The sequence below is a fragment of the Podarcis raffonei genome, chromosome 6, assembly GCF_027172205.1.
Source record: "Podarcis raffonei isolate rPodRaf1 chromosome 6, rPodRaf1.pri, whole genome shotgun sequence".
Lineage (NCBI taxonomy): Eukaryota > Metazoa > Chordata > Lepidosauria > Squamata > Lacertidae > Podarcis > Podarcis raffonei.
Genome location: NC_070607.1, coordinates 2429785 through 2573008, shown reverse-complemented (window position 1 = coordinate 2573008; position 143224 = coordinate 2429785). Strand labels below are relative to the sequence as shown.

Below are 143224 nucleotides of genomic sequence, written 5' to 3'. Positions count from 1 at the left end.
ATTCAGAGATTTTGCATAGCAGAAAATATGTGGTAGCAGGCATGCAGTAGCAGTCAATAGTTGACAGTACTTAAGACATAGCAGTCCGCATTTATTCAGTTTGGTCTCCACTGTTGGGGGTCTCTGAATACCAGTAGCTGGGAATTAACCGCAACTCGCCCATAGCTGCTGAGGTCCTCTCACAAATTCTGCAAGAACAAATTAGAGATGAGCTTGCAGTATCTCCAACTCTGGGAGAGTTGTGTACAGCTATTAACCAAATGAAAAACAAGAAAGCCAGTGGACCTGATGGGATACCTGCTGAAATCTTCAAAGTGGGCGGAATTGAACTTACACAACAACTTCACAAACTCATCAAAAAAATATGAGAAAGAGAAGAAATCCCAGCAGACTTTAGAGATGCCAAAATTATCAATCTCTTTTAAAAAGGTGACAGAACTGATTGTGGAAACTATCGAGGCATCTCTCTATTAGCTGTGGCCGGCAAAATTCTTGCAAGGATCTTAGCAAAACGTCTCTTAACAATATCCGAGGTGACCCTTCCTGAATCCCAAAATGGTTTTCGGCCTTCTAGGGAGACAGTGGACATGATTTTCAGCGCTCAACAGCTTCAAGAAAAATGCAGAGAGCAAAACCAACCCCTGTATATGGTCTTTATTGACCTAAGGCTTTCAACACTGTAAATCATAATGCCCTCTGGACTGTCCTTCTGAAAACTGACTGCCCAGATAAATTTGTAAACATCATTCGGCTCCTCCATGATAATATGACAGCAACAATCGCAGATAACAATGGCTCCTCTCAAAGTGAATCATTCGCAGTGGGATCAGGTGTTAAACAGGGTTGTGTTATTGCCCCAACTCTATTCATTCTTTTCATTGCCATGATCCTACACTTTGATGGAAAAGCTCTTCAATCTGAGTAGGCTGGAAGCAAATAGTAAGGTTACCATAACTTCCGTCATAGAGCTTCAGTATGCTGATGAGAACGTAGTGTGCGCACGCTCAGAGGATGACCTCCGAACCATCCTAAATATCTTTGCAGAAGCTTACAAAAAGCTTGGCCTATCACTCAGCATCTAAAAAACCAAAGTGCTGCACCAACAAGTACAAAACAACCCCTCTGCAGCGCCACAAATCCAACTCAATGGTGTAACGTTGGAAAATGTTGATCGCTTCTCCTACCTGGGCATATCTTTCCACAAGGGCTGACATTGATGCCGAAATTCAGCATCGCCTGAGCTCTGCGAGTGCAGTTTTCTCCTGATTGAAGTACAGAGTGTTTGAGGACCGGGACATTTACAGGGAAACCAAAATGTTTGTTTACAAAGCTATTGTACTACCAACCTTACTGTATGCTTGTGAAACATGGACAACTTATAAACGCCATCTCCAACTCCTCAAAAGATTCCATCAACGGTATCTCCGAAAAATTTTACACATCACTTGAGAAGACAGGTGAACTAATATCAGTGTACAGTGGTACCTCGGGTTACATACGCTTCAGGTTACAGACTCCACTAACCCTCGGGTTAAGAACTTTGCTTCAGGATAAGAACAGAAATCGTGCAACAGCGGTGCGGCGGCATTGGGAGGCCCCATTAGCTAAAGTGGTGCTTCAGGTTAAGAACAGTTTCAGGTTAAGAACAGACTTCCAGAACGAATTAAGTACTTAACCCGAGGTACCACTGTACTGGGAGAAGCAAAGATCACCAGTGTTGAAGCAATTATTTCTTCAACATCAACTTTGTTGGAGTGGTCATGTTGTGCGGATGCCTGATGATCATCTTCCTAAGCAACTACTCTATTCCGAACTTAAAAATGGAAAGTGCAATGCTGGTTGTCAACCAAAGAGGTTTAAAGACTCTATCAAGGCAAATCTTAAAAAATGTAGTATAAACACTGAGAAACACTGGCCTGTGAGCACTCCAGCTGGGGAACAGCCTTTACTAAAGGTGTCATAGGCTTTGAAGACACTCGAACTCAGGACGCAAGGGAGAAACGTGCTAAGAGGAAGGCACGCTTGGTAAATCCACACCGTGATTAACTCCTGCCCGGAAACCAAGGTCCCCACTGTGGAAGGATGTGTGGATCCAGAATTGGCCTCCACAGCCACTTACGGACTCACTGCTAAGACCATGTTTATGGAAGACAATCTTACTTGGCTATGAGGGATTGCCAAAAATAAAGAAGAAGAAGGTAGGCAAATCCCCCCCCCCCCGCCCTGCTGAGTTCTACAAGGGCAATACTAGGAGGAAGCAAACAGGCAAAGCCACCTCTGGACTGAGTTTGGTTTGCCCAAATGGACCAGGCTTCACTGCACAAATCACTACACTAAATTGCACCTGTGGGAACTGTTTTCTGGCCGTGGGGTCATCAGCAACTACAGGCAGAAAGCGTGATGGTTTTTTGCTGCTGCAACCCTGTGCCCACCTGGGAGTCAGCTCCTTTGAATACAGTGGGACTAAAGCCTGTGCAAACATTCACAGGGTAGGCTCTGTCTGTTAGTGCCTTTAAATCAATGGTTTTTTTGGGGGGACTGACCAAAACTCGGAGTACAAATGGCCAATGTAGCTTTTGGTCTTGCCTCTTTGCTGCGGGTAGATCTGGGTCTGTGCCTCAACTGCCACCGAGGGCAGCTCCTCAGAGGCAGCACTTTCTCTTGTTTTGGCAGGACTTCATCTTTTCATTAACACGCTGACAGATAAATGCTGTCACTGCATCAGTTGTAATGACAGGTATCCAGTTACCCAAACATAGCCTTGAGGTTCAGCTTTAATTGAGAAGAAGTTGTGTCAGTGGCAGAATAATGTGATGGAGAGTTAGCAGTTAGCTAGGAGGCTCAGCTCTGGATCAGGACGTCCTGAGTTCAAATCACATCCCTGCCATGAACTCCCTACATGGTATCAAGGAAGCCACTCTTTCTCACTGCCTGTGCCTCCTGTAATATGACCTACTTTACAGGGTTGTTGTACGGATTACTGAGATAATGTTATGTTTTAAACATTTTCCCAAACTAGTGTGCAGATGGTAAGTATTATTAAAAAGGGAGGAATTGGTGTTATTTAGAGGGAGGAATGAATGCTGGGAAGAGCAGAGAGAGAAGAAACATCTTGGTGCACCTACAGCAGCAAAAAGATGCCTCCATCTCCCTGACTCTGCCACATCGGTCTCAACAGCGGCAGCAGCAGGTGCTGTAACTCTCCAGAAGTTTGACTCAAGAGGCAGCTCTTATACTTGAAGAATTTTTGCAGGTAACCCCCCCCCAACCGCCCGAAAGCCACCAACAAGCCCCACATACCCCATTAAAAATACGGGAGGGGCAGGGGACCTTGGTGGGTACCAAGGGAAGGCAGCAGAGGATGCCAGGGTACCATACAGGAATGCCAGGAGTTGTATGGGAAGCTCTTCCAAACATGGATATTGTTGCATTCTGAAGCCAAAGGAGAGGACTGGACCTTGATTAAAATAAGACACAAGGCTTTGACCGGCAAGGCTCTCGGAGGAAGTGCGTACACCACACCCCTCACCAGGCCATTTTATCAGCAAAAGAATCCTTTACACAGTGCTTGTATGAACCAATCAGATTTCCTCTGAGCATTTAAACAAACCCCAAGTGGGGACAAAGTTAAACTATAAACACTAGTTAGGCATGCATACTTTTGGAGTAAATGAATGAAAACAACAAAGGGGCGCATGCAGCAACCCTGGGGGTCATAAACAATCAATACACATGATAAGAAGGATGGCCAGGAGGACAGTGACCATTATCACCTTAATGTGAAACCTGTTTCCTGGCCCTAAGATTAACATCCTAACATTAATATATAAGAAAGCTACATCGACGAAACTACCCATTATATTTGAGAACCCAGGACGCCTGCCTGTCTAAGTGTGTACGTGACTTGTGAAGAAAGAGGAATGGAACAGGGATGCAGAGGTGTGGATTGATCAAGAATCATATCAAAATAGTTTAAACCCAGTCAACGCAATGCTTTCATTGCTGACACAGATGGCTTACTCTATATTTGTTATAATTCCTCATAGCAATCCCACCTGATCACTACAGATATCAGTGGTGGAAAATGCCTCCACTGCATAACTTTTGTGTGGAGAGAAGGGGGGCTGTTAAGATGGCCTCACTCATTTGTCGTGGTGAGTGGGCTTGCACGTTCCTATGACCCTTGTGAGTGAAGCCGTCACGAGTCTCGTACTCCCAGCAGGGTCACCCAAGGCGGTAAGGTCAAAGGGGAGGAGCTAGACAAAGAATGATCCTAGAAGTCCTCAACAGCAGAACAGGTGGATGATAACAAGCGGTATGTTACAACGGCTGTGAAGGCGGATGAAGGCTGCAGCAGACAGGAATCTACCGGTCGTTGTGATACTCATGCCATCGGAACACAGCCCTACTGCGAAGACTATGCGTTGGTCAGCGTGCACTGATCTACAAACATAAAACAAATTCACGCACAGGCTTCTTCCAAAAACCGTGTTTATGGAAGACAATCTTACTCGGCTACAAGTGATTGTCAAAGTTAAGATGGCCAGGAGGAGAAAAAGTTGACATGCTGAATTTGACTTGGGACAGTAGGACAAGGCAATTCCTGCATGAACCAAAATTTGGCTATCCCAGGCTTATGGGTCTTGGTGTTTCAACTGTATGTTATGCCAATGAAAAAGTTTTCCATGAAAAAGTACCCACTTGCCTTCATGTAGAATATTTATTTTTGTGCTTTAAAGTTCTCAATACTGTTAATCTTCCTGACTCTTGGCTGCATTTTCTTCCCTCCTGCTTCTCAAAGGCTGGACGGCACATTCTTCCCAAGCTCAGCAGGCAGTCTGTTGAGCAGGAACTGAGCGTCCTGTGCTCATGCCGCCTGCACAGACATGCCCCTCCGGCTTAGCTAGTTTCCCTGCTCCAACCTCCCCTTTCAGCAAACTGGGAAACAAACACCAAGAACAAATAAAGCTTTTCCCAGGCTTTTCCCTCACTGGAAAATGGGTAGCTAGCTGTGACCGTTGAGTTTAGTGTAGAAAGGACCCTTGTGGTCTAGTTATCTATGAGGGGCTGGAAGACCCAGACCTCAGACACTTTGAGTCTAATGAGCAACGTTATTTTTCTAGAAAAAGAGGTACCAGAACTCACTATGAACGCCTCCCTCATCTCTTAGAATGGCAATGGCACCCACCTGAGAGGGGCCAGAACTGAGTTCCCTGGGGAAAAGGCCTGAATCTAAGGCACAGAAAGTGCATGTAGATGTGGGGTAAGGAGGAACCCTACATTTCCTCCCAAGGGACAGCAGTCTGTTGTCTGAGCCTAAGAAAGAGTCTCACAGCTGACTGCCCCTTGAGGCCATGAGGCCTCATGCCCAGAAGAGCCAGAGCAAAGTAAAGTGTTCCTTGTCTTTGTCCCACGTCAGAACATCACAACACTCTGCAGATTTCTGTTTCCAAATAAGTACAGAAAAGCAATACCACCAAAGGAGTGGACTTTGGTAATATGGCACCCTGGGTGGGGACGGAATTTGGTGCCCTCCCCACTCTCACCTTCTGTTCTTCACATTATTATTTTGCGCCCCCTTAGCTCAGCACCTGCACCACCCTAAATAGGGTCCTGAGTTCGTGGGTGGATGTGAGTTGCAACCAGTCCCTTCTTAACGCTTTGTCAGTAGCTGGGCTGTCTGAGAATTATTCTTCCTTCCCTGCCCCCTCTTCTTCACTTCCCAACTGCTCTGGATTAAAAAGTCCTGCTTCCAATTTGCGAACTCTTCTGTAATCTGCCTTCAGTGGATTTATCTTATTAAACTCATCTTTGCCCTGTCCATCAGATCACTCCATGATGTCATTGCCGAGACTGGAGCACGAAGAGGGGAAGAGAAGAAGTATAATACTTCTCCCTGTCTGTCAAGAGTCTAATACTCTTGCAGATCTGCCAGAGCAATGCCTAAATTAAAAAAAAAAACTTCTCAAAAATGCATTTTATTCACCCAAGAACAATCACTTGAATATGAAGTCAGGATAACGTTCAGCTCCTTAGGGCTTTGCGTCAGCATGTGTAATAAGTACACCATCTTTGAAGGGACAGAAATAACATTTGGCCTGAGCAGAAGGTTTCAGCCAAGGATCCCAAATCATACCTAGGCCCCTCCCACCTCTAATCCACCTGGCAGGCTTCCAAACGTTCAGTACTATTTTTTTATTTAAAAAAATCAGACAGTGCGTGTTACGAAGGTTCTAAAGACAGATTCCGAATTACAAATCTGTCTTCAACATCTGTAATAAACAAAAATATATGGCTTTCACTAAATATTACTGATATCCATACTTATTCAGTAGCCCAAATTAAGGCTGTGGTAATGACTCCATCTCACTCACAATTCACTAAAATTTCCAAAAGTATACCAACCTCTGTGTCTACAATGTCTATTTTCTCTGGTTGTACAGACATGTTAACCAACACTGGAGCATATTCTACCAAACACACCTTTTCTAGGCATAATACAGTTGGACTTAATAGGGAACAAGGTCTCTCCTAACTTGGCTCACCTACATGAATTTTACAATTCAGAAATATCCACTTTGAAGAGCAGTGTATTAATTGTGAAAATGCACCATCTATATTTGATGTATACATTGAGATTCCTATTTACATCTGCCAAGGAGACAGGCACAGTATTGTTATGAGTTTTCTGGGGGGCGGGAGGGCTGAATGCCTGGGTCCTCTTCTAATTCTTGGAACAGACAGCCTAACACTGGTGAGGTGATAGTCTGGGTGGTGGGCAATTAAGGAAACAAAGGAAGAGGCTCTGTGTGAGATGACAAAGGGGTGGGTAGTTAGAAGGACAAAGGCAGAGTGGAGAGCAGAGAGTTGTGAGCTAGAAGGTAACAGAAAAGCGGCAGCCTGGGAAACAGCAACACATAAGTTGGTGAATATTAACCCTGAAATTCAGGGTTATTACAGCTTAAAAGCAACGGCACAAGGATGCAGCTAATTTCAAAACACAGAATCAACTCTAGGTGCATAGATAACCCAAACATGTCCCAATAATATGCCACATGCAAATAAATGTGCAGCAGCGCTCTTAATATTACTGCAGCAATAGCTAGGTGGCAGCAAGACCCATGAAGGGCAGTAAACAAACAAACAAACAAATAATGCACATGCGCAGGCCCCACTGAATCTACATCGCTTTCCACCCACCCTAGTTTCTCTCTCTGGGTAAGCAAACTTTGCCTTCTAAGCTCAGTCTCCTACCTAGGGCACATTCCTTCAGCCTTCAGCCAGGCTTTTGACCTGGTCTAGACTGGTCAAGGTGTGTGTGCTTGGGAAATCCTATGCATGCACAGTCTTTTAAGTGTATTCAGTTGAATATGTGTAGAATCAATGCACAAAGATCTGGGAGTAGCCCCACACACTGGGACACTTGGAGGAGGGCATATTGCTCCGCCCACTTTTAACCCTTGGTGCGCAGGCAATACCTTATATCATCAGGGTGTACCTCTCTGTCCTCCTTGCTGTGAATTGTACCACAATTAACTATTCAACATTATGCAAGAAAAGCCTGCAGGAACTGAGGCTTTATATGCATGAGAGAGGATGGCGCAGTCAGTCCTCCCTCCCCGGTTACAGATTGGGTAGAGCCAATGAGTCTGGTTGGCTCCTGAGGTTATAAGCAGAAGTCTTGCAGCTATACTGACCTTTATGGAAAGCATTTGGGGCTACTACTTACTAGCTGAGCTTGCAGAGTCTCAGGAGGTGGCGGGGAGCAGGTTTGCCACCCGTCCCTTATAATAAAGGACTGTCCCTTAATCAAGGAAAAATGCTGCATCCCATAAAGGGCACAGCTTGTCTCTTACTGGTCCCTACTCCTCTGTGTTCCACTAAATCCCGTGAGTGAGGCAGCCGCAGCCAAACAGATGGCAAATACTTGTTTTTATTGATTTAAATAAATTGATGCAAAATATTGTATAAATGACAGGTCCAAAAATGAAGTACACATGTAACCCTAGTGGTTAGATTAATTTGTCTGACTATGATGCATGTGTGCGGCATTAGCGGTTACAAAGGAAGGGATATTGGAGGCAAAGGTCTGTGAGGAATTTGTTGCTATCTTCACCCCTCTTTCTTTCTTTTTTGGCTGGATTTCTACATTTACCATTCCTCTGACAGGCAGAAATTCAGCAGGTGAGGAGGAAGCAAGCCATTGAAATTAATGTACATTGCTAACTTAAAGGGGCCCCTGACCATTAGGTCCAGTCGTGACCGACTCTGGGGTTGCGGCGCTCATCTCGCTTTATTGGCTGAGGGAGCCGCTGTATAGCTTCCAGGTCATGTGGCCAGCAGGATTAAGCCGCTTCTGGCGAACCAGAGCAGCGCACAGAAACGTCGTTTACCTTCCTGCCAGAACGGTACCTATTTATCTACTTGCACTTTGACGTGCTTTTGAACTGCTAGGTTGGCAGGAGCTGGGACTAAGCAACGGGAGCTCACCCCGTCGCGGGGATTTGAATCGCCAACCTTCTAATTGGCAAGTCCTAGGCTCTGTGGTTTAACCCACAGCGCCACCCGCGTCCCTTACATTGCTAACTTAGACCTCTAAAATTCATTGGATCTACACTATGACTATGACCAGTATTGGGAACAACCCATTGTAAAGGATTGAAGTCATTTCTGCACCAAGAAAAGTAATTTTTATCCCCCCCCCCTGTTTTCCCCTTCCCAAGTTGTCCCATATTTTGCCCGACCAAAGGTGGCAATCCCAGGGGGAGAGTGCAAAGGGCAGCTCGGTTTGTGGGTGTGTCAGGGCCTGCTGGGGTGCCAGGGGAAATGAGTGGCCTTGAGCATGGGTAGGCAAACTAAGGCCCGGGGGCCGGATGCGGCCCAATCGCCTTCTCAATACGGCCCGCAGATGGTCTGGGAATCAGCGTGTTTTTACATGAGTAGAATGTGTCCTTTTATTTAAAATGCACCTCTGGGTTATTTGTGGGGCATAGGAATTCATTCATCCCCCCCCCCGAAAATATAGTCCAGCCCCCCACAAGGTCTGAGGGCCAGTGGACCCCTGCTGAAAAAGTTTGCTGACCCCTGGCCTTGAGTGACCCTTTCAAATGGCACAGTTTCACTGATGCTAATAGCAACGTGCTGGTCTGTAACAGGACACTTTTTTAAAGTGGCAGAATAGGACGTGGCAGGGGCGCCAGTTATAGCGGTGCAAGGGGCTTCAGCGCCCTCCATATTTTGAGGCAGAGGGCCCAGGCCCCCCAATAGAGGGGCCAACCTCCTCTGCTGCTGCTACAGGGCTCCCTCCGCGCCCCCAGCCTCTGCCCAGGAGCGTGAAGGTCGCCAGGCCTCAGCGAGAAGGAGGCCAAGCGCGGAGCCCAGTATTGGGGGCAGGATGTGTCACGTGACATTACAGGACCCCTCCCACAGTGCACCCCCAACATGGGGCGCAAGTCAGCACCCTCGGGACGCGGCAAGGGACTTTGTTGGCTTTGTATGCTTCTCTTAGAGCATGGTAGAGCTGGTGCGGTGTTAGAACAAAATTTTTGCTGTATTTGATCGAGCTACGTCAGCTGTCACAAGGATTTGGTTTGTCAGCTAGTGCTGAAGAAACCGACAGCTTGTTTCCCTGTCTCTAGAGGATAATTAATAGAAACAAGACGTCATTTTGTTGTAATCCAGTGGCCAGGCTCCAGGAACAGATGTTTTCATTGTTATCACAAAACTTAAAAACCACACACTACACTTTTTATTCGTAGGGAAGTTATCCTTAGTGCCTCTCCCCAAAGGCTCCTTAACCAATGAGGTACAAGTAAAGAGACCCTAGGAAGATATGGACATGAATGTATTTGTGCATCCAAGTGCATTTTATTGCATGCTCAGTGAAAAACAGTCAGTATCTGTGAATTGTGCAAAAGGCTGAGAGTCTTTGCATGGATGGTGTCTCAAAAATCTTCAGTGGTTTGGACAGGCACATTTGGTGGGATCCTGGCAATATTTTTGTTTATTCTTTATAGGCAGCTTTTTGGCACCAAACAAATAATAAAGCTTCTACGTGCATGTGTGCATGTATATAACACACACACAATAAACATTGTAATGTACATAGTACATTAAAACTACAATATCAATTATTGCCATGTGATTATACATGCGGTATTCTCTCTCTCTCTCTCTCTCTCTCTCTCTCTCTCTCTCTGTGTGTGTGTGTGTGTGTCTACTTTATGCGAAACATTGTTTGGTCCAGGTGAGCTGTTGTCCCGTGGTGGACTTCCCCATTAGAGGCTTCTGCGGTGAAGAAAAAAAATATGTCCGGAAATTGACCAACATATAAAATGCTCCTAAAGGAAGAAGAGAATCAATTATAGCTCAAGCGTTTTGAAGATCTTAGAGAGATGATTACAGAGTGGTTTCAGTATTATCAAGTGTTTGATAAATTTAAATTAGATAAAAAAAGGGGCTTTTCCAGCGAAATCTCCAGACTGGAATCTGAGGTATTAAATTCAAAATGCAAAATCCTCTCCAAGGCATACTGACTCCTCCGTGACTGGGAAGTGAAGCGGTCACAAGATTTTGGACACGTCATAACAATGTCCCAATGGGAAAACCCCTGGAAGAACAATTGGAAATTTACTACCTGTTATGCCATCAGGGAGAATTTTCTTAAAATGCAACACCAATGGTACCTAACTCCTCAGAAACTAGCCAAAATGTACAAAGGAGTAAAAAATAGTTGTTGGTGATGGAGTATAACCAGGATCCATTTATCATGTATAGTGGCAATGCAATAAAATTAAAATGTTCTGGGAGGATATCCATTCAGAACTCGAAAAGATATTAAGAATCTCCTTTAACTTCAAACCACAGGCATACTTATTGGGTATTATTGATACGGACTTTCTTAATAAATTTAAGGATATTTTTCTCTATGGAGCGGTGGCAGCAAGGGTTCTTATAGCCACAATGTGGAAAAGTGAAAAAGCTCCCTCAAGACAACAGTGTGTCCAAAAAATGATTGACTATGCTGAATTAGACAGCCTATCTGAAAAATTAAAGAACAAACAAAGGAAAGAATTTATTTCAAAATGGGAAGCATTTAAAATATATTTGAAAATTAATAATACTGACTTAAAATCCGTTGCAGCATTTGAATAATACCAGCAATATCGTTCATTAGGTATATGATATAATACTTTTTGAACTGATCTGAGATGACAGCAATAACATGTATTGGCAGCAAAGAATGGTAATTAGATTTATGGAGTAGATGAGAAGCCGGATTAAAAAGGAAGAGACCATTACAGTTTATGGATTATAGAATTTGTATTAATTCTTTATGTAATGCTGATGATATATCAATGACTGATGATATTCTTATTATGGTGTAATACAGTGGACGCTTGGGTTGCGAACGTGATCCATGTGGGATGCACGTTCGCCACCCGCAGCGTTCGCAACCCACAGCGGCGTGTCTGCGCACACGCGGGTTGCGATTCGGTGTTTCGGCGCATGCGTGACCGCCGAAACCCAGAAGTAACTAGTTCTGGTACTTCTGGGTTTTGGCGGGTCCATAACATGAAAAAACGCAACCTGAAGCGTCTGTAACCCAAGGTATGACTGTATGTCTTTTTCTTGTTGTTGTTATGTGTTGAGCAAAAAAAGATTTTTTTTTTAAACAAAAGAAAACAAAGTGATCTGAACGTCCTGTAACTGGTCCAGGTCCAAGAGAGGAAATGCAGAGTGGCAGAAGCAAAAGAAATGAAGGAGGGAGGAGTAGCAAGAGGGTTCAGCAAACATCCTTGTGGTCACAATTGCACCACTGGCCATTGCTGTCCCCTCTTCAGTGCAAACAAGCCAGTATTGTTTCCCTGGAGTCTGCAGCTGCTGTCTCTTTCCCTCTACCAGCCAGCCCCTCCCCACAGCCACACGCCCAAAGCTCCTGCTCATTTCATTTCTTGGCTCCACCGCAATGGCTCATGACATAATGGGTGGATGAAGTGGTGGTGTTTTGAACTGGGTGATAGTAACAACCAAGGCTGAAAGTACAGACTGCTCTCCCACATGGTGCGGACGTCACTCTCTTCCTGGGACATGTGTGCCTCATCTCAGCTGTTGATTCCAATCTCTGCCAGGGGAAGACTTGGACAGAGAAAGGCACTCTAAGAGTGTTTTATCAACCTCCCCACCCGCTGGGATCAGCTATAAATAAGCCAGCAAACCCAGTACCCCAGGAGGAAGTGACAGACATTCTGCATGGAGTCAGGTTTGCTGCTTGTGTTGACCTCCTTTTGTATGCCTCAACACTTGTGTATGACCTACATAAGTATTTTTCCACCCAAAAAACTTTTCTATAATTTCCCCATGTGAATGTGGAGGACTATACAACCTTTAGAAGACATTGGAAGGCAGCCCTGTAAAGGGAAGTTTAATTTTTGTTAAAAATAATTCATTATGTTTTTATATATGTTGGAAGCTGCCCAGAATTACTGAGGCAACCCAGTCAGATGGGCAGGGGATAAATAATAAAAGGATGATTATTATTATGGAATAGGATGTCCCTATTTTCATTGGAGGAATGTTGGAGGGCATGAGTCTGTACACATTTTCCCAAACCAGCAGTGGACACAGAGTGAATAGGAGTGTGTGTACACAGTCCAAGTTAGGAGCAAGCCAGCGAAATTGCTCAGATGAACGAAATGCGACTCCACAGCAAAGGATGCAATGATGTCAGTTTGCATTAGCCTGGCCACGGAAGAGAGAAGGAACATGTTTGTTCCTCAGCCAGGCAGCTATTTCTGACCAGAGGTAATAAAGTATATAGATGCTGGGAATGCGTTACCAAGACAATATTAGTGGTGGGAGTTAACTAGGAACATGGAGGAGGGCTGAGGAGTTTCTCCATGTGAGTCATCAGCAAACCAGACTTAGATCTTCCTGCAGAAGAGCAGATTTTTTTTAAAAAACCATAATTGTATTAATCTAGATTTTCAAGATAATCTACAAAAGAGAATCATAAAACAGAAAAGATAATTTTGGCAGAATTGACATTTTTATAGTTGCAATATGACCTAGCCAACTAAGGCTTGTGCGCTTCCAATTTGACAGTTGTCTATTTACTGTTTTGAGAAAGGCTTATAATTTCTTTGATTTAATTGATTGAGATCAGCTGTTAAGATTATCCCAAGGTATTTAAACCTTCCATGGGCTGTCATTATTTTTGACATTTCTGTCAGCTACTTTTGAACTATCGCTGTCAAATTAATCGGTAGTATTTTTTTATTTTGCATAATTAATTTGCAGCTCTGCAATTCGATGAAAAATTTCTAAATGTTCTTTTAAAGAATGAAGTGCAACAATTGCACCATTACCAATGTATCATTTGCAAACTTATTAACTTTATGTTCAACATTTCCTATTTTCACTTCCTTCACAGAGGCATCCGCATGTTGTTGCATAGCTTAGATCTCTATTGCCATTGCAAAATATAGTGGTGACAGAGGGCATCTTTGGTCGGTGCCCCTGTTGAGGTTTATCATATCCATTTACCGTAATTATAGCTGAAGATTTTGAGAAAATATGTTGAATCACGTGCAGAAATTTTTCTCTAAATTGTAATTTAGAAAGTAAGAGTTTCAAATACAACCATTCAACTCTGTCAAATGCTTTCAAGGCATTGAGTGAAATTAAGTCTCTGGAGTACAGTCATACCTCGGGTTACAGATGCTTCAGGTTGCACATTTTCGGGTTGCGCACCGTGCCAAACCCAGAAGTATTGGAACAGATTACTTCTGGGTTTTGGTGCTCGTGCATGCGCAGAAGCACTAGATTGCGCTTTGCGCATGCACAGAAGTGCCGAATCGTGACCTGCGTGTGCACAGATGTGGTGCTGCAGGTTGCGAACGCTGCAGGTTGCAAACGTGCCTCCTGCACGGATCACGTTCGCAACCCAAGTGTCCACTGTATTTTGTAGCTGCAGGTCATAGATTATATTGTGAACTCTCCTTATAGGGTCTGCTATATTTCTTGCGGGTATGAATCCTGTTTGATCTGTGGTGATGTACTGACCTATGAAGACATTTAAACTCTTGACCATCACAACTGTGAATAGTTTTGCATGCACATTTATTAAAGCAATCGGCCTATACGAATCAGGTTTGATATTGGGCTTCAATATCAAAGTTATTTTTGACATGTGCCATGTTTGAGGGATCTGTCCCCCCTCTAGCACTGAGTTAAAGAGCTTAGTTAGTCATGGTGACAAATCTACTTTAAAGGCTTTATAATATTCACGTGGGAGTCCATCAGGCCCTGGGGACTTTCCTGATTTCAATTCTTTAATTGCTTCTTGAACCTCCTCTGAGGATACTGGTTGATTTAGGTATTTTCTGTGGTCCTCTGACAATGGTTTAAATGCTACTTTTGAAAGGTAGTCTTCTATTGATACTAGTGATGGATTGTCAGAAGAGAACAGAGAACCATAATATTCCTGGAAGATTTCACTAACTGGTATCATTTCTTACAGTTCCTTGTGCATCATAAAAAGGTAAAGGTAAAGGTACCCCTGCCCATACGGGCCAGTCGTGTCCGACTCTAGGGTTGTGCACCCATCTCACTTAAGAGGCCGGGGGCCAGCGCTGTCCGGAGACACTTCCGGGTCACGTGGCCAGCGTGACAAAGCTGCTCTGGTGAGCCTGCACCAGCGCAGCACACGGAAACGTCGTTTACCTTCCCGCTAGAAAGCGTTACCTATTTATCTACTTGCACTTAGGGATGCTTTCGAACTGCTAGGTGGGCAGGAGCTGGGACCGAAAGATGGGAGCTCACCCCGCCGCAGGGATTCGAACCACCGTCCATATGATCGGCAAGTCCTAGGCACTGAGGTTTTACCCACAGCGCCACCCGCGTCCCGTCTCTTGTGCATCATAGACACCGGTAATTTGATTCCTAAGCTTATGTTTTTTAACTGCCTGGGCTAAAAGGTGGGAAGCTTTATTTCCAAATTCATGATCAACATATTTATTCTGGCCATTGCCTTGCAGATGCATTCAGTTTCTAAAAGCTGCAACTCAAAGTGTGCTTTTTAAAATGCCTAATAGAGCTGTTTGGATTTTTTCTTACGTGATTTCTTTACTATTTTTTTACTTCTGCCAATGTTGTTTTTACATCCTCCTCATACATTTTTCCTCTATGAAGCTTCCCTAATACACTGCCCTCTAATAACTAGGCTATAATAACTACTTTCACCAAATCGCACAATAGGGGGCTGCTTATGCCTGGAGTATCATTTTCCTTGAAATAATATTCCAGTGTTTTTGGCAAGGATTCTTTAGACACCGTATCTACTAGGAAGCTGGTATCAAACTGCCATCCTGGGGACCTTGGGGAGAAACTATCAGAGTGTAGGGAAATTGAGATTGGGGCATGATCTGATAAGGTAGAATCATAGAATCATAGAGTTGGAAGAGACCACAAGGGCCATCGAGTCCAACCCCCTGCCAAGCAGGAAACACCATCAGAGCACTCCTGACATATGGTTGACAAGCCTCTGCTTAAAGACCTCCAAAGAAGGAGACTCCACCACACTCCTTGGCAGCAAATTCCACTGTCGAACAGCTCTTACTGTCAGGAAGTTCTTCCTAATGTTTAGGTGGAATCTTCTTTCTTGTAGTTTGGATCCATTGCTCCGTGTCCGCTTCTCTGGAGCAGCAGAAAACAACCTTTCTCCCTCCTCTATGTGACATCCTTTTATATATTTGAACATGGTTATCATATCACCCCTTAACCTCATCTTCTCCAGGCTAAACATGCCCAGCTCCCTTAGCCGTTCCTCATAAGGCATCGTTTCCAGGCCTTCCAGGTAATTGTGCCTATAGTTGCATTACATACATTAGATATAATATCTTTGGTTACCATTATTAGGTCAATCTTGGACCAGCTTTTAAATCTGTAAAATGAAAATTCTTGTGCAGTACTTTAGTGCTATTTTGTTGAGATGAACTGCAGTCAATGGAGTCATCAGGACAGCAGTTGAAGTCTGACCTAATTGTTGCCAAGACAACAACCTCTCCCCACAAAGTGTTTGGATAGGCCCAAGAAGCTGGAAGTGACATGCAGAAATGTGCACATATGACCACAATTCTGCTGCTGTGGGCTCCTTGTCACATGCATGGAAAAATGCTTGCAATTTTTTTTAAAAAAAACACCCCATAATCTTATTAATCTAGATTTTCAAGACAGCCTACAAAAGAGAACCATAAAAATATATAAAGCAGATTTAAAACATCAGAAGCAAAAGCAATTATTGTAGCAACAGTAAAAATACAAAAAAGTAGATATAAAATCAGTTAAAATCCTGGGCAATCTTTTAAAAAAAAAAAATTCTAAAATGTGGCTCTTTGGGCAACCCAGTCAGGGGGCGGCTTATAAATAATGGTAATTTTTATTTTAAAAGCCTACAGAGTGTCAGGGATATTTAGAGAAGAACCTGTTAAGTGCCACACTTAACAAACAGGAAGGTTCCTTTTTTAAAAAAGAAAAGAAAGCTAACATTTTCAGTGACTATATCCCCACCACAGACACCTCTGTGGTGATGATGATGATGTTAAAATATCCTGTTCTTCTTCATTAAAAGAGAAAAAGGGAGAACAGATTGTATCAAAGGTATGTTTTTTGGAGATGCCCTCATGTGAGGCATTCTGATAGAGCACTACTCCAGATATTATTACCCCAAGCCGTCAGTTGGCATATTAGAGGTTTCCTTTCATCCTTGGGCAATAACTAGTCTAGCTGCTGTGAACAGGTAGGAAATTAATTCTTTAGATTTAAGGGTGGAATTTGGGGGTCAAATCTAGTGATAATAAAGCAAGTGCCAAATTAGGAAGGATATATTGTTTGTAATTTTGAAGGTCAGGTGAAAAGCTTTTTGCCAAAAGGTGTGGATCACAGTACACTCCCATGAAAGGAGGAACCTCCTTCTCCACAACCTTTCCAACATAATGTTGAGCTTGAAGGATTTATCTCTGCAAGGTGTGTGGGAGTCCAATGCCACCAAAATATAATTTTAAGGGAGATTTCCTGGAGGTGAGCTGAAGTTGTTTTTAGAGATGGATTAGGCCATATAGATTCCCATGCTTTTTCACTTATTGAGGTTCCTATGTCAGTTTCCCATCTCATTTGAGTATCTTCTGTGTTGCCCACAAAGCTGTCTAATATCATACCATATATCATTGAAACTGCCCCTTTTGTGTCATGGCTCGGTCTGTTACATAGCGATTCAAAAGGTGTCTGGGGTCTCAAGCCTTCAGCCCTGCATTTCAGAGACTTTGCAAAAGTGCATAGTTGATCCAGTTGTAACCAGGACCATTTTATGCCTTTCGTATTTGCCACCAGGTCCTCTTTTGAGATTGCCTTTTTGTTGTTGTTGTTTAGTTGTTTAGTCGTGTCTGCCTCTTCGTGACCCCCTGGACCAGAGCAAGCCAGGCACTTCTGTCTTTCACTGCCTCCCGCAGTTTGGTCAAACTCATGCTGGTAGCTTCGAGAACACTATCCAACCATCTCGTCCTCTGTCATCCCCTTCTCCTTGTGCCCTCCATCTTTCCCAACATCAGGGTCTTTTCCAGGGAGTCTTCTCTTCTCATGAGGTGACCAAAGTATTGGAGCCTCAGCTTCAGGATCTGTCCTTCCAGTGAGCACTCAGGGCTGATTTCCTTCAGAATGGAGAGGTTTGATCTTCTTGCAGTCCATGGGACTCTCAAGAGTCTCCTCCAGCACCATAATTCAAAAGCATCAATTCTTTGGCAGCCAGCCCTCTTTATGGTCCAGCTCTCACTTCCATACATCACTACTGGGAAAACCATAGCTTTTACTATACGGAACTTACCTCTTACAAATATTAGATATTTTTACTGAGGGGCAAAAAAATCATTCTTTGAGAGAGCCAAAAGTGTAGAGTTAAACTAACCCAAATAAAATCCTGGCTGCTGCTAAAATCATATTCACAGACTACTGGAAGCCTAAAGAGGCAAGCTGCTGTCATCTTTCGCCACTGGAGTAGCTTGTTATATAAATTAACATCTGAACCTCTAAAATTTCTATTTTAGAGTAGTAAAAAATTATAATATGGCAGGCTGAGCATATCTGAGCCCATGAAAGGTGCCTCCCTACTTGAAGTTGCTGTAAGACCAAGGGCTCCTTGGCATATGTGGGTTTTGTGTTGGTTTCTGTTGAAAATGCATCACAGAGGAAACAGGGAAGTCAGACTCTGAATACACAACTTCCCCTGCCCTTGGGTTTACAAACTTCTGTGCTGGAAAGAGCAGCAATATTTTTTCTTTATGTATTTGTTGAAGAAATTTATGGCCCATCGTTCCCTGGTCCTTCCTTCTTTTCACAGGGCCCGCCCAAGCTGTTTTTCTACCTGAGACAAAGCAGCAAATGCACTCCATTCCAAGAGAAAGCAAGCCAGTGGTCAGTTCAGCCATGGGTGCCACCAGTGACAGGGCCTTCCTCTTGCGGCCAGCTCAGACTGAAGCCAACCGAGAAGGGGCAGCCTGGTAACCACAGAGCAGCTGGCAGGCTGTTTTCTTTGTTCCACAGGGAGTGGGTGGCAGGTGGTGGCCATGAAACATGGAACCGGCTGGCAGCAATAAGGGAAGTTAGTGGCCAGCCAGCCGGCAGGTGGGTAAAACACAGAGACCAGCAGAACAAGACTGTGGCAGACAGACCTCTGGTCTGAGGTTGGCATCTTTGGCATTATTTTATTAGAGGGGCTACCAGATCGACTTCTGTGCCCATATCCTGCTATGAAGTTTGGGCACCACCCCCAATCACTCCAGGCACTTGCCCAGGGTTGTGTTTTTCTGTTGGGAAATCTAGGCACAGTGGAGACTGGTGCATACCCTCCAACATTCCTCAGATGAAAATAGGAACATTCCTCACCTCCCCAACTGACTCTCCTCAACCCCTCCCCTATTTTGTGTCCCCCTCCCCTCCCCACAGAGCATTTCCTATCAGGAGGAGGGCAAGGGCCACCGCTTTTACACCAATGGGACACAGCACACACACCTTCCACTGTCCTGAGAAAACTCCTCAGTTCCGATTTTATTTTATTCTTTGATTCTCCCCACCCAGGGTGCCTCTGCCCTTTGCCTGCCCCTCAGAGCCGGTGCATCATGTGGGGCTGGGCTTTGGTGGCCCCATATCAGGGCAGCATTGGAGTCCAAGGCATCCTGCATGCCAGCCTGCCAAGGTGGTTCTGCCCCACCTGGAGTTCATAGAATCATAGAATCATAGAGTTGGAAGAGACCACAAGGGCCATCGAGTCCAACCCCCTGCCAAGCAGGAAACACCATCAGAGCACTCCTGACATATGGTTGTCAAGCCTCTGCTTAAAGACCTCCAAAGCAGGAGACTCCACCACACTCCTTGGCAGCAAATTCCACTGTCGAACAGCTCTTACTGTCAGGAAGTTCTTCCTAATGTTTAGGTGGAATCTTCTTTCTTGTAGTTTGGATCCATTGCTCCGTGTCCGCTTCTCTGGAGCAGCAGAAAACAACCTTTTCCCCTCCTCTATGTGACATCCTTTTATATATTTGAACATGGCTATCATATCACCCCTTAACCTCCTCTTCTCCAGGCTAAACATGCCCAGCTCCCTTAGCCGTTCCTCATAAGGCATCGTTTCCAGGCCTTTGACCATTTTGGTTGCCCTCCTCTGGACACGTTCCAGTTTGTCAGTGTCTTCTTGAACTGTGGCGCCCAGAACTGGACACAGTACTCCAGGTGACGTCTGACCAGAGCAGAATACAGTGGCACTATTACTTCTGGCTCCACCCTTCTCCTTCCCAAAGACTCTTGCCAGAAAAACTCAAGTCTCTCCCTTAAACGATACTCTCCCCCCCCAGCTTCCCACCTCCCCTGTTTTCCAAATCATGGAAGCTGAAATCCTAAAGCCTTCTCTGCCCACGGTAACCATGGCAACTCCCACCTCTGCCCCATGATGGTTTTCATGGATATGGTAATGACTTGCTTCCAGCACATCTTGTCATTTCTACCCCTTCTATCCCAGACGAGGCCCTGGCCTGGCATCTGCCCTTCAATATTCCAAAGTTTCCTTATTTTATTTTATTTATTTATTTTTATTTTATTGAGTGCCCTTGCACCCCCAAACTCTGCACCCCTGATCTGCAACAATACACGTATGTGTGAACTCATATCTTACACAGAAGTAATGATTTGGAGATCTTTGTTGTAGACATTGGTGCATCGTCAGAGTGTGTCTTGCTGGGGGGGGGGCCTTAGCTATGATTATAGTATTTATTTACACAAAATGGCCAATGGAAAAAATAAAATGGTTAGTTGTTAGTTCTGCAGCCCACCCTTATTGTCTTGCACAGGCCATCTACTTGAGCAATTCTAACAGAAATCCAGATAGACTTAGATATGTGCATTTTATTGAGCTTTGAGGTGGGTAGTTAAATCCAGCAGAATTGAAAGGGAATAAATAAATATTTATGGGAGATCTGAATGGGGTAACATCAACTGAAATGGACAGGACCACCAGAGATATTATTTCAAATGAAGGTAAATTACCACTCGCCTTTTTTCAAATGGTGGAAAATTTTAATTTGCATGATCAAACACCCAAATGAAAAGGATATTACCCATTTCTCTGAAGCGAAAAAATCAGGAGGTAGAATTGATGGAATATTAACACTAATATTAATACTAATATTAATAAATAAATAAATAAATAAATAAATAAATAAATACTAAAATTAAAAAAGCAGAAATTCTAAGCAGATGAATAAAAATCTCAGAAACCTCATCAGGAGGGCTTTAAACTGACTAATGTGGGGGAGGGAGACAGTGCTCCTGAAGGTAGGAGTCTATCAATTGATGAAGATGATCATCCAAATGTCATAGACCGAATGGAGCAAACAGCACGCAGACCTAGTGGTGGGAGGAAAAAATCCTTAAATAAGAGACACGGGGGAATGATTAATGGACTTCAATGTCTGTACACTAATGCGCAAAGTATGGGAAATAAACAAGATGAGCTTGAGCTCTTGGTACAGCAAACTAAATATGACATAATAGGCATCACTGAAACCTGGTGGGATAAGTCCCACGATTGGAATGTAATAATGGAGGGATACAATCTATTTCAGAGAAACAGACCAGACAAGAAAGGAGGAGGAGTGGCGTTATATGTCAGGGATGTGTATACCTGTGAAGAGATCCAAGATTTAGAACCTCAAAGCCAAAGTGAGAGCATTTGGGTCAAAATTAAGGGAGAGAAGAATAACAGTGACCTCATTGTGGGAGTTTACTATAGATCCCCAAGCCAAACGGAGGACATAGATGATGCCTTCCTGGAACAGATGGCCAAGCATGCAAAAGGAAGGGAGATAGTAGTAATGGGGGACTTCAATTACCCGGATATTTGTTGGATGTCAAACTCAGCCAAGAGCATAAGGTCAAACAGATTCCTCACTGGCCTTGCAGACAACTTCATTGTCCAGAAAGTGGGAGAAGCTACAAGAGGAACAGCCATTTTAGATCTGGTCCTAACCAATGTTGATGACCTGGTTAGTGGGGTAGAAGTGGAAGGATCATTAGGCGCGAGTGATCATGCTCTTCTGAAGTTTACTATACAGCGGAAAGGAGCAGCCAAGCATACTAGGACTCAATTTCTCGACTTTAAGAAAGCCGACTTCATAAAACTTAGGGAAGTGCTGGGTGAGATCCCATGGACAGTAATACTAAAAGGAAAGGGAGTTCATGATGGCTGGGAGTTTGTTAAGAGGGAGATAGTAAAAGCACAACTTCAGGCAATACCAATGAGACGGAAACATGGAAGGTGCCTAAAGAAGCCAGGGTGGCTATCTAAAGAACTTTTAACTGAGTTAAGATTAAAAAAGGATGTGTACAAAAAATGGAAAAGGGGGGAAACCACCAAAGAGGAATTCAAACAAATAGCCAGCACGTGTAGACACAAAGTCAGAAAAGCTAAAGCACAGAATGAACTCAGGCTTGCTAGAGAGGTTAAAAGCAACAAAAAAGGCTTTTATGGGTATGTTCGTAGCAAAAGGAAGAACAAAGAAACAGTGGGGTCACTCAGAGGAGAAGATGGTGAAATGCAAACAGGGGACACAGAAAGGGCTGAACTCCTCAATGCCTTCTTTGCCTCAGTCTTCTCCGATAAAGAAAACAATGCCCGACCTGAAGAATTTGGAGCAAATGATTCAGCAGAGGAAACACAGCCCAGAATAACTAAGGAGATAGTACAAGAATACTTGGCTAGTCTAGATGTATTCAAGTCTCCAGGGCCAGATGAACTGCATCCAAGAGTATTAAAAGAACTGGCAGATGTGATTTCAGAACCACTGGCAGTCATCTTTGAGAATTCCTGGAGAACAGGCGAAGTCCCGGCAGACTGGAGGAGGGCAAATGTTGTCCCTATTTTCAAAAAGGGGAAAAGAGAGGACCCAAATAATTACCGCCCAGTCAGTCTGACATCAATACCAGGGAAGATTCTGGAGCAGATCATTAAGCAAACAGTCTGTGAGCACCTGGAAAGGAATGCTGTGATCACCAATAGTCAGCATGGATTTCTGAAAAATAAGTCATGTCAGACTAACCTGATCTCGTTTTTTGACAGAATTACAAGCCTGGTAGATGAAGGGAACGCAGTGGATGTAGCCTACCTTGATTTCAGCAAGGCATTTGACAAGGTGCCCCATGATATTCTTGTAAAGAAGCTGGTAAAATGCGGTCTTGACTATGCTACCACTCAGTGGATTTGTAACTGGCTGACTGACCGAACCCAAAGGGTGCTCATCAATGGTTCCTCTTCATCCTGGAGAAGAGTGACTAGTGGGGTGCCACAGGGTTCTGTCTTGGGCCCGGTCTTATTCAACATCTTTATCAACGACTTGGATGATGGACTCAAGGGCATCCTGATCAAATTTGCAGATGACACCAAACTGGGAGGGGTGGCTAACACCCCAGAGGACAGGAACACACTTCAAAACGACCTTGACAGATTAGAGAACTGGGCCAAAACAAACAAGATGAATTTTAACAGGGAGAAATGTAAAGTATTGCACTTGGGCAAAAAAAATGAGAGGCACAAATACAAGATGGGTGACACCTGGCTTGAGAGCACTACATGTGAAAAGGATCTAGGAGTCTTGGTTGACCACAAACTTGACATGAGCCAACAGTGTGATGCGGCAGCTAAAAAAGCCAATGCAATTCTGGGCTGCATCAATAGGAGTATAGCATCTAGATCAAGGGAAGTAATAGTGCCACTGTATTCTGCTCTGGTCAGACCTCACCTGGAGTACTGTGTCCAGTTCTGGGCACCACAGTTCAAGAAGGACATTGACAAACTGGAACGTGTCCAGAGGAGGGCAACCAAAATGGTCAAAGGCCTGGAAACGATGCCTTATGAGGAACGGCTAAGGGAGCTGGGCATGTTTAGCCTGGAGAAGAGGAGGTTAAGGGGTGATATGATAGCCATGTTCAAATATATAAAAGGATGTCACATAGAGGAGGGAGAAAGGTTGTTTTCTGCTGCTCCAGAGAAGCGGACACGGAGCAATGGATCCAAACTACAAGAAAGAAGATTCCACCTAAACATTAGGAAGAACTTCCTGACAGTAAGAGCTGTTCGACAGTGGAATTTGCTGCCAAGGAGTGTGGTGGAGTCTCCTGCTTTGGAGGTCTTTAAGCAGAGGCTTGACAACCATATGTCAGGAGTGCTCTGATGGTGTTTCCTGCTTGGCAGGGGGTTGGACTCGATGGCCCTTGTGGTCTCTTCCAACTCTATGATTCTATGATTCTATGATTCTATGAATATCAGATCACGATCCAGTGACAATACATAAGGTAAAGGTAAAGGAACCCCTGCCCGTACGGGCCAGTCTTGACAGACTCTGGGGTTGTGCGCCCATCTCACTCAAGAGGCCGGGGGCCAGCGCTGTCCGGAGACACTTCCGGGTCACGTGGCCGGCGTGACATCGCTGCTCTGGCGAGCCAGAGCTGCACACGGAAACGCCGTTTACCTTCCCGCTAGTAAGCGGTCCCTATTTATCTACTTGCACCCGGGAATGCTTTCAAACTGCTAGGTTGGCAGGCGCTGGGACCGAACAACGGGAGCGCACCCCACCGCGGGGATTCGAACCGCCGACCTTTCGATCGGCAAGCCCTAGGCGCTGAGGCTTTTACCCACAGCGCCACCCGCGTCCCTGTGACAATACATATTACAGTTAAAAAACAAACAAGGGGGAGATTAGAGAACTGGGCCAAAACAAACAAGATGAATTTTAACAGGGAGAAATGTAAAGTATTGCACTTGGGGTGATATGATAGCCATGTTCAAATATATAAAAGGATGTCACATAGAGGAGGGAGAAAGGTTGTTTTCTACTGCTCCAGAGAAGTGGACACGGAGCAATGGTTGTAAACTACAAGAAAGAAGATTCCACCTAAACATTAGGAAGAACTTCCTGACAGTAAGAGCTATTCGACAGTGGAATTTGCTGCCAAGGAGTGTGGTGGAGTCTCCTTCTTTGGAGGTCTTTAAGCAGAGGCTTGACAACCATATGTCAGGAGTGCTCTGATGGTGTTTCCTGCTTGGCAGGGGGTTGGACTCAATGGCCCTTGTGGTCTCTTCCAACTCTATGATTCTATGATTCTATGAGACTGAATGATGAGATATGGAATGATGAACATATAGTAAAAAAAAAGCCAGAGAGATGCTAATAGAATTCTTTGATATAAATTCAAAACAAGGAACCGACATAAATACAATATGGGATGCAAGCAAAGCTTACATGAGGGGCTTTAGGATTCAACAGATTGCAAGAAAAAACAAAAGAAGGGAAAATAACATTCAACAAATAACAAACCAGATAAGAGAGAATGAAAAAGAATTGATTAAAAAAAAACCCAAAATGAAAAAGCCAGACAGAACATTTAGATTTTACAAACACATATTTCAAATCTATTAAATAAAGAAGTAGAAAATAATATCCAATGGATGAGACAAAGAAGTTTTGAATCGGCCAATAAGCCTGGCAGGATGTTAGCTTGGTTAATAAAGAAAAGACAAATGGACAAAATTATAGGTAAAACAATAAACCATGGGGAAGAAACAGTAGATCCAGAAAAAAATAAACTGAGTTTTGTAAACTATTATAAAAAAATGTACAAAGCAGAATACAAAGATGAGAACAAAATAAATGATTATATACAACAAAATAGATTACCAGAAATATCAGAAGAAGAATACGAATATTTAAATTCAAATATTGAAAAAGAATAAATAGTACAAGTAATTAAAAAAATGAAAGCAGGGAACTCACTGGGCCCAGATGGAATATCAATTAGTTATTACAAAACATTAGAAGATTATGATCAACATACTAGAGAATGGGAAAACTCCAGAGTCATAGAAAGAAGCTTTAATAACTTTATTACAAAACAGGGAGCAGATTTGACAAATACTAAAAATTATAGACCAATTTCATTATTAAATTTGGATTACAAAATCTTTACAGGCATATTAGCAAATAGATTAACAAAATATTGAATAGAATAATTAATGATGACTAGGCTGGCTTCCTGGCGGGAAGACAACTATACAGTGGTACCTCGGGTTACATACACTTCAGGTTACATACGCTTCAGGTTACATACGCTTCATGTTACAGACTCCACTAACCCAGAAATAGTGCTTCAGGTTAAGAACTTTGCTTCAGGATGAGAACAGAAATCGTGCTCCGGCGGCACAGCAGCAGCAGGAGGCCCCATTAGCTAAAGTGGTGCTTCAGGTTAAGAACAGTTTCAGGTTAAGAACGGACCTCCGGAACGAATTAAGTTCTTAACCCGAGGTACCACTGTATAATAATACAAGAACAGTAATTGACTTATTAGAATATTTGGAGATGAAACGAAATAAAAGACCTGGCCAAATTTATCTGGCAAAGTAAAAAACCGAGAATAAAATTTGAACTATTAACGGAGATTAGAGACAGAGAAGGATTTGCAGTCCCAGATCTCAAATTATACTACAAAGCAACAAGCTTTGTATGGCTCAAAGAATGGATAACTATAAAAAACACCAAAATACTGGACATAGAGGGGTGGGATAACCTCTTTGGATGGCATGGTTAACTTGGGACATAACAAAGTGAACAACCACAGAGGGTTCCTTAACCATATAGTAAGGAAAGCCTTATAGACTTTTATATGCGAATGATATAAAACACTATTGGATCCCAAAACTCCATGGTGGCTTTCACCAGTCGAGGCAATTGCCGCCCACAAGGAAAACATGGGATACAATTGTTTGACATTGCCTCTCTCCACCTGGCCCAGGGAGGGGGCCTGACAGGCTTCATAAGGGCTGTTGCTGCCCAGCAGAAAGTACTGCTGTTATGTACTGAAGTTCTCACCCTGGGCCAGCAGGGGGATACTGTAGATAGTTTTCACTCAGGTCCACATATGCAAATAAGGGATTGAAAGTGATGTTCAGTGATTGGATAGTTACAGAAAATGGTTACTGTTGCATTCTAGTAAAGGTAAAGGTACCCCTGCCCGTACGGGCCAGTCTTGACAGACTCTAGGGTTGTGCGCCCATCTCACTCAAGAGGCCGGGGGCCAGCGCTGTCCGGAGACACTTCCGGGTCACGTGGCCAGCGTGACATCGCTGCTCTGGCGAGCCAGAGCCGCACACGGAAACGCCGTTTACCTTCCCGCTAGTAAGCGGTCCCTATTTATCTACTTGCACCCGGGAGTGCTTTCGAACTGCTAGGTTGGCAGGCGCTGGGACCGAACAACGGGAGCGCACCCCGCCGCACGGATTCGAACCGCCGACCTTTTGATCGGCAAGCCCTAGGCGCTGAGGCTTTTACCCACAGCGCCACCCGCGTCCCATTCTAGTGCATTCTAGTGGAGCTCTATATAAGCAGGCTGGCTGAACCCTTCAGTTCAGTTCTGTTCTGGCCTGTGAATAAACAAGAGCTGTTTGAAGAATCGCTGTGTCGTTTGATATGTTCACCCACAACTTAACAACCGCTTCTTCTGTTAAATTGCTTAATTAATAAAATATATATAAATTATTTTTTTTAAGTGTTCTACATCCTTTGCCCTTTTAAAAAGTGTTGGGGAAGTTATTTATGTATGCTATTACAGCAGCTTGGATTTTGTTAGCCCAAAAGTGGAAGGTGAGAGAGGTTCCCAAGAAAGAGGAATGGCAGCTTAAAATGATAGAATATACAGAGTTAGCAGGCCTAACCAGCAGGATAAGAGAGCAAGAAGACCAAGTATATAAAAAGGAGTGAATTTTTAGAAAACAACTGCAAGCAAGTGAAAACACTAGCAGGATTAAGATAAATTCAGCAATACAGTATAATGCACAGTAGAGAGATACAATGGGGCAGGGAGACAGGAGAAATGTTGGAGGGGAGGAAATCTACAAGTAGAGCAATTTGGAAGCACCAGACTCTTACAAGAGGCACTGGAAAAATAAAGATTCAGCGCCAAATTCCCAAGGAGAGCAATTGTTTGGACCCCCACAGTGTCACCTCTTCCCCCCAAAGCTTCACATCCAGTCAAACCCACAGCCATTTCAAATTCAAGCTACAGACTTTTCCCCCTCTACTTCTCCCCACCCCTGTATGCAAATGGCTCATTCAGGAGAAATATCTCCACCCTTTAACTTCCACTAAGGAAAGCAGATCTCTGAGCAAGCAATCCCTTTCACAAAAATAGTCACGCAGCAGTCCCAACACCACCATCGTTCAAAGAAATCAAGGGATTGCAATAGTAGCCACGTCCTTTCCAGATTTTGTACAGGATGTTCACTGTGAGCTAAAGCAAGAAATCATTAACTTGCACCTCTTGCACACCAGATTCTCCTGCTTGCTTCACCACATGGTATCTGGTCTCTTTTCGTTTTCCCTTTTCTTGCAACACCAGCACAGCTTGAGCTAATATTTAATTGGTTGCCAGGTCAGCGGTGGGTTACTGCAAGGTCTATTTGCCAAGTAAAAGACTCAAAGGACCTCGCCCAGGAGTCAGCCTTGGCTGATGTGTGGCATTCTTTAGACTAGAGAGCACAGGAGTGCCAACTTGGCCCTGTGACCGGCTGTGGGTGCCATGCAGTGTACATGGCCCTAGCACCCAAATTTGTGGGTGTCTGGCCCCTTCATGGGGAATTTTGTGGGTGCTCGGGCACCCAGGGAGTTGGCACCTATGAGAGAGTACAAGGATAAGGAGAGTAGAATTTAGGTATTGTTGGGCTCCCAATGGTTACATCATAGACCTCTGGCACAACTGATTCCTAAGCCAAGTTTTTTAAAGTGTTCAAATGAATTTAAGGTAAAACATTATCACAGAAATCAAGCTCAAATTAGCTTGTAAACCAGGAAGAACCTTTTTTTTTTAGCACCTGAGGGCCACATCCCTTCCGGAGAATTCTGAGGGCCAGACAGAGAGAGGCCTGGAGGTCATAATACAGCCTCTTGGCCTGAGGTTTCCTACGCCTGCTGTAGAGATTAAATACTATAATCAAATTTTAATTTCTCTTCCCCAATACTTCATTAGGGTTGCTATCATTAGGAATTGGGGTCATCTCCTCAAACAATAAAATAAATACCTTTTTTATATATATAAAGGAGGTGGAATTATTATGGCTCTGAGAGCCTACAGGTCTCACTAAAATTATTTCTTAGGGATGGAGAGTGCAGGTCTTAAGTCATGCCATTTTTCACATATGATGTATAATTCACCTTGTAATGTGCCATATCTTTTGCATTAACAACAATAAAATGCAGAAATACTGTAAGAAGAAGGCGTGAGGGACATGACAGGGTCTTTGCTGCCAGTGGAAAGGAGGGCAAAGAAACTGTGAAAGTCTTTTCCTGTTTATGGGTAAAAGAAGAGCTTGCTTTGCTGAGAAGACTTTGTTGGAGAGAAGCGCCACTATTCGGAGAGATCAACCAGCTGGGACCTGGCAGTTATGGGAGGTGCCTGGAAGGGCTTCATGCTGCACAAGGCCCAGTTCACAGTTCTTTTAAAGGGAGCCAAACTAAACACATCAGCTGCTGAGAACGGCAGGAAAGGAGAGGCTGCTCTTGCGCTTGGCTCTGCTTGCATCTGGCTGGCCTCTGTGAGAAGAGGACGAGAGGAGCCATGGGCCTGATCCAGCCGGCTCACTCTTCTCTTCTTTTCCTCCCAAGCCTAATCTCTGTGGAGACCTGAGGCAGAACAGAAGACCCCCCCCCAAAAAAAACCCCAATGCAAGCTACTGGTTTAAAATAAGGGTGGTTTGATTGATGAATGAGGATGAGCAAGCAAAAATAATCTGAGTGGTGGTGGTAGGATTTGGGTTTGTCTCAGCTCCTGTATTTTAAAGGGCTGGGAAGCAGCAGATGAAGGGAGCCCTCCATGGTTATGGAGGTGTACAAATTTGAACTTGAGAGCACACAAAAGCTTATTTTTATCCAATCCATTGAGGCAGTGACTGTTTTGAGCCAGAGTTTGGGCATGGTATCAGGCTAGATGACAACCAATACCTGAGGATTCAGCTAAGACAAGACTGTTAAGTGGTGTTCAATCTGTTTGAGTTGAGGCTGCATTTCCCCCTAAAGTTCAGGTGGTGAATTTTTCTGGTCTCACAGGCCAGATGTTTATCTCACCATACCTGTGGGTCAACTTTGGCAGGTGAGTGGCACAACCCGCTGGTCAGCCACGTATTTGATGTCAGGTGGCTGACACCTGTCTACAGCGATTGTTGAATATATTGCACTGTACTTTTTGATGTTTGTAAACCACCTGGGAGCTTTGGGTGATGGGTGCCGGTACAAATGGTACAAATAAGCAAGATCCAAATGTTCTATTTTCATTTCATATATTTTTGATAATACTTATGGATTATATTATTTGTTTTGAGGCAACATGAGGCATTCATTAACCAAATTCCCAAAGTGGTATTTGCGTTAGCCTCTTGCACTAAAAACAACAGTCTTGTGGCCCCCTCAAGATTGTTAAATGCATGTTGGAATGAGCTTTTGTGGACTACAGTCTACTTTATCAAGACTTTTGTTTTCATTAAATAAAATGAAAGATTGTCTTCAGGGACGGACTGTTCTATGTTCTTTTTTAAAATGAAGAAGTGGATGAGAAAGAGTTCATCGGTGCCTTTTCAGAGAGTGCCATTTGGGTATCTTCTCCTTGCAGAGATTTAGCTATGGTATTCCACTTTATGGTGGCGATGAGAGTGTTTCCATAGCAACTCACTCATTCAGCTGCAGCTCTCCATAACCTCTGAAGCTCGTGAGGTAGGAAGAGTTAATTCTGGTTCTCAGCCGCTTCCATGGAAGACTGTCAGCAGAAAAAAGGATCGCTAAAGATCTCTGGTCTTAATTAATATTACTATTAAGGCCCCAAGGCCGTAGTGATGAGTTCACTTAACTAACAACCCCAAACTGCTCTCTGCCAATGACAGCAGGATCTCTCTCTCTCTCTCTCTCTCTCTCTCTCTCTCTCTCACACACACACACACACACACACCCCTAATATAAACATGCACAGGTTCACATGGGAAGAGCCCTGGTGTGTTTTGACACAATGAGGTTTATACTTTTAGTGGAAGAGAATAGCTTATTATTGACAAGGAATTAGGGACTCCTTCTTTGAGTGTTTTTAGTTTGGGTTTCTTACCCCACCCCCTGCAGTCTTTCTTTCCCCTCCCCTCTCACTACTCTAAAATTGTTCTGTTTCCTCATTTCCCACTCAGTTTATGGGAATGAAAAAGCATGTGGAGAATATCTGCTTCGTTTTGTGTAGGTAGGTGCAGGAAGTTGAGCTGGGCAGAGAGAGAAAGAGCGCTAAAAAATAATCCACCCATCTATTGCCAATCAGCTGCTCAGACAAAGCCTTCGGGGAAGGAGGGCAGGTAGCTTCAAAGATTATTTTCCAGAAGAAAATTCCTCTGTCTTTCCCTGGCATGTTTCTGGCTAAGTGGCGGCTGTTTCCTGGCTTCCTCTGAGGCTGCTGCAGCGGGTCCTTTATTGGAGACAGCCGCCCTCTTGCTTAGCAAATTACTGATGTCACGCTCCCCGTGGTTTCACATCTGGAAGGGAAGTGTTTGGGAACAAGCATACTGGACATTTCCCCTGAAGTTGTTTCTTTATTGGAAAGGGAGTTTTATATGGTACCCATGGTCTCCCCCCAGCTCCCTGCTTCGTATGCACACCCTGAAGCTGGCTCTGAATCTTTGGAAGACACGCACAAAACAACAACAGCAAACCAACAAAAAACCATTATCCCTGGCAAAGAGAGAACTGGCTGGGGCCAGAGGACTTTTTAAAATGTGAACATTTCTTTTGTCTTTTCAGATCTGCATGGATGTTTATGACTGTACTTCTAGATTTACACAGGGCATTGGAGTTGCAGCAACGTTCCATTTTAAAGACGTGGCATAAAGCTTTTTCAATTAGTCACACACTGCAGGGTCTACCAATGTTACAGAGCAGGGATAGCAGACACAGTGGCCTCCAGATAATGTTTTGGCTTACAGTTCCCATCAGGCCCGCCTAGCAAGGCCAATAACCAGGGGATGATGGGAGCTGTAATCCAAAATATCTGACAGGCACCAGGTTGGCTATCCCTGGTATAGAGAATAGGGTTCAGTCCAGAGACACGCAGCCATGTCGAGCTGTGGCAAGATCCCTGGGGGTTCCAGGCGCTCTGTGTTCCTTTGAGAATCAAGATGTGGCGAAGGCTGCTGTAGTTTTAAGAAATATGATTTATTCACATATTTGCACCTGAATTTAGATGGAGTGAGTCCAGATCTCACAGCATGGTCATCTCAAGAGGGGCTAGTACCCACAGCAGTGCAGCACAGGAGCCCAGAGCATCTCTCCCAGCCAGCCTGCCCAAGATGGATCTCTCTGCCTTTGTCCTCCCTTCTTCTTCCCATCACACCTTGCTAAAGACACTCTTTTCCTGCCACCTCACATGCACATCCTGTCACCTTGGCAACCTTTGTCTGCCAGGTGCACGATTTCTCTTAGATAATAATAATAATGATGATGATGATGATGATGATGATGATGATGTCATCAACATCTTTTGTCATGTTGGCGGCTTGGCTGATTCCTGGCACTTGTTCTTTCCTAGTTAGTTGCGCGTGTTGGGTTCAGTTGGAGAGACAACAGCGCATGTCCCACTGGCTTCCCTAGGATCAAGTGCTGATCTGTACTGTTTATTCTAAGGATTCTACGGATCTCCTTGCTTCCAAGCCTCCCCTCCCCAGAGCAGTTTTTGATCTTAAAAGAAATGTGTTGCCTTATTTTAACACGTTCCACTGAATGCATGGACATTTACAGGGATTTAAAAAATTTTAAAAGGTGGGCAAGCACGCTTGAAGCCAGGGAGTTGGTGCAAGACAGACAATAAAATCAGTGGTCAATAAGTCTGTCCAATGCTTTGCAAACTGCAGAGAGCAAGCCAAGCTGGCTTTGCTTGAAGGGGGGGAAACAGCCCTGGGGTTTGTGTTGCGCCTTATTTCCTCTATAATACACTCCCTCTTGCTTTCATATAATTTAGATTGTTCCAGAAAAGCAGATAAACCCATTATGCCATATTAAAATAATCTTGTTGAAAAGGAATTTGGATTCCAGGCTCTTAATGGAGGATTTTCAAAGGGACTAGAGTGTTTTTAGCTGTTTTTAAACCTCACTCACACCGCTGTATTTGCACTTTGTATCAAGCCTCACATGATCTGGGTAATTAGATAGCCATGTACCCCAGGTTTACTTCTGACCGGCCAGGTTTGTCAGAGTCAATATTTATGCAGCATACATCCCTAATGCATGCTACTCAGGGCAGGAAGGAATAACAATTATCTAGCATACTGCATGTGCTATCATATGATCCTTTTAAAGGAGACTCCACTACGTATATGTCAACATTTGTAAACCCAAAAGAGCAGGATTTAACTGGAGAAAGAGCTCAACCCTGGAATCTGTTTTCGCTGCTGGGGAGCTCAGGCTGCATACACCTCCTACATTTAAAGCACATTATTTCCCCCAAAGAATCCTGGGAACTGTAGTGTGTTGTGGGTGCTGGGAATTGTAGCCCTGTAAAGGGTAAACTACAGTTCTTGGGATTCTCTGGGGGACATCACGTGCTTTGAATCTCTGAACGCAGAAAGCAGGAAGGGCGCATAATTGGGTTGATATATTTTGTCAAGGATGTCCTAAATGTGTCTGCTTCCATTCAGCTGCAGCATTTAGCCTACAGCAGGAATAGCCAATGCACTGCCCGCCCACCAAGCCCCAGTCAGCATGGCCAATGGTCAGAAATGATGAAGAGTATCATCATTAAGAGATGGGTTGGTTTGTTCTTCGGCCGAGAGAACTTCACGTCTCCAAGGATGTATGGCGAGTTCACTCTCTGCTACCAAGCTCCCATATAGAATATTTCACCAGGAGGTAGGATTTGAAACCCCCCTTCTTCTATAAACTGTTTATAAACTTTTCTCTTCATCACTCTGGGAATATGATCGTGTTGAATATGTAGGACAGAAATGCCTTGGAGAAATAGTATCGTTTACTATCTGTGCACAACCCGCTACTACGCTTTTAAAGAAGTACTTTACGGTATGGAAACAATAAAACCAAACTCTACATCAATAACATTCCACATACATAACACAAATACAGTTAATAATTACACTAAGCAGCAGAAAATCACAATTGAGAAATACAATGTGACAGAAGTAACCCCAAGGTCCAGCGTTTAATCTCAGTAAACTGAAACTCTGCACCCCAATTATTCAAGCATTGCTTCAACATACGTTTTGCCCCATGCTTTAGGCAGATGTTAATTCTAGTTGTTGTTAACATTCACAATAATAGGGCAGGTTCTTAAAACACATGTCTCGTAAAGAGCATTCCCAAAAGTTGTGTAGTGAAGGTGCCAGGCACACCTCTGTATATGGTCAACTGCTCCACGTGGACATTCACGTATGCATCCATCCACTGCTTTGTTCTTCTTCTTCTTTTAATTAAGCTTTTATTTTTAAGTGCAAAGCTGTTTTGGGACTGGGCTGGGTCTTAATGACATCGCAGGAGAGCAGCCAGTCAGCAGTGTCGCTCCAGACTTGCAGTACAGTATATCCCCCCAGCCACTCCCCAAGAACTCAACCCTGGAGATGACAGGTACATTTGTCTGGACTTGACACAGCAAGACTACTTCCAGGGAGACCCTTCTGCAAGGCACACTGGGCCAATGCACCTGGCTGTAAACCAGAAGGTTGGTGGTTCAAGCCCACCCAGGGACAGCTGTGCGCAGGATTCCTAGATAGTCCCTTCCAACTATATGATTCTAAGGCTTTTTAAAAGTTGCTCCTGTCCTTCTTTTCTGTTATTAATATTTTGAATGTATCTCCTCCCTCCCTTTCATTGGAGGAAAATGTTTGCCCAAGAGTATTTTATGAAGATGAGTCAGGCTAAGAAGCAATGATTTGACGTAAGAAAACAAAAAGGACCAGGCAAAGTGCAAGAAGTGCAAGAAATCCCACTATTACTAAACATGAAGTGAGTCAGGGAAGGATATATATGTTTGAGCTGATCAGCCAAGTGTCTGTGGATGCCTCACAGCCAGGAATCAGGGAGCTTTTTGCGCTGAAAGAGGATTCACTCCACCAAGCCCCACCACAAACATTAATCATTCACTGCTTCCTAAGGAGATGGGGAAACACACGCTGCCCTTTAGTTGCCAAGTTACTAAGCGCTTCCTTTTTCTTCTTCGCCTTCCCTTGAGGTCACTTCAGGCCATCTTCATGTGAGTGTGGGGTGTGGAGAAGGAGTCCCACTTTCAGGAGGCAGAGGCAGCTGCTTCAAAATAAGCCTTGTGATGATGCGCAAAAGGAATGAAGCACGGAGATGAACATCAAGGGGCCCACAGGGAAGCTCCTGTTTTAATTAAGACAATGGTGGCCAAGCTCTTTGGCAAGCATGCCGTAAGCTAGTGGTTCTCAGTGGGTGTGGAGCACCAAAACTGGTGTGCCTGGAGAGGGTGGCAAGCGTGATGGGAAGATTCAGGGAGAATCAAAGAAACATTTCAAGATTTCAGTGTAGTATAGTACAGGCCTAGGGTTGCCACCTGTCCTGTATAATACTGGCTTGTCCTGTATTTAAGTGTAAAATGTTACGTCCTGTATTGATATGGTTTTGTCCTGTATTTCAGGTCTCCCTCTCTCTCTGCCAAGTTAGGAATCCTCTCCAAATGCATGTGTTTGAAAGGGGGTGTGAAAGGACATGTGTTTAAGCTCTGGGTAGCCATGCACAGGCACATTTACGAATTCATGTGCATGTTTGTGTGAGAATGTGTGAGTGCACACGTGTGAGAAATTCCAGAGGGGACATCCTGTTAGGCTGCAACAGATTGTAATGGCTTGCTTTGTAGTCACTTCAACAGAGGGGGGGGGGAATTGCCCCCACCTGCCCTGTCCTGTATTTTGCCAGAACAAAGATGGCAACCCTTCAGGCAACGGCCATTTTGCACATGTCCGATTGACATGCAACCACCAAGACACACACTGTTTTCAGCCCGGGAAGGGGGTGGAATGGGGCAGGGCAGGCTTACGCGCAACCACTGATGAGCGCAATGACCTGGAATGCAGCCCCCATGCAAACAGGGAGTTGCCAGTATAGTATACTATAGTTGTATTACTATTATATGCAGAATATGGATAGAGAGGCTTCTCTGTGTTGATAAAGAGATGAGGGGTGTTTTTGGGGGTCTCCAGTTAGACCTAACATAAATGAGATTACCCAGCAATAGCAAACACATACCTCTCATTGAGTTTGTATACATACTTAAGGTAAATATTATAAGAGGCTCGTTTATAATTATATTTTGGGAATGATTTGTGTTCTGCATTATTTTATACTTCCTAGATGTCCCATGATCATATTATAAAGTAGTTGCGTTATAAATCAAGAATGGCAAGGAATTGTTTCTTTTTGTTTTCCAATGTATTTCTTATCAATAAAAAAATTGGTGTGGCATAAGAAAATTTTTATTCTGAAAGTGTGGCCCAGAGAAAAAGTTTTGAGAACCGTTGCCATAAGCCAACAACCAAAGGTGGGACTGTGCCACTTTGCTGTACACTGCAGCACAAATACCCGACGGTTTTTAGTGGTTTTTGCATCTAGGTGAATTTCTGTGCCGTAACTGATGGGCCCTCTTGCACCTGTTCAAACATGCCAGAAATCCCTGCTGGCTGTGCCACTTTCCAATACACCATCCGTGTGTCTCATAAAAGCATCTGGGTGGTAACAACACAGGTGCCCTTTATAGCATGGGAGCTGCTTGGGAGCTCCTGTGTGGCTGGGGTAAAATCCAAGTGATTCAGCCATGTGGATGCATGCCAGCCATGAAACAAGCACCTTTCAGGAGGAAGGAGTACGGATTCCACAGGAAAGGCCTATTCAGTTTGCATCTATTCATGTTGCTGGGTCATTCAACCATTAATCTAGCCAAGAACTTTATTGACAAAGGGACTCCCATGCAGTGGACCCCCCTCAAGCATGAAGAAGGGAGCCACCACCAATGTGACTCTGGAAATGGTGGAGGGCGTGGTATGCAAGAGAAGCTCCCTCCACATGCGGCATCACTATAGTCTACTGATGGATTTCTTGTGATCATAAAGCCCTGAAAGAACCAACCATAAGCCCAATGGAGAGGCCTTGGGGAACACGAATACTTGCACAAGTGTTGAATACTACCCTGGTGGTCCATGCACATTTTAAACTGCAGGGCTAACTAGCACTGAAGCCAACTCTGTGCAAACTGGTTCCTCTGGTTTCCTGCCCGCCTTCATCTCACATTTGCAGACATCTTTGTAACACAGAGTTGGTCTGCCAACAGGCCTGGTGCCTGAATCCAACTCTCCTTAGAGCCCATCCTTGGGGATTCTGCCATATTGCTTTTCTTTTTAAAATATTTTTTATTGGTTTTTCACAATTTTATACATTTTAACTTTAACCATTTCAAACATTAAAAGCTTCGGACCTCCCTCCCTCCCTGGGTTCTATATTTATAATTAAATTTTCTGCATTTTTTACCATTATCCATCTATTGTATACCCATAGTTACCATAACAATCCTGCCGCATTTCATTCTGCGGGCGGCATGTGACCAAGCCAGTGTAGACATCGCTGAGACAGGAGTGCAAAGATGCTGGAAATGTGAGCTACAACATTTTGTTGCAGAACCTACTCGTGATGTCTTTTTAAGTAGAGACTGTATAATTCTGGATCTAATCCAGATACTTTCACAGCTTCCCAGTTGTATAAATCTGGTGTGCTGAAACCTTTCCCAAGCTTGGAAACAGGAAAACCTACTGATATTTGAGCTTTCTGACTCATGCTTATGAAGATTTGTTCAAATAGCCTGTATCTTATCATCGTTTGCAAAGCTTCATATCTGAAACAGGGTTGAGAGATCCTGGTCACCTTTTGTTTGTTCTGCAGCCTCCTCATTGCTGAACAACCATTATGGTGTCTAGCAGCAAGAAAGAAAAATGCAATTGAACTTAACTGTTTATTGTGGCTTGAAATATCACCAGTAAAGGTCTGTTTCATTAAATACATAAACTGTGCTAATGCTTAGTTCACACGAACAGGATGGACCAGGTGGCAAAACTGTTTCTGGACTATACCAAGACTGTAGGCAGAGGTGTTTCTCTGGATAACAAAACAAAGACACAAAACCCCCTCTACACATACAAAATCAGCATACAGTGGATGCTAATTGCTGGAGTCTTGATGTAGGAAGTGAACAAAGGTTGCCTGCATTCCCGAGTTCACTAACAGTTTTAAAAAGACACACCCCCACCCCAAATCCCTGTAGACATCAACAGGAGCATGGTGACTTCCCATGACAGAAATCAGAGACTCCCCCTGGTTAGGGGCAGTTGAAGAGCATATGAGATGGGTGGTCATTTGGCAACCTGAGCAGAGTGGCCAACTGAAAAAGAGCCGGGTCGTGTGAGACCTGCTGAGATCCCCTCTTTCCTACCACTGGTAAAGGTGCAGAAACCTTGTCTTCTTTCCCTGCCCTAAGCCATGGTCTAATGAAGAGGTTGCCATTGTTCTTGTTTGCTTGCTGTCCAAATGCAGAGCTGGAAAAGAATTAATCTGCTTAGATAATCAGTATTACCTTTTCACCTGACTGTGAAGCCTGCTGCCAGGGAAGCCATATAGAAAGACAAACAAAGCGCCTTGAACTATTTACTTATGAGAGAAAGAAAAGGGGGGGAGACCCCACAGCAATAGCCAGTTCTTTGTTTAGTTCAGCTTGCAGGCATCACAGTGGATAGATCAGTTTAGTTTGCTGTTTGAGAGAGCTTGGCATCGTCAGTTCAGATGCAATATTTACCAGTAATTGCTTTCACAGGCGACCAGTATGTCAGAGAGTTAAAGTCTTCCCTGATTCAAAGCATTGAGAGGCTGTCATCTCCCTAAGGCTTATTTCCAACAACCAGCTTTTTGTAGGAGTCATCCGTTGCTGGAACTCCTGCTTGTGTGCAGAAAAGCAATTTCTCCTACCTCTCCATCTTGGCACAGGAGAAATGCAAGCAATAATCACAGTGGTGGGGTGGGGGCATAACTGGGCAGTTTTCTTTTGTACGTTTCTGTGAGCATAGATCTGGTGCAAAATACAGATTTCTGTGCATTTCTGTGCATTTTTAAAAACATAAAAATAAGATTCTAGTCATGCAGAAGGTGTCATCACTCAGGAAGCAATATTTTGAAGACTACTTTTTCCCCTGGTAACCTCAGCTTGTGTAGTTGTCCCAAAATAAATGAGATGAAACCTTCCCCAAAGTCTCTCAAATAATGCACAATGCAATTTGCATTCAACACAAGCAAGTTAAAGCCAAAGAAGCAAATATGCACACATCTTACCAGTCTATTTAAATCATTATAGGGGCACTGTTTTGAGCTTTGATTATTTTGCTAAATATGATGAACAGGTGCAGAGTACAACTGGCCATTAGATTAAACCAAGAAACGCTTCCAGGCAAGTGTTTTACTGTGCAGTGCTTCCTTCATGCAATTTTTGTGGAGGTCCTGATGTAATTGCAGATCAATAGTAATTCTCTCCCAATTTCTCATTGCTCCGTCCATCCTTTTCTTACTGCAGAAAGTCCATTAAGGAGAAAAAGAAAGAGTAGCTGCAGAATCGTGTTGCAGGCATGAGTAGAAAAATAAATGATTCAGGCACAGTGAAAGGAGCCGTCCCTCTGGAGAAAGTGGTGGCCATATTTACGTATTGCTTGCCACACCCTTCTGGGTTCAGAGACATTTTGTGCCCTTTCTCCTTATCTATCAGCTCTCAGCCTTCATTAATGGATTTGCTGCAATGAGATTTCCTTAAACTACAGATTTCAATTAGCTATATTATTAGTAGATTACACTGAAATCAGCAGTTATTATTTCCAGATACATACGTTTAAATTCTGGGTATAACCCTGTCAGGTTGCACTCCTCTACTTCTGAAAACATTCCTGTAGTTCAGAGCTGTAATCCCTGCAAGTCTTCTAAACCCTGTGCTGCAGCCAACCACTATTTTTCTTCTTCTTCAAATGCAGTGTTCTACAGTAGTGTAGTGCAATCAACAAGTAGCAAAACCAAACAGGCAGTTTTCCAGCTGGATTGACTAGATTGGGTAGCTTGATTGGATTACCAGTTGTGAAACTGACTGGCATAGATATCTAGCAATCCCTGATTTAAGCCACTTGACTTGTAACCATCTTTACTGAAAAGTTAGCTTGGGCTGGAGGTTATCAGGAGAGCCTTATTTCTTTCACAGAGCTACAATTCTCAAGTGGTTTCACAGTGAATTTATTCATTTCCAGGGAAATCTGAAAATTGCACCCTTAACATACAACACTTCCCAGAATTATTTGGGACAAGTGATGACTGTTTAGAGTTGTATGATGCTACAGAAGGAGCCTTAGCTGCAAGGCTCTTGCCCTGTGCTGCTGGCCTTCTTGTTAAAAAATTAATTGCACTGCTTCAAAAACAAGAAAAACGCACACATACACCCCCCTCACATACTCCAAACAGGGTGCTAGAATGGCACCAAAAAGCACCCACTTCAGAAAATCAGGAGAAGAATGTGGGTTGGGGAAAGAGCCATGTGGGTAAATGTTGACACCTCCCATGTCACGCTCATCCTGCAGGTGGTACTTAGCAAAAAGAAAAGTGCTAGACCCCCAGGAGTGTGAGTGGTCAATTGCAATTCCACTTCCTGGTTACAGCCGGAGAGCAGTGATGGGTAGCACTAGGAATTTTCAATCTGAAATTATCAGAAGTCCAGTTTAAAGATAACAAAAGATGATAAAAGGGAGCTGGGAACTTGACACATACTGGATCTGTGACAGAACTGCCTTTGTAGAGTAGGACACATGGCCACCCTACTCAGCCCCTGGCAACAAGAAGATTGAAGCCTCTTCATGTGCTGGCTGCGAATTGCTGGGGAACCACCTGTCTCCTAGCATGGTCAAGGACTGCATGTGAACAACGCACCACAGCTGCAGGCACACACTGGACCTTTAAAGCGCATTTCCCCCCTCTGGGAATTCTGGGCACTGTAGTTTGTTCAGGATTGCTGAGAATTGTAACTCTGGGAGGGGGAGACCAGAGTGCCCAAAGTTCTTTGAGGGAAAGAGTTTGAATGTGCTTTTAAATTATATTGTGCACCCAGCTTGTGGAGGGCCTTTCGAGCCAATTGGTGACCTTCACAACAGGGTGTGGGTTTATTTTTTACTTTTTGGGAAGGCCTGCACAATTGGCTCCACCTCCACACTTGACATGAGCCAACAGTGTGACGCGGCAGCTAAAAAAGCCAATGCAATTCTGGGCTGCATCAATAGGAGTATAGCATCTAGATCAAGGGAAGTAATAGTGCCACTGTATTCTGCTCTGGTCAGACCTCACCTGGAGTACTGTGTCCAGTTCTGGGCACCACAGTTCAAGAAGAACACTGACAAACTGGAACGTGTCCAGAGGAGGGCAACCAAAATGGTCAAAGGCCTGGAAACGATGCCTTATGAGGAAAGGCTAAGGGAGCTGGGCATGTTTAGCCTGGAGAAGAGGAGGTTAAGGGGTGATGTGATAGCCATGTTCAAATATATAAAAGGATGTCACATAGAGGAGGGAGAAAGGTTGTTTTCTGCTGCTCCAGAGAAGCGGACACGGAGCAATGGATCCAAACTACGAGAAAGAAGATTCCACCTAAACATTAGGAAGAACTTCCTGACAGTAAGAGCTATTCGACAGTGGAATTTGCTGCCAAGGAGTGTGGTGGAGTCTCCTGCTTTGGAGGTCTTTAAGCAGAGGCTTGACAACCATATGTCAGGAGTGCTCTGATGGTGTTTCCTGCTTGGCAGGGGGTTGGACTCGAAGGCCCTTGTGGTCTCTTCCAACTCTATGATTCTATGATTCTATGACCTATTGGGTGGTGTCATTCACACCTGTTCCTTCCTGCATTGTGGGCTGGGTGTAGGTGTCCCCCACCACCTGGACGTTGCTCCTGGCTACATGAGAAGCTGAGAGAGAACAGGCTATACCTGTGACAAAACACGAGAGAAAAAGATCTTGGCGTACAGACACCTAATTGTTCCAGTTGCTTGCATGAGCAGATTTTGACAAGAGGCAGAGATTAAGCCCAAACAAGAAAAGAATGTTGTTCATTTTCCTGCTCTCTCTCTCCCCCCCCCCCCATTCTGAACTGCAAGTTGGCACCATCCGTACTCAAGATGGAGGTTATATAATGGGGCTTATGAAAGCAGAATTACCCGCCTGTGCCAGGCTGGTTAGGCCAATGCTGGTTGAGAGAACATGCTAATACTTCATCTTTTTGAACTCTGTCCTAATTGGAGTTGATTGTTCAGAAGCATTGAGATTTTTGGAGGGTGGGTGGGTCACAGAACAAGGGAGCAGCATGTGGCCTTTGCAGGGTGCGCACGGGGGGATCCCATTGTTCCCAGAACCCGGGACTCATATTAGTAGCGCAGAAAGCAGAGTGCCGCAAGCGATGAAATAAAGGGGGCAGTTGGCGAAGGGTAATGTGCAGGAATTGGATTTGTAGCGTCCCCTGATCTGAGGATTCTCTCCACCATTTCTCCACAGCAGTGGGAAGCTGCTCTTTTCGTGTTAAAGGGGGAGGCACCTTAATTCAGCAAGTCCTGGCAAAGGCGCTGCTGACCATCGCGCTGAGAACAGACCTTCATGGAACTTGGGTTGAGTGGTCACGCTCACCTGCATCCGGATGACTGGAAAATTGCTTGTGGCGTCAGCTTTTGTGGGATGAAGCAGGCTGACTTCATGCAGCTGACAAATTGGGTCCAGTATCCCATAGAACAGAGTTTCCCAAACTTGGGTCGCCAGCTGGTTTTTTTGGACTACAATTCCCACCATCCCTGGCCACTGGTCCTGTTAGCTAGGGATCATGGGAGATGTAGTCCAAAAACCGCTGGAGACCCAAGTTTGAGAAACACTGCCTTAGAAGTTTATAGCACAACATACTCCAAAGGGTGTCCTTTCAGGTGCCCCAGGGCTAATTTTAAACTATTAATTCAAAGAGGGAAACTCTTTTTCCCCTGTCCGGGGTCATCTGTAAGGGCTGCATGCTGGCAGTGGGTGGAGCTACAACCAGCAGTGGGTGGGGCTAGAACCAAAGCCGGGCGCCTCCATTCTCCTGTCCTCGCCCAGTGGACTGCCGGCAAAGAGACTCTTAGAACCAACTGCTTTCACTCTCCTGCTTCCATTTTGGCTTTCCCCTCCCTCTTTCCTCTCTCTCACCTTCTTTCTGTCCCTCTGGATTCCTCCCCCTTCCTTACATGAATAACACTATGCCAACTACTGCAAGTTTCCCCCTCCCAATATTATTGCAACAGCATTCTAGACGGTTTTGTACCAAAGATAAGGGATATCATACACCGCACTTTATGCAAAGGGCCATTTAAAGTTTCGTAACACAATGAACCACGTTAACCAAATGTTTAAACTTCCCCTAAAGGCCAGGACATTCTTTTCTTGCAAAAGCAGATGTCAGTGCAATCAAACTGGCAGCATTTTCCAGCCTACTTAGCACAAACATAGAAGAATAGAAAGTGCACAGAGAAAGACCATAACCTGAAATCCTGGAAGGTGTGTGTGAAAGAGAGAGAGAGAGAGAGAGAGAACGCTGCATTGTCTGTTGCAAGCAGGCACGTGGATGTCAACACAAGCTTTGGGCAAAAGGGAGAATAAAAGCTCGTATTTCTAGGTTCAAAAAGTAGCTGTATTACCATGGCCTCTGTTTTAACTTCAGATAAGAAATATGGATGGCTGTAATTGGATCGTGGAACATATGGCAGAGAGCGAGAGAGTGTGCAATTGGTAGCCTCTCTCACAAAATTGCCAGTTCATAGCACTGTGAAGACACCTGTAGAGCAGACCAAGCAGAGCCAAGTTTGTTCAGGGTTCCTGGGAACTGTAACTCTGAAGAGGTAAATTGCAGTGCCCAAAATCATTTGAGGGAAAGAATGTGCTTGAATATGCTTTAAAGTCGTGGTTCCCAGCTGGTGGTCCCTGGATTCCAGGTGGTCTGGGATGTCCATGGCACCATTCACAGAACAATATCAACATTTTCAGAAGTAGGGGGTCCATGGCTTGGCTTGTGCAAAACAGAGGGTCTGCTAATTGAGAATGTCTGATTTAAGGGTACAGTGTGTACACAGCCTCAGATTAGTTCAACAATACCCTCACTCAGTCCTTTTCTTCTAGGAAAAATGGTGTTGGTGAGTACCCCCAGGAAAACAACAACGCTTCCCTCGCTCTCTGTGTGTAGGATTTTATAAACAAGAATAATATCATACAAACAAGTAAACCAAGTTTTCTCATGTCATTTGTATATCACAAAAATAGCATAATGTGGAAAAATATCTGCAGCATATGTTTCATTATTAGTGGTCAATGTATAAGTTCTTGGTTTATAAATTGGTTTAAAATGAAGAAGAAGAAGAAGAAGAAGAAGAAGAAGAAGAAGAAGAAGAAGAAGAAGAAGGGGGGAGATGAGGAGGAGGGGGTTCCCTCACTGTATATGATGTTTTACTGTAAAATATAAAAAGACAGGTCTCTGCCCCAAGCTATTTATGATCTAAATTTCCCTACTGAGGGAGGGGATGAAGAGGCAAGGATAACAAGGGACAAAAGTAAGAAAAATAAATTAACACACACTTCAGATTTATTTCAATTGGGGATGAAAACTTAGGAATTAAAGAATGGGCATCATGTAAAAAGTTGCTTTGTGGAAGCAATATTTATTTATTTAGTGCATGGGTAGGCAAACTAAGGCCCGGGGCCGGATCCGGCCCAATCGCTTTCTAAATCCGGCCCCCGGACGGTCTGGCAATCAGCATGTTTTTACATAAGTAGAATGTGTCCTTTTATTTAAAATGCATCTCTGGGTTATTTGTGGGGCATAGGAATTCATTCATTTGTTTTTCAAAATATAGTCTGCCCCCCCCCCCCGATCTGAGGGACAGTGGACCGGCCCCTGCTGAAAAAGTTTGCTGACCCCTGATTTAGTGTATACCTTTGCCTCATTGAAAACCTTTCCAGGATGCTGTATAACGGCATAAAAATAGGAACCCAAGTGCTTCATTTATAACTGCAAAGAGTGTAGGCATTTGTAAGAGACAGAGCGCAGTGGTCATTTATTGTTAGGTAAGAGCTACACAGTGTGTTAAGTGCTTTGCTTCTTGGTTTCAATCTCTTGTGTGGGCATAATTTACATAATTTGCTGCAGCTAAGTGGGTTACACAATGAGCAGCAAAACTGCATTGTTTGGCGGGAACCTAATCCCTCAGTGGTTGTATATGTATTTCTTGTATGGTGCTTATAGTGCAAAATCCTTGTGTTACCCAAACTGTTTGGAAAATGTCAGTTTTGGTAGGATTAAGAAGATCAAGATCACATCAAGGACTAATGTAGGCCTTTATTTTGTCACAACAAACGACAAGTGTTTAATGCTCAAATGTTGAGAATAGTTAACTGTCTTGCCTCTGGTTATATAGAAGTGCCTAGGTAAAAAAGGTAAAGGACCCCTGGATGGTTAAGTCCAGTCAAAGGCAACTATGTGGTGCGGTGCTCATCTCACTTCAGGCCGAGGAAGCCAGCATTTGCCCGCAGACAGCTTTCCGGGCCATGTGACTAAATCGCTACTGGCACACAGAGGACCGTAACAAGTGCCAGAGCACACGGAAACTCTGTTTACCTTCCCGCCGCCGCAGTACCTATTTATCTACTTGCACTGGTAGGCTTTTTAACTGCTAGGTTGGCAGAAGCTGGGACAGAGCAACGCGAATTCACCCCATCACGCAGATTCGAACTGCTGACCTTCCAATCGGCAAGCCCCTTAACAGAATCAGTGGTTTAGATCACAGCACCACCTGTGCACTGGGATGTGTAAGTGTCTAGCCATAATCTTCATGGCTGGTTCACACACGTTCATCACTCGAGAATTACAGTGCCAGACGATTATTTGCAGGTGTGAATGTGCCATCACAGGTCAACCACCACATACAGAGTTTTCCTGTTGCCTAAAACACAAAGATGATCGATCTTCAGATGATCATGCTTCTCAGCTTAACAAAACACACATGCAGCCCCTTCATTTGCCCCTTCATCAGTTGAGTAGACAAACCTGGAAACCTCTAATCAACCAATGTTTCCTTCTTCATCAGAACCAAAAAAAACTGTGGTTAGCTGCTTTGGAAAAAGTTTCCCAGTTCAGATTAAACAGGAAACTATGGATTATTAGAGCAGGGATGGGGAATGTTTGGCCCTCCAGATGTTGCTAAACTTCCATTCCCACAAGCCCCATCAAGAAAAAAAGAAGGAAAAATATGGAAAAAGCAACACCTTAGATGCAACAGAAGAAAATACGGAAGATTATACTAAGATGATCAGGAGCTGTTAAGTAGAATCTGCAACAAAATGTTGCAGTGTAGAATGCTCGTTTGCTGTTCCAATCTTGCAGAACGTTTCTGGTTTTGTGGCTTTAATCTTGCAGTATCCAAATTTGTTTTTAAATAACCTAGCTTCTGGAAATACATGTTTTTTAAAAAAGTTGCAATTCTTGACCAATAGATTAATCCATTAAAGCTTCAGCTGGTTAGTTGTTTGATTGATGGCGCTGTTGTGTGATGTTTTGGTCCTGCTGTTTTGCTGAAAGATAGCCTTTTGCTTATTATTGCTTATTAGTTGCCTTTCAGTTCTTTCAGTATCTCAGAAAGGCATCCATAGAGATTTAAGTGATAGATTAAATTAGAAGCTGCATACTATCCGTTAACCAGTTGGTCTAAAGACAACTTATCAGCTAAGAATTATTTAACTGGTTCACAACGCCCCTGAGATAAGAATGTCTGCATTTGAAATATCTGGTTATATTGTGCATGGTGCAAACCCCCAAATGCACTTGTGGAACTCTGCCAAAAACATTGTGTCAGAGTCCATCCAGTTTATGAATTGTCCATCTCCAACTGTAAGAGCTTCCAAAACACTTCTAAGCATACAATTTCATTTTCAGCCAGATAGATATATTTTACTTCCACTGCTCACTTCCTATCCTTTCTGACTTCATGTAAGCTATTTTATTGTTGTTACTGGAATGGAATGTAGCAGTGGTTTTCAAACTGTTTTCAAGGTAACTCTGGGGTTCCTTGGAAGTTACTCACTGTAGTGGTTCTCAAACTATGTGTGAGGAAGGCTAGTTCCAGAAGAGCAGATGGTTCATGTGGTGCCACCCCTAAAAGTTGCAGTCGGGGAATATGTGGGAGTTTTTGACTGCAGCAATTCCTGCCCTCTACTGCCTGGCTGGTTTTAGGAGGGAAGATAAAGTGCCCTATTCTAGCCTTGCAATGCCCCCACTTTAACCTTTGGGGGTGCCTTTTTATGAATTTCATCCCAGGGTACTGAAGCGCTCTTTAGATTTTTATTCTGGAGTTGCTGCCTGTAATCTTTGGGAGTTATTGGAGAGAGTGCAAAGTGCTAGCACACTAGACAGTCTTGCTCTCTTGAAACCAGAAACCAACCTGCCTGATGCCAACACTGGGTAAAATTCTAGAACAGGTGATTAAACTGTAAGTCTGTGAACATTGATCACTAGGAAACATCATTGGTTTATCTAGCATAAAGTATGCCAGACCAACCTTGTCTCCCTTAAAATAAAATAAAAAGTTACCAGTCATGGAAATGCTGTGGCCGTCTTGATTTCAACAAAACGTCTGACAGTCTCCTAAGGTATAATTGTTGAAAAGATGGTAAAATGTGGGTTGTATGAGACTATTTATAAGTGGAGTCACACAACCATACCCAGGAAGTGCTCATTAATGGCTCTGTGTCAACATGGGGGAGATGCATTGAGTCAGGCATCCCCAACCTTCGGCCCTCCAGATGTTTTGGACTACAATTCCCATCATCCCTGAACACTGGTCCTGTTAGCTAGGGATCATGGGAGCTGTAGGCCAAACATCTGGAGGGCCGCAGGCTGGGGATGCCTGCATTGAGTGGAGTGCTACAGGTTGCTATCCCAGGCTCTGTGATGTTCAACCTTTCTAAATGACAAGAGGGCAATGCTAATTCAAAGAGGCAGGTGACACAAGGGCATAGCTAACACCATGGAAGAGAGAACCAAAAGTAAAAATGATTTTGGCAAGTGGGAACACTGGGCTGAAACCAAGATGATGAAATTCAACAGCGATAAATGTAAAGATCTGAAGTTAGGTACCATTGGGTTTTTTGTTTGTTTTTTTGTTTTTTAAATCAAGGGCAGAAGTATAGGATGGTGGAGACCTGGTTTAGCAGCAGCACATATGAAGAGGATCTTGGCATCTTAGTTGATCACAAACTGTGCATCAATGAACCAGCAATGAAATGTGCATGCTTTTAACAGCTATCACTGCCTTGGGCTGCATTAACAGAAACATAGAGCCCAGATCACAAGAAGTAATAGATCCACTCCATTATGCACTTGTCAGGCCACAACTGAAGTACTGTGTCCAGTTCTGACCACCACATTTTAAGGAGAACATTAGCTTGATCTGGGCATTCTTAGGCCATCAAATCATATGAGAAAGTGAGGACAAGCACACTTTGGCCTATATTAATCTGTATTATTAAACTATTATTACCATTATTATTATTATTATTATTATTATTATTATTATTATTACTACCCACCCTTCACTCTAAGGTCACAGGTTGGATTACAATAATCTAGAATGCAACATTAAAAACAGTTTAAAATAAATTTAAATCATAAAAGACTAAAGAGGTGCATCTTTGGCACTGGTAAACATTGCATGGGGCCAGACACATCTCTGTGGGAGTCTCTTTGCTCTTCAGAGTCATGCTGACTAATCATAACCTGATGGAGGAGTGTATGTTACTCAGAAGGGAGGATTTTTTCCCTGCATATTGCTCAGTGGATTCTCCTCGATGACAAAAATGTTGATTTTGTTTGGTTAAAGGAAAACTGTAGGCACACACAAAAAAGGATAATCCTTGGATGCCTAGATCCAGGTTTGGGGCAAGTACTCTGTCTGGTGAGAACTGCTGCTGTGCGCAGGGGCAGCAGCTACGAATGTCCCTGGCAGCTGAGGTTTCCCAGCCCCAGTATGAATTAAGCCAAGTACAGACAGGCAGACATGGAAAAGAGGGAGGCAGAAAATTGCAACTAGGTTTGATTTTTAAATTTTTATTACAAAAAACCCCACCCTATTTTCAAGTCCAAATGCAGCGGAAGATGATTGGCACCATCCAAGATACCAACGTACAAAATCCCGGAACGTTTGAACCCACTAGCATTATTACCTCTGAGCGCAACTATTGTTTTATTAGTGGAGCCCTGGCAGAAGCATTTCTGGATGTACCAGGATGTACCTAACAGGAGCAGCGGTGGCCTCTGCCAAACTGTACAACTTTAGAAACCCAAAAAAACATGTTATTTAAAAATCTCTAAAAACCTCGCTTCCCACCTGTTCTTCTTCATTGGTGCAGTCATCAAAAGCCAACATGCAAATCCTACTAGAGATTTTAACACACTCCTTGACCCTGCTCCCGCACCCCACCCCCCCGCCAAATACTTGTCAAATAACATGGTTCAAGTTGACCAGCCAACTCCTTTTGTCTGAAGCACAGTTGTATCTTGTTGCCACAACTAGCTGCACGCGGCCTTGCTGAGACAACCCCGGTGGCTCCAGTTTAAATTAAAAAATTAATACCTATTTCCACTTATAAACTTGTAAACTGATACCCCTTGCTTATAACAAGCCATCAAAGCTGCTCTTGAAGGTGAAACATGCAGCTCTTTTTTCTTTTTCTCTCTCTCCCCTCCCCATCTTTTCTCCTTACCCCCTTCCTCGATCCTGTACGCAAGTCTTAACCAACAGACACCTGTAGCAAACTCAGCCTTTTTGCAAATGGCTGATTGAGTGGACCTTTTTGAAAGAAAAGAAACACAAACTTTTTTTTTCCTTTTCAGGCATTAAAATATAAAAATACTACTTCACTCTGTGTTAGAAACAGAAAAGTCAAGACAGCTTCCAAAACAGATCAAACATGTTGCAACAGCTTTTGAATAAGACTTGGTCTTGTGGGGACGACAACTGACCACAGGTTGCAAGAATGCCCAACACTGCCCCACGGTTGGCATGCCATAATGCCCCTCCATCTCATAATGAGGGGCTATTAAAACACCCTTCTGCCCTTGAGAGAGATTGGGTGTGGACCCAGGCTATGTATGGGTTAAGCCACCTTCCTATTTTCCTTGGTGGGCTGCGGAACGCCTCAATTTTCAAGCGCCACTGAAGTGAACAAATGATGCGCCAAGGGCTTCCCTCACTCTGCCTCTCTCCTGTTCCTTTCAGCAGGGCTCACAAAGGGCACATTTGGGCGAGGAGCACAACAAATGGGCCTCGCACATATTTTTCTTAAGCATCCCCCCCCACTGTGCTGTCTGTCCCTGGAAGTGCCCGAAATCCTGTCAAGACATACAGATGGATTAGACAAAAATAGTGGTTAACTGGGGACTGTTTCCTCTAATGCCTACTCTTCCTTTTCCTGGCCTCTCAAACGACAGAATAAACACTGAAAGAGACTAAGACTTCCCTCTTCCACCCAGAAGAAACAAGAGGGTAAATTTGGGGGAGGCACAGACATGGTATTATCTCATGCCCTCAGAATTAACATCTAGAAAATGCAGAAGGGGGAAGGGACTGGGTGGGTTCCTGTGTGGGACAGAGTTCACTTAGTTCTTGTACTCAAAGGGCTCGTCCCCAGTTTCGTTGAGGAGACAAGTGCGGACGAGAGCTTCGGTCACGGCGTACGGGTCGCAGTTGGCGGAGGGTCGGCGGTCTTCAAAATAGCCCATCTTATCTTGGCCCACTTTCCTCGGGATGCGGATACTGGCCCCACGGTTGGCTACCCCAGCAGAGAACTCATTGATGTTGGATGTCTCATGGAAGCCGGTCAGGCGCCTGGCGTTGTCCAGCCCCCCTTTGGGGTCGTAGGCACGGATGTGGTACTGGTGACGCTTGCCCAGCTTCTCAATGGCTTCTTCAATGTGCCTGTGGAAAGGAGAAGAGGCAGGATGCTGAGATCGCCAGAGGGGCCTCTGAATCGCCTTACTTGTAGGACAGCATTAGCATGTCATCGGGAGAGTCAACTTTTGCTCAAGGCCACAGGTCACTATTATTGGAGTTAGGGTCTGTGTGTGTGTGTGTGTGTGTGTGTGTGTGTGTGTGTGCTGCAATTCCTTAGAAGCACAGAAAGCAAATCTAATATTTGGTGGCTGAAGTCCACCTATTCTAAAAAATCATAAAAAATAAAATAAAATAGCATGTGTGCATTTAAAAGGGAAACTGGATGTTGTGCTCACTGCTGCATTTGGCACCTCTCCAGACCCATAGAACTGCAGCATGCACACAGCCCCATTCTTGACACGTGCTCCGTTAATTCTTTAATAGATTTTTTTTTGAAGCCTCCGAACCACAAAGATATTTCTCAACAACGGCAGCTCAAGGAAGCCAATAATATCAAAGCAGTAGGCTATTGCAAAACGATGCATTTCCCTCTATTGCCTAGTCATACTCTGTACCAGAAGAGGAAAAATACAGGCACATTAAAATGTACTGATCTCCTTTCTGTTTTGTATATTGTTGTGCTATATCTGCATGCTTGGGTATTTTAAATTCCTGCAGAATTTGGAAGGCTTTTTTTGGAACAAGTGGCTGCACTATGTTGTTTAAGGTGTATGGCCTGAAGCTGTCAAGATCTGTCTTCCTAATCCTCTCCTAAGAAAAAACTCCCCAGGTCTGAAGACACACTCACTTGAGGCCTCCCTCCTCTCGCATGAGCTTCGTGCTGAAGTTGGTGTGGCATCCAGCTCCGTTCCAGTTCCCAGGAATGGGCTTGGGGTCAAAAGACACAATGACTCCAAAGTCTTCACATATTCTATGAAGGATGAATCGAGCAATCCAGAGGTGGTCTCCCATATCAATTGCTTCACAAGGGCCCACCTGGAACTCCCACTACAAAAGAGAGACAGTTTCAAATCAGGATTGGCACAGAGAAAGGGAGGCACAAACTGGTCTGCACGATGCTGTTCACAGCCTTCAGCTTGCACACTACTACACCTGCAAAGAACCCCAATGCAGAGAGACCAACATTCGTTTCGGGACTTTGGCTCCAATATCTACCTGTGCTGGCATCACTTCTGCATTTGTGCCTCCAATATTCACACCGGCGTATAGGCAGGCTCGATAATGGGCTTCCACAATGTCTCGGCCGTAGGCCTTGTCTGCTCCAACACCACAGTAGTATGGCCCTGCAGAATGCCAGAAGAAAGAGGAGTCCGCGGGTGAGTCAGCATCTCTAACCACCATGTTCAGTACATGACTATACATTTTTGCAAAGGGTGCTCCTGTAATATCATTACAGGAATCATGACAGGCATTCATCCGGCTCATACATTTGGTGGAGCGAAAGCCGGTCACTGTTCTTTTCTTTTGTAAATGTTTCTAAATGCCATCTTTGAATCCTACATCAAATGTAGCCTCAGACTCTTATTTGCATATTACCTGGAGGGATGTGGTGGATGCAGCCTTAAGAATTGTGTCTCTACCACTCACATCCAGCCATGCAGTAAGGCAAACTGTGCAGTTATTACTATTTCATGCAAACTGATGGCCTTGCCTTGAAAGGTGGCACATAAACCATGGAATTAATACAGTGGTACCTTGTTTTAAGAACAGTTTAGTTTATGAACAACTTCGATTAAGAACGCTGCAAACCCGGAAGTAGGTGTTTTGGTTTGTGAACTTTGCCTTGGAATAAGAACATGTTCTGCTTCCTGTTGAGTGTAAATCGAGTCCCCTGTTGCTATGGGAAAGTACGCCTTGGTTTAAGAATGGACTTCCGGAATGGATTAAGTTCGTAAACCAAGGTACCACTGTAATTCTGCACTGCACTGCTCAGCCTAGAGGTGATGTGTCCCTAGCAATGCTGTACACATGCAAGTCTAAGGGGAAAATGCAACATGAAGCAACTTCAAAGTCCCACCATTAGCATGTGAACAAAGGCCTTACAATTTTATCATCCACATTTTGCAATAGTGAATATCCTTCTGCCAAGATAGGCCAATGTTCCACCCAGCTCAGCACCAACTGCCACTTAAAACCCCCATCATTTGTGCAGACAAAGCACAAATTCTGTCGCTAAGCTGTGGCAGGTTGCAATTTGCTCTTGGGAACTCAAGACCATCCATGGTCTTCCTTTGTAGCATCTTTACCTTGTGGTCCGGGAAAGCCATTGGAAGGCCAGCCAAAGGGATGTCCATCTGTTCCCAGAAGAGTATATTCTTGCTCCATCCCAAACCAGGGGTTCTGGTTAGACACCATGTCCATAATCCTTTTACAAGTGGACCTTAAATTTGTTTCTGGGAGAAAAACGTGTGTAAGGCAAATTAGTATTACTTGTACCACACCACAAGCTCTGCCTGAAGGAACTTGCAGGTAGTTTTCTCATGCCTCTCCGCTGCATGGGGGAAATGCTAGCGGGTGACGGTTAATCAAGAGTCTTTACAAAAGAGTTTAAGAATATATACCACCATATCATAGGTAAAAGGTAGGTAAAGGACCTGTGGATGGTTAAGTCCAGTCAAAGGCGACTATGGGGTTGTGGCGCTCATCTCGCTTTCAGGCAGAGGGAGCCAGCGTTGTCCACAGACAGCTTTCCAGGTCATGTGGCCAGAATGACTAAACCGCTTCTGGTGCAATGGGACACCGTAATGGAAACCAGAGCGCACGGAAATGCTGTTTACCTTCCCACCACAGTGGTACCTATTTACCTCCTTGCACTGGCGTGCTTTCAAACTGCTAGGTTGGCAGAAGCTGGGACCAAGAAATGGGAGCTCACCCCGTCGCGGGGATTTGAACCACTGACCTACTGATTGGCAAACCCAAGAGGCTCAGTGGGTTAGACCACAGCGCCACCCGCATCCCTCACCATATTGTAGGACATCAGGGCAACATAGATCAGCAAAACATAATAACACCATTCAGAACTGTAGAAAGTGTTGCAATCTATCAGTAAAGGCCAGAGCATCTTGTGGTTCTTTCCAATTAGACCACAAAGTCATCCTGTAAAGTGGATCACTAGGCTCATTTCCCATATTAAGAATGGAAGCTGGGAGACAGATTGCCCAATTCCATTCAAAAAGCTTCTAGCTAAACTGGGATCTAAACTTTGCAGCTAAACTATCTTGAACACTGGCATCAAACCCAAACAGTTATGTTTAACGGAGTGCTTGAAATGTCACCTTGGCAACGGTGTTATCACCATGGTAACTACAGTGTCCTGGCTCCTAGTTGCAAATGGATTCTGCAGAGAAGGCGAGGCAGTGGTTAAAAGAGAAGAATGACTGTGTTCAATATGTTGCGAGAAAGAAGCATGGGGGGAGCTATGCATGCATCCAACAGATCAGCTGACGCAGCTGGAAGAATGAATGTCTTGTGGATTGAAAGTGGCACCTGATGTTTACTGGCTTTTCTGCCAACATTACGCCAGCACTGTCAGCTTCCGGAGGCAAATGGCTGCGGTTACTGGACACAGAAGGTTGGTCTAGATCAGCCTTCCCCACGTGGTGCCCTCTGGATGATGTTTTGGACTGCAACTCTCATCAGACCAACCCAGCACCATCTATAGTCCAAATCCTCATCTGGAGGGCACCAGCTTGGTGACTAGACAGACCTTTGGTTTGATCCATGAAGGAAATGTTAAATTTCTCTCTTTCAAAAAGGTGTAAGACTACCTGTTGCATTTATATAGGGATGCTAGGGTTAAATATTATTATTATTATTTCACTTATACCCCACCCATCTGACTGGGTTGCCCCAGCCACTCTGGGCCGCTTACAGCATAAAACACTTGCAATCAATGCAGATCAAGTTCTCCTCTGACAGTGTATGTACTCTTGTACATAGAAAAGCATGAAAACAAAAGAGGATCAAAATGTTTGCTTCGAGAAGCGGGGGACACTTACACACCACAACCAAATTGCTTATTTTGGACTTTCCGTGAGAAAAGGAAATGAATGACTATGGGACACTTGTAACTTAGAGGAAATATTGTTTATCAGAAAGTGGAGTAGACAGTGCTTGCATTGACTGATTGTTTTAAATAATTCTATTTTCTTCTAGTACGTGACTGGCAGATAGAAAATCAGAAGTCCCTCTTTTGTAATTTTTGCTAATGTTTCTCTGTTTCTGCTTTCTTTATTTTTTTCCTTCTTCTATTTCTCTATTTTTCCTTTCTCTTTTTCATTTGCTTCTTTTTCTCATTTTATCTCTCAGGTATCTTATTGTATTATGGGAAAATCTTATTGAAAACAAACAAATTGCTTATCCTTAAGTTGTACAGTAAATCTTTTGTCACAACCTGAAAGTGCTGCTTAATGTCTCATGGGAAGTAAGTTCCTATGTTTCAGGAATCCTGTCCTCTGTTCTGCTGCCCCCTAAGCACAGAGGTTTCCTTATTCATCTTAGCTAGCAGCTGTCGACACCAGATACCAACCTCTGTGAATTTGTTTTGTTCTTTAAAAAAAGAACAAGCACCGTATCTCCTAGCTCCCATTCTCAGGTTGACGGGGCCTGAACTTCCTAAGTATTACTACGACTCGTTCCTCATTTCTCCCAAGCGCGGCCTTTTCTGCACTCTCTTTTTCCTATCAAGAGCAGAGCGGAAGGGGAAAGGAGCAGCGCTGGACATACCTGCCGGCTTGCGGTTGTACTTCAGGACCTCACAGAGCACCAGCTTGTTGGGGTCTTTGCGGAAGGGGTCCCGGAACATGGCAGATGGCACCAGGTACATGTCACTGTTGGAGCCCTCAGACTGGTAGGTACTGGAGCCATCAAAATTCCACTCTGGCAGATCTGGAAGTAGAAGCACAGGCTGCCTTAGCGATAAACTCCGGCTACTTCCCAGAAAAAGAATCTATGCTAACTGGCTGTGCTGCTGCCACTATAGCTGAAATGAGGCCTGCTTGTGAGGAATAGGAAAGTTGCATCCAGAATAAATGTGCATTTGGGATTTATCATGTTCTGGAGCAGCTGTTTAGGAAGGAAATTTTGTTTGTTTTAAACAGAAGCCTGCAATGTGTACAAAACCTGGCACACAAGGGATTTTCTGCATCAATGCGGGAAACAGTTTCAGTTGGTTTTCCACCTAACAGGGGAAATACTGAAGATCTGTTACAAGCCCAAGGTGGCGGCAGCTTGGAACACCCCCCCCCCCGCAAAACAGAGAAACTAGAAGTCCACCATGCCATACCTTGCCACTGGTGGGTAGTCCATGTGTCTGTGACAATGTTCCTATGCTACCATTTCATGCCAACAGCTTGTTGCAACAATTATCAGAGAATCCAAGCAGAGCATGTGCCATTCAGCACAGAGCTAGGATGCTCCAGAACCCATTATATTAAAAGCGGAAGCCCCACATCCTCAGGTTTATAGAGAAACTTGATTCAAAACATTGGGCAGCTGTGCTTGCAAATAACCCAGGGCTTCAGATCCTGCCCCAGGCGCCTCTGCTCCCCACACTCTCCCAGATCTTGACCCCACAGCGTTCCTTATGCCAGGAATCTGGTTTTGCTCTGTTTCAAAGCGTTCCCTCCAGGGCAGGATGTGTGCGTGAGAGTGGGCCCAGGTACAGGCACTCAGAGCTGGCGGGAGAGAGAATGAGCAAACAGTATAATCATATTTGAATTGGCATTAAAGTGGTTAATCCAGCCAGCTTGATCCCTTTCATATGCTTGAGGTGGCGAAATGATTTAAACCAAGCCGTGCCAGCCGCTCGCTCCTCAGAATAAAAACAAAGCACTCGACTAAATACTTCTAATTGGCCATACATGCTCTGCGGGTTTCATAACCATCTCTGGCCAGCTCCATGGCAACATGTGAAGAAATCCTAATGCTGTTTATTGTGTTGGGGAGGCCGCTTTGTTCGGAGGGGCAAACAAAAGGCCAACTCATTGTGCACAGTGGAAATTTTTATGGCTCTCTCCCCCTCCCCCTTGCTTCCTGCCACCTTCACAAGATCAAGGGTGAATACTGGCACACCAAAGCAAGCGGCATGATCAGGAAGCCCCCACAACCCTCCAGAACCCTGGAATGGTAGTTTACAGAGTTACAGTTCCCAGCAACCGAAACAAACTACCCTCCCAGGATCCTCTAAAGGTGTAATGCGTTGGGCTTATTTCAGAATCACAGCACATCCTGCAAGAGGGCAGACCTCACTGAGGATGGGACGCCCCCTCCAGATGCTGTGGAGATTCACATCAGCGCCAACCAACTCGGTCCACTGTCAAGAATGGGAGGCGCTGCCATCCAACAACATCTGGAGGGTCACAGGCTCCCTGTCCTGGGGGCAGAAGGGGGATGGACAGTTCAGCTGTTTTGAGTCTGGGGAAAAAGCTTAGCACAAAAGTTGCAAGTCTGAGGGGAATCATGTCCTATGATGTCCTATTAGATTCAGTGGTGTGTCCTTCTGAGCAGAAATATATCGGATTACACTGCACACTGGTGACCAACCCACCCAAGCTTTGAGTAAACAGTGAATCACTGGATAATGGTTCTGATCAATGGGGCGTAAGGCCTAGGCTGAAGTTCAAGTTTATCAATTCTTTGAAGTCACTTTGGCTCTACTTGTCTTAGAGGGAATTGAAAGGAAAAAGATATGACTTTGCCTTCTTTGTGAAATGTAGTGGGGGAGCTGGAATGCACTATAAACTCATAAAAACACCACCATCATGCTGGTTTTCAGTCTTTTACCCAATGGAAAAATGTTTCAGGCCAGGGAAAGAGCCAGGTTCTTCTTCAATGCAGAAAATAAATAAATAAATTATACCCCACCCATCTGGCTGGGTTTCCCCAGTCATTCTGGGTGGCTCAACAGAATATTAAAAACACGATAAAACAACCATCATTAAAAACCTCCCTCAACAGGGCTGCCTAGTCACCAGGCAGTCCCTAGCTAGGCTGGCAGCTCTTGCCCAGAAACAGGGTGGCATCGCAGAGCCAGAGCAAGAAGCTGGCATCACAAATAGACCCGGGGGGGGGGGGGAGGAGAGGAGTTGTTTTTATTTTGCTTATATATATATTGTGGTTTTTATGTTGATCTTCTCTGTGAACCGCCCTGAGACCTCCGGGTATAGGGCAGAATATAAATTCAAACAACAACAACATGGCTTGCAGTCCTTTTCCACAGGTAGGATAGAAGCACACGCCAACCCGCCTACCTACCTTCAACGTTCTTGGGCTCTTGCTCCAGGGTCCGGGTTTTACAGCGCAGGAACTCGCCAGTCCCATCAATCCAGATGTACATCGCTTGCACCTTGTCACCCTGAGGCAGCTTCATGTACATCTGCTTTATGGCTTTGCTCAGGTGGGAACTCGCAGAGGTAGCCATGGCTACAGAAGCTGTTTCTGAAGGCCTGTGAAGCAAAGTGGGGTGGGGAGGAGTCCATGAAAGGGAGTCCTGCCGACAAGCGAGGAGGGACACTTTCCTAGTTGCAATCAGTGCTCTCTGGTAACCCAGGCAGAGTATGCCAGTTCAGAGTCCAGCTGTGGCGCGCTGCCAGCTATTCGCACTGGCTGAAAATCAGGCCGTGGATGGGCAAATGGAATCTAAAGACAGCCATGCTTTGAAGTGGCAACTTGCATCACCTTCATGTGACCTGAAAGCTACACTTTTGCTGGTATATACACATATGACCACACTGCACAGTCAACACAGTTGGCTCAATCAAAATAAGTTACTGTATGTCAGGATGTGATACGCAGTTGTGGGTTGAGAAATGATGCTGCTATAGAACGAGGAGCTGGCAGCATTGCCTGAATTCCAAAATCTAACTTGGGACACTGTTATACAAAACAGGCACTCAGTCCCAAATAATTCAGCCCTTATTGGCACTTCCAGTATTGCAATGCTAGGCGTTTAGGACTTACATCATATAAAAAACTGGGAGAGAGTGATGCCCACTTTGGAATCCAGAGAGCACAGGGTGTCATATCCAGGGGTGCTTTTCAATTTACGTAATACTGGAATCTGCATGTCACTGCCATCTTTAATTTGTCTGCTTCTTGCACTTTCCATTTTTAAAATAAGGAATCTAAATTGTTCTAGAGTCATATCAGTATCTTACTGTTCTATCAGTTGTTTGCTAACAATTGAAAACAGCTGTTACTACAAACTCATGCCAAGAAATTGCACAAGCTGCAACCCCCCCCCCAAAAAAAACCTTTAGACCAGGTGAGAAAAGGTATGTTTTAAGAAAAGTGTCACTGTCTTTCCAAATTAACTGCCCAAGGTAATGCACAATAAAGATCCTCCATAAAAACCAGTCCATGAAAACATTGTACAAGGCAAAATCTTCAGCAGCAAAATATTAAATCTCACATCTGCAAAGCATGCCTGAACAGGAAAGTTTTCATCTGTCTCCTACAGAGAGAAACTAATTTAGTTTCCTAAGCTGGGATGAGTTAGAGGGTAGGAGTTATGAAGGCCTTGGAGGGTGTTCTCATGAACATAACAGCATCTGATGGTACTTTGAGCCCAGGCTCTGGGTAACGTAAGCCTATTCTCACTCAGCATTCCACCCCATGACCAAGAAGCAAAACTGAGGCTGGGGCAAGCTTCATTCTGAATAGATCAGGGGCAGATCAGCCTGGATAGTTCTGTGAAGATTTAACATGCACCTGCCCCAATGAGACATAATTTCTCCCGTATAAGCAAAATGCTACTAATTAATTGGAGGGATAGTTAAGTGCTGTACTTGGGTACAATACAACAATAAGGGTAAAATGTGCTCTCCAGTACTGACAGGAGATGGCCTTGATAGGGATTCTGCACAGTATTCCATGCACACACATCCATTTAAAGGGCCCTTGCAAGCTACAGGCCCTTCCTTTGCACACACCTCCCCAGCCATAATTATAAGCATTTTACGAGTATGCAATAACCAGCACTTTGAATCATGCCTGGAAAACTACAACAAACCAGTGTAAGTAATATATTTTACTGGTGAAACTATATTAAAAGGCACTCAACGACCTACTTAAGACTTTTCAAATCCATTAGAACATGTACACAATCTCTCCTACCTTGAGTGAATGGAAACATGCGTGTAAGACATACGTATTGTGCATGATAAGAAAGCCAGTGGTGAACATGGCATTGCCTATGTTCCAGACACTTTTGTAATGGCATAATTCAGCATGTGGAGGTCCTTCCACAGGGGCAGCTTCAACAACAGAACTCCCAGATTCCAGATGAGCTCGTGATTCCCAGATATACATTTCGAACAACTCAATTCCGCAGCAAGCTAAAAAAAATGAACTCAACTGCACCATCCTGCTGTAAACTGGGTACTGCTATTTATACTATATTTAGCATCTGAGAATCCCATCCAGCAATGTGTTGTTCCCATACTTGTAACATGATATACATGAAACCGATACCTATTGTATAAAGGAGATTTCAGGAAGGCCTGGACCAGCTCTGAAACTTTCTCAAGTTGGGAAGTGTGATTTAAATATGCATGGCATATTTTCCACTGTACTGAATTTACACTGGACAGCACAGATGGGTTCCCAGCACTCTGCAGCACTTGACCACTCTGGCGCAAGATCAGAAGAAGTTCTTCCCAATGGGAGCTTGTATGCTGCTCTTTAATCAAACAGATCATGAACTTGCAATACTTATCCAGTAACTTGCTGTTTTCTTAAGAGAAACTAGGGCTGCAATCTTCTTGTACAATGTACAGTACACACACTTCCCCCGTATCACTGAAATAAATGAGGCTTACTTCTGAGTAGACACAGAGGCTCATACTGTAACTTCCAGCTACTTTTGCAGTGGATAAAGGTCCCCTTTTGTGAAGGCTGTAGGGCCCTTGTTGATGTTAAACAGGAACTCCACTAATAATCTCTTGAGTTTGGGATGCACAAAAAGTACTTTTCTGGTAGCTACAAAAAATTGACATTGAAACACTGGAAACCTAATGTTCCTCCAAACACAGGAATTTGTATTGTCAATTTATGTGCATTAGCAGCCTAGTAAGGCTGCTAGTATGTGATAAAAAGCATGGCAAAATAACACAATTAAACAACATTCCAATGCTTCATTAGACAATTTTGTTTCTTTTATCTTCTGCATTCATTCATCTTTCCCTTAATGAGGGAACAAAGAGTCCTGTAGCACCTTGAAGATTAATACATCATGGTATAATATTTTGGGGACTAGAGTTATTTTATGCTGAAAAGTGTTAGCTATATCTGTAATGAATTTCCATTGAAAAATAACTTCCCACCTTACTTTTAGTGTTAAGGCTTTTATGCCTACTCCTTAAAAATGCAGAAGATTAAATATAACAAGAATATATTACAGATATATTCATCAAGAGGCTGACTGACTGTATAGCTCCACTACCCAGGATACTATGCAAGCTTTTGAGTTCACACAGAACTCTTTGTTGTGTGAAAAATTCTATGTAGTGGTAGACATGTCTGTATGCTCTTCTACTGATTTCCCCCAAAAAAACTTATTATGAAGTAGCTCCACATGAAAAAACTGCTACAAAGGAATGCTTCCACTGAGGTCTGGATCATCTACCCACCCTGAGCCATACGCAGTACAAATATAAGTCGTGCGATATTGTACATACAAATGGCAAACTTGTCCAGAGACACCCAAAGTGCTTGTTGGGCTACAATTCCCATCAGCCCCAGCCAGGGATGATGGGAGTTACAGTTCAGCAACATCTGAATGGCACCACATTGGTTTCCCTTGATCAAGTCCAACTGTCCCCTTCTAGGAAAGGTAGGGGCGACACCTTTGCAAAGCCTCCCCCCCATTTCCACTCTCAACTGTTTCCAAGCTGTTTATCTTGAGGTGCCTAAATTCTCTCAGGAGGTTTTATTTCCTGTGCTCTCCAAGGGCCATTTCCCATCGGCCACGGAGGCAAAGCCAAGTTTGCCGCACTCCAAAGACTGATAAGGAGGTGGGAGTCCAAGCCCAGCTCCCCACAGAGCGTACAATGCTGGTGGTTGTCACAGCCACGCTGCAAAAACCTCTTGATAGGGAATGAACAAGCTTTCGTAGTTATGTGGCATTTTAGTTGGACCTTACAGACATATTATCCTATGATGGCACCTACGTTTACTTTAGGATTTCTTTTCCAAATGGATCTGTAAGGTGAAGTGGTGTGGGCACATGCCTTTGACCCCCCCCCCCGTCCTTCCACTGTGTCCTCCTCTGCTCCAGGCATCATCTTCAAAGACAAGCCCCCCCCCCCCGACCCTCCAGGTGGGTCCCTTGGAGAGCTTCCAGGGCAGAGGCTTCTTTTCCTGCTGGCTGTGTCTCCCTCTGACCCAGAGGGAAGGGGGGGTTTGCTTCTTCTGTATGCCTGTAAGTGATGAAATGCGACGCCTGCCCAAGCCCCTCCTGGAGACCCCACCCCAAACACATTGGGCTGAGGAGCATTTCCGCAGGCTCCCAGGAACCACTTACACTCTTGTTTTTACAGATCCTGGAAATTCAAAAAACAACCAGATTGGAGATTACCATGCCTTTGAAATTTGTAAAGTAAAAAGGGATTGCGGAAGAAATACAAAATAAAAGCAGCTTCTTTCAAGCTCGCCCTCATTTAGCAATCCCTCTCCCTGCCCCCACTTTACTCAAACACAGGCACGAAAAATCCCTTTTGCTTCCCGATTCCAAGGAAGCCCCACAGATCAGGCTTGGAGAAACCTGCTTCTCGTGTCTCAGAGGAAAAGAAGAAGAAAGGGAACCTCCTGCCTCCCCCTCCCGGGCACACAGCGCCCATTGTCTCTCCCGAACAGAGGCGCAGGCAGAAGCGGGTGTCATCAGCTGATGAGAAATGCTTAGCCGGCCCATCTGGAGAGAAAGGGGAAGGGGCGGCAGGAAGGGGCTAGAGAGGCAGGGGCGAAAAGCCAGGGGGCAAATGCTTCCAGACACTCTCCTCCCCCCCCAGCCCCCCTTATCCATGCGCGGGTAGGCGAAGGACACACCGAACCTCCCCTCCGCCAGCTCCGCCGTCGACCCGTGTGAACAGCATCGTGGCAGACCCGAAAGAAGCGCGGCTCCCCAATCCCTCCCCCCCCGCCCGGCAGCTGGAGCGGAGCGGGGCGCGAGCCCAGGGAAGAGCCTTGGCGCCCCTCGCAGCCGGGCTTTACCTTGGCGGCGGCGGAGGCGGAGGCGGCGGAGGAGGCGGCGGCGGCGGCTGCGCTGCTGGTCAGTTTGTCCGGGGCGCTGCCATGCTCCGCTCTAGAGCAGCAGCGCCGCCGGCCGCCCCCTTTAAGCGCTGCCCGGCGCCAGCCCCGCCTCCCGGATTGGCCCGGCGCGGGCGGGGCGGGATCAGCTGACGCCAGAGGGGGGGAGGAGCCCCCCCGCCTGGCTGCTCCGCGCAGCTGCCAGAGGCCGCCAAGCAGCAGCCCCCCAGCCGGCCCAGCGAGCCCGCCGGACGGGGACGGGGGGGTCTCCACTCCCCCTTCCCCGCGCGCGGCTGCCTTTACTTTTGGGGCAGCCCTGCAGGCAGGCCGACTCGCGAGGAAGCGGGGGGGGGCGTTGTTTCCTGCGGGAGCAGCGAATGAGGGCGCTCATTTTGGAGCCGAAATGCCCGGGGTCGCCAAGGCGGGGGCGGGAGGGCGAGGCCGGACTCGCTGGAGTCGTGCAAGGCGAAGCAAGGAGCGTGCAAAAAAGGGGGGAGGGGGCGGTCCGAAAAAGCAAATTGGAGGACAAGAGGGAAAGCGGGAGCCGCTTCCCCGCACCAGTTGCTCCGGCTTCCCTCCCGCATCTGGCCGGAGTCTCACCACTTAGCCGCGTTTGCTTGGAAGTCAAGCCCAGTGAGTTCCTGGGGGCTTAATGTTTTGTAGCAAAGGTTTGACAGTTGCAACCCAGTCTCCCTGTAGCACTTCATGCATCTGTGTAGTCTCGCTGCAAGGGCCATGCAAACGAAAAATGCCACGAATTTCAGGATGGGGGGGTTCCTTCCAAGAAGCAGGTCCTGGACAGCGAGGACGGGCAGCTGGCGGAGGAGCTTTCTCCGAAATGTTGACACCTCGGGAACTTCCTTTGCGCAACTTTCTCCGCGCTCGCTGAAACAACATACGAACTTGCACTCCGGCACATGTAATCTTAGCGTCGCAAACAGCTCCAAGAGGCAGGGGAAGGGAGTCGGGTTGCTTTGGGGTTTTTTCGTGTTTGCATTTTGCTGGGGTGACTGTGGGCTGCGTTGTTTTGTTTGGGTGGGTTGGTCTTTAATGAATTTTAAACAAGGTGTTTGTTTCAACCCACTTTTTGCAGCAGTTAAGAAAATGCAACCCATCAGGTAATAAAACTTGTGATCAGAAAGAAAGAAAAAACCCCTCACAGATTCACAGTGGCAACAATCACAACTCCTAAAGCAAAAACCAAATAAGGTGTCGGACAAAAAGCTGAGTGGTGGGTAGGTGCAGGTTCTTCTTTTCTTTCTTTCTAAAAAAACCCCTGCTTTAAAAGTGCCAATGAGGGGGCCTAATACGCCTTCCTGGGGAGGGAATTCCAAAGATTTGGGGCCACCACTGAGACGGTCCTGACCTCCACCCCAACTACTTTTTGCATTATTACTGCCGAGGTCCTAGCCCAAGATTGTCATGCCTTTAACCCCAACTCTTACATTTTATATATTATTTAATTGCATTTATTAATTGCATTCCATAAAACATCTCAAAGCGATTTCACATCTTACACCCCACCTTTGAAAGGCCTAATATTTTAAGTGTGCACTCACTTTATACTTTGTGGAGATGGAGGGGCAGAGAGAGAGAGAGAGAGCACTTCTCTCATGAACCTCATATGATGGCTCTGGGCAAGTGGGAATGAGGAATTAAAGACTTTGCTTGACAGCAGAAGGAGCTGTGTAGGAACCAAGAGGCAAGTAGCCCAGAAAACAGTGTGAATGCGCAGAATTGAAGCTGAGCAGGTTCGATTCAGCAGTAAAATGGCATGAAAGGAAGTCTGCATGAGCTCTCAGTTAAGTGCCTTAATTCCACTAGCATGCTTTGAGTAAAACTTGATTGTATACCACCCTGTGCTGCTTTTGCACATGATAATGCTACTGTGTGTGGGATCAACTGGTAGTAGGTTTGGGTCAGACAAAAGACAAGCACTTCTCTGTTCAGTCTCTCATTAGCTTACACAATTCACTACAAAATGCAGTGCTGGCCCCTGCCTTAGACGGCTTTGTAGAAAGGTTTGCACCAATTCATGGAGACTGTTAGCCATCAAGGCTAGCTCAGGGCGCCCTGCATGTGCCATGGGACTCCCAACTGCCACCAACCCCATCCAGCACAGCCAGTGGTGGAGCCCCACAGCATCTGGAAGGCCTTGGGCTGGACAGAGCCTTTCCCCTCAAATGGCAGCTGTGGCTTGCTGCTACCGTTACTGCCTGTTCCTTGAGGAGCTGGATCAGTTGATGGAGGAGGGCAAGTCCTAATGCAGACTCAGCTTCCATTCACCTTGAGTCACCTGGGCTCCCCCTGCCTCTTCTTCAACTCTCCAAGCCCTTCCATCAGACAGTGCTTTGTCTGATGCCATGGTTTGGGATCCCATCAAGTGGTCGGTTATTTCACAGTGGAGACAAACCTCCAATTATTCAGACAAGTTCGTATCTGGTCACTTGAACCTAATTGCTCAGCTAGGGGAGAAACTGGGCTAGGGACAGAGAGAGGAGGGCACACAAATTAATTTTTACGATTATCATCTTTAAAATGGCATTGCAAATTAATTAGTCTGTGGTAGAGCATGTACTTTGCCCACAAAAGTTCTCAGATTCATCTCTGAAAAAGAGGGTGCAGATCCTGCACCTTTAATAAAGGGGATTTCTGCAAGCATAGCTAGCCAACTGAAATTCCCTCTTCTAGACAACTGGCAAGGAGGAGCCCTGCCCACCCCACCCCTGTTTTTATTAGGTCTCCTTTCCCCAGGTACGTATGGGAAGGTTTCTTGCCTAAAGACCAGGAGAGCTGCCTCCTGTCCGGTTGACCCGTGCTCTGGTAGAAAGCAGCCCCCTGCGTTCGTCAACTGCCTGTTGCAGAACACGCTCCAGATAACTCGGTGTGGAGACTGTAGACCAAGTTGATGGTGTCCCTAGTCCAACATCTGTTTCTTCGATATTCAGAGTTTCTTAGGTATGTCAGGTGTATGTCAGGTGCCTCCAGACAGGTGCTCCTCAGACTTGACTCAGTTGCAATATTAAGGCCCCGTTTGGAAGCCCCCATGGAAGAGAGAATTTGGGCTGCCACGGTTTTCCTGACTTCTAGATGACAAGCTGCGCCTGCTAAAAATCCATTTTCTCCATTGCTAATCCGGGATATCAAGTGTTCTCCCAGTATTAACCAATGTTCCTTGGTACCAATCGTCCCTTTCTCTGTGTTGCAAAGCAAGGAGATTGCAGAAGGGGTCAGCTTTTGTCCCTTCCTCGCTCTCTTGCCTCACCCCCTGCTCATTGCATGTCAGAACAAAGGTTCTTCGAAGGTGCTTAGGTGTCTTGGAGGCTGCCCTTGTTCAGAATTCATACTCCCCCCCAAGCTATTTTCAAAGGTTGTTTACCAACTAAAGCTACAGCAGGAGGCTGCGTGACTTGAAGCCAGTGTGAGATGAGCCCCCTCTAGTGAGGGATCTTGGAGATCTGCACTTCCCATAGCTCCAAACATGTTTACTTACTAGCAGAGGTTTAAAGACTGTCTCAAGGCAAATCTAAAAAAATGTAGTATAAATACGGACAACTGGGGAGGACTTGCCTGCGAGAGCTCCAGTTGGAGAACAGTCTTTACTAAAGGTGTCATGGGCTTTGAAGACACTCGAACTCAGGACACAAGGGAGAAATGTGCTAAGAGGAAGGCACGCTTGGCATATCCAAACCATGATCAACTCCTGCCCGGAAACCAAGGTCCCCACTGTGAAAGGACACATGGATTCAGAATCGGCCTCCACAGTCACTTATGGACTCATTGTTCAAACCGTGTTTATGGAAGACAATCTTACTCCGCTACGAGGGATCGCCAAAGAGAAGAGAGACTTACTAGCATACTGTACTCTGTTCTTTGGCTTTGGCCATACGTTGGCCAATCGCACCTGAAGGGACTAGAGGCATCTCCTACCTGCACAAGCAACCTCTCCTTTTTTAATTGTCATAATTATACAGGGCTCAATTTTAGACACAGGGTTGTGTCAAAATTCTATCTCTGCACTGGAATTTAAGAGACTTGATTGTTCTGAGTCCGTTGAAAGGTCACTGGGGCTTATATGTTGGCAGAGTAGCTAAATTGCTAAGAAGCCAATGTCATGTGCAATACTGACTTTTATTGAATTTAAAATAGTGTCCAAACACTAGTTAAAATATTCAAAAGCTTTTGCTTGCAGAACACATAGCTAAAGAAGAATACAGTATATGTAAAGTATTTACATTCACATCCTTTAGTTCCTTGAGAAATATTGCCGTTTGATGCATTTTCCCTCAAACCAGCTTCCATCCAATTAGAGAACTTAAGGCACATTCGCTTCGCAGTTAAGCCAGGTGTGTGCGTTGGAGACAGCCCTGCCCATATGCAGGTGGCAGCTTCCCAAATAGGAGCTCTGGCATGTGCAGGGGCAGTGAAAGTAAACACAAACAATTACTTACTTACTTACTTACTTACTTACTTACTTAATTAATTAATTTGTATACAGGCCTCCATCTGCAGATCTCAGGAGGTGCACAGCATTATATATATATATATATGTATATATATCACAGAAGAAAAGACAACCCAATAATCCCACTCCCACAACACATTTGCAAGGGCATCAGATGTCAATCAGCCAGAGGCCTGGTTTTTGTCTGGCACCTAAAGATGTCTAATGAAGGCACCAGGGGAGCCTCCCTGGAGAGATCATTCCACAAACAGGGGGCCACTGCAGAAAAGCCCCTTTCTTGTGTTGCCACCCTCCAGACCTCTCGTGGGAGAGGCACATCAAGAAGGGTGACATCTTTGCCCTCCCTCTGATGTTTACAGTAAGGTGACTTGAAACACACCTTGCTGCCTTTTAAGTTGCTAGTGTTTGCACAGCCTCAGTGTTACAGAAGATGCATAGCTACCACCTCTCCCTGCCAATGTTCAGAGCCAGAGTTGGAGACTGTGAGGTCCTCTGGATGGCCATCATCCCTCTCCCTTGCCGTGCTGCAAGTGGGTTGGGGGAACAGTGTAGCTAACAGTGTCTGGAGGTCCACAGGTTCTCCCACCGCTGCCCCAGAGATTGACAATGCATGGGATGCTCAGGCTGGGCGGGGGGGGGGGCTACTTACAAAAGCAAAAAAAGAGAGGAAAGGCACCCCTAAAAAAAAAAAGGCAAAAGAGGACCCAGATCTGCATATAATTTGCATGTGCTGATTTGTATGTAGAGATGCAAACTTAGAAACTGCAAGTATGATTTAAACAGGAGTACAGCAGACCTCAAAAAGGGACGCGGGTGGCGCTGTGGTCCAAACCACTGAGCCTAGGACTTGCCGATCAGAAGGTAAGTGTTTCAAATCCCCGCGGCGGGGTGCGCTCCCGTTGCTCGGTCCCTGCTCCTGCCCACCTAGCAGTTCGAAAGCACGTCAAAGTACAAGTAGATAAATAGGTACCGCTCTGGCGGGAAGGTAAATGGCATTTCCGTGCGCTGCTCTGGTTTCGCCAGAAGTGGCTTAGTCATGCTGGCCACATGACCCAGACAAACTGCGGGCAAACGTCAGCTCCCTCAGCCAGTAAAGTGAGATGAGCGCCACAATCCCAGAGTCGTTCGTGACTGGACCTAACGGTCAGGGGTCCCTTTACAGCAGACCTCACCCTATGGGGAAGTCGGTGACTAGGTGACCTCTGGAGAATGCCTGCTTAGTGGGCTCTGGGCGCTAAGGCCCCCGCTTGTCCTTAATCTTTGGGTCCTTCAAAGAGAGAAGCATCAACTGTGAAGAAAGGCACATGACTGCCTGCAACTTTCGCCTGCAGCAGCAGCAGCAGCAGCCATGGAGTGGATCAGAGCCAGAAACTCTGAGCATGAGGATGTCAGGTCCTACATCATTGCCAGGAGGACCTTGGTCAACTTTCCTGGGGTAGGCAGCAGCTGTGGGTGGGTGACATCCCCTGCCAATCTAATTCAGCCCTGGAAGTCAGCTTATGCAGTCTGCGGGGTGGAAAGCTTTTTTCTGAGCCCTGCTAAAAAGCATCTCTCTGGATGCAGCAAAAAAGCATGTTTGAGAAAAGCGATGCCTTTCCCACAGCATGCTGCTCTTCCACATGGAGGGATATTTCACTCGGACGGAGCATTCAGTTGTGCAGCTGCTGCTTGCAGAATATGGCCCAGCAAGAGCTTTTGCACTGGATTCTGCAGATAATATCCTGGTCTTCCCCTCCCTATGTCTCAGGTTCGTGTTCGTGATTTGAACTGGTGCAGAATGTGCTCATCTACTAGCAGATTTACAGCCTCTGGCTTCCAGGTAGCAGGACTGATGAAATTCTCACGCACAGAAGCCTACGTGCTCAATTTGCTTTTATAACGAATCAATATTGAAAGATTCCCTGCTGCCTTTGATGAAGCTGCCAGGTCAGGGGTAGATGGTCGCTGGTTTCAAAATGTGTGTGTGTGTGTGTAGCGAAGGTCAGGGGGTTATCTAGATAGCGCTGGAAAGCTTTCTTCTTTTTTCTTCTGTTTTCCCCCCAGAAAAGGAGCTCCATCTGGCACTGATAGGCTTGACTATGACGTGTGTCTGCAATGCATCTGGGGCAATGCAGAGGCCGTGGCCTCAGAAGGCAGATGGGGAGGAAAGAGGACTGAGGCAACAAGCGTCAGTCCTGCGCTCACTTACCAAGGAGCAGGTAATTTTCACACCTGAGTAGGATGCTCTGCAAGGTTTCCCAGCCCTCCCTCGGGACTGAACCTGGGACCTTCTGCATGCAAAGCAAGATCCTGGGCCACCAAGCTGCAGCTCTCACATTTGTTGAAACTGGTTTATTGACATTTCATTGAAACTTACTTCCATGCAAGCATGCACACCTTTTGCAAGCTTCTATTTGGGGTGCAATTTCTCAATGTGTGGGGACACACACACACACGGGGGGGGGGGCGGGAATGAACTCTCAGCTCCAGCTCTACATGATTTGCTATCAAGGCCATGCCTTCTTCCAGTCAACACCCCCCTCCCCGGGTGTGTGAGGGATTGTGCCCTGTGACGTACCTGGATCAGGTATGACTATTCCGTCACTCCAATGCAGAGGGACTGCAGAATGACTTAACCTTCAGCGGAGGTGGCCTGTTATATCTCTGCATGCACCATTGCACAGGACTTGCCTACTTCTAATCAGAGGCCATGTTCTGATCAAGGACTCCTGCAGAATCAGGAGCAGTAGGGCAGTTAAGTCTCACTTTTATATGCTCTAATAAAAAGGTGTTCTGGCTGTGAGAATGATGAACGCCCCATTTTAATTCAGTAGACAGACGAGTGTGTGCCTCAGCTATCCTGAAGCTGGGGAGAACGTCAGTCTAAAGTGATCCAGGATGAAACACATTGATGTCTCATTGAAGGACAAAAAAACCACAGGATGCCATAGAGTGACGTTTTGGAGTTTTCTCCAACACATCGAGTCCAGGTGCATTTGAGTCCAGGTGTGGTGTGACTACCATACTGGTGAAAACACAGCCTGCGTAGTATGATAGTGGGATATTGGCCAAGCATTACAAGGTTAATCTGCACGCTGTGCTTCCTGACCCTCTGATTGGCCCAGAGGCCTGTGGGCAGAGGACAAGACCAGGCAAATCATAGGCAAGCGGAAGGCAGGGTCCTTACCGTGTTCTTTCTAGTATCAGTGCAGATTTAATTTTCTCCCCCATCTTCTCCCTAGGACAGGGCTGGCTAATCTTTAGCCCTCCAGATGCTGTTTTACTCTGAGTCCCATCAGCCCCAGCCAGCAGGGACAATGGTGGGGGGGACGGGGACGCCAGGAGGTGTGTGTGTGTGTGTGTGTGTGTTACTGCTACTCCAGGGTTTGTAAGCCAATTTGTGACTTGTGGGAGTGAAAAGTGGCATAGAAATATAAGAAAGAAAAGGAAAGGAATACTAGTCCTGTATCCCACAGGCTGGGGTTGCATGGTACATGCCTGCAAGGAGCAAGTGCTTATACTCTGTGAAAAATAATAGACTTGAAATGGATTCTTCAACTCACAGGCCATTGCAATTGCCAGCAGACTTGTGCTACACTGAACAGCAAGCTGAGGTTTGGTACATGTGTTGCCCAAGACATCCTGCTTCACATGAAAGTCTAGAAAGGGGAACATTTTCTCTTGGTCACTTGAACTTCATGACATGAGGCTTCGCCTGGCACCATTTGCACAGTAGCTGGAATGACTGCATATAGCAGAGAACACAATTCCGGAGCCTGCCTGGTGTTAAGCGTGCTGAATTAGGTCCTGGGAGACCAGCGCTCACATCCCCTCCCAGCCGTGAAGCTCACTGGGTGATCTTGTGCCAGCCACTGGCCCTTGTCAGGGTTGTTGTGGAGACTGAGGAAGCAAGTCATTGCTTGGCAGCCGCCGCCAAATGGCACTTTAGGGGGCCCTGCATAAAATGGCTCTTCCTTGCTTACAATATCAGGCCTTGACCGGGCCTTCAGATGACCTCGTCATCTAATGCTTAAAAGTCTGTGCGCAAAGCTGTGCAGGGCGGGGAGACTGGGGGGTCTCTGGAATCAGGATGGCCGGTTCTTGGAGTGCTAGCCCTGCACTTAATCCGCATACGTCAGAAACTGTGTGGCAGTAATTGGGAGTTATTGCAACATCTAAGTCAGAGATGATAAGCAGCAGTAATCCAGATTTGGGAAGAAAATCCATTGTATTAACAATTCTTAGCATGCCACTGGGATTTCCTGCTGCACTTTCCACAAACTCTGGGATTAGAATGCATGGTTTCTGATCTCATTCTGCCACCTGCTGTTAGAATGCATGCGCTACATAGGAACATGGAAACCTGCCTTACGCCATTGCTCTCCATCTGCTTCCGTATCATTGACAATGATGGCTCTCCACTGGTTTTAGACAGACTTTAAGGTGCCACAAGATTCTGTTACACTAGCAGTGTGAATGATGCATTTATCATCTCAAGCTGCAAAGTCAGTTTTACTCCATTGGCTGCCATTATGTCTGTGTACATAACTAATAATTTTATCCTATCATGGACCGGGAATTAGTGGTTGTTCCTAATTATTTTCCCCAGGCTATTAAGGAAGAGAATAATAGAAAATTAGAATCTTAGAGTTGGAAGGGACCCAAGGATCATCTAGTCCAACCCCTCACTGTGCAATGCAGGAATCTCAGTTAAAGCATCAATGATAGATGGCCATCCAATCCCTGCTTGAAAACCTCCAAGGTAGGAGAGTCTGCCACCTTTTTTGGGATTCTGTTCCACTGTCAAGCAACTCTTTACTGTCAAAAATTCTTCCTTATATTTAGTTGTATTGGACTGAGTCCTACTCTCTGGAGTAGGAGAAGACAAGCTTGCTCCATCTTCCATGTGACAGCTCTTCAGATATTTGAAGATGCCTATCACTTCTCCTCTCAGTCTCCTCTTTTCAAGGCTAGACATACCCAGATCCCTCAACCGTTCCTCATAAGGCTTGGTTTCCAAACCCTTGATCATCTTGGTTGCTCCCCTATGCAACCAGAGGGTGGCAACAGGGGAAGTGTGGTGCTATATACCTCTAGAGGTATGTGGTGGGCTTGCGGTGGGGCTGGTGTGAAACAATTTCCAATTAATGCCCAAATATCATAACTCCATGATCACATGTACAACATGCATGCTAGGGAAATGTGTGTTTTGGGATATGCAAAGGCCTGTTAACAATGAACTAAATGGCAGAACATTTCCTGGATTGTTCCACTTTAGGTACGAGTGGGAATGAATGTTTGTATGTTTGAATTTCCCTGCACACAGTCACGCATACACCCACCCACAAAGAACAAGAGTTCTTCCTAGCCGACTTGCTGCTTTTTTTCTATGTGCAGAGAGTTTATTTTGGGAAGGGAGGACAGAGCAAGTTCAAACATGCAGCAGCCCAACAGGAACCTGAGGTGCTGCCATTCAGGGGAAAACTTCACCCCTGGACTCTGCTGAGTCTATGAACAGCTGCAGGACATTCTAAGGAGATCTTTGATAGTTAGGAGATCTCTAAGGAGATCTTTGATAGTTGTAAAGCAATATAATTTTTCATGTTATGTGCAACAAATGGGGAGAAAAATCATGATCAGCTAAGAGCTGCCTTGGTGGAATGTGGAACCTGCTGGAGCAGCAACTGTTCTAACGCATCATAACAGAACAGAGCTCAGCAAAAACTGCCTTGAAATGCTGCAACAGTGAAAGCATCCTCAACCAAGACTCATCATGAATAGAATGAGTAAGAGTTGGTGTGTGTGCGCGCACGTATTATTTGTTCACTGTATTTTTTATCATACCTTTCCATCAAGAAGCTCAGGGTGGTGGCATAACTGACGTTAGCCCAGTCACAACAACCCTGGGATAGGTTGGGCAGATAGATGGCCATGGTGCGCCCAAAGGCTCTCAGAGAAGCCCTCATGGATGTGAAACTGGGATTTTCACAGCCAAGCCCAGGACTCAAAACACTATGCTGTCAGTACTGGCTCTTCTACACCAATATCTCTTCATAATTTTTTCAGTGGATGAGACTCACTTCCTACCAATTCCAACACAATAATCAAGGACCATCTCTCTCCATATGAACCAATCCATACCCTGAGACTATCATCTGAGGCCCTTCTTCAGTTGCCTCCTCCACAAGAGCTCTGGAAGGTGGCAACAGGAGAACAGGCCTTTTCTGTGGTAACTCCCTGCTTATGGAATACTCTCCCCAGAGAGGCTCGCCTGGCACCTTCACTAAATAGAGTATCTTTAGGTGCCGGCAATAATGTTCCTCTATAACCAGGCCTTTGGCCTTTAAAATGTATTTGTGGGAGGGAGTTACTGGTTGTTGTTGTTGTTATGATATATCATATATGAATATCATATATGATATTCAGATATTCAGTCACATACCGCAAAATTCATGTGTTGTAACTGGGAGGTGTTACCCAACAAACCTGCTTCCTCAAAAGACAACTTTTTTGCAGTAAGGATGAGTGCAAATAATTCAGTGGATAACTTTACTGTTTCAAACCCAAACTTCCGTTTTCACCACAATCATGCTCTTCTTCTTTGCAGAACTGATTGCCAAGAAGCACTTGACAGTTCTGATGCAAAATGAAATCTTTGCTGACTTCTTCAACACATTCCTGAATCTTCCTGTAAGTTCCCTCTAATACTCAGTATATTTGGCTATGTACATATTACATATTAGTGACTTCAAATTCAGTGAGGTTGTCCCCTGCCCCGCTACATTTCAATATGTGTTTACACGTTGCTGCACAAACCAGAGAGCGGGCAGGGATGCCTTCACCTGTTGTGCATTACCTGCTTTGTTTTCCAGTGCTTGCAACACCCCTCCCCAAGCTCCTATTCAAGGAAGAAACAAATCCTGGGTCAGCGCCTGGAACCCCTGGAGTCTCGCCTTGTTCAGAGATTGGGGTGGTGTGTAACAGTACTATCATTTTAAAAAGCAATGACTATATCCCAGTAGAAACTAGAGCTGGAGATGAAAGTAGAGACTTCATTAACCATCTTTTTCTGTATCTTTCTCTCCATCTCCCTCTCTTTCTCTCTCACTCCACAGGTGTTTGGTCAGACCCCTATTTTCATGCACAGCACTCGTCAATGGTATCTTTGGCCAGAATTACCATGCAACCTGGTAAATGTCGATATTTTCCAAAGCTGGCAGCCTTTTGCACATGGGGATGAGTGGCATTGATGGTATTGCTGATATTAGCTTGAAGTCCCACACAGAATCGAATAGACGACTTCTTCAATGTGTGGTGTCCAAAATGCAACTATTGGTGTTTGGTCTGTGGTAGGGGTGATGATTGGAATCTCTCATGCTAGTCCATTTTCCATCATCCTGCAATTTGCTGTTTGTGTGTCTGGACAACCTAATTTCCACCAAGGCATAATATGAGCGGAATTCAGACTCTCATGCATACAAAAGCAGACGCACAACTGCCTTGCTGTGTCCATGCGGAATGACAAAGACGACTTGCTGAAGTGCTTGCCTCTCTCTGAAGAGCGTGAGCACAACCAGTTCATGAATAAGAGAGCTCTGTCTGGTACTGAGACATCAAAGAGGACCAGAAGGGACAAGACTTCTAGTGGATGGGCTATAAAGCTGATCACAATCCTATCCTTTTCACATAGCTATTATTCTCTGTCCCTCATCTCCCTTTTTAATCTATCTCACCCTCTAAACCAAGGATAGTCAACGAGGCACCCACCAGATGTTAGTGGACCACAACTCCCATCATTCTTGGCCATTGGCCAAACTGGTTGGGGCAGATGGGACTTGTAGTACAACCTTGTCTTGAGGGCAACTGTGTTGGTTACTTCTGCTTGAAACCGTTCATCTTTGTCTTTGCTGTTGAGTTTCCTTGACACTGAATTTGGGGTGGCTGTGGGGTGTTGTGATACAACCAGTAATCCTTTCTGCAAGATAGTGCCAGTCAAGTAAGCTGTCTTTTACCTCCTTGTGAAGAAAATGATAAACCACAAATTTCTTGGATGCCAGGATTTTGCAGATGTGATACAATTTTTTCTTTAGGGATGGGTGAATCTGTCAGTTTTTGTCTCTCCCTCTTTTTCCAATCTTCAGTTCTCCACATTTCCACATCAATTCCCTTAAAAAAACCACAATACCCTCATAAAATGCCTAAATGTAATATAATGCATTTTTGTACGTTACTTTCACTAATATATGCATTTTTATATACATTTAGCCCAGTATATGCATTCTTGTGCATGTTACTAGGCCAGAAAGCTGCACTGCAAAATTTGGAGCACTGAGAATTCTGAAGGGTGGTTGTGTTTTGGTTCTTGCATTGTTTCAGAAAGTGCAAATTAGGGAGGTTCACCTTTAAATGTGAACTGGTGACTTTCTCCCATACATCTGGTCTCAATTAAGCACATCGTTTTGGGCCAATACAGGTATCAAAGCACAAAGGCTTGATGAACTGGATGGAAAAACACCGACTGCCTTTCTTCTGCAAAACCAACCTGTGCCTGCACTACCTTCTCTGTGAAGAGCTCCTGAGTTTCATCCGGTCTCCAGAGGCAGGTAAGAGTTGACATGAAACGCTAAAAGAAACATTCCAGACACTATCTGCCAGAAAAAACAACAACCAGGGAAACTGATTGATTGTCCAAACTAATGTAGAACCCACAAAAAATCCCACGAGCAGATTCCTCGTCCACCTGGGAAGGGAGCCCATCTAGCAGAAGGAAAACTCTGAGACTAAGCCTCTGCTGCCTTGCAGGATATCTTTGGGAGAATAAAAGGCTGCACAAGTTGGATGGTGCCTTGTGCGCCTCCTTCTGGCAACTCTTGCAGCCAAGCTGGTGCCACCAATACACTTTTTGGTGCCCTGCCAGTACACCTTTTCAGTGTGTCGCTTTGCTTTTGCTCTACAGCGGAGATGCTGCGGTGGATCAAGGCTGACCAGTGGCTCCTTGAGAAGTGCATTGGGGGCAGCCGGGGGATGTGGCGCTTCCGCGCCTTCATGCAAGGAATGGCAGGTAAGAAAAGGGGAAGCGCAGCACACAGAAATTACACAGCGGGAAACAAATGGCAACCCCAGACTCTGCACCTCCTCTCTCTGATCCGTGGGGCTGAACATCTGTCCAGCTCCTTCTATGGATATATCTGATAAAAACCTGCCTCTGCACACTCTATCATTCTCTAGGGGTAAAGATATCACAATTTAAAAAGGCTTAACAGCAAACTCTTTAGCTGTGGTGGGAGCCTTGATTCCATTCACTTCTGCAGCTTGCATGATACAAATATATGTTTGCAATAGCAAATCAACTTCTGGCTCAGTTGTTTGTCTTGCTGTCTTCCCTCATGCTGCAGGTGGGTAGCCTGCCCTATTATTTTAAAGTGCTAATGAATTGATAGCCTCCATCCTGATATTTTAAGGAGAATTCAAGTTGAATGGTTAATGTGCATAACAAGCAGCCATTGTGTACATTCATCAGACCTCCTGGAGAATGTGCATATTTCCTGGTCAAGAAGCATAATCTCCAAGAGACCTTGGGTAATTTGCATGAATCAAATGAATTTTGTACATTATCTGGCCATTATGTATAATACCCAACAGGCTTTGGGAAATGTGCAGATTTCAGGTGAATCTTGTACATTCTCCAGCCAACATGTGCATATTCTCCAGTCAGTATGTATAGTCTCGGAAAATATGCCCCCTTTTCTATCTTCCTCAGAAGTCTGCTTGTCGCCTTAACTTATGTGGTTAAGGTGGCACTGTGGTCTAAACCACTGAGCCTCTTGAGCTTGCCTATCGGAAGGTTGGCAGTTCAAATTCCTGTGACGGAGTGAGCTCCCATTGCTCTGTCCCAGCTCCTGCCATCCTAGCAGTTCGAAAGCATGCCAGTGCAAGTAGATAAATAGGTACCACTGGGGCAGGGAGGTAAATGGCATTTCTGTGCGCTCTGGCTTCCGTCACAGTGTCCTGTTGCGCCAGAAGTGGTTTAGTCATGCTGGCCACATGACCTGGAAAGCTGTCTGTGGACAAATGCCGCCTCCCTTGGCCTGAAAGTGAGATGAGTGCTGCACCCCATTGTCAAATTTGACTGGACTTAACTGTCCAGGGGGTCCTTACCTTATTAATCTTATATGGCCCACAACACACCTTCCCACTGATCAGCTGAACAACAGAAAGGACTAGGCCTCCAGATAAAGAACAATTCCCCTACCCCTGTAGTCCAGCCTCCTTCTCACTGCTCTCAGCTGTTCCCCACAAGGGGGATTGCAGGGAGAGGAATGTTTTTAACCTTCCACGCCCCTCCTAAGCAAACCATCCCTGTATACTTTTAACCTCCCTGTGAGCTTTTGCCCCTTCAGTGGAGGAGAGCCTTTAAAGCAGAAAGCAACCATTTTGCAATCCAAGTTTCACAACCAAACCCCCCTCAAGAATTAGCTGAAAATCCTATTCCTTCCCAGCAGGACATTACAGATATTGCCTGGAATGCGTAGTCCTAACTTTATGTCTAATCTACAGGGGAAGAGCTGACCAAGTTCTGGCTCGCTACGGAAAGGATACTTGGGATTGACGAGACTGATGAATCCCAGCAAGATCTGTACGAGTCCCTGATCCAGGTGTTGATGGCTACTCACTTGCAGGAGGGCTCCACCGTTGTCATCCTCTGCAACACAACCATTGGTAAGAGACACACTCTCATAGTGTCGTGATGCTGCAAGAGAACTAATTATATAATTAAAGGTTCCTGGGAACCCCAAGTGCCTCTTTCTAAATCAGTGACTCCCCACTGCATCTTTCCATGATTCCCCACAGAGTCACCTGCCTGTGGAGGAAACTGAAGTCACCTGTTGTGTCTCTGCATGTGATACTGCTTGGCTAGTTTCCTTCAAAAAAGTCCATTGAGTCTAGCACACTGCTTCCTAAAAAGGCCCGTCTCGTGCTCCCAGGAAGCCCGCAAAGAGAGCTTGCAGGCAACATCTCTTCTTTTTCCTGCTTCTGAACCCAGAAGTTCCATTTAGGCACAATGGCTGATAGCTGTTGATAGGGCTATCCTTCATGACTATCAGAAGGCATGGCCATAACAGTGACTCCACTCACCCTGGAACACACAGTATAGACTTCTCAGAAGACAGATAACTTTTACCCATACATGCTTTTTAAAAAAATCTATTCATGCATATGATTGACGTGTAAGTCAGAGAAAAACGGTGTCTCAGCCATTGGAAGTTTGACAACTTGTGAGACCACTGATGGCATGCACAGATGCTTTAGCTGAGGTTCCTGCATTGCAAGGGGTTGGACTAGATGACCCTTGGGGTCCCTTCCAACACTACAGTTCTATGATTCCGCCACTGGCTATTCAGACTCCCTCTTTGATACAAGACGCCAAATGAAAACATTAATATTTTTGGGTGGACTGGTGCCTTTTCCCCTTAATGCATCCCATTATGTGGGGGTGGGGAGTGTCTGAGCACCCTCCAGGCAACGAATAGCTAATATGGTGCCCTCTGTCAAACTTGCCATCTGACTGCAGCCTAAAAGAGCAGTCATCCCAAAAGTGGACACAGGATTAAAAAGAAGCCCAGCCAGTCAGCAGAAAGACCATTTTCTTCTTTCACAACTCTATGAACCATTAACTCCTCTTTCCCCCAATGCTTTGTAACATTTGCAGAATCCCTTCTGAAAATGACTCCCTACCACCCCCAACACGTCCGCTCTCGGAGGGAAATCCTGTCTGAGATGCAAAAGGTGGCCCTGTTCAAGATCGAAAGCTACTGGCTCCCAAACTTCTACATCCACTGCAAGTTGAAGATGGAGAAGGAGCCAGCGTGCCGCCATCTCCTTGAGCAGTATGAGGAAAGGCTGCACAGGGCAGGTTTGCCGAAGCAGGCGGTGTCTCCTCGGCCACCCATGAGCATCAGGCAAAGCAGCAGTGAAACGCAGTCCTATTGCAGCTTGGAAAGCAAGAGGAAGGTCTGGGACCATGTAACAGGCCAGGGCTACTCTGAAGGAGGGAAGCACAAAGAAAGCCGCAGGAAGAAGAAGTCACGCAGAAGCAGTCCGGCACACAAGACGCACCATCATTCTGCAAGACATTCTGCAAGACATTCTGCCAGTTCCAGTCCTTCTCCAGCAGATCAGATCAGGGATTCAGCAATGGGCGTTTCCGATGAATCGCCAAGCTTCAAAAGCAGTCCAAGCGAATTCATGTCCTCTCCTCTGGCAAATGAGCTTGCTAACGCAATCACCTATAATAAGCTGCGCTCTTCCACTCCTGTGGTCCAGTTCCCTTCACTGCTTGCCTTAAAAACCCTTGTCAAGTCTCCCATGTGCTTAGATTTCCTTCCTTGGGCACTCACTGCCGACAAATGTGCAGGGCGCCCCTTCCGGGAGTTTTTGCTGCGCAGGGATTATGGCCTGGAGGTGCATCTCCTAGACCTGTGGCATGACCTGGAGGACTTTTTGCGCATGATGCTCTGCTCCCTTGGCGAAGGGAACATCCTTCTGCGCCATGTCATGGGAGAAAGGATTTGTGAGCTGTACCTGACCCAGAACAGCAACTGGCACCTCCCCTTGAAACTGACAACTCTCAGGAACTTACAAAATCTCCTTCCTTCTGGACATGTTATACCCTGGGTACTAAAGGCACAGAAAGAAATCTGTAAGGTGGGAAAGCTTGTTTTCTCTCCATGAAAATTAATAGCAGGAAGCATACTTGAGATTTCACCCAGTAAAGTAGGCATATTATAATCAGGGTCTAGCATAGACAACATGCCCTGCACCCCCCTCCCCAAAACAAGGAGGAATTCCAAATATCCATTCTTTGTGGCCCTGGCTTCCCCACTTCTTTGTGGGAAACATATATGCCCCTCGTAAGCCCATAACCCCTCCTTTCCTGTATCCAGAGATGTGTGGCAGAGTTGCCGCTGGTTTTTCTAGCCTGCTGTAGGCAGCCAGGCACACCATGTCAGGAATGCATGCAGCACATAGTTAACTCTTTATTGTCAAAAGTGGACACTTACAGTCGTTTCTATGGCTCTGAATGGCCACGCACACCAACCTAGCATCTAGGCAGCTATTGCCAGGCCCAGACTCTAGGGAGCAGTTGCAGCAACAGGGGACCACTCCCCCTTTACCCTGATGGGCTGTGCAGTTGCAACTGGAGATAATGCCTGCATGGAAGCTTCCTCTGCTCACCCCTCTTCAGTCCCCTCATGGTTCTGGGAGACAGAGGTGTGGGAGAGGGGGGCCCTTCACTTGCCTGACTTGCCTCCGCCTCCTCTTCTTCTTCCAAACCATCCTGCGCTCCACCTTCCAGCTCTGGAGCTCCCCCTGCCTCTGACTCTTGCTTCCTGGCTGGTACAGGTTCCCACAAATCACAGGCCCCCTCTCCTAAGTCAAACTCCAGCCCCCCTTCCCCTGGCGCACCCTGCAGGTCCCTAACACACCACCTGCCTTAGTTGTATCTGAGAAGCCTGAACTGGCGCAAACTGTTGAGGGTGTAAAAGCCTTGTGAGCTGTTGCCAGTGAACTCTGTGAGAAGGAACAGGACAGTGGAAGAAGGAGAGGGAGGGGGAGGGAGAAAGAAAGGAAGGAAGGAAGGAAGAAAGGAAGGAAGAAAGAAAGAAAGAAAGAAAGAAAGAAAGAAAGAAAGAAAGGGGATTGAGAAGTGCAGAGAGGCCTTAGGATAGGGAAACAGGAGATAACATGGAATGGAAGCACAGAAAGAAGACGCTGAGGACAACGGAGAGATGGGACTTTGTGGATGTTGGAATAGAAAAGCAGCCGGGGTACCAAAGACAGGTGCAATCCTGTGATGGTGCAGAGGAAGAGACAGAACTCACACTCTGCAGTGCCAAGAGAAGGGGCTAATTTAATAAGAGGCTGTGTAAGCACTATACCTTTAAAACGCATTCCAAAGCACATTCATTCTCTCAAAGGATTCTGGGCACTGTAGTTTAACTCTCACAGAGTTACAGTTCCCAGCAGCAAACTTCAGCACCCAGGATTCTTTGAGGGAAAGAATGCGCTTTAGAGGCGAAGTGCACACACAGCTGGGGGGTGGGGTGGGTGGAGCTGTGGCCCTCCAGATGTTGTTGGACTATAGCTCCCATCATCCCTGCCCACCGGCCAGGCTTGCTGGGGAAGCTGGGAGTTGGAGTCCAGCAACGCCTGGTTCCTCAGACCTGCTGCAGTAGAGTGAAGTCAGCCATGCTGCCCAACCTTTTCAGTAGCAAAGCAGCACCGCTTTTTACCTAGATGTCTTTCCAAGGCTTGTGTGGCATAGGATTTGTCGAAGAAGATAAAGTTCTCTCTCTCACTGCAGAGTGGTTTAATTGATTTAAAGAGCTGGCTTGCAGGAAGCTTGAAAGCTGTTGCCTTTTGCCTGAAATGGAAAGAGTACCTACATAAGACTCCGTTCTCGCTTTCCGTTTAGATACTCAGCTTCCTTTATGAGGATTTCCTTCAGCACGACGATAAAATGTTCCTGTATTATGTGGTAAGCTGGAACCACCAGGGCAGTGAGGGGCTCATGAGGTGTCAGGGTGTGATCAAAGGGTCATGTTTCCCCCACAGTTTAGAATATGCTGGGTGTTCACCTATAAGAGAGATATGGAACCTGTGGCCCTCCAAATGTTGGTGGATTCCTAGCACCCATTAGCCCCCCAGCGTGGCCTGTGGTCAAGGATGATGTGAGCTGCTGTCCAACAACTTCTGGAGGGCCACAAGTTTGTGAGGGAATAAAATATGAATCTCTGGGACCCATGTGTGTGGGTGAGGTGAACAACAAAAGAAAATGCCTGGATGCCTGGATTCAGAACAGTGGGTTTTGCACACTCTCCTGCAGGTAGAGAGCCCCTGTAGCAGAGATTAAACTCACAAAAGTTAACCAGCATTATAGTCTTAGGAATATAGGTTGTTAAACCTTTTTATCCCATTCTGAGGTACTCACAGCACTTCTCTCTCCAGTGTGTGAGCAGATCACACACTGTTAAGTAAGTTTAAAATGCTTTATTTACAGTTTCAAGGCCTCAGTCATGCATTATTCCATGCAGAAGCATGGATAATACGGGCAAAAAAGTCTTGGGTAGAAAATAGAGGAAAGAGAGTTCTGTACATGTGCTCTAAGCTCAGAGCTAACTTAAGCACATCTGTATTTACATGATGCAGAGAATGAGAGAGGAACAGTAAGACAAGGGTTCACATCCTCCTTTTCTGGAGGAAAGTCTAGGAACTACATGCTGTGGCACTAACTAGCCCTATGCTTGCTAGCTGTATTTGACTGCAATCTCCAACAAAGTTTCCAATTTCTAATCTATAACATGGCAGCTGGTCGAATGACCCTGGATTCTGTGCTGCATCTCCCGACAGACACTGCCCAGTCTTGCACCCTAATGCAGTGGCTTGACTTCACCCCCATAGCTACACTCCATTGTCTCTTGAGACAGATGGGTGTCAACAACACCCCTTTAACCGTCATGGCTTCCCCTAAAGAATCCTGGGAACTGTTGTTTATTAAGAGGTGCTGAGGAGGCCCCTCACTGAGCTACAGTTCCCAGCACTCTTAACAAATTGCAGTTCCCAGAGGTCTTTGGGGTGAGGTGGGGAGCCATGGCTGTTAAAGTGGTTATAAGAGTGTTTCAAATGTATGATGTGGATGTGACCTTTGCCTGCAGTTCAGCAACTTTCCCAAAGCACAAACAAAGTTAAAGGAGGAAATGTGGAGGTCGGAAAGGCATAGTCCCACCGCTATGGATCTGTAATTGAACGCTCGTTGGCCTTTAATCCTGCTCTCCATACTTTCATTCTTCACTTGCGTGATGCACCTTGTCCACCTGTCTGTCACTGCAGAGCGGCAAGGAAAAGAAACTCAGTGCTGAAGAGCCATATGAGAAGGACGAGAATCGCCGCTTGGCCAGGAGAATCACGGAGGCCTTGCACCTGTGCCAGACCTTGGCTGGCATGAGAGACTTTGAGCTGCTCATGGGGGAACACTGGCAGATGATGGGCTCTCAGGACCTGGGCCTGGGGGGCTCGATCTTCATGGAGGCAGAGCCTGTGGTGCGCAAGATGGGTGAGAAGAAGACCTCACTCAAGAGCAATGTTTTTTATTTCCTCTGGCTGAAGGCAAGGTTTAAGTTGCCACAGGGGCCGGCCACTTGGAGCAGATCTGCGCTGCATCCTCACAGGGATTTAGGGCTGAGCAGAAATGGTCTCCCTGCCCAAATCCCCCCTGCTCTTTTACAGGGCAGGGCAAATCAGGAAGGCATTTTGCTAAATATTGGGGGGCGGGTGGAGGTGAAATTCCCACAGCCAGTTTTCTTCAAGTAATTCTCTCCTGAAACGTTTTTACTTCACAGAGGATAAAATTCTGTTGGCAGCTCATACTGGCAGATGAAGGAAGCAATTGACTCAAAAGAAGGCATAGTGTTGCATCCTACCCCACTCTCTGAGCAAGTGCGAGATTCCGGGCGCTTACCCAGATTTTGTGTTTCCTTTTAGAAATGAAGCACAGAGGAGAATATGAGGTCATTATGATATTTGCACACAACCTGAGCGTACGATGGAGAGGTCCACAGCATTACCACCCCAAAGGAACCTTGTTTTCCCCATAGCTGCAGCCTTGCATTCCAGCAGACATCAAACATTGCTCTCTCATTCTCTCTCCAGCTCGCTGCTTTACTTCTGGGTCACATCACTGCAGCTCTCTGCCTTCGACTCCATTTCATCCCCCATCACCTCACCAGGAAGCTAGCTTGGCTATTCCCGGAATTAGAGGACTTGATTGGCTTTTAACAACTGCTGAATCCAGGGATTAGAGGGGGTTGGCATACATCTTTGTGTGCAAGATGCAGAGAAGAGCCTTTGGCCATGTGCAAGGCCAGAGTGCAGACAGAGGGGCTTGCAGGGGGGGCTCAGTTCCTATGGAAAAGCTTTTCACTTAGGCTGCAGCGCTAACGCCATTGACCTGGGTGCATGCCCCATGAATTCAGTGGAACTTATTTCTGAGTAGCAGTGGTTAGGATTGCGCTGTTAGTCTCCTAGTCCAGACGGCAGGAAGTCTAAGGAGACCAAAGTGCTTCTATTTCATAGGTGGCATGGAGGGAGTGTTTGCATTTAACTGAAATGACATAAAACCTTGGACCTGTCTCAGCTGTTTTTAACAAAACCTTTAGCAATGTGCCGCCACATAGAATTGCACATCATGCGCTCCATGGTGGCGCTGCCAGTACATAGACCCTCTCCTTGCATGATCCCTTGTCCTGGCTGTAGGGGACCAAAGAGTGCTTTTGATCTTCTTCTCCTCCCTGGAGACAGATTACAGCAGCATGACATTTGAGGAGCTGGCCCGGCTGAACCCCAAGATGGCTGTGGAACTTCTAAGCAATAACTTCAAGGCGTTCTGCAAAAGTTCCCCATCAAGTGGTGAGTCCCTGGGGTATTGGTACCAGGGTAGGATTTGTCCAGCTTGAGTAGCAGAGGAGAGACCAGTGGGGGCTGGTGCCTGTTGGGACTGGCGGGGGTGGCAGGAAGTGGAGCCGGAGCCAATGAGAGGCAGAGAGCCAGTTGATCCTTCCTCCGCACTGAGGGCAGCACTGGGACGAAGGAAAGGAAGCAAAGAGGCAAACCAAGCGCCAGGAGGAACAGTTGAGGGAGTTGGGTATGTTTAGAGGAGATGTGATAGCCATCTTCAGATATCTCAAGGGCTGTCTCATGGAAGATGGAGCAGGGTTGTTTTCTCCTACTCTGTAGGGAAGGACCTGAACCAATGACTTCAAGTTACAAGGAAGGAGATTCCAACTAAACATCAGGAAAAACTTTCTGACAGTAGGAGCTGTTTGACAGTGGAACTGACTCCCCAAAAGGTGGTGGACTCTCCTTTCTTGGAGGTTTTTAAGCAGTGGCCACCTGTCATGGATGCTTTTGCTGAGATTCCTGCATTGCAGGAGGTTGGACTAGAGGACCCTCGGGGTCCCTTCCAACTCTACGGTTCTCTGATTCTAGTTAGTTCTACAAATCTGGACTGGTTGTTTAAGTAAGAAGGCTGGCAGGTGGGGCTTGGCTGAGGGCAGGCTGAGGTTCATGGGGCAGTGCCCTACTCGCCTCCATCGGAAGAGAACAGAGCAAAGCTAAGGGGGAGCTTGGAGTGAAGACGATTGTGGAGCAGTGGCAGTTCTGAGTCTGGCTGTCATGTCTGGTTGTGCTCTGAGAAGGAATAAGGGTGAAGAAAGAATGTTTTCATGCAGGAGAATTTCATTGTGCTGAGATCTTGCAAGGTGCTGTTGTGGTGGTCTTCATGAGGTCACTGTGGTGGTGGTCTTGAGTGGAGCACCGCTGGCTTGCAGAAGGCCGCCTCCCGTGGCTAATTGTAAGGAGGCAGCGCTTCTTTTCCCCTGCAGGCGTGTTCAGTCGTCCGTTATCTATGAGAAGGAATCTCCACTGGACCCGATCAAGCTTGTCTTTCATGAGGAAGGGGCCTGCCGCAAGAAAGCCCCCTCTGAGGCCCAGGTAGGACATCATCGTGCCTTAGAGATACAACCTGCCACTTAGCTCCAACACTCAGGGCCAAGTCAGACAGGAGGTTCATTATGGGGACGCTGTTATTGCCTGCAAATTCATGCTTTCAATGTCATGTCTGGTTTGGCCCCCACTAACTGCCCATTCTGGGCTACCAAGACCATCTTCCAGTTTGTTCATAGACTGAGAACAGCCAAGAGATTTTTCAGAGAGTTGAGGCAGAGTGCAGTATAGGCCAATGGTCTGCACATTTTCCATAACATCCTCTCTTGTCAAATAGATTTGAGAGGTTTAAGGCTGTGGTTCTTTAGACACTTATCCAGGATGGAATAATGTCATCTTGAGCACAACAGCACTTATTTCTGTGAAAACATGCAAAGGGCTACACTGCAAAGATTTCAACACTTCAGAAACCTGCAAGACTGTTTAAACCAGGAGAAAGTGGTATACAAGAAATGATAAGAGAACTATATCACACTGTCTTTCATGAGACTTAGGAGCATTATTTTAAATTGAAGTGAAGATTTTCTGAAACAGAATTTTGCAGGTCCCTTTGGGGTTGGGTTCTTCAGGCAATGCTGACAGTTCTTAGGATTCAGTGTCTTGGAGGACAGGGAAGGGTCTCTCTGCCTCTATTTCCCATCATCATTCACAACCTGGGACCTGTGTACAAAAATATGTGATTTAGGTGAAAGAGCTGATGGCCTCAGCAGCGCCTAATGTCTCCTTCCCATTATAGGGCGCTCTCAGAAGTGCTGCAGAACCCCATCCACTTGGATTACTTCAGGCAGTTTCTCAAGATGCACAACGCTGAAGCCCCACTCCTTTTCTGGATGGCCGTGGAAGAACTCAAAAACGAGGGGAATCCCAGGATCCAGCGCCTTCAGGTCAATGACTGCGTCAGGACCTTCTTCTTCCACAGCATCCCACCCGGTATGCAAGCCAGGCTCCAATTGCTCCTCACTCTTGCCCACAAGACCCAACACATCAACTCGCAGGCCATAGATACTCCCTTGAATTGCAAGGTGTGTGAGCTTCCCCTGACCTGTCAATGACAGGAGCTTCCACCTGCCTGTGCACCAGCCCTACCCACCTTGGAGACTCCTGGTCTGTGCACCAGGACCCTTGAGGCTGCAGGTGGAGGAAGCAAGGGCAGCATTCCTGTCCCAGGTCCCCGCATGGCTCTGCCAACCACCCCGATCCCAGGTAGTTCCTTGGTGCCTCTGGATCTCATCTGCTTAATACTTTCAGGTCAGGCCAGCCCAGGGTCTACCTAAGGAGCAGCTAGGCTCGGCCCTTGTTTGTGGAACTCCCTAGCCTTGATCAAAGAGATGTCCAGGTTGATGCTCCCTGATTGCTGCACTATATGTGGCAGCAAAGGGAAGTGGATTTGAAGCAGGAGCATCAGCTCAGATGCGCCCTTGAGTGCGCATCGGAACGAGCGTTGGCATGCAGCTCCAGGTGCAGCTGTGTTGCTCAAATGCTTGATCCATTGTGCATTCCGATGTCACTTGTCAAGATAAACCTCCCTGTGACATCATCGTGCTTCTGATGTGGTCCCTGCTTGGCTGGGATCACATAATGAAAAAGCAAGGAACACTAATAAATTGGGCCCGGGCTGCTAACAGCTCCAAAAATGACCAACGAATCAGAAGGACCCTCCCTCCCCAACTCGGATTATTTTTGTCTCCTCAAATTAAGCCACTCTGAAGGTCTTCATGAGTGAAAATTCAGTTTGGGCATTAGATTCCCTGCTTAGAAAGCAAACAAGCATTCAAAAAAAGCATTTTGTCATACATGTGATTGAAGCTCTCCTGGTAATTTTGGCTGGAAAACACAGACAGGGGGCCATCCTCTTTGTATCAATTACCACTTCTTAATGATCTTAATGTATTGGCCCAAGTTTACTCAGTATTGCTCAAAGGCAAAAATAAATAGAAGACTCTTTTGGAAAGTATGTCTTCCTGTCCCCCCCCCTTTTTTCTGTTTTGCCCACCCAGAAAAGCTGTTGGATTGCGATGCAGATATTATCAGAGAGATTCCAAGGGCAGCCAATGTGACTGTTCCCATGTTGGTCACAGCACAGTTTTTTGTCATGAAGGCCTTGGAAGAGAAATGGTGAGTAAACAGGAGGCGCAAATATGCCCAGCACAGTGGAATGCGCAATGATGCAACTGACAAGGCGGCAGCTGGCAATGAAATGTTCTGTTCTAATATTATCAAAACAGAACGATTCCATCACATTTATGGCCTGGAGTGTGGTAGTGATTACTGTGGTATAACCAGCCTCATATAACCAATATGTTTAAGTTCAGTTGACACATTAAGGGGTTAGTACTATAGAGTAAACTCTCCTGCCACTTCCCCTCACCTTGGGAGGAACTAGGTAATCAAGCCTTTGTTCTCCCCCAGTCTCCTTGAGGAGCTCAGCGTGTGAAGAGGTTTGAGCTGGTTGCTCCAGCTCAGCTGCAAGGCTCTCACATGGCTCTCTTGAGTTCCTGTACAAATAATTTAGAATCTTTCATCAACTTGGAAACTAAGCTAAGTTTTTCTGCATTTGTAACTATTCTGAAGCACATGAATCTGACCTTTGGAGAACTGTAAGTAAATCATTTTTTAAGTTACCAAATGTATGGTCTTTTCCTATGCTGTGGGTAAAGGGAAACTTTGGAAAGAGACTTTTTAAGGGGACATTTTGGAACTCACTTTAAAGGGCATATTTTAAATGTCTAGCAGCCTATATTTCCACACTTTACTTGGCTGCATATTTTGTGACTTTAGATACCTGCTGGAGTTCTCCCACCAAAGAGTACTTGTCCCAAACTTGGACCCAGGAATTCTCCTGCTTATATAGGTATTTTGCACCAACAATTACAACAGGGCTAAAGCTGAAGCTTCTTTGGCCAAGGACCATCCCTTCGCCATATCCAACTCTGTGAATCACCATGTACATTGGTTTATCAAATTCATTATTTATTTCTTGTTTACATCTATATTGCCTTTCCAAACAATGGTGTCCAGTTTATATAATCTATTGTTGTTGTTTAGTCGTTTAGTCGTGACCCCATGGACCAGAGCACGCCAGGCACTCCTGTCTTCCACTGCCTCCCGCAGTTTAGTCAAATATAATCTACATAATATAGATTATATTTGATATATAATATAATCTATATAAATTACCAAATTTAAAAAATTAAAGATGGATTTAAGTTAGATGTTCAGCACAGTGTCATTCCTTCCCATAAGGGAAGATCAGATAGGCTAGTTTTAGTCTTTTAGTTTAAGTAATCCATGATGCTTCAAGGCAAACTGGATTTTCCTGGCATTTCCCCCCTTTCTTTCTTTTCTCCCCCTTAAAATAACAACAACACAGTCTTGTAGAAGGTAAAAATAAGATTTACTCGCTCTGAATACTTGTTGAAGAGTAACAGATACAGCAGCTTTGTTCAGGCAGGCTTAAAATGGTAATCCAGTTACAAAGACATATTGTAGTCTAGTTTAAAATGGAGTCTGAGCAATGGAGCTCAGACAGGCAGATGTTCTCACATTGCTGGCAGAGCAGAAAGAGATAGAAAGAGTGTGTCCAGGCAGGTAGGAGAAAATGATAGCTCTGCCCTCCCCCTGTCAGGGCACAGTGGGGCTGTCTCTCACAGAGTTTACAGGAAAACTCTATGAAATTCGGCTTCTGTCATGTGCCTATCTAGCAAAACATGAATTGTTGGCTTGACTGTACTTTAGATATCCCATGGAGATAAACAGATGAGCGGAATAGGGAGGACTGTGCTTATAAGGGGAGCAAAGCAACTGCCTCACCTCTCTCTCTCTCTCTCTCTCTCTCTCTCTCTCTCTCTCTCTCCCCTTTTTGTTGCATCCTGGCAGGTTCCAAATGTATCAAGGCTTATATCCTGAAAGTGACCTTTCCATTACCGCAGGTGGGAGGGGAAGGAGGGGCTCCCTGATGAAAGAAAAGATGGTGAGTGGTGAATGTGGAGCAGGATTTGGATGTGTCTCCCCCTGCCATAGATTCAGACCATGTTTGATGTGAAACACTTGTGAGCTCCTGAGCTGGGAGTCTAAAGGCTTGTGTCCTCACAATACGCTGGGAATTCTGTTAACTAATCAAAGCTGATTGTTTGTGATAGTGAAACATTGACTACATGTTGGAGAAGACACAATTTGCTAAAAGGAATTTCCTGATCTCATCCATCCCCATGTTCACCCCATTCGTTGCTGGGCCTGGAATTACTGGCTACGAAACTGAGACATATTTGGAGGTGAACCATTGAATCTGGAGGTTGCTTTTGATTCGATCTGTCAACAGAATCAAATGCATGTGTCTAAAATTGGATGTGCTCCAATCATGGAGAAAATGGGGCTGGGGGGAGCTCCAGATCTTAGGTGCAAAGGGACTTGTGGTTGCATGTGGTACGGAGGGTGTTCACTCCTTCCCCAAACAGCAGTCCCTAGAGAGCACACAAGCACCTTTTGCCCTGTGCAAATCTAACATTTGACTAGTCCACAGAAGAGCAAAATGTGGATTTGCACCTGCCTTCCGCCCCCTCCCATTAATGTAGGGACACGATGCACCCCCCAGTGTTTTATTGGACACTTCCCCCTTTAACTGCAGAGTGTGTGCATGTTGATCCTTGGAAACTCCAAAATGGCCAGGATTATTTTGGGGGATATGCATTTAAAGTGGGAAAAGGTCTGTGGGATGGGGAAGACGTCATGTGAACACCCCCATGCTAACGGGGAGACTGGCAGCTGCACATCCACATGGACTGCTGCACTGTGGACATGCCCATTGCCAGTTTCAGAACTCTGCACTCCACAGCTCCTTTCCCTCCCCTTCAGTCCCTTTTCAGAGCTTTCCATGGCACTGCATTCTATCTGTCCTGATATTAACCTTACCCTTGGCTAATGCTTTGTGCACCTGATGAAACAGACTGCAATCGATCTGTTGGTCTTTAAGGTTCTTTTTCTTCTTGTTGTTATGAGAGACTACTGTGACTGCCATGGGCTGTACATAACGTTATTCTCTTCTACAGAGAAGGTACTGGAATATTCTTGGTACTTTCATCAGGACTGTCTGCAAGTTCCGAAAGGCAATGAGTTACGTAGGGCAGCGCAAACGCTTTGAAGATTTCCTCCACCGGGAACTGAAAAATGAGAAGGAAAGTGCGTGCTTTTAAAGTCTCTTGTTCCCACATGACTGGCCTTTGGGGAGGTGACAGGAGTCAGGTCCTTGGTTTTATTTCCTGTGCTTGCTTAGTTTCATGCGAGTAGGAGGAAAAACATTTCCCGATGCAGTTTCCCCACACCTTTCAGAATTGTATACACCCCTCTCATGTCTCCTCTTGCTCATCTTTTCTCTAAACGAAAAAGGCCCAAGTCTTGTCACTTTGCTCACAGAGTCCTGTGCAAAGATGTGCAGTGTTTGCATGGCTCCACCCAGCCCAGCCCTGTTCTCGTGCCTTGCTTCTAACTCTAGTATCAGGAATACACTGCTCCAAAAACCAGGAACTCCACTTCCCAGAGAACTAAGGTCAGGTATATAAAGTGAAGGCTGAGTGATATTTTTCTGCAAGCCCAGTGAAACTCTGCCCAACTCCCAAATATCAAAGCAGATTAACTTATGTGGAACATACGAGTTGCGTTTTTTAATATGCCTGGTGGCCTGCAGGTGGTTGTGGGAGGTGCTGTGACTGGGGCCTCCCTTTCTTTCTCTCCCTTTTCTTTCATAGCTATTCAATCCTCGCCTCAGACCCGTGGGAGCTTCAGTGGAGTGAGTGGGCGTTACGGCTCCACGTCAGAAGACGCTGAAGTGCCGCAAGTGAGGCGCAAGATCTTTGGCCGCCTCATCTCAGTCAACTTCCTGGTCAACGATCTCTATTTTTACCTGGAGATGGAGAAGTGAGTGAGCAAGCCTCTGTTATTTCTCCTGCCATGCCTTGCACACCTCTTGGACTCCATGCGTGAACAGAGCAGACATTTAATGGGGCAAATCTCTGAACAGAAGCATTTGTCATAATCACATCTAAATTGGCCCTCACATAGCAAGGTGATGCCTTGTGCTGTAAGTATCACCATATAGGGTCATCTGGTAAAAATGCCCGTTTGGATTATATTAAAAATATAAAAACGAGTCCTGTTGGGTCAGGTAAAGGCAGCCTATACGTGACATGGCCAGCTAGTTACCTATGGAAAGCCCACCAGCCGGGACCTGAGCCCAAGAGCCCTCTCTCCACCAGCGACTCACAGCATTCACAGGCCCTGGGCCTCTGGCAGGGGAGGGAGAACATAGCCAATCATTGCTAGGAGCCATGATAGCCTATCCTCCACTTTTAATCTTTTTAAAAAAGTAAATCATTCAATTTGGTGGCCATCGCTATATTTTGCAAATTAACCTATGTGGTATGTGAAGAAGTCCTTTCTTTTGTCTGTCCTGAATATTCCAAGGCTCCACTTCGTTGGATGAATTCTGGTATTATGAGAGGGAGAAAAACTTTCCTATACCCCCAATTCTTCATACCACAAATAATCTCATGCAGATATCTCATGCCTCCCCTTACTTGCCTTTTCTCTTAACTAAAAAGTCCCAAATGTTTTGGTTGCTCTTTTCTAGCTCTATACAGTGGTACCCTGGGTTACATACACTTCAGGTTACAGACGCTTCAGGTTACAGACTCCTCTAACCCAGAAATAGTACCTCGGGTTAAGAACTTTGCTTCAGGATGAGAACAGAAATCGTGCTCTGGCGGCGCAGCAGCAGCAGGAGGCCCCATTAGCTAAAGTGGTGCTTCAGGTTAAGAACAGTTTCAGGTTAAGAACAGAGCTCCAAAACGAATTAAGTACTTAACCCGAGGTACCACTGTAATAGCTTTTTGAGGGAAGGCAACTGAAATGCTACAGTACTCCAGGTGTGGTCACACCATAGATTTGTATTACGATATCAGCAGTTTAATTTTCAATCCCTTTCCTAACAATACCTAGTGTGGTATTTGCTGTGTTAACAGCTGCCACACACAAGGTCAACATTTTCCCTATGACCACAAGGTTTCCTTCCAAGTCAGTCATTGCCAGTCCAGATCTCATGAGCACACATGTGAAATTAGGAATTTTCTTTTGTCCCAATGTGCATCGCTTTACACTTGCTTGCATTAAATTGCATTTGCCATTTTACTGCCTATTCATGCAGTTTGAAGAGATCCGCTTGGAGCCCATCACAATCCTTTTTAGATATAAGCACACTGAGCAATTTCATATCATCAGCAAACTTGGCAACCTCGCCAAGTTAAAAGGACAGGTCCCAACACCAGTCCTTGTGGGACTCCACTTTCTGCATCCTTCCATTGGGATAACCGTCCATTTATTCTTACTCTCTCTGCTTCCTGCAATTCAGCCAGCTCCTGATCAAGAAATATTGCTTATGTTGTTGGGTTTGTTTGTTTGTTTGTTTGTTTGTTTACTGAACGCTTCCTACCAGCCATGTACCATCAGGTGCTTAATGGTGACAATGGAAGAGCTCTAATTGCATTGGTTTCTCATTGGTCTACATGACGAGCAGGGACCATCTTGGAATTAGTCCTGAGTTTATATGCCTGGTTTCCTCTTATCAGCATGAGAATGACCCTGATAAAGATCCTTCTCCGTGACCCCAGATATTGCCTGTACTGCCCAGTGTCCAGATACCAGCCACCAGTTGTGATGATGAGATCCTGCCTCAGGTTTTGTGTTGTGTCCAACATACCCCCATTCCCACTGCCCACCCATCTCTCCATCTTCTGCTCTGTGTCTGCCTTTTATTGCCGCAGGTTTTTTTACCTCTCTGACTCGGTGGTCGTCCTGTCCTCCCTTGGGTTATACACCGAGAAAGATATTGCCTTTCTGAAGAGCAAAGTGTCCACCATCAACAAGCTCTTTTTGAATTCAGATATCCCACCTAAACTGAGGGTAAGAGGCTGGAGCCAAGTTTTCTAAGACAGTTGGGCACAAAATGAAGCCATTGGGACTTCTGCCCATAGTGTATGGTAGCATTTGGAGTAAAATGCTGGCAGAAGCTGAATGGAGACAGACTCCCCTGGATACAATCATGCTGAGACTCCGGATTTTTGAGGGGAAAGAAAGGTAGTATTTGTTATTGGAAATACATGTTGATAGGAAAGATCCCTAGTTCTCTCTGGCTAAGATGGAGATGCAGTAAGCCATTCTTGCTCTTGTATCTCAGGAGCAGACATCAAACCATGCCTATTGTCATGAGGAACACACATAAGAAGAAGAAGAAAGGGAATGGACACAGGAAGTGAAGTCAGCAGTGCTAAGAGTACAGTGTATACCGGTAGTCTAACCCTGAAGGAAGATCAGAAGGACAGACCGGAAAGTCTGGAGGCTCCTCTCCCCATCTCCCCTTTCTCATGGAGATACATCAGCCTTCAGTGCAAGCTGAGATGCATCCCAGCACTTCCAACAGTATATGCACTCAGCTGGATATATGTTTGTTTTAGCTATTTCTATGCATACTGCTGAATCACCAAGTTTGATAGCAACAGAGGTGATCTCTGATAGTGTTGGCAATGTTCTGTGGCAGTGGCACCATTTTGAGTGGGCAGGGGTAGCTTCCTCAAGTGAGGCATTTTCCTGGGAGATGGTCTCAAGAGGGTTGCCAGTGTCCACTGAGTTTCCTAGAATCTCATGAGAGCTAGGCTTGAAAATGGGGCCCTCTTCTAAAGAGGCTTCATTGGACTCCAGGCTGGTCTTGACAGAGGCATGACACAGAGCAAGACTGAGGGATGAGCCACTGCTTAAATTGCTGGTATGTAGATGTGGGAGGGAAGCTGTGGAACCAGATTCACACTGACGATAAAATGTCAACTATGACCTCCCTAGTATTGTGCGTCTGTTTCCCCCAAAGAAAGCCTCACATGCAGGTTCTTGCATTCAGCCCTCAGTTGAAAGGTAGGATCCCAAAGGATCCAGTGACATCAGCTGTGCTATGAAATGTTTTTAATTGAAGGTTGATGTAGTTGTCATCTGCTTCCTGATATGGCCTCTTCTTCTGTGTCCAGGTCAACCTCACAGATGCACAGGTCCTTCAGATCCGAAATTTTATTGCTGAAGGTGTGCTGAACAGGACTCTTTATCATTCTGCTTTTATGAGTATCTTTCCAGTTTTATTATTCTACTGGAAGAAGTAAGTAGATTAGAAAGGCAAAGTGTGTGCATTATTGTTATAATGGTAATGGATGAAGCCATTGCGTGTAGATTATAAACAGATTCATTGAATCTGACCCAAAGTTGCCTTTGCAACTTAACAACAAAATTTAAAAAATCAAATTCAAGAGGAGCCAAATTAGGGAGCAGATATCGGAGGATGAGGATTTAATTGGGTTAAAACAATAGGTGTGGTTATAATTTGCTAAGGTTATCATGACCATTTTGCAAGTGCGTGTTTTATGTGATAAATTAATCTGTGATGGCGTGGCCATGCAAACACAAACAGCTATTATTCAGCCATTGCAAGCTGCAGCGACACCAGGGCTGGAAGAATGGCTCTGGGGCCAAATCAGCAGGGGCTCAATAAAGCTATAGCTGGTTTGGCAACTATTTTTGTCGTGCAGTCCCATCTTTTGTGACTGTCCCAGCCAGTAACAATGCCTTTGGTTGTCTCAGTTAAATACAGTATGCCAATGCCAACGCTATCCTTGCAGATATTGCACTTGGAAGGCAATGAGGGGCTTCAAAAAACCCAAGTCAGAGAAAACAGAACCTTCTCCTCCAGTGGTTACAACAAAACTATCTAGGAGGCCCAGCTGTTACACTGGTGGTAAGCAAGAGTGTGCAGATTCTATGTACTCTGTTGCATCTGTTACACCTTATGACATATGTATCTGACCAGAAAGTGTGTGAGAGTGTTTTTGCATGTTTGTTTTCATGTGTCCATATATTCCAATAATGCAGAATAAATACCATCTCTTGACATTTTAGATCATGTCATATTTAATTATATTGTTGCATGCCTCCCCAACTCTGAGCAGTGTGAGACTCCTCTCACAAGACAATGGAAGAGTGAACCTTTGGAGGTGAAGTTGGAGAGTTACAGTGTCTGCTGTGGCTGTAGAGACCGATATGGGAGAGACATATTTTGTTGCAGCCGGGGCGGATGAAGGCATCCAGCTGTGCTGCTGCAGATGCACCATGGCGTTTATTCTTTCTGCGCTCGTCCCAAAAACTACTGGTCGATTGAGGGAGTAGGGCCCACCCATTTGCTCTCTGGCACAGAACCACTTCCTTTGTTACCTTCACAACCCATACTTAGGGGGGCATTACCAATCCTTGGAGGATACAGGAATCTGAAGGGACCCAGGCACACAACCAAAACTCACAACACTATTATGAAGTATTTCAAAGTATCTGAAATACTCTCTTGTTGAATTTGCTTAGCTCCATAGTTTCAATATACAGTCTCTTCCAATACACAGTTGCCCAGTTATGACTAAGTCAGAATCCATGGTTAAAAATTCTAAGTTCTTTGAAAATTGGATGACAACCTTGTGGGAGAGTGGCTGAGGCAGCAGACAAGGCAGTGGAAGGAACCACAACCCCTGTCAGCAGAGAGGGAGGTCTGCTGGCAAAGGTTTCTTCCTCCCCCCTATGGGAGTGGAAAGCTCCATCACTGTTGGTGACCCACGGCTGATGTTCCTTGGATGGTGTGGGCTGAATTGGGACATGTCAGGGCCGTGGTTCTCCTTGATCCCTAAGCCCCTCCCTGCCCTGACAGACCACTAAACAGGTCCTGGAGCTGATGTGGTCAGCGTGAGGGGCAGAGTCAGTAGGGAGAGTAAAGGGAAGGAAAGGAAGGGAAAGGAAAAAAGAAGGAAAGCCACCTTCTGAGCCTCCCATCCTGGACACAGCAAGCTAATGGGTGCTATGATATTCCACAGAATCTTGTCTCACCTTTCTAGCCCCCTTTGCCCATTGCTCTGTAAGTTGCTTTGGGTTGCCTTGAGCAAGATAAAGTGACTAACAAATGTAACTTGTATTATTATTATTATTATTATTATTATTATTATTATTATTATTTATTTTATTGAAATCAAAATAATTTTTTCTCCAGGAGTCTTCAAGCTGGCAATCTTGTGCAATTAGTTTGTTGAGCAGTTTCAGGCTCGCTGAGAAGTTACATATAGCTCAAGTCTTGAGGCTTAAGATGCATGATGATGCCACATAAGCATTAATTGACAGAAAAACTATTCAGAAGTTAGCCAGCCAAAAATGCCTTGAGCACATGTCAAGTAATTATTAAGTGTCTGTTCCATCAAGGGAATGGAATTCTGGCTTCTGAACAGTTTTCTTTAAAGTATTCTCTGTGCTTTTAACAACCACAGAGATTTGCATCTATCCTATCTGGGGTAACCGGACCTTCAGAAAGGTGATTGGTGAGATTGGGAATCCTCTGGTGTAATATTATGTTTTGTCTTTTTTATTATTACAATTTCAAAAAGACTATCCAGTCATCAGGTATACTATACTCAGAGGCATTGAGCTACTCCTGCCGCAGCCAAAGGAAGAAACAGAAGAATTGCCTGCCGAGAAGTGTAAGTTGCTGCAGGAGTGCGGTGTGGGAGCTGGTTGGATCTCCCACAGGGGCCCAAGAACCAGGGTGGTGTGTCCTGTTTTGTTGCTCGAGGCAAAATGGGAAGTGCCACCTTGCCCTGCCCTGCCTGGCACCACTTCTCTGCCTGCCTGACCACTTCCGCCACTGGTAGAGAAGCGCTCTGCAAAAACTCGTGATTTCAGGTGTGATTTGGGCTGATACTGGTGCCACTTCTGTGGCAATGGTGGCGGGGCAGGGGAGTTCTCGCAGAGCTGCCACCTTGGGGACTCTCCTGCTGAGGACCCTCATGGCCAGATCAATTGCCCAAGATACATGCATTGCAGTCTTTGTGTATAATTTATCCTTATGAGCAATCCTGCAGCCATGCTGCAAGTGTTGGGGGATAAAACAAAAGTTGTTGAATTATCTCAGCACTTCAGGATATACATTATCTACCGCTTCCAGTTTGACCCAGAATTGGCTGGGTTACATGTTAGAGATAGTTCGGTGCCAGGGACATGCTGGCATGACTCAGCCTCAATGACAGAATTAGCATCAGGAATTGAACCCAAGACAAGTCTACCCAGACATTGGAATTCCCAACAGAAACCCAGCCATCTTTGTGACATGCATTTCCAAGAACTTTGGACACTCAAGCTAAGATTGAGTACCAATCTTACTCTTCTCCAAGGTGAAGTAAGGCTGGTGGACAGAGTGGCAGGGATGGGGTCCCTTACTTAATTCTCTCAGCTTCCGGACTGCAGCTGGTCAGGAAACAGTATATGAGCTGAGACATTAGGGCCCCTCCGAACATTATTATTATTTTATTGTGCAACAATGATGATTTGTGCTCATGACAGCATTGGCTTGCCCTCTAACACCCCACAAAATCAGATGCAGGAGCCAGATGACTTGTGCAAGAGCGCGAGAGAAAAGAACGAGCATCTTTTGGTCCAGCTCACTGGTGCAAGCCACTGGTTTGTGCAACAGCACCAGACCAAAAAATGGGACATTCCAAGATGCATTCAGAACCTAGGATAGCCTCTGTAATTCTGGGATGTCCCACTCAAATCGGGGTATGTATTGGGAAGATCACATGTGAATCCACTTTCAAGGCTATCTGGGACTGCAGATGTTTGGGGGCCATCATTTGGCTTCAGAGCCAATCAGCACATATTCCATGCTTTCTTTCTTTTTTGCCTGGAACTTTTTATACCACAAATGCTCCAGTTTATTTTTATCCTCCTTTTGTTGTGCTATAGCCTCTCAGAATAGCAATAATGTGGTAGCATTATGCAAGCGGAACAAACCAAAGCAGAAGAAATCTGCCAATAGTGCACTGTTACTGTGTCAAGCAGATGTTGCAGAATACACCCACAATAAACCACCAGTCTGGAGGGGCAAAGATCCAGCCCCAAAGGGCCTGACCCTGACCCTATCCAGTCACAGCTTAATTCCACCCATTGAGTCACCACTACCACCCAATAAAATAGCTCAACAAGGAATTGCAGAATTATAAACAGACAAAATGCCTGATGGTTGTCTAGATAGCTCCTTCCTTGGTTGGGGTGGAAGGATGAAAAGACAGTCTTAGAACAGTTCAGCTGCCTCGTACGGCTGCGTCAGATACAATATGCTGCCTCTTTTTCTACCCTCAGCTTCAGTGGGAAGTTTAGAAGCATTAAGAAAGTCTTCAACAACCATAAGTGTGCCCCAGAGACGGTAGGTACCCAGGGAAACTAAAATCTTAGGGCACTAGCAAGTCAAAATTACAGTGGTACCTCACAAGACGAATGCCTCGCAAGACGGAAAACTCGCAAGAAGAAAGAGTTTTCCGTTTTTCGAGGTGCTTCGCCAGACGAATTTCCCTATGGGCTTGCTTTGCAAGAAGAAAGCCCATAGGGAAATCTCCGGGGACCTCTTTTAAAATGCTGGCGGTCGGGAGCAAAGACTTTTGCCCACCGCCGGCCTTCAGAAGAGGTCCTGGACCTCTTCTGAAGGCCGGCGGGGGGCAAAAGTCTTTGCTCCCGACCGCCTGCCTTCCCGGGATAGCGGAGAAGCACAGCGCATTTCTCCGCTATCCCAACGGCTTTTGAAGGCAGGCGGGGGGGAGCAAAGACTTTCGCCCACCGCCGGCCTTCAGAAGAGGTCCAGGACCTCTTCTGAAGGCCGGCGGGGGGAAAAAGTCTTTGCTCCCCCCCGCCTGCCTTCCCGGAGACTTCTCCGCTGTCCCGGGCAATCTTAAAATGCTGGCGGGTGGCAGCGAAGCCTTCGCTGCCGCCTGCCAGCATTTTAAAATTGCCCCGGGACAGCGGAGGCTTCGCTGCCGCCCGCCAGCATTTTAAAATCGCCCCAGGACAGCGGAGAAGTCTCCGTTGTCCCGGGGGCTTTTAAAATGCTGGCGGTCGGCAGCAAAGCCCTCCTGTCCCCGGAGGTTGCGGGGCGGGAGGTGGGGAGAAGGGCTTTTCTTCCCACCGCCAGCCTTCAGAACAGCTTTCTGAAGGCTGGTGGTGGGAAGAAAAGCCCTTGTCCCCCCCCCCCCAGCCTTCAGAAGAGGTCGGGGGACAGACTGTCCCCGGACCTGGTCTGAAGGCGGTTTCCATAGGAACGCATTGATTGATTTTCAATGCATTCCTATGGGAAACCGTGTTTCGCAAGACAAAAAACTCGCAAGAAGAAAAAACTTGCGGAACGAATTAATTTCGTCTTGCGAGGTGCCACTGTAGACATGTTTAAGTCACATTTGGAATACCAAGTTTAATCCTCCTGCTGAAATGAATGGGACCCAAGTGCTTAACTTGTGCAGAATTAGACCCACTCAGGAGCAAAACGAAAAAATGAGAAGCATGAACTGATTTTATGTTGATTGCAATATTAAATTGTGTCAAGAACAGTCACATATGCTTGACATAACCGCCATGATTAGAGAGGATTGTGGCACACAAGCTAAAGTAAATTATTGGCAACGAACTGGCTATTTCAGGTTACATCCACCATATACCTTTAAAGCACTCTTATGCCACTTTAACAGTTATGGCTTCCTCCAAAGATTCCTGGGAATTGTAGTTTGGGTGCTGAGAGTTGTTAGGAGACCCCTCACAGAGCTGATATTAAACTACACTTCCCAGGACTCTTTGTGGGAAGTCATGACAGTTACAGCGATATACGAGTGCTCTTTCAAAGAATTCTGGGTGCTTGAAACTGTGATAATGTGTTTCAAATGTGCTTTATAGTGTTGGATATTGTTTGGTTTGGTTTGTTGCTGTCTTATATGTTTTTATACTTTAAACTGCCCTATGATCCTTACGTGGGATGTGGGTGGCGCTGTGGGTAAAACCTCAGTGCCTAGGACTTGCCGATCGCATGGTCGGCAGTTCGAATCCCCGCGGCGGGGTGAGCTCCCGTCTTTCGGTCCCAGCTCCTGCCCACCTAGCAGTTTGAAAGCACCCCTAAGTGCAAGTAGATAAATAGGTACCGCTTTATAGCGGGAAGGTAAACGGCGTTTCCATGTGCTGCGCTGGTGCTGGCTCGCCAGAGCAGCATCGTTACGCTGGCCACGTGACCTGGAAGTGTCTCTGGACAGCGCTGGCTCCCGGCCTCTTAAGTGAGATGGGCGCACAACCCTAGAGTTGGACACGACTGGCCCGTACCGGCAGGGGTACCTTTACCTTATGATCCTTACATGAAGAGTGGTATATAAATTAAATAAATATCTAAATAAAACTGAGTGTATAACCTCAGTTACATGTTTAATACTGCTGTACAGCCAGGACATCGTGTTTGCATGTAATTGCAATTAATTGACTGCATATATGCCAAAAAGACTTCTAAGCTGTTGTTTCAGATTGCAGTTTATGAAGGCTCTTCTTATTTATATATTCTTCTGCACAGGACCTCATCTATAGGTGCTGGAAATAAACTGATATAACTTGATCTCACACTGTTCCTTGCCTGGACATCATGGAAAAGATTATTCCAGGCATTTCTTGCTGGGTGACAAAACTTCACTGCAGGTCAGGACTGAAGTCCTTTAACGAAACTGCATTCACTAGGTCACGGGGTTCTGTTGGGTGAGATGGGAGGGGTTCTTCATATTTGTCGATGAAGGGATCAGCAATCTTCTTATGTCCCTAAAGCAGAGATGAGGACCTCTGGCCTGATGGACTTCCAAATCTAGCCCCAGCCATTTCCCTATTGCTGCTATAATTTCCTATCAGCAGAGCAGTGTGTGGGGTTGGTGTGGGATGGTATCAACCAGTAGAGGTTTACACAAGCACTTTTAAATTTCTTTGCCTGTTCTAGTGAAATAGGCAATTTGTAATGGTGAAGTTTTTCTCCTTCCATTTAAGTAAAAGAAACCTTAGATTTTAGATCCCCTTAGATCAAGTGGAGAGGTTTCAGAGTTTACATGTATGTATTAGAACAAGCATTGAAGGCCCAATCTTCATGGATTTAAGCTTGAATTGCAAAGAAAAGAGAAGTGTTATTTTAAGGGCATTTTTGAATATCTGTAATAGCAATGTTGTCAATACGGATTTTTTTTTAATCCCTTAAGTTGTTTATAACAAGTAATTCAGTGTGTAGATCCCAGTAAATTGGTTCAAAACAGGTGCTCCCAGGGAATAAACCATCCACACTGTCCAATAGTACCCCCCCCCCTTTGTGCACCAGGGGAGTCCTAATTTTCCCACACTCACTTAATGAGAGTTTTGCCTTCTCAGCCTGGGTGCCTTCCCTCTCAGAATTCATCCTTCACCCTGTCACAAGGTCACCACCCCACTGCCAATGCCCGCCATTCCATCGCTCACCTTACTCTTTTGAAGTACCTCAGAACTAATCTTGAGTGACATAAACTGATTGTCCTTGCCCAGTGTTCCAAAGCTGTCAGATAGGCAACAATTCAGTGTTGGCCCTGACCTTTAAAACCTTAAATGGCCTCAGCCCAGTATACCTGGACACTGAGGTCCAGCTCCAAGGGCCTTCTGATGGTTCCCTCATTGCGAGAAGCAAAGCTACAGGGAACCAGGCAGAGGGCCTTCTTGCTAGTGGCTCCCGCTCTGTGGAACACCCTCCCATCAGATGTCAAGGAAATAAACAAGTATCTGACTTTTAGAAGACATCTGAAGGCAGCCCTGTTTAGGGAAGTTTTTAATGTTTGCTGTTTAATTGTGTTTTTAATATTCTGTTGGGAGCCACCCAGAGTGCCTGGGGAATCCCAGCCAGATTGGCGGGATATAAATAATAATAATAATAATTATTCTTAGAGGGACCAACACACAGTAGAGAGCAGGTGGGACAGGCAGGTCATCAGAGCAGATGCCAGGACCCAGCATTCTTGGGCAACTGTTAGGGTCCCAGAACCCTAACAGATGCCTCCTAACTTACAATGTGTGGTATGAACCTCCCTTTAAATTTCTAGCTGCCATTTTGATTCCCAACCCCACAGCTGTGCTACATTGTGGGAAATTAAAAGGGCCACCCAGGCACACGTCTGTCTGGTCCTTCTCCGAGCACGGATGCAGCCCACTGTTGCCACCAGGAAAGCCCATTAGAGCCCTCAGAGGGAGGAGGGAGGGAGGAGGCCCACCCATCATCTCAGGGGCCCTTGTAATTACACAGAGATCAGACACTTATCAAGCTAACCTAGTGTTATTCTGAAGGGCAGCAAACTGGAGTCCTCTGAAGATGCCAAGACATCTAACTTATATCCCAACCCTGCCACCCCTCATTTCCTGGAAGAGGCTTTAGGCCAACCACCAGAAGTGGATTTAGGGGAGCATGACTGGTTCGCCTGCACTGGGCACCGAGCCAAGAGGGGTGGAGGGGTGTTGCAGCAATGATAAAACAATGGAAGATGAGAGGCAGGGAGGGGCAAATTTTGGTGTTGCCCAGGGTGCCATTGAAATTTTAAACTCCAAAGTCCACCATGACAGCCATGGTCCTTTCTGTAGTTCAACATGAATGTAGAATGTAGTTTTCTTTGGCAGGGATCTGTGTCAGACCCAAGGGGGGCCTTTTGCATCCACCTTGTTTTTGTGCAATGGCAATGGAAGCCCCATTAGTTGCAGCTATATTGCCAAGAATCTAAGCCCACCATAAGTTGCATTGGACATGGCTGATACCAAACTTGAAGTTGTAGACTGCCTTATTGCAGCTCTGCAGTATGGAAATGCAGGGAGATCTGAAGTAGCAACATTTCTGGGCAAGCACACTAAAGAGAACTGCTGTAGTTTGACTGCAGTTTCATTTGCATTTGTTGAGCAATCCAAGATCAAACAACTGCAGAATGTAATAGAAAGTATTTATTTTCTCTTTCCACTGCAGAGCATAAAATTTAGGAAATTATACAACATCTGGATTGATGTTTTGCTGGTAGGTGAGAGAAAGCCTCAATTTCAAGCAAACAAGCTTACCAAATGCATAGACAACTAAAGCTGCCTTCTGCCAGCCACAACCTTCCTTTCTGTCTCTTTATATTACACGTGCTGCAGCTTTCTTATTTGACTTTCTTATTTGACTTTATCTGGTATCTTAGCCGAATGGGACAAACTGAAGAAAGGCAGAAGAGTCGCGTGCAAGAATCAACTGCTGCCGATTCTCATCGCAACCGAGAAGGGTTCTGAGCACTTGGAGAATATATAACATCCTGTGTTGCACAAATTCTGGCAAGATGAAAATGATTAATTCTGGAAAGAGGCTCAGAAAAAGAGGGACATGTTGCTTGCCTCTTAATTATCCTTACACCTTGAAACAAAAGAGAACTCTCATGAAGAATCTCGGTCTTTTGGTCCCCATTATAGCTGAGAAGAATTCTGTGCATTCGGAAAATGTTTATCATATTTTATATTATGCAAAGTCCGGTAGACATAAGTTGTTAAATTTGGGAAAAGGTTCAGAAAATAGTCTTCTGGCTCCTTGATTATTTCCTTCACCCTGAAATAGAGGAAAATGTGAATCCTTTTAATACCAGTACGTAAGAAAGCAGTAGTTTCGATTTGTATTTTTTTTAAATAGAATGTGAATGCTGGTCTCTGAATTGGAGCAAATGCCAATCCACGGAAAACCCTTTTGCTGTTTGCTCTGATCCAATATCAAAGCATGGGTTTTCCTGGGCATACTGCTGGGATAAAACAAATGCACTCAAACACGGTGCTTTAAAGCTGTGGTTTTGTGCCTAAAAATGAAGCACAAAGGGAAGCATGAATGAGTCCTCAGTTTAGCCCTTTGACACTCCACTTGACCACTGGGAGGCCTTTTCAAAGATGTGATTATCTAAGTCCGGATTCACATACTGGTTTACAGAAGAGGAAGTACACTGCATAGAAATGGCCACTCAGTGACTTATCTGCAGAAGGCTAGGGACAGCTGCAAATCTAGAAAAAAGAACTCTCACTTACTTCTCATTCTTCTCACTGAAGTGCTCCCCCATATTCCTGATCAGCTTCAGTAAATCTGTCACACAGTTTTCATAATCTTTATTGTTTTTCTTATTCTTTTTCTTGTCATTAAAGGGACCAACCATACAGTCCAATACATCCTTATCAATCTGAAAAAAACACATGTCCCCTGTCATTAATCTGGGTCCATGAAACCCACTCCTCACAATACAGTTTCCATGTAGACCTGCAAGCTGGCAGATTCCAAGTCACAAAAATATACAGTATACAAAAATATACACAAAAATATACATTTGACAGAATGGCATGAAGTATGACATATATTGGTTATTATAATACTATACTGGTTAATTTATTGAAACAGTTTCCATTTATATTGCTTGGCAGATTTTGCAATACAGTCATACCTTGGCTCCCGAACACCTTCGGAGTTGAACATTCCAGCACCCAAATGATCGAAAACCAAAAGTGAGTGTTCCAGTTTTCGAACCTTCTTTTGGAAGCCAAATGTCCAGCAGGGCTTCTGCAGCTTCCGATTGGCTTCAGGAGCTTCCTGCAGCCAATCAGAAGCCGCACTTCAGAAGTTGAATGGACTTCCGGAACAGATGCTGTTTGACTTCTGAGGTACAGCTGTGTTTAAAATCTGATCTAACGGCAAATCATTTCACAGACATAGGAATGGTTTTGCAGGGGCAAACAGATACTTGCCCAGGGCCAAGACGTGAATCAGACCTAAGCTGTTTGTTTTGCACTTAAGTTGCCCTCATGCCTTTGAGAAGTGATGAAGCACTGGCACTGACAATGCAGAAGGAAAAGAGGTCAAATGTGGCAGTTCAAATCAACACAGCTGAAGCTTTCATACGGAGTTGCAAGAGATCACTTACCTTTTCAGTCCAGTCCTTGAAAGGATCTTCCTCACTATTCAGAGCCTTCAGAATTTCACTAGTGCTGTTATGGTGCCGAGTGTTGCGTGTCTTTATATCGCTCTCATTCCCAACGTCTCTTAAGACCCTGTATCTCCTGGCAAACAAAAGGCAGTTACTAAGAACCCAAAGAGCCAAGGTGACCATATGGTAAGGCTGGTCTCAGAGACGGGGAAAGGACAGAGCACATGCTTGGTCCCAGCTTCAACACCTGCCATCGCCAGTTAAAAGGACCCAGTAGCAGTCAATGAGACCCTGGTGGCAGCCAGGCAGAGCAGACAACACCAAGACATAGACAAATAGTCTGACCTAGAATAAAGCAGCTTCCTCTGTTCTCCTGGGGCAGGTATACTGCACCCATTAACTCCTGTCATATGCAAGGAAGGGGCATCCTTGCTCTGCAAGCTGCCTTTTATAACAAAACTCTGATTTAATGCAGTGTGGCTAACCTGTGGCTCTCCAGATGTGGCATTATTATTGTGGCTGTGCAAAACCCATTTGAAATGTGTGTTTCTGCCTGTTAAAGTCTCTTGAGATTTTTTTGTTAGGCATGAGGGTGGATTTTCAGAGCCCTAAATAGTAGTGTAGAATCAGACATTGATCCCTTAAATCTTAGTGCATGGATTTCAGTGCCAATTGCACATCACATAGTTCATATTCAATATTTGGTATTTGATGGCTAGCAATATCTGATGACAAATAATATTAATACTGCATCAATGTGCTGTCATATCTGCAGCAAACTCACTATCCAAATTCACTGCAGTTATTTACTGAAATATATATACAGTCAAACCTCGGTTCTCTAATGGCTCCATATTCAAACGTTTCGGCTCCCTAATGCCAAAAACCCAGAAGTAAATGCTCCAGTTTTCGAATGTTCCTTGGAACTCAAACGTCCAACGCGGCTTCTGCTTGACTGCAAAAAGCTCTTGCAACCAAACGGAAGCTGCAACTTGGCTGTCAAACATTTCGGAAGTCGAACAGTCTTCCAGAACGGATTACGTTTGACAACCGAGGTTGACTGCATTATTTTTATCTTACATTAATGATTTGCCTTGTGGTTTTCACATGAGGAGGAACAACAACCCAGCCTGAACATTAGTTATATTTTAAACAACATGACAAAGCACATGACAGTCTATAAGCAACAAAGACAACTAAAGCAGCGTAATCAAATTCTGAGCATCAATTCTGAAGGCAAAACTTAAGATTTCAAAAAATAGAAATGAATGGATTAAAACATTTCCCCAAAGTGTCATTCTAATCCTTCCATGCTGTTGTAGTAACAGGGCAAATCAAACTGAGGAAGGTAGAATGATAAGAATGGATAGTTGCCAAGTTTCCTGTATTTATTTAGTACTTACACCTTCTTGCTCCAGAAATAAGGATGGTAGATCAACTGTCCCAGTTGCTCAGTGACTGGGATGTTTTCATCAGGAGATTCCAGTCTTGCTCTGAGGTCTTCTATTTCAAAGTGATCATCTACATCCTTTGGACACTGCGCAGGCAAGGCTTCAAAGCAGATTGTCCCCCTCATAGCAACATATAGGGCTAGACTTCTGAGAGCCTACATGTGAGAACAAATGGCAATACGATTTCACAACACAGAATGTCATTCTTGGGCAAGTAGACAGGAATCACACTTTCATCCTTTGTGCCTGGGCTTAGTTCTTGCCGAGATGCTAAAAATCTGTGTCTGGGCTGTGTCAGTTTAAATTGCAAGTAACACAATCACATGACATAATGTTTCTACACACAAACACACCCCTTGCATGTAGAAACCTACCTAAAATGTTAGAGAATAGGATTATACTACAGCTTGTTCAGTATCTCTATGTTTTGCCCTATAGACTAAATAGCAGATGGAGGTAATTTCAACCTGGGGAAAAAATGTTGGAGGACATACTGGTTCTTCACCACTATGGTCCTGATCAGATTCCCACCACCACGACTGGAATCAAATTTGGCCCTTAGAAACACAGGGCTGCACTGACAGGTTATTAAATTCTCTAATCTACAGTCGTACTTGGATCTTCAACGCCTTGGTACTTGGACATTTTGGCTCCCAAATGCCGCAAACCTGGAAGTGAGTGTTCCGGTTTGCAAACATTCTTTGGAACCCGAACGTCCGATGGGGCTTCCGCAGCTTCTGATTGGCTGTAGGAGCTTCCTGCAGCTAATCAGAAGCTGTGCTTTGGTTTCCGAACATTTTGGAAGTCGGATGGACTTCTGGAACGGATTCCATTCGACTTCCAAGGTACGACTATACCAGGGTTATACAGGAAATTAAAAATTTCACAAAAACAATGACACTGTTACCAGAAAGAACTCCTGGGACCAGAACTAGCAATTAACATTCTTACTGATGTCAATTTATTCTTGTTCTTTGAACAATACACCTGATATACTCATTTTCAGGACCTACCACATTCCCGTGACTTTAATTTGTTTTAAAATGTTTCCAATAATACAGAAATGTATTTAAAACTGTTGTACTCCACCCTGGCACCTTTTGGTGAAGGACTGGTAAGAAATCAAATAAATAAATACAAGTTGAACCGGGCAAAGTTTGGGTAAACTCATTGGAATTACTGATCTTAGGTTAAAGGTAAAGGTAAAGGTACCCCTGCCCGTGCGGGCCAGTCTTGACAGACTCTAGGGTTGTGCGCTTATCTCACTCTAGAGGCCGGGAGCCAGCGCTGTCCGCAGACACTTCCAGGTCACGTGGCCAGCGTGACAAGCTGCATCTGGCGAGCCAGGGCAGCACACGGAACGCCGTTTACCTTCCTGCTGGTAAGCGGTCCCTATTTATCTACTTGCACCCGGGGGTGCTTTCGAACTGCTAGGTTGGCAGGCGCTGGGACCGAACGACAGGAGCGCACCCCGCCGCGGGGATTTGAACCGCCGACCATGCGATCGGCAAGTCCTAGCCGCTGAGGTTTTACCCACAGCGCCACCCGCGTCCCCGATCTTAGGTTAGCCAGATACATTAATTTCAATGGGGCTACTCTGAGTAGGACTAACATTCAATCCAACTCTATGTTATGGTTAAGCATAAAAGTATATTGTGCACAAACACACAATACATTGCCTTAATGGTTGGGGATAATCATTCTGCAAATATAGAAGGCTGGAGAGGCAACCGCAGAGGCAACTTACCTGCAGATCTTCTGTGATGGTAAGATCTTTTTCATCATCTAATTTTCTGGTCTTATCAAAATCTGCTAGAAAAACCTTGCCTGTGACATCTAGCAAAATAAATAAATACATAAGTGGAAGCAATCAAGCGGAATGGTTTTCACATCTTTGTGTATTGAATGCTTTGTGGGGAAAGAGCACATATTGGAAACTTTCAAGATTCAACAAGAGCAGCCAATTCACCTGCTCACATGCAAACCTACGTGAAACTTCATGTCAGCGCCTGAGGCTCTTCTCTGCATGTCCCTGGTGGTTGCTAGGGAGAAGGCCTTCTCAGCTGTTATACCCAGTTACAGAATGGCCTCCCCAGAGAGTCTACCTGATGCCTACTTTGTATTGCTGTTATGGTCAAATGAAGACATTTTCATTTCCCAAGGCTTTTTAGGGGCTTTTGATTTCTGTGGATTTTTGAGATTTTGACACTTTATTTTAAAACATCAAAGATGTGTCTGTGTCATGAACATTTTTATGGTATTGTTGACTAGTTTCACTTTATCTCTGCTGCTTTTAGCTTTTATGTTTTATTTGAAATGTATTGTTTTTATATTTCTGATGTTGAGGCAGCACAGAAGTATGATAAATAAATATTCACCTCAAGCACTAATATCACTTCAGGGACTCCCCACCCACCCCCACCCCCATGCTCAGTTACTGGAAGTCACAACATGGCAATGTGACCTTTGATCCTAAAAAGATTTGCCACCCTAATGTAGATGCCAACAGAACTTAATTTTTTATCTGAATATGTAGGTCAGACACCCCCCAAACTTGGCCCTCCAGATGTTTGGGGACTACAACTCCCATCATCCCTAGCTAACAGGACCAGTGGTCAGGGATGGTGGGAGTTTTGGTCCCAAAACTTTTGGAGGGCCGAGTTTGGGGATGCCTGGTGTAGGTTGTTCTCCAGGTAGAACCAGAATGACTTCTGTCTGAAACCATCCATCCATCTGCTTAGTCCTACGTTCCAGATTTGTTGAGGGGATATAATGCAGAGGAGAAATCATAATATTCGAAGTATTAGTGCATAATAAGTAAGTAAACAATGGAGATCTATTGGAGGGGCAGGCCACATTTCTGAAGCAGTAAAAAGGTGTAGTGAAATTATTCTCAAGATTTAGGATGGTGGCGTCAGCTTCCAGACGGCTTGATCTGGGAGCTGGGTGAGTAGAGTGCAGACTAGGATCACAGGAAGTACTTTATATCTAGTCAGACCATTGGTCCCTCTGCACTCAACATTGTTTATGCTCAGATTGGCAGTGGCTCTCCCCACAGGGCCACACAGGAGTCTCTCCCAACCCTGCCTGGAGATGCTGGGGGTTGAACATAATTAACTTTTTGCCTGAAAAGCAGATATTCTATTCCTGAGCTGGAATCTCTCCTTCCTTAATAATAATAATAATAATAATTTTATTTATATCCCGCCCTCCCCAGTCGAAGCCGGGCTCAGAGTGGCTAACAACAATAAAAGTAACACAGTTTACATAAAATCACAATCAATTAATTGAAATACATTCTAAAATCAATTCATTCTAAAATCAATTCAGGATCAAATTAATGGCAACCATTGGGCTAGTGTTCTATGAGGATTACCAAGGGAGCGGGTCAGACTGTGCCTTGCACCAGTGAGGCTGCTGGTTAAAAGAGGAAAATGCAGGGCACTATGACCACTACAGCTTAGAATATCTTAGGGTTTGGTATGTCACCAGAGAGTCAATCCCATATCACTCCCTGTAATAAATCTCCAATATCTGCTGCTGTTTTCTTTCAGCTTGTGTGTGTAACTATTCTTCTATGCTGCTCACATGCTTGCTGTTGGATCTGAATTTCTGACCCCTTGCAGTTGATTGGCTAGCCAATTCCCACCCCCCACCCCAGGTGTAGGGAACCTGTGGTGCTCCAGTTAGTGCTGGACTCCAAATCCCATCAGCTCCATGTTCCGAGATTATGGGACTTGCTAGCCAACAGTATCTTAAAGGACACACATTCCCCATCCTTGGTTTACACCATAAAATGGAAAACCTGCTACTCCATATTTCTTTCATAAAATTCTTTCAACTACACTTGGGTAATGGCTTGGGTTCCACTCAACAGACAGCCATATAAGAAAGAACACAAACCTATCAAAACGTTACTTGGGTGCAGATCTTGATGCCCAAATCCAAATGAGTGCAGTTCCTTCACTGCCTGAAATATTGTTTCAATAATAACATTACTTCTCATAGTTCCATTCTCAGTCTCTGCTGTCCTGAAGTATTCCTCAAGGTTTTTCTCACATAGGGAAAGACACAAGTAGAGACAGGAGTTCTGCTCTTCCCACCCACAGAACTTCACCAGATGTTTGCTGGTACGGCACTTCTCAAGGCAGGTTTTCTCTCGTTTAGCATTTTCTGCAGTGGTGGGGAATATCTTCACAGCCACCTCTTCCCCATTGTAGAATCCTAGGTAGACACCTCCGTGGGCACTTGTCTGAATTCGGAAATCTGAAACCATGAAGATCTTGAGTTTTCCAATCATAGGACGATACTTTCCATAAAGATCTCGGAGCTTGGATTGCCAGTGTCTGCTAGCAGAGGTCCATTGTATTTCTGGCTGCCTTAGACAAGACAATGCTCCATACTGGCGAAGAAGCGTTATCATTCTTTTGTTGTAATTCAGGCTGGCCATATCTATCAAGTTCCCAATGTCTGTTCTTGCTCCCTTTTCACATAATGTCTTCGCTATTTCATAATTTTCCATTTCCACTGCTGCCATAAGGGCTGTTTTGTTTTTTTTGTCAGCGTCGTTCACGTCCACTTCTTCTTTTTCCAATATAGCCTTCACCAGGTCTAGGCTTTGCCTTTCAGCTGCCAGGATCAAAGTAGTTTTCCCAACTTCATCTCTCTTATTCACATCAGCCCCATGTTTTAAGAGGAAAAGGGCAGCTGCCTCTTTGCCTTGGGCCTGATCCTTTTTAATCACTGAGAGAGCATGGACCAATGCATTTCTCTCCCAGTTGTCGCAGATGTTCACATCAGCACCCAATTCTTCAACTAGGACTTTGACAACAGAGCAGTGGCCATACCTGGCAGCATCCATCAGGGCTGTTTCTCCACCTTTATTCAGGGCCCTTTTATCCTCATCAGCCACATTTCTGGGCAAGTTAACATCTGCCCCACACTCATACAAAAACCTCAGGGCCTCTTCTCGCCCATACCCAGCAGCCTCTATGAATGCCGTGAAACCATTCAAATCACACTCATTGATGGCCGACCCCTTCTGAAGGAAGAGCTTTAAAAGTTCAACGTTGCCTGTTATCCCTGCTAGAATAAAGGGGGTAGCTCCGTTGTCCTTCCTAGCAAGTGGATCGGCTCCTCTGTCCAGCAGAAGGTGAACAATTGCCTCTTCGTTCATTTGTACAGCACTGTGAAGGGCTGTCCATCCATCATTCACCTTTGAATTGATATCATTACCTTCTTCTATCAACTGCCGGACAGTCTCGATCGATCCTCTTCTTACTGCATTATTTAGCTGAAGGGCTTTATCAGCTGCCATTTCTTTTCTGTAGGGTTCTGACGCCTCTCCCAGTAGTCGTGATTACATTAGCTTTCTGCGAATATATTTCTACTGCAAGACAAAAGCAGCAGCTATGACATTATCAACTTAATAATGGAAGAGCTATTCACACAAAGAGTTATGGTGCCACAAGGCTGGATGCAAGACATAGCATCTCTTGATTCAGTGGTTTTGGATAGTGAAGGTTCAAATAACAGAGGTGCTACATAGCGAAAGGTTAGTCACACTGCCTTTGTCACATGGATCCTGAGTGGTTGTGGCTGGTGCCCATCACGTTGATTCCCCCCACAATATCTTCTGTGCCTCAGTGTAGGGTTACTCCACAGCAATGTTACACTGGGGCAGAGAGGTATTGTGGAAAGATTAAAAGGGCAGGAACCAGCAACAGCATTTCTTAGCTATACCAGCTGTGTTTTTTCTTTTTGCTGCTGCTGTGCCCACCTGTCACCACCAAGATAAGGTGAAGATGCTGGTATGATTTTAATATTTTATTTAACTTCCTACTGAAGATTTTGACAGATTTTTCTGTTAGCCAGGTGCTATTGTGGGACAGCGGCGCCTCCTCCCCTGGACTACACAGTAGTACAATTTTAATTGCATTTTCTTCCATGGGCATAGCCAGGATTTTTGTTAGAGCAGCAAAACTGACATGATTAGTTAGTCAAGTATTTTTATTGTTTTACTTGATCTGGGCGAACAGCTGCCCCCACCCCCACCCCCACCCCCTTGGCTATACCCATGTTTCCTTCATCGTATTTAGTGGAAGGTGGGTTCAGCGAGGTCACAAATCTCTTAACAAAAAAGGCAACAAACTGCAAATAGTTAATCAGGTGATTTAAAGATGCTGCTGCTGCCAAAAACAGAGCCAAACATTAATAAATCGATAGCAGCACACCAGGTTCATCCTTCTCATTAGGATTATTTGTAATTTTTATTTTAACGTAATCCTTTGTTATCTTAATTTTCTGTGTGCAATGCGGATGTTACTGTGGTTGGTTTTAATGAGTCATTTTATAATTTCAAGCTTCCAGGTGTCCTATTTACAACATCTTTCTTTACTATGTTGTAGGACGTAGGTAGAAAAAGAGAGACACAAAAGACTGAATATTTGTCACTGCATCTTTCTGCCCGTTCGCTTAAAGAAGACAAATTTCCGGGGCGCGCGGAGTAATTCCCCCCCGAAATGGGGGCAGCCGGGCCTCCCTCCCCCCGCCCTAAATCCAGGCCACGCCCAGGAGGCCTTCCTTTGCCGGCCGCTTTTTCCTCCCTCGCCTGCGGGGCCAGAAAGCCCTCGGCGCCGCCCGCGACCCTCAGGCCAGCCGCCTCCCGGCCCGCCCGCCCTTACCGCCCGGCGGAGGATCTCTCGCCGCCTTCGCTCGCAGAAGGGCGGAGAAGTTTTTGTGAGGGAAGGAGGAAATTATCGCCACCACAATGCATTTCCCCCTCTTGAATCCGGCGGGGCGAAGGCCGCCCGAGGAGGAGGAGGAGACGGAAACGAGTTTCAGGGGAGGGAGAAGCCGAGACGGGCGAGGCTCTTGTCGCCTCAGAAGGGGAGTGTTATGTACTGAGGTGAATAGGATCCAAAAGGCAGCAGTCTGATTGGTCCTAGAACAATAGGATCCAAAAGGCAGCAGTCTGATTGGTCCTAGAACAATAGGATCCAAAAGGCAGCAGTCTGATTGGTCCTAGAACAATAGGATCCAAAAGGCAGCAGTCTGATTGGTCCTAGACGCGTGACCTCGGTCGGGCCATGATGTCCTTCGTCCAGTCTCCCTCGCCGGGTTGTTGCGAGGATGGAATGAGGTGGGGAGAAGAAACGGTGCGCAGCGCCCTCAGGAAGCTCTTCGGAAGGCCAGGGGGACGGGAGTCGGCGAAGGGAAGGTCTGGGTTCATCTGGCGTGGAAAGGCTTCTCGCCACATCCTTGCAGGGCTCCCACTCTGGCTGAAAATGTGGTTTTCCTTGGCGCTTGTGTAAGAGAGGCTGGTGAAGAGCCTGCAGGATCGGGCCCCTGGCCCAGCCAGATGCACAGCACAGCAGACCTCTGGCTTGGCTTATTACATTTCTGTGCCACTTTGCACTCACATGAATCACAAAGCGGCTTTCAAACAATAAATTACAGCATAATAGGACGTCACAGAAACATTGATAAAGAATATAAATCTCCAGTAAAACAATTGTAATCTATAAAACCTCCTGCCAACCTAGCAGTTCGAAAGCACACCAAAAAGTGCAAGTAGATAAGGTCAACGGCGTTTCTGTGCGCTGCTCTGGTTTACCAGAAGCGGCTTAGTCCTGCTGGCCACATGACCCGGAAGCTGTACGCCAGCTCCCTCGGCCAGTAAAGCGAGATGAGCGCCGCAACCCCAGAGTCGTCCACGACTGAACCTAATGGTCAGGGGTCCCTTTACCTTTTAATCTATAAATCACTATTAACAACACAGCTAAAAAAATAAGCTAAACAGCTTATTACGAGAAAGTCATACAACAGTCATAGTATAGGATTCATAAAGTACTACAGCATTCATAATCTATAAAACAGTATTAACATTAACAAAGCGGCAACCAAAAAATAAACCTAGCGCTCTTGAATTCATACACACACTCTCCCCACCCCATGACTCATAATACTGCATCGCCTTCTGCTGCGCAGCAACTGAAGCAGCCTCAAAATACTTCACTGGGCCTGGGGAGGAAGTGAGCAAGCACAACAATGAGTAAAGGAAGTTTAAAATTTGTTGTGGTTCTCCAAGGATGACCAGCTGGGTTTTTTTCCCGCTTTGAGGATTTTTGGGGTATAATTTTTATGCAAATAAATATGCATTGTAATGGAAAAGGAAAGAGAAGTGGTTCTCTTTCTTCTTCAAAAGGGATGTCCCTGAAGTCTTCATGAATAAGGCCAGCCTCATTCCTCTTGAAGCCAGATTCGCTCTGGCCTCACAGTTCCTCATGAGCACAGCTTATCTCTCACCTGATAAATCAGGATTGGTGGCATCCACCACCTGGTTGCTGGAGTGCACATAGATGAACCTTACTTTTAATGGTGTTGCCTTTCCATCTTTCCTTACCCTAACCTCTTCAGCCTCCCCCTCCTTCATGTAGACCAGGGGATGGATGGGAGGGGGGCAACAGAAGGCCAGCAACCGGTCCAGCCTTTGAAACCCAAGGAAGAACAGGGTCAGAAATGGGTTATAGTTACTTCCTTGATCCTCTCTATCTGTGCACTGAATGTGGGGTATCTGGCAACTGAACTTGCTGTCACGAACCTCTAATGAAGAGTGCAGCAAGGAGTTGGACGCACGGAGGAGGGCATCTTGTCAAAAAGACCATCAGATAAGGTGCTCTTCTTGTGATGATGCCCACAAGGGAGATGGAAAGCCATTTCCCTCAAAGCATCTGTGGTGGCCTTGAGGACAATCTTTTAAAAATAACCGTGACATGGTTCCCTATGTTTCTAAATCTTGATGGATAGTGATAGAAGCAGAAAGCAGGAAGAATTAGAAATCCTACTTGCACTTGAGAAGAAGAGAGTCTTTTCAACCCCTCAGGAAACATATCTTATTTGCCACCAACTATGTGCCATGCACATTGATAACTGACTTTCACGAGTGTTGCCTTTTCGTTTTTCATCACCGTGACGTCTCTTCCTCCTCCTCCTTGCAGACCAGGGGGTGGGATTTTGGTGCTCGGCAGCAGCAGGACAGCAGCCTGTGAAACCTAGGGAAGAACAGGGGGAAAGTCAGAAAACAATCCAACCAAGGCATGATCCCCTATTTTTCTAAATCTTGAGGGATAGAAACAAGCAGAATGCAAAAAGAACTGGAAATCCTACATACACTTGAGCAGAAGAGAGACTCTTCAATCCCTCAGGAAACATCTCCGATTTGTCACCAACGAGCTGCTTTCTCTCTAACTAACTACCTAGCCTGGAATGGTTGCTCTTCCCAACGTTCACTGCCAAGTCAGTCAGCAGGGGGACGTGTCACAATGGAGGACAGGTCACCATTCCTTTAGCTACCCCTCCCACATTGCAGGGGGTTGGACTAGATGACCCTTGGAACCCCTTCCAACTCTTCAATTCTATGATACTTTGCTTAACAATGGGCATTGCTCCTCTTAATAGTCAATTTTATAACTTTCAGTTGAGAGGGTGCCGAACATTACACCTCAGGAACATTACACCTCGTTTCTCCTCTCATAGCTAGGGTCCAAGGCAGCAGCCAGCCATGGTTCAAGGTCTCTCAGTGCAGCCTCTTTCAGCCACTGCTGCCTGGAGTTCTGCCTCCTTCTTGCTCCTTCTTCCCAGAAAACCTTTGCAGAAAACAAGCCGTCCCCTGCCGCTTCTAGTATCCCCCTCGCCACCCTGGAAACCTCACTTTCACATCCCCTGTAATTCCCCAATGTGTCCCATCAATAAACAACCAGCTTTCCTTACTCTGCGATACAGTAAATATTAGTTTTATTTATGTTTAACAAATGTCCCTACCACATTACAATGTGTCTCTTTGGGGGGTGGGTTGTTGTTTTTATTTTGATTATATATATTGTGCTTTTTATGTTGAACTTTTCTGTGAACCGCCCTGAGACCTTCGGGTATAGGGCGGTATATAAATTCAATTAATAATAACTACTACTACTGCTGCTACTACTACTACTCTGATTCCAGCACCTTCCCTTTCAAAGCATCTTGCAAAAAGCACTTTTTCCTGTGGTGACATCATGCCCCCTGTAATCCTGATAGCCCCCCCTTTCAAGTCTCACCTTTTGTCAGGGTAGAGACTCTGCCAACACCTGATCCGCCTCTCTGCGCAAAGCTTCCGACTTCAAACCCCACCTTTACTAACTTCAGAAATTATGGGGAGAACCTGGCACCCAGGAATTCTAGGGGGTCTTTGTCCGCTGCAAACCCACAACAATATCAAAGTCTGTTACGTTTTCTTAAGATTTGTACTTAGTTGTATTATGCACAATGTTTAGGGTCTGGTTGGTTTTTTCCATTCATAGGGTCTCCACTAGTAGTTGTACAAAGGATGCACCTTCCTTTCTAAAAAAACAGGGTAGGGTTTCAGTGCAATCTAAAAGCAGTGACAAGGAGGCTTTTCAGTAATCTGGGCAATATTATAATGGACAGGAGCTAAAGGATTTCACCCTTAGACTTCCAATCCCGTCACCAGTTACTTTCGATTTATGCTCAGTGTGTTCCATCAATAAACAACCAGCTTTCCTTACTCTGAAATACAGTGAATATTAGTTTTATTTATGTTTGAATAAATGTTTCTACCAAATTATATCATGCAGATGTTGTCCTTTCCTCCCACCCCTTCCTCCTCCCTGGCCAATATGAAACAGATTTCCATTGCACTGGTTTTGTAACTGATTTATTTTCAAATAATATAACAACAACATTATAACATTCTTGAATCCACAACGTAGTATCTCAGTCATTCACACTGAAAGAACCGGAATAAGTTCCAGTTGTAAATAAATAATAAATATTAAAGCAGCTCTGGCCTTGGGGAGAATTCCAGTTCATCTTCTCTTAGACTTCTGGCCAGGCTAACTTCAGCAATAGGACAGTACATTTCATCCTGAGGTTTTAAACTGGGCTGCAAAGGCGTGGTCACTTCATTGCTGGTTTGCTGATGGAATCACCTTCCACTAGACAGGCATCTCACAATTTCTCATCTGTGGTTCAGCATTAAGAAATGTTTTTTATTTTGTAGAACTTCTCAAGAAAACCAACAATAAAGGGGCAGCATGGCAGCTGTGCGAAACAGAATAATGCAAAGAACTGGGTAGAGCACATTTTTCAAATTCATATCCTCCACCCTCCTTTGCTGCTGAAGAATATTTATTTTGGCATGCAGGCAGATCGATGGTTAAATCACAATGGCATGCAAACACTGCAGCAGTAAAGAGTTCACCCCAAGTAGACCCACAAAAGTAGCATTGGGTGTGTTTTTTTAAAAAGAAAAGTTTGTGTAAACATGGTTTGGCTTATATAACTATATATATATGCACTGTTCTCTCACCAGTGAAGTCCATGGAGGGAGGTTTTAACCATAGACTTCAGAAGGAAAACTGCATCATGCCTCCTTTTTCAGACAACACTTCACAGAAGTCAACAGGAGTTTGTCTGAATAAGGTTAATCAAAACCAGAATAAGAACCTCAGGATATGGTCTCTGCCAAATGAGTTGCAGCATGCAAGAGGCTTTTGCTATTGGCTCAGGGTGCATCTGCTCTGGGAAATGTTGCTTGTGGATAAATGAAAGAAAAGCATAAACTGATCTTACTGGTATTTGAAAGCTTTACTAGCAGCAGCAGCAGAAACAGCACTGTAAATTGCTCAGTAGTTGCAGTTTGACTGTTTATTTTCTCAGCTACTTCCAGTACTGAATTCACATAAGTCTAGATAGGTTTCTGTTGTGAACAAATACTCTGCTTGGTATTTTGCAGTTTGTCAGGGCTGATTTTAACAAACTACCTGGCGTACAATTGTTCAGCCAGGTGTGGCACGTTCTGTTGCTGCCAGGATTATCTTGCGCGTACAATCCTAGCTGGTGTACATTACAAGATGTATGAAAGTACAAATGAGCAGGGATTCAATGACTGCGAGCCTGTGCCCCTTCTCAGTTGTAATCCAGGATCCTGTCTATCCATTACACAAGTTGGACCAGTAAAGTCTCATAGTGTCTGCCCTGCTGAGTGACTGGGCCACTCCTGCACCCGCCTTCCATTCTATTCTATGCTGCCCTTCTCTCTCAGAAATTAAGTCACTTGCACTAAGTTACGATAACCGGCCTACTAACTTGCTAACATGATTTAACCATTTATCTCTGCTCTGTGTGTACTGCTTTAGCAGCAGACTTTGCCTTTGTTTACCCATTCACATCATTCTTCATTTACCAGGTTTTTCCTTGTCTCCTTTTTCAAAATGTCCTTCCTCCAAACTTGTCAGTCTACGGGCACAATTCATTGGAAACGTCTCCTGTGCATATAGCCCTACAAAAATATTGGAAGTTCCACAAGCACATGCACGATTGCTATCAGTTTCAACAGGTCTTGCACTGGAGATGAGGCTACAATTGAACAGTGTTTTAATATTCCCCAAATAATCTCCATTTATTCTATTTTCAGAATTTAAATGAGACTGGTCTGCAGTAAGTCGCTTGTGAATCAGACAGCTTTTCATCCCTGCTGGGCCTTTTAACTTTCTCTGATTGCATTTTGGTCAAGGACTGCAAATACCTAGTCACCTGGTCACCTGTGTAAGTAAGAATAATATTGGCAAACAAAAGATGAACAGGTCAAATCCATGATGATTCACTGGGTGAAGGATTTGGGGTACAATATTGAGTTAGCAGCATGGGAGAGATTATGGACAACAAGTTTAAATTCACAGCATGTTACACTCTGAAGGAAAATTATATGAAAATAATGTATTGTTGGTATTTAACTCCTAGTTAATTAGCTAAAATGTACAATCAAATTCTAAAACATGCTGGAAATGCGAAGAGAAGGAGGGCACCTTTTATCATATATGGTGGTCATGTAAGGTGGTAAACGACTTCTGGGAAATGATATATAATGACCTGAACAAAATGCTGAAAATAACTTTTCTTAAGAGACCAGAAGCTTTTCTTTTAGGAATTTTAGGTGCCGAGATTCTGAAGGACCAGATGAAATTATTTATGTTCGCGACCACAGCTGCAAGGATTCTGGTAGCCCAGAGATGGAAAGATGGTACAACTCTGACCAATGAAGAATGGCAGATAAAATGATGAACTATGCCGAGATGGCAAAACTTACAGGAAGAATTAGAAACCAGGAAGAGGCTGATTTTAATAAGGAATGGGGAAAGTATATAATCTATTTGAAAAACTATTGTAAACAAATTCATTGGTAGGACTGACAGAAAACTTGTAGTAAAAATTTGAGCTATGGATTGATAAAGGACTTATAAGAATAGAGTTATGGAAGAGATGCAGAGGGAAAATCTTAAGAGGATTCACAAAGGGCGGGAGGGAAATCAATGGGGATTTTACAGTATGTTTCTGTTTGAGTGTGTATCTTTCTTTTGTTTATTCTTGTAAAATTGAAAATGCAAAAATACAATTTATAAAAGAAAATAATCTTCAGGCAGGGAAGAAAGTTTCCCTTCCCCTGCCCTTTCAAGCTGTCAGCTGTGCTGCACATGACTGAGACAGCAAACCTATACACATGCACACTTATTTGGGAGCAAGCGGGACTTTAAAAAAGCGGGACTTTCTTTCAAGTAAACAGCCGTAGAATGCTCTGTAACACGTTTTGTTTGGACCACCAGGGTAGTAGTTGTTTTTTTCATGGAGAGGTGAGGAATTAATAACTTTTGCAGACTTATATTTGCAAGGCCAATCTAGTCTTGTTTCCCACTCTCTTTTTCTTTACCTCTCTGCTGATGCCACCTGTCAATGTAGTCTTATAGGTATCGTGAAATCAGCGGAGATATCATTTGCAGGCCCCTTGCTGCAGTGACTTGTACCTGTGTCGAAAGTGCTATGCTCATTAAATGCCCTATCTAAATAAATAATTATTAATAATCACTGTAATAATTAACAATAAATGGGAAACCATTAAAAAATGGGGCATGTCACCCAAGGTTGCTTATAATGTTCACAGAGTTTGTTGGCTTCTGCAAATGTCACTGGAAGGAAGTTTGCCCATCATAGCAGAAGGCAGATATGCAGTTGGATCAAAGCAGATGCAGCATTCCTCTGGGTACAAAGGCAAAGCAACACCTGCACTGTTAAGGATGCTAAGTCTTGACTGTTCAGCTGGTTGGTGTACAAACATGCAGAGAGCTGTGTGCTTCTGGAACTGTCATGCGGTAGCTGGAGATTTCAAACCCCTGTGTGCTAGATACAGTTTGTCGTCTGTGTTTTGCAAGTGCAGATACTGGATTCTGAAAGCAGATAGAGTCTGATGCATGCGGATGGGTGCACAGGTGCATAACATTGAACACGAGGATGATACACAGTCTTAGAGAGGAATTCAACCTTTCTAGTTCTCTGCCCCTCAATTCTCGCCTTCCCTTCTGCTTTCTTCGTCCTACTTGGAGTGCAGGTTCTTTCTTGCACAATTTTCTCCGGTGCTTTTCACATGAGTGCCTGTTTTCTGCCCTTCCTAGATGCCAGGGAGGGCCTTTTCTTGGTAGAGCTCCTGGGTGTATGGAAGCATATGAGGTCCCAGGCATCCTGGCCAATGTAAAGGCCCAGCCTAAACTCCACCACTGGAAAGCTCTTATCACCTCCCTCAGAGGCTCCTGCCTCTCCTGGTTCATTCTCTGTCTCTGTTCCCCCAACACAAGTCCTAGCAGTGACCATGAGCAGGTTCAGGTGTGTGTGGGCTTGCCTGTCCTGTGGCTGGTCGCTTGCTCTGTCAGGTCCCTGTAATAGGCAGATTTCAGAAATCTGGGATAGGAGTCCTTTTCCATCAAGGTGTGGGTTTTTGCTTGGGCTTCTTCAAAGCAAGCAGAATTGGCAATGGTGAGGTTCCTCCTGGTCGCCTCTCTGGTTTCATGGTCAAGGTTCACCTGTAAGGAACACAGCAGCAATTAATTCTATGCCAATATGTTTCTTAACAGTGAGGAAAAGCAACAGGTATTGTATGCATTCTAGCAGAGCCAGTGTGAAGCAGTGAAGAGTATGGAAGGAGGACTGGGGAGACCCACAACCCTCTCGGGGGGACTTGGGGTCAGCTGCAGGCTGGCTGGCCCATGAAGCAAAATGAGGCACTTGCCTCAGCCCAGCAGACTCCAGAGAGGTGGCAGGTTTGCTCCTTGCAGAGCCTCACCCCGCCCTCCTGACGGTGAAGCTTTATCTACAGACATAGGACGGCATACAAATTTAACAAATAAAAATAAAAATTTCCTCTAGGAAAAGTCATTGCAGAGCCTCATGCCACCGCCCCCCCCCATCCCAAGGCAAGACTGCAGTGGTGGCAAGGGGGGCAATGGCCAGGGGGTGGCAGCCAGGCATTTTGCTTCAAGCAGCAACGTGTCCTGCGCTATCTCTCAGTCTAACCTACTTCACAAGCTCGTTGTGAGGATAAAATAGAGTGATCGTGGGGAAGGAAACATGTATACTGTCTTGAGAACCTTAGAGGAAATATAGGGTGCAAATGCAGTAGTATTTTTTTTTTAAGGATTGCACCATATTAAGAAATTTTACTCACCTCTTTGGGGGCCTCATTTTGAACAAAATCTTCAAAGATCCTGTTGGCTTTGGCTGCTAGTTTGGCTTTTGAGTGGGTTTTCTTATACTCCTCACAGGCCAGCCAGAACTCCAGGTTCTCTTCACTGAACTCTGTTTTGAGGAAGCCATGAAATGCTGCCAGGCCACCTGTGAGGGAGGACAGGGAATGTTTAGCTTGGAAGGAGAGCGACGAGAACAGAAGGATGCACTTTTTCTTACAGACATTAACACAATGCTATGGGATTTATTTATTTTTTAGAAAGAAAAGACATAGGAATAAAACCCTTGTGCGGAACAAGGGTCAGAACAGTGGTAGAAAAATTATTTTGGGAGAACTGGAGCATAGGCAGGAAATATTTTATAAATATATCCAAATCAGCAGGTTTGGAGCAAACTGATAGGCAGCTAACTTTTCTATAGTATATATATTATTTAAACCACCACAGGGCCTTGTCTGAGGGTTGAATTGTTGTTTAAAAGAACACTCTCTGCTCTGTGTTATTTATCTGTCTCTAGCTGCAGGATCTAGCAGCTTGGACTGGGAATGTGTGGGGAGATATGCAGTGGGGAAATGGCACGGGGGGGGGGAGTTAAACGCCTCCCCGCATACTGTAGTCCTTATATGAAATGGAGCTCCCTGTGGCTGGTACTCGTTTTTTTAAAAAGACAGGGGAAACCAAGCGTTGCATTCAAGGGCATGTTTAACCATACATTAATCTGACCCAGAAGTGAACCTGTCTGAGGCACAGTACACTGTAGGACATATCGCACTTGAAGGAATTATGGAACAATCAAGGCATGCATTTGGTAGCTATGGGGGGAAGGAATGTGTTTTCCTAAAACAAGTTTTGGAAAAATCTCTGCTCCCTTTGACGTGTTGGGGACTGTGAAAAGACGTACTCACTTTTGCTTCTCAGAAGGTGGTCAAAAGACTCCTTCCATCCGAGCACCTCTTCTAAGGCATATCTGGAGAGGAAAATAAACGTAAAAATCATGGTGGTGCCAATAGGAATGTTGGTGTGAAGAGTTTAGGCAGAGGAGCAGACAAGACAAGAAGCCCAGAGGTCCTAAACTAAAGCGAACACCTCATCACCACTTATGGGGGGGGGAGGCAGAAGGAGGTACCTGTCTCTTAATTTCACCTTGTATGGTTTCCATGGTGTGGTTACAATATTTAGAAAACAGCTGAACCCAGGTCTTCACTTCTCCTATTTCTTGTTAGCTGTATGGGAAAACATGGGTCCTTGTTCTTGCAGAGAACAAGCTGGCTTCTAGCTTGAGAACACAGAAGCCACCCCACTGGATCACTGGAATTTACTCAGACTAGATGGGTTGAGCGGTGGTTTCTGCACGTGCTGAAAAGGGAAGTGAGGGGCATATGGGGCTCATCAACCTGGGAAGATTGTCCATCTAAGAGAAGGAAAACTATGATCCTAAACTCCCACTGCCTTGTGGGATATCTTCAGGAGAAGAAAAGGCTAAAGAGTGAGCCCTGCACAAATCTGGAGTGGAATCCCTAAGATGGTTGGATGGCGTTTTGTACGCCTCCTTCCAGGACCTTCTGCAGCCAAGTTGGTGCTAAACGTATTGCTCTGCTTTCCTTTGGACCACATCAATGAAGACGAGAGTCTTGCTGTCTGGGCAGCCCAGGACCTCCAGACACACTGCCCAGGCTTGTTCCTGGGGGAAGTGACCTGGGGGCTACTGACACAGCAGTTTGACCTCATGCCCAGAGGCGCATGCCGTTGTCTCTTGAGACAGATGGATGGCAACAGCTCAGACTCAGGAGGGCAGGTCATGGCTGAAGAACAGATTTCTTCCATAGACAGCTAGTTATGATTCCTCCCTCTCACTGAATTCCTTAGGAGCTAATATATATATTTAATGTTGCACTGCTCCATTGCCCCTTTCAGGACCGGTCCCTCTTAAGTAGCTGCAGCAGTGCTCTAGGTTGGACCAGGTTTTTTTTAGGCTGCCTTCAGCACATGACTTACCTCTGCTTTGTGCTTCGGCTCAGGCTTCCAATTTTATATCCCAGATCTGGTTTATGAAGCAGGATCCCCAAGCGGGTCTTGAATTCCTTTGCTCTGCAGAATGAGAGGAATGGAAGAATGTCAAAATGAATTTTAAGGTAAAACAAGAAGTGGCCACGAGGGGGCAGCAGTGTGTGTTCCTTAAAAAGTGAGAACCACCATCTGTCTGGTTCCAAACTGGCTGTTCACTTCTGGTGTGAATTTGCAGAACTATACATTGGGGGCTGGAGACAGCGGCGGAGCATATATCCTTGCTGCCCTGGGCAGGCGCGCTCCCGAGGGGGGCGTGGCGCGGAGGGTGCCCTCCCAGGCGCGGGACAACCGCTTGGGTGCCCAGAGCAGTGTGTGTGCCCTGCAGCCAGGGGCGGAGCGAGCCACCCTTGGCGGACATTTGGCGCTGCTGCCCGCGACTCCCAAGCCTCCCCCAAGCTGTCAAAACAAAGGGCAAAGGGGGGGGGTGCCGCCGGCAAGGCGGTGCAGCTCCCCCCCTTACCCCAACTTGGGATCTGAATGTCACCCCCCTCAGTGAGGGCACCCGGCACAGACCACCCCCACCGCCCCCCTTCCTATGCCCCTGGCTGGAGAGAAGAGTTGTTGCATGTTTGTTCAAATAAATGTAGGAGATATATGATGGGGAGAGAGAAACAATACTAATTTCTGTTGTGTGAGGGCATGCAAGCATTTCAGTAATGTAGAATTCCTAATCAAGCTGTAATTCCCATTAATGCAGAAGGCAAGGCAGGATTACACATGCAAATAATTTAATCATCTTTGACAGATGGGTGGCCATGTGGTCCTTCAACGACTGCTGTACTGATTCCAGGCCTCTAATACAGCAATTGTGTATTGTATTTATTGTGCTTGCGGGCTCTGTGTGTTAATCATGCTTTCATGGCTACACAACTTTCCCTGAGTTCCCCTTTAAAAAAAAAAGATTTTTATTTCCCACCGAGTTCCCACTTTTATGGACAATGGGATCTAGCTGGCAGCAAAGCTAGCTTATTTTTAGCCTTCAGATTCAGTGGTTAATATCTGAACTGTGTAACCTATACAACATTAAGGATTCACTAGTGCCCTTCCTGTTTAATAAACTGGAACCTCTTGTAACAGCTTCTCTTCATCCCTGGCATCATCCAGGGGACTCTTGGAAAGTCTGTCATGATTGTCACATATGGTGCCCAGCTATGGCTCCAACAAGTGATCCGAAGGTTACACAAATGAACCAAAATTCTGTTTGCACAGTGGCCAACCAGATGCCCCAGGGGAGCTCTCAAGTGGGACGCAAGTGCAACCTAAGATCTCCATTTTTGATGGACACAGTTTCTTCACTTGTTTGGTACATTTTGTTATGTGGCACCTGCTCTTCAGATGCAAAAGGACTGGAATATCACAACATGCAGATGGAACTGTTTGTTAACCACTTTTTGTAAAGACCAAATCATTTCCGCTTGGAGCATCTGCTGTCCTTTTAGTCTCTTCCTCTACTCTTATGTTTCCCTGCAAGATTGCTCTTCCTGCTCAGGCATCCTCTGATAGTCTCTCTTATTCCTCACAGCTCTATGTCAGAGAACTGGAATATTTAAGGTCCAGAGATTTAACACATTCACTCTTTGTCTCTGACTCTTTAAAGCACCACAACAGCTTGACCATAGATGATGGTGGGGTGGGGGAATGAACACTGTCACCAGTGCATAAAGAGGTCTCTATTTGCATGCCTCAAGCTTCCCAGGAAGGAGTGTTTGTTCACAGGTATAAAACAACAACCCCACATTCTTGGACAAAGTATAGAATCCAGGAAGAGCATGCCCGCAATAGTATTATTCTTTCTTTGCTATTAAAAGGACTGATATGTCTGCCTCACTTGGGTGGATAATACAGTAAGCCAGAGCTTCTACAATTACTAGGGGAAAGGATAGGTCCCTGCCTCAAGAAGGTCACAACTGAAACTGCTCACTGCGCTGCTTTTCAGGTAGACATTCAACACTGTAAGGTCCCTCTGTTGTCATGCTCAGCTGAAACTAAGCTCAAGAGAAACATCCTATTTATGATTTCTCTTTGTTTCCTCCCCCTCTTGTTGTCTCCCCCAGTGTCAAAATATAAACTGTGAACACTATTATTCGGTTAAGTAAAATGTTACATCAATAACGGTAGAGAAATTAATACTACGAATGACAACAATCACATTCCTTCTTCAAAACAGCATGAAGCTGAGTTTCTTCCATACCATGTCTCCTGAACTTCCTTTGCACCACTTCTCAGTGACCCAGATTTACTTGCTGCTGCACTAGCCATAACAATGCGGACACGGTCTCCCGTTTTTAGATTTCTTATGACAGCTGCCTGCCTGCTGTAGTGCGTCTGCAAGCAGCCACACCGAGGTGCCTGCCCGCTTGGTGCATCACTGCGACAGTTTGTAGATGACTGCCTGGCGCGCCACTTTCTATTCTTAGCTCGCCCCCCCCTGGGTGGTGTGTGGCAGGAATGCTAATTGTGCAGAGTGCTGCTTGCAGAACCGCATTGCAAAAACAGGTGATCGTTTGGAGAAAAAGGTTTCATTATAACATTTAAAAGCCTTCCTTTTGAGTGAAAGCAAAAGTATGTACAGACCAGGAAGCGTCCCTCAACAAGAGTAACAGAAATTCAGGATAAATGCAGTTATTTTGTTTGTTTGTTTGAATTATTCCCCCCCCCGCACTTCCTGCCCTTGCCAGTGATAGATCTTGCTCATCTAACTAACAAAAGTTTTTCCATTCTTTAGAAGATACTATAGGAGTTTGAGCTATGGTTGTACACAAATGTTACCCCGATCAGTACAGATGTTGAAGCAAAGCACACTCCTGTTTTATCAACTCAGCAGTTGTTTGCTAAGAGCCCCAAATATTTTCCAGCCTCTTACCTTTCCAAGCAGCTTGTAGGAAGGGAAGCTAACCCCCGGCACATGGTGAGGAAGCAGACAGACGCTTTGCCTAAAGCTGTGCAGAAGAGAGAAGCAGGGGGCAGCTCCAGCAGCACCTTTTGCTGTTTAGCGCTCTGTGCGCTGGTGTCTGGAAGCGGAGCTTTTATATCTGATGGGAAATGGGAGGGAGCGGGAATCAAGTGCACAGCTCCTGCCGCCAGACAAGAAGAACTGGAACTGTCCTTGAGCGTCGCAGTCATGAACAGTTCCCGGCAGGAGAACAAGCAGACCAATTCTGCATTGTAAAATATGCCTTCTTCTGTTGCTGTGGTGCCTTAGCATTTGTTGATTTGAAGGGCATACAGAGAGACTCAGGGAACGCATTTTGTGACTAGGTTCACAATTAAATAAACACTTCAGTACTGAGTGTATGGCAGTGCCGGATTTATGTATAAACTAAACAAGCTATAGCTTGGGGCCCCACTCTCTTGGGGGCCCCCAAAAAATTAAAAGGGGAAAAAACTGGATGTACATTTCCAAAATATAAGATAAAAAACTAATAAAATGGCTTTAGATACCTATTAGGTCCATAAATTACCATATAGCATATATTCAACACAAAAAACAGTGACAATTTGTTGTTGACAAAGGACAGCTGGACATATAAAGGACCTAAATCCGGCCCTAGTGTATGGTGAAAAAAATAGTCACGAATGCTGTTTGCTGTACTTTATATGTGATGGTTCCAAGCCTGCCCAGCAAGAAACAAGTTTCATTAAAAGTGGCAGGACTGTGTTCCAAGTGAACCTGCTTCAGACCACGATGCCAGAGAAAGTTGCTGTCCATATTGTGCAGGTTTAGTGCAGTCCTGGGAGCTGCACTGTGAATTCTTAAATATGTGACTGTGGATAAAGCCCAATGATAAAATGCTTTTATTTATATGGAGTATTTATTTTTTAAATGTTCTCTGGTCCAACAGGAAATGGGGAAGTGGTAGCCCTCCAGATGTTTACTGTCACAGGTCATGCAGCTAGGGGCTGATGGTCGGTGGAGCCCACCATCTGGCGGCCATAGCTGCCTCACTTCTGACCTAGAATTTCCACAGCAGAGCATCTTTCCTGTCACACACTGCAAGCATCCTGCAGGTAGATACACAGGATGGACACCCCACACCCCCATGGGGCATGTCTGCTTCGAGGAGAGGGGAAATATCTCCCAGTTCACATCTTTTTCTCCTATCTTCCCGGGTAGGAAAAGCATTAATTGTCCAACATCCTCCATGTGTGTGTTGAGACATGTCATGTTCCAGCTAAAGAAATAAAATCCTACCCAGGCAACCTTGGCACACCTGACTGGTAAATTTTCTTCCACTCTCCCCTTCAACCTTTCCCCTGAGGCATAATAATGAGCATTTTTTACCTAGGACAGAGATGGAGATTTGAGTTCTCCAGATGTTGCAGGACTCCAGCTCCCAGCAGCCCATCCACCATGACCAATGCCTAGGGACAACCAGGATTGTCGTTCAGGAATATCTGAAGGGCCACGGGTTCCCCATCCCTGCCCCATGAAATCTGTAATCCATTTGCCATCTGCCCAGCATTTACAAAACATTATGGGTGATCACTGTACCTTCCCAATAAGTTGTCTGTATGCGTATCTACTGTGCACTATTTAGAATGTAACCTAGTTCATGTGAGTTCCGGCACCTCTTTTTCTAGAAAAATAGCACTGTATATCTATCTAAAAAGCATACCTAGTTTAATCCCTCAGGATGGCATCAACCAACCCATTTTAAGGGCTACATGACTGTAAGGAACTGGGTTGATGGATGAAGAGGTGGGGTAATTTTTATATCAGGAATGTTACTCTGAAATAGGCATGATCCATTTCTGTGTTCCTTTGGAGGAATAAGAGACAGCAGAGACTGTCGTAGCTTTAAGAAATATGGCTTACTTACCTATTTACACCTTCAGTCTGCATGGAAGGAGTCGAGATCTCACAGCGTGGCCATTTCAAGAGGAGCTTGTACCCTGCATCAGGGCAGCCATGCAGTTCAAGGCCTCTCTCCCAGCCATAGCTGTCAACGTTTCCCTTTTTAAAAGGGAAATTCCCTTATTCTGAAATAGGAAATTCCTTTATTCCGAATAGGATTCCTCACAAGAAAAGAGAAAAGTTGACAGCTATGCTCCTAGCCTGCCTTCAGCCAGCCTGCCTAATATGGATTCCAGTCTTTTCCCCCTCCCATTCTTCTTCTCACAACATGTTGCTAAAAATTCTCTTTTCCCATCACTTCACACACCCCATCACCTTGGCAACATCTGTCTTCCCAGGCCAAAGGATTTCTCTCAGATGGCCCATCAATCCCCTTTGCCACCTTAGCATATTTGCCAGCCAGGCTGGTTTGCATAAGCCAGTCCAGAGATTCCTTGCCTGGCACAGCTCTGCAGCTTGTACTTTCATCCATACCTCAATTACTCATTACTGATAGCCAATAAGGCAGATAATTCTCCTACCCTCAGTGGCTTCTTCTGGAGGAGTGCAGAGAGAAGAAATGCCATGGTGTGACTGTTGTAGTGAAAGAAGGCACCTTCATCTGCCCCAGCTGCAATAAAACATGTCTCTCCTGTATCAGCCACAGCACACTGCCCAGGCTTGCACCCCAGGGAAGTCACTTCAGTGCTAATGCAATAGTTTGACTTCACCCTCGAAGGCACACTCCACCATGGTCTCCCGAGACAGATGGATGCCAACAACCGTTTGCATGTGAATAGTGCCCTTTGGACCAGATGATCCTCAGGGTCCCTTCCAGCTCTAGGATGCTATGATTCAACACCCAGAGAACTTCAAATAATCAAATAATCATAATAACCACCTTGGGGGTCCGCTTGCCTCTCCCTCTCCCATGTGGAGCGCCAAAGCTCTAGAATTAGGTGTGAATTGGGGCACTTCCCTGTTGAAGGTATAAAACTCACGTTTTTTAGATTGGCTTTTGGAGCATCGTGCTACCCCCCCCATCCTCTCTCAGCTGTGCCTATTTATTTTTTGTGTTTTATTAACTGATTTTATATTTTGGCAGCTGCCTCAAGCTTTGAAGAAAGTGTGATATTGCAGTGGATGAAGTCAGGCATGGGGTGACACCTCAGTCCTGGACTTCCCCACCCTGAAGCAGTTCAGCCACTTCTACCAACCCTGAAGGACTGCCTCATTCTGCTGCCCTGCGCAGGGCACAGCTCCACAGCTGCATGGCGTTTCCAGTAAGGAAACTCATTTGCTCTTTTTCAAAAACAGCAACAACCCTGTGATGCAGTGATGGATGGGCTGGAGGAGGGCAAAGGTGCTGTCCCCCCCCCCCCGCCGCAGGTGTCTCCCACTTCCACTTGAGGCTTGCATGACATTTCCACTACAGCTGAGGGTGCCGGGGGGGGATACACCTTCCCTGAGAACTCCGGGAAGCTGTGTTGAACCACCAAACACATAACAAAGGCGCTCCTTCTGACACAGTGACAGATGTGGCTCAGAGGCAGTGAAATCCTGCTGGAGTGGGAGGCAGGGAGAAAGGCAAGCAGGAAACAGCTGTGGAGAGTGGCTGTCATTTGCAGGGAAAGGTATACCAGGAACAAGACGAGCCAGAGAACAGGGGCCAGAAGAGATGAGTGTGTCCTTTAAGTGAGGCTTGAATGTATCAGAGAACAAGATGACTGTTTCGTTACTGCTTCCATGAAGGACATGGCTCCTATGGTTGTTAATGCTGCCCGGGAGAGTTTTAGCTATAAAGTTCCTCTCATCAGAGTGCCATTTGCTTGTTTATTTTATACACAATACATACTAAAAACAAAACAAACACAGAATATTTCAACTGAACAAATAAAGTGAATGGGACAGGGATATGACCAATGGTTGCTCATATAATGATCCAAATCAGACAGAAGAGGATTGGGAATAAAAAAGCATACAGGATATGTCTATCTGAGGAAACTGAGAGTGTGGTTTGTAGTTGGCAGTGTCACATCACATTCACACCATACACAAAACATACAGCTTTCCCCAAGGAATAACTGGCAGCTGTGGTTTGGTGAGGGTGCTGGGCATTGTCACTCTATGAGGGAGGGGTAAACTTCAACCTAAGACAACATGGAAAGAATCTGAGGTGGGCTTTTTAGCTTGAGCTGTGGTGTTTGAAAATTGAGGGGAGTGGAAATGCTATCAGAGAGAAAGATCCAAAGAAAGTGGGAGGGAGGCCCTGAGCAGGCTTGCTGGAGGAAGGAGAATGGAGAGAAATTAAGGATTCTAGCAAAGAAACAAAGGCTACATACACACACACTGCTCCTCCTGCTGCAGGCTTGGCTCCCTTGTTTCTCCTACGGAAGCTGCTCTAGACATCCAAGAAGAGTTTCAGTTAAACATGTTGTAACTCATACAGGGAAATCCGGTTGGGAATGGTGGGACTCCACAGCGCCACCTGCTGTTACAGCATTACATCACATGTACAACACATATAAAACACTTTTTCTTTTCCAGTCTAACTGTGAGGAAAATTTATTTCTCTCTCTGCCCCTCACACACAATGCAGGCTTAGAAAGATGAACACCCACGGGAAGAATGCATGGCTCGGGTTGGCAGATTGACATGGTGGGCAACCTCACTCCCACCCGCTGCTTCTTTTCTTCCAGCTTGCTTAATAGCCTCCAAGGCTTCTTGCAAAGAAAAACAGGGAGGAAAAAGATAATAGAATCCACCACCTACCGTATTGGCCCAAATATAACCCACACTTTCCCCCCAAATTCTGAAAGTGAAAAGTTAAAGTGTGGCTTATATTCACCACCTTATGCTGCTGGCAAAGCAGTGAGGCTCTCCCCCCCCCCCCCGCCAGGAAGCAGCCCTGGTACTGTGTGTTTTTTTCTTTTCCCCCCTTCAATTTTCAGAGTGTGGCTTATTTGTGGGTGCATCTTATATTCGGGCCAATACGGTAATCAAGTCATTTCTAGGGGAAATGACCAGGGAGGGACCTGCTGATAGTGATTACCATATTTTTCCATGTATAACATGGAATATTTGGGGGGATTCAAAATTAAGAAAATGGGGGGAGATTGCCCAGTGTATAAGCCAACCACCCACTTTTTATCATTATTTTTAGTAGAAAAATCCTAGTCTTATACACGGAAAAGTACAGTACATTGATTGGCTAAGCAGAGGAGATGGGCAGGAGCAACCAGGAGGCCTCTCAGTCACTGGAAATGTGGACACATCTCCAATCAAAATGTTTCAGTTCTGTGCTCCCAGGAACTGATGGATTGATAGCAAAACTGCCCAACAGAGGAGACTCCACTGATACTTTGCGTGCAGCCCTCTTCAATTTAGCTACCGTAATCTCATAGGTCATTTGGATATGGAGCCTTCAAACAATTGGATTGTCACCTCCTATATAACCTTTGTGTGAGCCCTTGGGTCATGTGAAATTGGGGGGGGGAGGCTGCAAATACTGTAGTTAAAAGTCCCCTGTTCTGAACTGAGTGCCTGGAATTCAAGAGAATAGCAAAGTGGGGAGGTGAAATGTAGGGGATTGAAGAAGAATGTGAATACAAATGTGGGTTTGTATTGGAGGTAAATGTGTGGTGCTTTCCTTTCTCTCTCCCCCCTCTGCACTGGTGAACTAGAAAAAAACCAAAGCACATGATCTGAAATGGTAATGTTTGTTCCCAATAACTTGTGTGTTCTTCTTCTGTTCTTTCCTTTCTGGCCATCATTGAAAATAAGCACTGAAACTAAACAGGAGTAACCACTGATGATTATAGACACGAGGCACAAATGCTGTGTGTGTGTGAGCGTGCAAAAGGGAGGGAGGTTTCATGAACACTCAAGGGAATACTATTTATGTAGTCATTCACACGTGTGCTTAAGGTGTGTGCATTCTCAAGGATCACTTGTTCAGATCTGATCTTGCTTTTATGGCTGAGTGTGCTAAAAATTGCTCTGTGAACTATTCCTGTGTGAGAGTGTGCGCGCCTTGGAGAGACACTAGCTGGCGTCTTTGTGACAGATCCGTTCACATGTGGGCACATGTGGGAAGTTCTGTTATATATACAACCATATGACTGCTAACCTGTGTGGGCAAATAGCCTAGCATAGAAGATCAACAGTTGGGGCTTGCATGACAGGGAAAGCTCATTTCCACATCATCTAGCCTATTGTCAGCAGCTGCAAGAGCAGCAGTGTTTGATTCAACACTTTGCATGCCATTTGTCCACAGATGCCTGACTCACCAAGGATTTTTCACTTCAACCCCAACATCCGCCTCAGAGTTATAAAGGCAGTAGAAATGTTAAGTACTGGTAAAGCACCTAACATGTTTCAGTTGCCATTTCCATTGCTGTGTCAGACTAAAGTAGTAATTATTATTGTGTGCTCATGAGCTGATTAAGCCTGAACCCCATCTAGGGGTAAACCCAGAAGACGCAGTGAGACTCATACAGAGGAAGGGGTAGACAACCTAAGGCCCAGGGGCCGGATGCGGCCCAATCACCTTCTCAATCCGGCCCACAGACGGTTCAGGAATCAGTGTGTTTTTACATGAATAAAATGTGTCCTTTTATTTAAAATGCATCTCTGGGTTATTTGTGGGGCATAGGAATTGGTTCATCCCCCCCCCAAAAAATAGTCTGGCCCCCCACAAGGTCCGAGGGACAGTGGACTGGCCCACGGCTGAAAAAGGTTGCTGTCCCCTGGGGTAGAGTAAGGGTTCAAATTTGCAGCGGGTGGGCTCTTGAAAGACTGTTAATTATTTCATTATATTATTCCTCATGGCATATTAGCATGTCCCAACATACACTATTTCAATAAACTGAAGCATGTTGTTCTCTCTCTCCCTCATTCATTCTACAGAGAAATAGAAGCAAATTACCACTGGAAGAATTAGAAAAGAGTTAGAAAGCAAATTGTGGAGGCAACATTATAAGGCTTATTAGGCAGATACAGAGAAACTGTGGTTGGCAAAACATACAGGAAATTCAGATTCCTAGCAGAACAAAGGAGCAAAACTGGGAGAAATATATCTGGTCTAATCTACATGTGACATAGGCAAAGAAAGGGTATATATATTGAGAATTTACCTTGATAGAAATAGTGTGGCTAAACAGGCTGTCACCTGAATCTCATCTAATCCTTTCTAAAGGGTTAGAAAGCCCTTAGGAGGCCATAGTACATGGTTCTGTCAGAGCTGCTGAATAGTTATGAAGTGGGTTGTACTGGGCTGTACTGGTTTCTGAACAGACTCAAGGGTTGGTTAACCTCCCATGTGGCTTAGGCTGCTTGGAGCTAAGCTGCTAATTGTTGAAGTGCCTGAGAGAGCAGAGGGGAGGCGGACTGAAGTCGCCAAGCAGGAGATTTAGATGGAATTTAGCTGGCTGTTCCCCTACTCTGGAGGAGACCACTCTACTGTAAGGCTGTGGAAATCCCACACACTTAGCCCTAGGTGAAACATAAGTGAGAGAACAAAATTACAGGATGTCTGGTGCTACTAAGCTACTCTACAGGGCTGGCACTGGAGCAGGGGCCACCTTAACATTATAAACCCTAACATAGGTCCCTTTCAAACCATCAATTAACAGCTCTGCAAATGCTGTTTTGGGCCACAGGCCTCCAAAGGTGGCTGCTGCTGACATCTCAAGTTACATACCTGTTTGTATTTTGCAAGGCTCATCTGCTACCTACTCATCAGCTAATCACATTGTCCTTGAGGATTTCCTGCTTCTAGTGAGAGGGTGTCCACCTTTGGGTGCATCTAGTGGTTAATTTCTAAGAAAAGGGGCACAAGGCTTATGCATGACTGGAAATCTCGTTTCCTAATCCCAGAAACATGGGGGTGGGGATGGTTGCTCAGTGATGAGAAAACTCCAGTTGGCAGGCAAACACATGTTCTGTGCTGATGCTTCCCCCCACCCCCCCACCCCAGTACTTAATTTAATAATGAAAATTTTTTGGAACTAGATGTTCCATTGAAGCACTCAAAGAGGCTCACTGTTCCATGCCCCAGGAGTGCATGTGTCTCTGAACATGCACAGAGTGTCTTTTCCTGCTTAATGGCCAAAACACAGCAGACCTGGATAATCTAGTTGCCTTTTCAGATAACATTTTAGGTACACAGTACATTTGCTTCTAATCTGTAATGTGGACTCCAAATATCTTCCCACAAGGTGGCATTCCCATTTAGGAGATATTGTAAAAGCTTGTGCAGGTGACCAACTTCGGTGTTAGGGGAAGGTGAGGAGCTTTGCCTTGAGACTTCAGTGGGGACTGGATGAGGAGAGTTTCCTTCCTTACACTTTCGTGACCAGGTTCTGTCATATCCAGTCACTAGAAGGAAGGGATGGAATTGGGAAAGAGAGATTTTGGGAGTGATTTTGTTGTTTCAGTTATGTTTTGGGATACACCCCCTTCCACAGATGCTGTTCAGCATCCTCCAGCTAAGCTTGTTTCTATAATAGCCCTTTCCCCCCGGAACTGTCATTCATTCACTTTTTAACACTGAATCTACATGATGTTGTAGATGTCCAAATCATGGCAGCCTAATGTACTATTCTAGCACTATTCTTCTACAAAGCGATGGGGAGTTGAAAATAAACTAGTCATTTATCTGCCCATTACTTTTTACTTTTGTCTAAATTGAATAAGGGCTCATCCACACTTCTACTTGTCCCATGGCTAGAATGCATGTGTCCGAGAGGTCTTCTGCTTTATAGGCTGACAGGAGCAAGCCGGCAATAAATTGCACTGTTCAAATTGGAGTTAACTCTTTATTAGCCCAGGTTTGGCAGAGTGTCAGGCCTAATGAGCACAACACCTCATCCCTGGTAAGTCTTGGCCCATGGATCAGTTGCTGAGACTGAAAGCAAGAGTGGCTGCATGCAATCAACCTCTCCTCCACCCTTTTCATGCCTCTCCTGGTTCTGGGAGTCAAGAGGGGAGGGGAGCTTGTTGCAGCAGCCTGGCTCATCTCTGCCTCTTGGCCTCCCTCCTCTCCTGTTTCTGCTTCTGGACTTCTCTCAGTTCGAATCCCCGTGATGGGTGAGCTCCCATTGTTTGGTTCCAGCTCCTGCCCACTTAGCAGTTCGAAACCCTGTTACCTCTTCAGCTTCTGTCACCTCCTCTTCCCAGTCTTCTCCCTCTGACCACTCATTGCTGTCCCATCGTCCCATTACTGCTGAATCAGAACATCAATTAGCAGAAAAAACCTATTGACCTTCGTTCCGCTTCCGGAGGGAAAGCGGCAGGACAAGCAGAAGTGTCAGTTCAGCATTAATCTCCTAGTCAGGTTGCAGCAGGGAAGCAATGGGTGGGCTGAATCTCCAATGAGAAAAACTTTTCTGAATGGCACTTACTTATGAGAAGTCATTAAAGATGGATCTTGGCAGAGGGGAAGGACATTGCTAGATAAGACAGAAATAAATCAAGTTCCTGCATGGAATCTCCATTTCAGGTCCACTTCTAGCTAGTCGTGAAAAGCAATGCCTTAGTAGTACTAACGGACTCTACTGTGGGAGCAACATAAACACACTAATAGACTCCAGCATCCCAGCAACCGAAGTTCAGCTGCCAGCTTCTTTGTCAGCCAGAAGTTCAGAAATGTGCCTCTTGCCACCACGCTGACTTCTCAGTATTGCCTGCTGTGTACAAAGAGATTTGGGAGCCCGTGGGTTAGGGGTGGGGGATCTTAGACCTGGGTGCTGGATGTGCCCCCCCCCGTAGCTCCCTCAAAACTCTTCCCAAGCCTAGAAATTTTTTACTTTCCCTCCCCCACCGTCTCTGCTGTGGTCTCAGTGAAAATTCACTTTGCCACTGGAATTTACGCTGTGCCAGTGGAAGCTTTCCTCCCAGGATAAATAGCTGCTTGATCATAGCGGTCAACAATTCCCTTTTTTTAAAAAGGGAAATTCCCTTATTCCAAATAGGATTCCTTGCAAGATAAAAGTTGACAGCTATGTGCTTGATGGAGGGAGATTTTCATCAGGACAGCAGTGAGGGGACATCACCGCCACCCCATATAGACACTCTCTCTCTCTCTCTCTCTCTCTCTCTCTCTCTCTCTCTCTCTGCTGATCTGTCCTCTGACTCCTCTCTCTTTGGAAATTAGCCAGTGCTTTACGAGGAGACAAAATACCCAAAATCTCTCTTTTCTTTTTTTTTATAAAATTTTTATTGGTTTTTCAACATATAATATAAGACAATACAGACAACAAACACTAACAAACAAACATATAAACATGTATAATTTCATAAATTTTTTCATGTACCCAATTTCAGCGACTTCCCCATGCCTCCCTTTTCTGCATCCCTGTTTTGAGCTTTTTTTTCAGCAACCCCTGGTCTAAATTACTTATTAATTCCTTTCTTTAACCCCTTTCTTCCCTCTTATCCAATCATTTATCGCTGCAAATCTGTTATGCTTTACCCATGGCATTTTAACACTCAATAATTTTACAAGAATTTTTAAGATAAAGTTTAAATTTCTTCCAATCTTCTTCCGCCGTCTCTTTCCCTTGGTCATGGATTCTGCTCGTCATCTCTGCTAGTCCCATGTAGTTGATCACCTTCGTCTGCCACTCTTCCAGTGTGGGTAGTTCTTGTGTCTTCCAATACTTTGCTAGTAAGACTCTTGCTGCTGTTGTAGCATACATAAAAAACATCCTATCTTTCTTTGACACCAATTGGCCTACCATGCCCAGGAGAAAAGCCTCTGGTTTTTTGTGAAAGGTACACTTAAGCACCTTCTTAATTTCATTATATATCGTTTCCCAGAAGGCCTTAATCCTTGGGCACGTCCACCAAAGGTGATAGAAAGTACCTTCAGTTTCATTACATTTCCAACATTTATTATTGGGCAAATGGTAAATTTTTGCAAGCTTGACTGGGGCCATGTACCACCTATAAATCATTTTCATAATATTCTCTCTTAAGGCATTACATGCCGTAAATTTTATACCGGTGGTCCATAACTGTTCCCAGTCAGCAAACATAATGTCATGACCAATGTCCTGTGCCCATTTAATCATAGCTGATTTAACCGTTTCATCCTGTGTATTCCATTTCAGCAGCAAATTGTACATTCTAGACAAATTCTTAGTATTAGGTTCTAACAATTCTGTTTCTAACTTTGACTTCTCCACCTGGAAGCCGATTTTCCTGTCCTGTTTAAATACTTCATTTATCTGGTAATAATGAAGCCAGTCTCTTACTTTAAACTTCAATTTCTCATAACTCTGTAATTTCACGTTTCCACCTTCTTGTTCTACAATTTCCCAATATTTTGGCCATTTAGATTCCATATTAAGCTTTTTAACTTCCTTGGCCTCCATTGGTGACAACCACCTAGGGGTTTTATTTTCCAACAAATCTTTATAACGAATCCAAACATTGTACAATGCTTTCCTAACAATATGGTTTTTAAAACTTTTATGAATTTTTACCTTGTCATACCATATATATGCATGCCAGCCAAATCTATTATTAAACCCTTCTAAATCCAAAATGTCTGTATTCTCAAGAAGTAGCCAGTCTTTCAGCCAGCAAAAAGCTGCTGCTTCATAGTACAGTTTTAAGTCCGGCAGGGCAAACCCCCCTCTTTCTTTTGCATCAGTTAATATCTTGAATTTTATTCTGGGCTTTTTGCCCTGCCAGACAAATCTCGATATGTCTTTCTGCCACTTCTTGAAACAGTCCATTCTGTCCACAATCTGCAATGTTTGAAACAGAAACAGCATTCTTGGCAAAACATTCATCTTAATAACAGCAATTCGGCCTAACAAGGAAAATCTCAAATTCGACCATATTTCCAGATCTTTCTCAAAATACCCAAAATCTCACACTGTGTGATGGCTGGTAGGAAAGCTGCACCCCACTGACCAAAATGCAGTTGTTCCCAGAGACACTTTAATCCTGCGCTCTGACATTAAAGCAGATGCAGCATTAAAAGAAAAAACAGGGGTTGGAAGACCACCATTCTGTGGTGCCTGACCTATATCTGGTTCAACCCTTTCCCCTTACAAATCTCTGTTTAACACCATGTCACCAAGTTTGCCTGCTTTTGTGTACCCGCTACACCTCTTTGCGCTGCTCCAGGCCTTGTTTTTTTAGCGGCCTGTTTACTGCGCCCTTGTGCTTGCAGGCAAGAGCTGCTCGCCCACTTAGCCGCTCCATCCATTATTGATAGCAGATTTGGAACAGAGAGGTTGTTTTGCATTTCACATGTGATGTTTCCTGGCCACGTTCCCTTCCCTTAAGCTCTTCCTTGACAACCCTGGGGTAACAGTCTCTTGTGGTGACAAGCAATGAAAGATTTTAAGCACTGAAATGCTAGGGACTTATTTTTTCAATATTTTTCTTTTTTTTAAGATTGTATGCACAGAGTGTCCCAGAGATACTCTTTGAACTTTTCCGAAGCACTGCTCCACCACCGCAACCATAATAACCCTCATAATTTCTGAGTAATGGCTGCTAAAGGAGGTTCAGAGGGAAAGAGATGATAATGGCTGTTATGCAAGTGCACAGGGTTCTACTATCGGAGCACTTGGTGAACCTTAATTTGGTTTGTTCAGGTGAACAAGCATAATAGGATTTCCACAAAATGATATACGGGACCAGGAAGTAGATCTGGATCCAGGTCCTCAGCCATTGTGCAGGTGGCAGAGATCCAGCCTTTCTAGCCAAACCAGGCTGGTGTACAGAGGCTGTACAGATGTCTGCGGTGGCTCCAGGTAACTTATGTTGTATCTGAGTCTGATTTAATTTGTTGCTATATCATTGTGGTTGCTTTTTCACCAGTCCCTGGTCCAAACCACTTGTCTGGTGGTGTCTGAAAGATGGGATCACATTGGACAAGGGATATTGGGCAAGAAAATCATGTAGGTAGCAACAGTGCTGTCTTTCTTTCTTCCCCTCAAAAATGAGGATGCTACAGTTGGTTTTAGTAGAAGCCATATCACGTAAGCTCCATGCTATTCAAATATTACTGTAGCAGCATAGGAGCCAGCTAAAAACAGTAACTATACAGCTCCTACTGGCAGTTCCTTATGAAACCACTTAATCCCATATTAATTTGCCCATTTGCTGAGATGTGCTCTGAGCGCCACAGGGCAGTTTTGCAATCTGCTATTGATTCATGGATTTCACAATACAGTCATACTTTGGGTTACAGACGCTTCAGGTTGCGTTTTTTTCGGGTTGCGGACCGCCAAAACCGCCAAAACCTGGAAGCACCAGAACCGGTTACTTCCGGGTTTTGGCGGTTGTGCATGCGCAGAAGCGCCAAATTGCAACCCGCATGTGCACAGACACGCCTCTGCGGGTTGTGGACACTGCGGGTTGTGAACGTGCCTCCCGCATGGATCACGTTCACAACCCAAGCATCCACTGTACTTTTTCTATTTTGATTTGCTATTAGCTGCTTCATATACTGTTTCTCAGAATGGTGGTGTATATATAAATACATACATTGTTATGTACTGAAGTTCTCACCCTGGGCCAGCAGGGGGATACTGTAGATAGTTTTCACTCAGGTCCACATGCAAATAAGGGATCGAAAGTGACGGTCAGTGATTGGATACTTACAGAAAATGGCTACTGTTGCGTTCTAGTGCAGCTCTATATAAGCAGATTGGCTGAACCCTTCAGTTCAGTTCTGTTCTGGCCTGTGAATAAACAAGAGCTGTTTGAAGAATCGCTGTGTTGTCTGATATGTTCACCCACAACCTAACATACATACACATAAGCATACCCTCTAAGTGTTCTGAATTTCCAGCGAGAGTCCTGGAATTATGAAAGCCATCCCAGCTTCTGATTTTATCCTGGAATGTCCCTATTTCCCCTGCCAGTGTTTCCACCACCAAATTCGGTGTCCTGAGTGATGGCAGCAGTGAGGAAGCATCCTGTTGCCTCTCCTCACTTGGGCAGCTCACAGCGGCTGCTGGAGAGTGGGTGAGGAGGAGGAGAGATCCTGCCCCCAAGGCCCAGCCCTGCATGATGTGCCAGCTCTGAGGGGCAGGCAGAGGGCAGGACGAAAGGGGGACTGGAGTGCAAGAAGTCGTGATTTAAAAAAATACTTTGTGTGTCCACTTCCAATCTTGCCCCTTTCTAAAATGTATTTGTTAGTGTGTGTGTTTTTTAAAAATCTATTAATTATAAAATAAAATAAAATAGGATTGAGGGGTTTTCTCAGAACGGCGGAGAGCATGTGTGCTGTGTCCCACTGGTGAAGTGGTTGTGGCACTCGCTGTTCTTTGGGTAGGAAATGCGGGGGTGGGGGGATGGGACAAAAATGGGGATTCAAGGAGGGTCAGTTGGGGGGAGTGAGAAATGTCCCTATTTTCATCTGAGGAATGTTGGAGGGTATGCATACATATATATATCCTAACTGAGTGTGTTTATCCTGGTGTGTTGTGCTGTTCTGCTGCCACTGTGGATTTCTTGCTGCTGCTTTTAGAATTGTAGCTTAGCTACCCTTTGTTATTATATTTTTATTCTGTATGCCCACTTGAGTATGTCTTTAACACAGATAAGTGGGCTAGAATATCAAAATAAACATGGATTGGGCTTCAGTAGCTGACAGCAAGTACTACTATCTAATTTCCAGAGAAGCTCAAGAGGTTCATGGTTCAGGATCAGGCCGCCTTCCATCATATTTACAATTTTCTTCAATGCATTTATCTTGGAGGGGGAAAGGGTTAGAAGAGGAATTAGATAATTCCTCAAGAAACAAGCAGGGAGTGCATATTCTTTGTTTCACCTTCCTGCAGCTAATAGAGAGGCTTCAACATGGATTCTGAGGAGAGGCTATTTTCAGCCAAGGCTTGGCCATTCATTTCCCCCCTCACACACAAAAAGAGAGCCAGCTGAGGGAAACTGTCAGAATGATTAAACTGTCTGATTAAAATGTGCTTGTGGGAAGGGTTTTTGTCTGCTTGTTTTTATTATGTATTTAGTGTTGCCATTTTGTATTTTTATGTTGTGAAGCACACTTTGATTTTTGAATGAAGGGCAGAATACAAATTTATGGTTTTTAAAAATTTACAGCACAAATGCCTAGACATGTCCATGCACAAGTACTGAAATAAATGGGGCTTACTCCCAGGTATACAATTGTAGTCCTACTCATTTGGTAATTGTAGAGTCTGGGTTTTTCATGCTATGGATACTAAACTAACATGTCTGTTGGTCTCAGAGCAAAAATATTCCAGGTTCTTTTTCAAATGATGACTCCAAAACAAGCACAAATATATTCAAATGTGTTTGATTCACATACATTGCTTATTCTGATACCAGAAGCTGGAACTTCTTTCTTCAGAGTTTGGGTTATTTTGGCACAGCATTGGCTTAAGACATTTTGCATCCTTAGGCAAAGAGCAAGATGGCGCTCCTGTCCCCCTTTCACTTACAGCCTCTGACCAGACTGGCAACTGAATCTTATTCTGGTATTCTG

General features: G+C 45.1%; 4 protein-coding genes across 14 annotated transcripts; 1 reads left to right on the top strand and 3 right to left on the bottom strand.

Moving 5' to 3' along the window:
• Positions 1 to 48824: 48824 nt before the first annotated feature.
• On the bottom strand, positions 48825 to 63710 carry GLUL (glutamate-ammonia ligase). 2 transcript variants are annotated; one of them, XM_053391143.1, is made up of 7 exons: positions 63530 to 63710; positions 57941 to 58131; positions 55412 to 55573; positions 52933 to 53079; positions 51842 to 51969; positions 51474 to 51673; positions 48825 to 50710 (listed from the first exon to the last, which is right to left on the bottom strand). In XM_053391143.1, exons 1-7 carry the CDS (start codon positions 63664 to 63666, stop codon positions 50392 to 50394), a joined length of 1284 nt encoding a protein of 427 aa, XP_053247118.1. In that variant the 5' UTR covers positions 63667 to 63710; the 3' UTR covers positions 48825 to 50391. The 2 variants fall into 2 exon arrangements, with proteins under 2 accessions (XP_053247118.1, XP_053247119.1); XM_053391144.1 differs by lacking the exon at positions 63530 to 63710 and adding an exon at positions 62894 to 62903.
• A 29-nt stretch (positions 63711 to 63739) lies between these two features.
• Positions 63740 to 104149, top strand: RGSL1 (regulator of G protein signaling like 1). 9 transcript variants are annotated; one of them, XM_053391132.1, is made up of 25 exons: positions 69502 to 69592; positions 71983 to 72135; positions 73981 to 74063; positions 74489 to 74563; positions 75847 to 75976; positions 76330 to 76434; positions 77931 to 78092; positions 79084 to 80078; positions 81850 to 81912; positions 83265 to 83487; positions 84732 to 84839; positions 85814 to 85922; positions 86671 to 86864; positions 87932 to 88049; positions 89811 to 89904; positions 90980 to 91109; positions 91676 to 91844; positions 93746 to 93884; positions 94997 to 95121; positions 95639 to 95754; positions 97433 to 97525; positions 99183 to 99246; positions 101416 to 101537; positions 103849 to 103896; positions 104060 to 104149. In XM_053391132.1, exons 2-23 carry the CDS (start codon positions 72102 to 72104, stop codon positions 101450 to 101452), a joined length of 3366 nt encoding a protein of 1121 aa, XP_053247107.1. In that variant the 5' UTR covers positions 69502 to 69592; positions 71983 to 72101; the 3' UTR covers positions 101453 to 101537; positions 103849 to 103896; positions 104060 to 104149. The 9 variants fall into 9 exon arrangements, with proteins under 9 accessions (XP_053247111.1, XP_053247107.1, XP_053247108.1 ...); XM_053391133.1 differs by lacking the exon at positions 103849 to 103896; XM_053391131.1 differs by lacking the exon at positions 104060 to 104149 and having other exon boundaries at positions 103849 to 103944.
• RNASEL (ribonuclease L) lies at positions 103812 to 114037 on the bottom strand. 2 transcript variants are annotated; one of them, XM_053391141.1, is made up of 7 exons: positions 113943 to 114037; positions 111163 to 112648; positions 109007 to 109095; positions 107212 to 107414; positions 105806 to 105941; positions 104922 to 105070; positions 103812 to 104457 (listed from the first exon to the last, which is right to left on the bottom strand). In XM_053391141.1, exons 2-7 carry the CDS (start codon positions 112574 to 112576, stop codon positions 104319 to 104321), a joined length of 2130 nt encoding a protein of 709 aa, XP_053247116.1. In that variant the 5' UTR covers positions 112577 to 112648; positions 113943 to 114037; the 3' UTR covers positions 103812 to 104318. The 2 variants fall into 2 exon arrangements, with proteins under 2 accessions (XP_053247116.1, XP_053247117.1); XM_053391142.1 differs by having other exon boundaries at positions 111163 to 112645; positions 113943 to 114036.
• A 7122-nt stretch (positions 114038 to 121159) lies between these two features.
• LOC128415204 (regulator of G-protein signaling 16-like) lies at positions 121160 to 128033 on the bottom strand. Its single transcript, XM_053391129.1, has 5 exons — positions 127759 to 128033; positions 124824 to 124916; positions 123734 to 123795; positions 122810 to 122976; positions 121160 to 122168 (listed from the first exon to the last, which is right to left on the bottom strand). The coding sequence occupies exons 1-5, from the start codon at positions 128016 to 128018 to the stop codon at positions 121968 to 121970; spliced, it is 783 nt and encodes a 260-aa protein (XP_053247104.1). The 5' UTR covers positions 128019 to 128033; the 3' UTR covers positions 121160 to 121967.
• Positions 128034 to 143224: the final 15191 nt, after the last annotated feature.

Coding starts and splice junctions, on each gene's coding strand:
- GLUL (XM_053391143.1), bottom strand. CDS start 63,666: ATGGCCCTTGCAGCGAGACTACACAGATGCATGAAGTGCTACAGGGAG. Junction 53,080..55,411: donor GTACAACCGCAAGCCGGCAG/GTATGTCCAGCG, acceptor TTTTTCTCCCAG/AAACAAATTTAAGGTCCACT. Junction 50,711..51,473: donor CGAGAGGAGGGAGGCCTCAA/GTGAGTGTGTCT, acceptor TCCTTTCCACAG/GCACATTGAAGAAGCCATTG.
- RGSL1 (XM_053391133.1), top strand. CDS start 72,102: ATGGCCATCCAATCCCTGCTTGAAAACCTCCAAG. Junction 75,977..76,329: donor CATCCGGTCTCCAGAGGCAG/GTAAGAGTTGAC, acceptor TTTGCTCTACAG/CGGAGATGCTGCGGTGGATC. Junction 99,247..101,415: donor ATAAGTGTGCCCCAGAGACG/GTAGGTACCCAG, acceptor TCTTCTGCACAG/GACCTCATCTATAGGTGCTG.
- RNASEL (XM_053391141.1), bottom strand. CDS start 112,576: ATGGCAGCTGATAAAGCCCTTCAGCTAAATAATGCAGTAAGAAGAGGA. Junction 105,942..107,211: donor TATTTCTGGAGCAAGAAGGT/GTAAGTACTAAA, acceptor TTTGTTTGCCAG/GAGATACAGGGTCTTAAGAG. Junction 105,071..105,805: donor TCAAGGACTGGACTGAAAAG/GTAAGTGATCTC, acceptor TGTTTTTTTCAG/ATTGATAAGGATGTATTGGA.
- LOC128415204 (XM_053391129.1), bottom strand. CDS start 128,018: ATGACTGCGACGCTCAAGGACAGTTCCAGTTCTTCTTGTCTGGCGGCA. Junction 122,977..123,733: donor CCACCTTCTGAGAAGCAAAA/GTGAGTACGTCT, acceptor CCTCCCTCACAG/GTGGCCTGGCAGCATTTCAT. Junction 122,169..122,809: donor AAAATGAGGCCCCCAAAGAG/GTGAGTAAAATT, acceptor TGTTCCTTACAG/GTGAACCTTGACCATGAAAC.